This window comes from Trichogramma pretiosum, unplaced genomic scaffold (assembly GCF_000599845.2).
Source record: "Trichogramma pretiosum strain Unisexual culture from Peru unplaced genomic scaffold, Tpre_2.0 scaffold62, whole genome shotgun sequence".
In the NCBI taxonomy this organism is placed as follows: domain Eukaryota; kingdom Metazoa; phylum Arthropoda; class Insecta; order Hymenoptera; family Trichogrammatidae; genus Trichogramma; species Trichogramma pretiosum.
Genome location: NW_019641674.1, coordinates 708,527 through 848,329, shown reverse-complemented (window position 1 = coordinate 848,329; position 139,803 = coordinate 708,527). Strand labels below are relative to the sequence as shown.

General features: G+C 34.1%; 16 protein-coding genes across 39 annotated transcripts; 10 read left to right on the top strand and 6 right to left on the bottom strand.

Annotated features, from left to right (window-relative positions):
- Window positions 1-42,612: 42,612 nt before the first annotated feature.
- LOC106660599 (radial spoke head protein 9 homolog) lies at window positions 42,613-43,719 on the bottom strand. Its single transcript, XM_014383663.1, has 4 exons — window positions 43,493-43,719; window positions 43,256-43,421; window positions 42,897-43,185; window positions 42,613-42,773 (listed from the first exon to the last, which is right to left on the bottom strand). Exons 1-4 carry the CDS (start codon window positions 43,717-43,719, stop codon window positions 42,613-42,615), a joined length of 843 nt encoding a protein of 280 aa, XP_014239149.1.
- A 209-nt stretch (window positions 43,720-43,928) lies between these two features.
- LOC106650917 (E3 ubiquitin-protein ligase listerin) lies at window positions 43,929-51,159 on the bottom strand. 2 transcript variants are annotated; one of them, XM_014369192.2, is made up of 24 exons: window positions 51,000-51,159; window positions 50,790-50,905; window positions 50,498-50,695; window positions 50,172-50,438; window positions 49,969-50,084; window positions 49,546-49,900; window positions 49,277-49,464; window positions 49,070-49,205; window positions 48,303-48,998; window positions 48,027-48,234; window positions 47,589-47,958; window positions 47,072-47,492; window positions 46,879-46,994; window positions 46,674-46,812; window positions 46,420-46,601; window positions 46,176-46,359; window positions 45,924-46,095; window positions 45,442-45,793; window positions 45,228-45,374; window positions 44,924-45,051; window positions 44,650-44,861; window positions 44,371-44,562; window positions 44,131-44,298; window positions 43,929-44,069 (listed from the first exon to the last, which is right to left on the bottom strand). In XM_014369192.2, the coding sequence occupies exons 2-24, from the start codon at window positions 50,829-50,831 to the stop codon at window positions 44,010-44,012; spliced, it is 5,049 nt and encodes a 1,682-aa protein (XP_014224678.1). In that variant the 5' UTR covers window positions 50,832-50,905; window positions 51,000-51,159; the 3' UTR covers window positions 43,929-44,009. The 2 variants fall into 2 exon arrangements, with proteins under 2 accessions (XP_014224678.1, XP_023316339.1); XM_023460571.1 differs by having other exon boundaries at window positions 50,790-51,159.
- A 102-nt stretch (window positions 51,160-51,261) lies between these two features.
- On the top strand, window positions 51,262-53,551 carry LOC106655967 (28S ribosomal protein S31, mitochondrial). The gene is made up of 7 exons (XM_023460572.1): window positions 51,262-51,468; window positions 51,587-51,818; window positions 51,909-52,029; window positions 52,113-52,269; window positions 52,339-52,491; window positions 52,569-52,795; window positions 53,181-53,551. The coding sequence occupies exons 1-7, from the start codon at window positions 51,443-51,445 to the stop codon at window positions 53,462-53,464; spliced, it is 1,200 nt and encodes a 399-aa protein (XP_023316340.1). The 5' UTR covers window positions 51,262-51,442; the 3' UTR covers window positions 53,465-53,551.
- Window positions 53,552-53,766: 215 nt separating this feature from the next.
- On the top strand, window positions 53,767-56,589 carry LOC106659954 (mitochondrial import inner membrane translocase subunit Tim23). Of its 2 annotated transcripts, XM_014382757.2 has the most exons (5): window positions 53,767-53,939; window positions 54,407-54,653; window positions 54,971-55,140; window positions 55,213-55,284; window positions 56,180-56,589. In XM_014382757.2, exons 1-5 carry the CDS (start codon window positions 53,861-53,863, stop codon window positions 56,221-56,223), a joined length of 612 nt encoding a protein of 203 aa, XP_014238243.1. In that variant the 5' UTR covers window positions 53,767-53,860; the 3' UTR covers window positions 56,224-56,589. The 2 variants fall into 2 exon arrangements, with proteins under 2 accessions (XP_014238243.1, XP_014238235.1); XM_014382749.2 differs by lacking the exon at window positions 56,180-56,589 and having other exon boundaries at window positions 55,213-55,554.
- A 2,676-nt stretch (window positions 56,590-59,265) lies between these two features.
- Window positions 59,266-66,073, top strand: LOC106659882. 4 transcript variants are annotated; one of them, XM_014382651.2, is made up of 5 exons: window positions 59,266-59,500; window positions 61,707-61,921; window positions 62,394-62,857; window positions 64,407-64,617; window positions 64,698-66,073. In XM_014382651.2, exons 3-5 carry the CDS (start codon window positions 62,463-62,465, stop codon window positions 64,896-64,898), a joined length of 807 nt encoding a protein of 268 aa, XP_014238137.1. In that variant the 5' UTR covers window positions 59,266-59,500; window positions 61,707-61,921; window positions 62,394-62,462; the 3' UTR covers window positions 64,899-66,073. The 4 variants fall into 4 exon arrangements, with proteins under 4 accessions (XP_014238137.1, XP_014238111.1, XP_014238127.1 ...); XM_014382625.2 differs by having other exon boundaries at window positions 61,627-61,921; XM_014382641.2 differs by lacking the exon at window positions 61,707-61,921.
- Window positions 66,074-68,964: 2,891 nt separating this feature from the next.
- On the bottom strand, window positions 68,965-85,893 carry LOC106650195 (BMP-2-inducible protein kinase). 4 transcript variants are annotated; one of them, XM_023460556.1, is made up of 13 exons: window positions 84,324-85,893; window positions 83,065-83,180; window positions 82,864-82,997; window positions 82,685-82,796; window positions 82,387-82,590; window positions 82,211-82,314; window positions 82,009-82,141; window positions 80,989-81,577; window positions 80,604-80,883; window positions 80,150-80,306; window positions 79,309-79,558; window positions 79,184-79,231; window positions 68,965-71,776 (listed from the first exon to the last, which is right to left on the bottom strand). In XM_023460556.1, the coding sequence occupies exons 1-13, from the start codon at window positions 84,439-84,441 to the stop codon at window positions 69,735-69,737; spliced, it is 4,287 nt and encodes a 1,428-aa protein (XP_023316324.1). In that variant the 5' UTR covers window positions 84,442-85,893; the 3' UTR covers window positions 68,965-69,734. The 4 variants fall into 4 exon arrangements, with proteins under 4 accessions (XP_023316324.1, XP_014223591.1, XP_014223599.1 ...); XM_014368105.2 differs by having other exon boundaries at window positions 79,184-79,228; XM_014368113.2 differs by having other exon boundaries at window positions 80,159-80,306.
- A 2,803-nt stretch (window positions 85,894-88,696) lies between these two features.
- On the top strand, window positions 88,697-91,641 carry LOC106659778 (snRNA-activating protein complex subunit 4). The gene is made up of 4 exons (XM_023460558.1): window positions 88,697-88,867; window positions 88,950-90,040; window positions 90,113-91,144; window positions 91,237-91,641. The coding sequence occupies exons 2-4, from the start codon at window positions 88,967-88,969 to the stop codon at window positions 91,639-91,641; spliced, it is 2,511 nt and encodes an 836-aa protein (XP_023316326.1). The 5' UTR covers window positions 88,697-88,867; window positions 88,950-88,966.
- Window positions 91,642-92,263: 622 nt separating this feature from the next.
- Window positions 92,264-96,836, bottom strand: LOC106659397 (lipase maturation factor 2-like). The gene is made up of 10 exons (XM_014381954.2): window positions 96,389-96,836; window positions 95,085-95,268; window positions 94,910-95,011; window positions 94,566-94,759; window positions 94,276-94,454; window positions 93,941-94,190; window positions 93,656-93,861; window positions 93,339-93,582; window positions 93,050-93,266; window positions 92,264-92,963 (listed from the first exon to the last, which is right to left on the bottom strand). The coding sequence occupies exons 1-10, from the start codon at window positions 96,480-96,482 to the stop codon at window positions 92,708-92,710; spliced, it is 1,926 nt and encodes a 641-aa protein (XP_014237440.1). The 5' UTR covers window positions 96,483-96,836; the 3' UTR covers window positions 92,264-92,707.
- An 81-nt stretch (window positions 96,837-96,917) lies between these two features.
- LOC106650593 (UDP-N-acetylglucosamine transferase subunit ALG13 homolog) lies at window positions 96,918-98,123 on the top strand. Of its 2 annotated transcripts, none has more exons than XM_014368707.2 (3): window positions 96,918-97,092; window positions 97,510-97,599; window positions 97,677-98,123. In XM_014368707.2, exons 2-3 carry the CDS (start codon window positions 97,513-97,515, stop codon window positions 98,091-98,093), a joined length of 504 nt encoding a protein of 167 aa, XP_014224193.1. In that variant the 5' UTR covers window positions 96,918-97,092; window positions 97,510-97,512; the 3' UTR covers window positions 98,094-98,123. The 2 variants fall into 2 exon arrangements, with proteins under 2 accessions (XP_014224193.1, XP_014224203.1); XM_014368717.1 differs by lacking the exon at window positions 96,918-97,092 and adding an exon at window positions 97,153-97,402.
- Window positions 98,124-98,221: 98 nt separating this feature from the next.
- LOC106650584 (succinate--CoA ligase [ADP/GDP-forming] subunit alpha, mitochondrial) lies at window positions 98,222-101,400 on the bottom strand. The gene is made up of 7 exons (XM_014368695.2): window positions 100,959-101,400; window positions 99,993-100,228; window positions 99,525-99,746; window positions 99,358-99,462; window positions 99,110-99,289; window positions 98,896-99,030; window positions 98,222-98,817 (listed from the first exon to the last, which is right to left on the bottom strand). The coding sequence occupies exons 1-7, from the start codon at window positions 100,996-100,998 to the stop codon at window positions 98,737-98,739; spliced, it is 999 nt and encodes a 332-aa protein (XP_014224181.1). The 5' UTR covers window positions 100,999-101,400; the 3' UTR covers window positions 98,222-98,736.
- Window positions 101,401-105,831: 4,431 nt separating this feature from the next.
- LOC106647987 lies at window positions 105,832-110,986 on the top strand. Its single transcript, XM_014364983.2, has 10 exons — window positions 105,832-106,082; window positions 106,519-106,676; window positions 106,776-106,929; window positions 106,998-107,080; window positions 107,173-107,273; window positions 107,344-107,548; window positions 107,610-107,736; window positions 107,810-108,134; window positions 108,208-108,296; window positions 110,872-110,986. The coding sequence occupies exons 2-10, from the start codon at window positions 106,526-106,528 to the stop codon at window positions 110,984-110,986; spliced, it is 1,350 nt and encodes a 449-aa protein (XP_014220469.1). The 5' UTR covers window positions 105,832-106,082; window positions 106,519-106,525.
- Window positions 110,280-116,513, top strand: LOC106653392 (venom protease-like). 5 transcript variants are annotated; one of them, XM_023460564.1, is made up of 7 exons: window positions 110,280-110,449; window positions 111,504-111,605; window positions 114,775-115,149; window positions 115,241-115,540; window positions 115,625-115,726; window positions 115,805-115,959; window positions 116,095-116,513. In XM_023460564.1, the coding sequence occupies exons 2-7, from the start codon at window positions 111,521-111,523 to the stop codon at window positions 116,248-116,250; spliced, it is 1,173 nt and encodes a 390-aa protein (XP_023316332.1). In that variant the 5' UTR covers window positions 110,280-110,449; window positions 111,504-111,520; the 3' UTR covers window positions 116,251-116,513. The 5 variants fall into 5 exon arrangements, with proteins under 5 accessions (XP_023316332.1, XP_023316334.1, XP_023316333.1 ...); XM_023460566.1 differs by lacking the exon at window positions 110,280-110,449 and adding an exon at window positions 110,639-111,173; XM_023460565.1 differs by lacking the exon at window positions 110,280-110,449 and adding an exon at window positions 110,827-111,159.
- LOC106653471 lies at window positions 112,692-114,672 on the top strand. The gene is made up of 3 exons (XM_014372958.2): window positions 112,692-113,317; window positions 113,430-113,823; window positions 114,517-114,672. Exons 1-3 carry the CDS (start codon window positions 113,272-113,274, stop codon window positions 114,596-114,598), a joined length of 522 nt encoding a protein of 173 aa, XP_014228444.1. The 5' UTR covers window positions 112,692-113,271; the 3' UTR covers window positions 114,599-114,672.
- A 135-nt stretch (window positions 116,514-116,648) lies between the features above and the next one.
- Window positions 116,649-118,873, top strand: LOC106658790 (venom protease). Of its 3 annotated transcripts, XM_014381027.2 has the most exons (7): window positions 116,649-116,783; window positions 116,883-116,956; window positions 117,206-117,487; window positions 117,612-117,935; window positions 117,992-118,093; window positions 118,168-118,316; window positions 118,389-118,873. In XM_014381027.2, exons 1-7 carry the CDS (start codon window positions 116,776-116,778, stop codon window positions 118,542-118,544), a joined length of 1,095 nt encoding a protein of 364 aa, XP_014236513.1. In that variant the 5' UTR covers window positions 116,649-116,775; the 3' UTR covers window positions 118,545-118,873. The 3 variants fall into 3 exon arrangements, with proteins under 3 accessions (XP_014236513.1, XP_014236433.1, XP_014236595.1); XM_014380947.2 differs by having other exon boundaries at window positions 116,649-116,956; XM_014381109.1 differs by lacking the exons at window positions 116,649-116,783; window positions 116,883-116,956 and having other exon boundaries at window positions 117,241-117,480.
- An 849-nt stretch (window positions 118,874-119,722) lies between these two features.
- On the top strand, window positions 119,723-130,498 carry LOC106649790 (broad-complex core protein isoforms 1/2/3/4/5-like). 6 transcript variants are annotated; one of them, XM_014367420.2, is made up of 6 exons: window positions 119,723-120,561; window positions 126,227-126,418; window positions 126,513-126,695; window positions 126,766-127,000; window positions 129,256-129,570; window positions 129,895-130,498. In XM_014367420.2, the coding sequence occupies exons 2-6, from the start codon at window positions 126,227-126,229 to the stop codon at window positions 130,233-130,235; spliced, it is 1,266 nt and encodes a 421-aa protein (XP_014222906.1). In that variant the 5' UTR covers window positions 119,723-120,561; the 3' UTR covers window positions 130,236-130,498. The 6 variants fall into 6 exon arrangements, with proteins under 6 accessions (XP_014222906.1, XP_014222898.1, XP_014222940.1 ...); XM_014367412.2 differs by lacking the exon at window positions 119,723-120,561 and adding an exon at window positions 121,714-122,383; XM_014367454.2 differs by lacking the exons at window positions 119,723-120,561; window positions 129,256-129,570; window positions 129,895-130,498 and adding exons at window positions 121,714-122,383; window positions 127,313-127,770; window positions 127,853-128,334.
- Window positions 130,499-130,592: 94 nt separating this feature from the next.
- LOC106649773 lies at window positions 130,593-138,804 on the bottom strand. 4 transcript variants are annotated; one of them, XM_014367381.2, is made up of 7 exons: window positions 137,758-138,804; window positions 137,529-137,636; window positions 133,462-133,571; window positions 132,851-133,382; window positions 132,250-132,467; window positions 131,476-131,859; window positions 130,593-130,969 (listed from the first exon to the last, which is right to left on the bottom strand). In XM_014367381.2, the coding sequence occupies exons 3-7, from the start codon at window positions 133,531-133,533 to the stop codon at window positions 130,778-130,780; spliced, it is 1,398 nt and encodes a 465-aa protein (XP_014222867.1). In that variant the 5' UTR covers window positions 133,534-133,571; window positions 137,529-137,636; window positions 137,758-138,804; the 3' UTR covers window positions 130,593-130,777. The 4 variants fall into 4 exon arrangements, with proteins under 4 accessions (XP_014222867.1, XP_014222885.1, XP_023316323.1 ...); XM_014367399.2 differs by lacking the exons at window positions 137,529-137,636; window positions 137,758-138,804 and adding exons at window positions 135,212-135,364; window positions 135,434-135,558; XM_023460555.1 differs by lacking the exons at window positions 137,529-137,636; window positions 137,758-138,804 and adding an exon at window positions 137,438-137,456.
- Window positions 138,805-139,803: the final 999 nt, after the last annotated feature.

Here is a 139,803-nt window from a genome sequence, read left to right as displayed (position 1 = left end):
AATAATTGTAGCTAGGCGACACAGTATCGTTATGCGAAGATGTAAAATTCGAACAGCGAAGACTGCTGCAGTTGCAATACGAACCCTCGCTGAGACCAATGAGTCGCGCGATGAATGCGCGTATCGAATTGCAGTTACTCGTGAAATGAGATGAGCAATCGATAATTATTACGAATTACATCCGTTAAGGCTGATATCGTAGAACGCTGCGTATTTTGTGTGGTCGAATGAAGCTGTGTGGGTTTACGTGCACGCCTGCAGCCATCAGTGACGAATCTTCATCTTCGTAGCGTTTTATTCGCACACACATACAACGGCATGACACTGCATCGAGGTATGCTATTACATGGACGCATCGCTTGGATTCTGCGATGCATTGTCCTGTTGCATATTTTCTTGGACGATGCGATAGCGCTTGGTAAACGATCGGCACCACGAAGCCCGGATACGTTTACGCCAAACAAAATAATCAGTGCCAGTCGTAGGAATCACTCGAGTTGCGAGCAATTTTGGAAAGCGACCTTATCATTATAACAACTGCCTTCGCGGGGGCTCGGAAAAACTTGTACAGAAAGTTTGAAAAGAAGCTGTAGACAAAAGGAACGACGCCAAGCGCTCACGGGACAAGACATTTAATGAATACAGTCAGCTCGCATCGAGTTTAGCCTCTCGATATGATGCTCGAACTTCATTTTTGCTGAAATTCGCATGGCCAACTCATCGCTTCATTGAAATTGTTGTATTGCATCAGCGCACGAGTAAATCTTATTCGCCGAGCCGATGTAATCTCTCTCGTTCTCATTTGATAAGTGAACTCGTCGATGGATTGTAAAGCGATTAATAAGTTATTGATCGAACGTAAACTATATAGGAACGCGAGTGAAAGTTGACGCGTGGCTATAAGAAGCACGAGTCGCGCTCGTTCATCGCCCTGAGTCACTCGATGTTAGCGGCGGAATGAGCCAGCTCCCTGACTCAGACGCGCAATTAGCCACGCGCTCGGTACGAGTCGCCTGCGCGCAATGCACGATATATTCATACCGTGGCAATAAAATCGATCCAACGATCGAGCCACCTCCAGCCCTTGCCCTTGTGGCTCTTCTAAAAGGGGCTTGAACAAAGTAAGCCTAGAGTTTGAACTTGAGATACTACTGCCGGACAAACAATTTAACGATGAAAAGGCAAATGAGACTCGGTCGTTGAGTCACGCAAAGCTAGAATATCCGTCTGACTCGACACCGACGACGGCGGCGACGTCTTTAGTTATTATGGATTGGCGTGCCAAGCTAATGCAACATCGTGTGCATTGTAATCTAACGTGGCTAGATAAACCCACGAGCTTCTGCCAAGACAAGCATAATTGCGTTTCACGCTTGGTATACGCGTGCTCTCTTGCTAAAGCTGCCTTTATCATATGCTCATGTGCACATCGGAGAGCTTGGAACCTTTGGCTGGGCTGTTTACGCGTAGCTACCAACGCGAGTGCTTTCACTAGTTTAACAAGACTGCATAGGACTCGATCCTTTTCGTCCGGCTGGTATTGCCGTGCGCGTCCGGAGCGGGTTGCTAGCTTTCGTTCCTTGTACTCCCTTGCCATATTTAATACGCTGCATTACTATCGAAATTTGCTGTAGATATTGCATGAAAACGTCGCTCATAATTGATTTATGCATATACAGCGTGGCCACAAGAACAACCAAATTTGCTCCTCAAGATGCGCTGCGCAGCTAAAAATACGGAAATACAAAAGTCGCTTTTCTATGCTTTTGTTCGCTGAAATCATTAATGTGATTTGATCAAGTTGTCTTGTATAATTATCTATGAAAAGCTATAATTATCCTATAAATGTTTGTGAGCCACTCGACAATTCTTTCAAGTGGAAATCGTATGGTATACAGCAGGCCAACAATGCTGCTTCTATCGCTTTTCAGTTTTACTACGTATTCATGTATTATCGACTTTTTGTTTTTATTCTACAAAAAGCGATAAACTATCTCGCTTAACGTCGCACATTGTGGCCTTTTATAACATCCATTAGGCTGGCAATATTTTAATGTTTAGTCATTTACCATCGGTAAGTTGGACAAGGGCAAACGATATTCCCATCGTTAAATGATTCTGTTGATTAAACTGTAATTCCAATGATTGAAAATTGATTTTTACTGAATATAAAGAAATTCTGGCTTGCACGCTGTATTTTTTCAATGAAGAAATAATTATTTTAGGTAAGCGGGGCCAAATTTGACGTCCCACCTCGAGGTGAGGGGGGTTAAAGCTTTGCTCCACGAATCGTCTACTGTTTTTTTTCGTACTCGGTCGAAAGCTTTGTACATCTATTGGTTGATCAGAGCTTTTCTCATTGCCTATTCCGACATTTTTGAAAGTAGACCCGAATGTAGTGGATGGAATTTTCCATACGTAATAAAAACAATGACCAGGATCAACGAACGGAAATTGGCCAGAGTGCTAGGGATTGTCATAGAAGGCACGAAATCGCTTACCGCACTACCTTATATTACTTCTAGCCAAATACATTTGAAATAACAAGCAGTATCAAGGTCATTTACAGCCAGCATAAGAGCTGAGACAGATTAACTCACGCATAATTTATTAGCTCGCCGTTCTTTCTCGCATAAGGTTTTCATTCATATCGTGAATTTTAAAGAAAAGAAATTGAAGCTAGCAAATTTTTTAGGCATTACGTTGAGTAAGTTCGTCAAACGAACATATGAATGGTCAGACGAATCAGTTGATAATATTGCTCACGTGAATGTTATTCATCATTCAGTTTCAATCGTTTTATAGACGTACGTCGAGTTTTTTTTGGTATAATATGCGCGCGATAGTAATTGAGCTGCCTTACAGAGGTTAAATTGTCGACTTTTTGACCAAGAGTTGACTAATCGATTTGTTGCGTAATCCAGTAAAGTCGAATTTCTGCTAAATTCAGCGATAGCACTCTTTATATATGTCAGGCACTCGTTCGTTTCAGCTACAATATTTATTGCGTTGATTTTGAAGCATGGCCAAAGGTCGTAGCCGTCATCTTCATCATTCAAGAGACACGATAAGGTTCGTCGCTCGTCGCTGTTTTATGTGTAGCTGCAAGGGCTGCTTCAACGTGAAAGCAGCAAAAACAAGTATAATACGAGGATACTCGCGTTATAAGCGCTTAATGACGCCTCGACCAAAACCACACAAATACTAACCCGGAGACGACGCTACGCACGAGTTGGCTTTGCATTCGCCGTGTATCATTGATTTTCATGTGTCAGCTTTACACTCGAGCCATTTTTTGTTGAATCTATTATTTTGGACTTTTCAATTGGGCAAAATTAAACGAGTGGCACTCTGAATTTTTTGAAGCGTATTCGTTGTGTTAATGGAAAAGCTTTCATTTCGTAAGAAGAGGATTAGCGATCCTATTTTACCTTCATCATTTAGCGATTTGTAAGCTTTAGTACCAACGGTCATTTTTATGCCGCAGTTAGCTGGCGTATAAAAGTATCCGAGCGCTACTGAGCGTGTTTCTCGCGAGCCAACGGTTTGCAGCGCGCACGCACTACACAGCACTGTTGCTTTTTGCCTTGCCTCAACTTTTTTCCTCTGATTAGTGGCAGTAAATCAACGCGTCCGTACAACTGAGAACTGCTACTCCAGCAACTATACTTTTTCTGCGTCATAATGCACCATCCTGGCTACGACGAGCTTAGAATGCATTATCTTACGCTACAACAGGCATGCCACATGATTTCTAGCATATTCATTGCATGAGAATATTAATTGTCATTTACCGGGCGACTTGAAATTTTTGTCAAATTATGATACGAACGGTAAGTAAGCTTTGTCTTTATAAATACATGAAATTAAAATTTTGAGAATTAAAGTGAAACAGTATACGGGCTGTGTTTTTATAGCTATAGTCAAAAATAATCATTGAAATTCCTGGAACGAGTCTCGAGTCATATGGGGAATAATCGAGCGATCGAACGTAAAACAGCCAGATTTCTTAGACATGCAGCAACGCTTTGGAACGCGGACATTTATGTATACAAAGTTGAACTTTGGAATCGGAGGATTTGGAATTGCGCTCGTGCACGACGATATAAATATCAACATGTGCAGAGCTCAGGCGCTCTAGTGCACTATCGCGACTCACCACTATTCCGATGGTTAATTATAATTTCTCCGATTTCTCTTGTTGGACGAATAATAGCCTTGTTTATTTGACGCAAACAAACAGTTTATTATAACACTTACGAGTCGTGTTGAACGAGCATTGAATTTTAAACATATAATGTACGAATAAGACTCGAGGCAGTAAATTCTCGTCGAGTGTACGTTATTTGCGAGTACGAATAAATGTTTTTGCATTTCAGCGATGTTGGAGAACACAATGAACTCGTGTGGTTTGTGCGACGTTGGTAGAAACATCGGGTCGGATTCATTAAAGTGCAGATATCTATACTTGCTATATATATAGGTATGCGAGCACATGCGATAGACGTAAGTAAACAAGGCACACGAGAGACTACACTTCCGACGAAGCTTGATAATCAAACACTTGCGTATAATAGTAGGGGGCTTATAATAATGTAACGGCCGAAGCGAGATGCTATCCAAGTGAATCATTCGCGACGTCTCAACTCGGGCGATATCTGCATCTGTACACATTAACGCACATGCAGAGATATGCGCTCGATGTAAAAGTCTCGCGCGCGACAAATTCAAGGTGCAACTCGACGCACGTACGCTTAGTTAAACAGTATTGTGAATCGTTTGAATAGCCTTAGCATAGTCATCGAAATAAGTACACACATTCTCGGCGTGTTTCAAAAATAGCCTGATAGCGTCGATCCAATTAATTACTCCGTACAATGATAAAAATCATCCAATTGCAAATGGCAGTGAATACCCATTTATATAAATAGAAGTTTTAATGAAAATGAAAAGAGTAGAACCGCGGATGACTTGACAAAAATTGAGCTCAGTAAAAAAGACACTACTGCCCTATACTTGGTCGGCAGCAAGTGTATCGCAAAAATGTTGTGTCTGATTCGTGAGTTATATATGGCCGATTCTCTGTGAAGTCGAATGGCAAAAAAAAATTTTTTTCTGCAAATATGGAAAACTTGTTGTATTTGATGTCAGATTTGTCCAAAAAAATTTTTAGAAAAATTGGGGCTTCCTATGACACTTTTTCGGAGGCCCAAAGTTGGTCATTTTAGCGTTTTTTCGAAATTTATAAAAAACCACAAATATTCAAATAATTCCTGGATCAGTGTAGAATGAATCAAAAGTAAAAGTACCCATGAGCTGTTTTGTTGAAAATTGTCCAAATTTTCAGAAAAAAGTATGCCAAAGTGATTGGAGCCACATAAAGACGTATGTATGGGAAAACATAAAAAAAACGTAAAACAAGAAATCTACTCGAGTTCGAGCCGGACTTTCATTTCCTAAACTATGTAAAAAGCTCCCCAAAGATGTCAACTAGCTTACTGCCTGATAAAGTTTTGTAATGGGTCTTACAGTGTAACGCAATATAGACGACAATGTGTAGCGAAAAACGTGCAAAAAAGTTCTGAAAATGCCTAAAATAACCAAAAACAGCCATTTTCAGACCTTCTTTGTACGTTTTTCGACACACATTGTGGTCTACATTGCGTTACACTGTAAGACCCATTACAAAACTTTATCAGGCAGGAATCCAGGAATTATTTGAATATTTGTGGTTTTTCATAAATGGGCCTCTGAAAAAGTGTCATAGAAGGGATCAATTTTTCTAAAATTTGTTTGGGACAAATCTAACATCAAAAACAACTAGTTTTTCATATTTGCAGAAAAAAAATTTTTTTGGCCATTCGACTTCACAAAGAATCGGCCATTTATATATAAAATGTACGATTTGCCGGTGAACCGAGCTGACGATCGTCCGAACGTAACTAGAGTTGGTATTGGCGCGCGCTGACATCGTTGTCATCGACACTGTAGTACGTTCGTTAAGCATACAAACCTCTCTCTGTCTTCCTCTCTATAGCAAAGAATCAATCTCGAAAAGCGATGATTGCATGACATAAGAAGCCCGACTGGAATTGCGCCGACTGCTCAGTACGGTGATGACGGATCTTTTGAACTGCGACTCGCGAAAGAACGAGGGAGATAGAAAACGAAAGTTTCCAAAAGAGACTCATAAAGTGTTTCATCGGCTTCCATTAGCACTATTTCAAGTCGTTTAATGTTTATCATTTTTATTAAAGTACTTGACGATCGTCCATACGTTTACCCAAGTCCGAAGTCATATTGAAATTCTTCTCTGACATTTCGCAGATTCTATACAAGTCGTCGATATCTTAGCTAGACTGCGTTACAGGCGTCAGACGAGCTAGTCTATTTATCGATATGATCGCCATCGTTGATAAGCAATTGTTTACCGATAAATGTTTGATTATGTCCGTTACCTGCTTTTCCGATATTCACGCAAGAAAGTAATTTTACAACAGGGCTGGATGAGAATTCTGCTTCTGGATGAATTTTTAAAACATAGAAATATTCAATTTATTTTGTTCTATTTTACAGATTCGATAGAATATAAAAATAAAAAACGCTCGATCAGACAGGATAATATGGCTTTAAAATAAATACGGGGAGTAGAGAGCAGCCCTAGCAAGCAATTAAAAAGAGCCACTCACATTCAACCATTGGAATCGACGCATCAGAGTCGTTGGACGCGCGTAGCAGCCAGTCCAAAAGTCAACTGGCAAACTGGTATGCCTACATATATTCAAGGCTGGTAAATCTTCTGAAATAATATGCAGCGCACGTGGTTGGGTCTGCGTTGTTTCTCTGGCGTGCCTCGCAAAGAGGGTCTCGATGCAAAAGCGATGTTTGTACGGCGCACACACGAGTGCTGTACATTTACTGTAAACATGAGCGGTGGCGGAGGCATCTAGATAAAATAACAGTTATTTTATTTTCCTCGCCAATACCGTTCGTTCGTTCGCTTCCTAATTACAAATACGAGTAAGACACACAACACTTTCTAGCTCATAGACGTTCAGAAGACGCATAGTATAGGTTGCGAGCTTGTGAAGAAAAGGCTGCGCTGCGCATCTGTCCGGGGTAATCGGGCATCGCGTAAGCTCTCGGTGCTAGGCAACGAAAGAATATTGCCCTGGAAAAACATTCGAACCAGTCCCCGGCTCGGTTTGTGGCGCCAAAAAGACGGAACGATTTCTGCTTCGCAAATGTGCAGTGCTTTGTAGAATCGTGATCGGCAAGCAGGAGCACGTCGACGACGCTGCACTCGAGCTAAAAGTACCAAAGCATCCGCAAATTTCCCGATTGAATGGAAATGGCCTCGGAGCAGGAGCAGCCACGGCAGCGTGACGAAACAAAGAGGCTGCTACAGAGAAGCTGCAACGGTACCTCGAGCTACCGATTTATCTGCGCGGCGCAGCAGGCTCGCGCACTTGCGTCCCTTCATCTCCTGTGTATCCATGCACCTATCTGCATTACGGTCTCGGCCAAGAGATACCTACTGCAGATTCTATTTATAGACCTGTATACTCTATAAATAGCTAGCCGAACGATCGAGCCGAAGATAGGCTTCGCTCCTTGCCTCCTTTTCCTGCAGCTATAAATTCTGCATCTCGCGCAATGTCTCCAGCGCCATTTCGACCGGATGAATTCTTCGCACGGCTGATCTTACCGAGTTCCGGCTAGACCTGCAACGTTCTGTAGCTGCTATTAACTCGACGAACTTTCGCGCACTTTTGACGTTCGAGACAAAATCGACGAATATGCCACCGGGCCGATTTTCACGGGTCTAGCTTTGGTTTGCCATACTTTCGATGTTGATCAAACAATGAATGGATTTTTTGTAGCTCGGGCGAATAACGGCCGCTAATCGAGCTCTCGAAAAGGCCCATGTGCCCATGGAAATGGTTGTAAATCCTACGGTATATGTATATAAATATATGTCACATGGCTGGCGCGCTGCTCGAGCTCGAAAATAATGACTCGGCTCGCTCGGAGCCAAAATATCATCGTACCGAAAGAATGAACAGTAAAAAAGTGCTCGAGGCGATCGTCGCATAAATTCTTCAATACTTCATAGCCGCGCACGTGCGTGAGGTATATGTATAATAATACAGTATCTTGTCTTGCAGAGGCTTATATACTTATACTCTATGGCATTGATTAACAAAATACTCGCGCGTACATTTGCTAATTTACCGGATAAATTGACTCGCTTATTACTTTTTCTGCTTATAGTAAAAACCCGAAAAGAGAAAGAAATTAGCTTGACTTATTCGATCTGTATTTATAGACTGTGCCACAACAGCATGTCTCTAAATGTAACTTGAGGTCATTCATTGGACGTGAAAGAAAAATTAAATTATCTCAGTCATTTGAGTCGGCAGCGATCGTCAACATTTTTTCCCCCCGCTTGTTAAAAAACGCAATATACGTTACGGTAGAAAAATTTAACGAGTGCCTAAGTGGAACGCGCAAGATAGCAACAGTCAATCATATAAGAAAAGTCGGCAAGGACTCGAGGGAGGCTTTTTTTAACGACAAGATATAAAAGTAAAGGATTATTCGGTTCTTGGCTCCGTTACGCGCCTTATATGCACGAACATATACGCATTATGTGCATCGAACAATGGGCTGGGGCACTTAAAAAATGAGTTCATCCTAAATCGTAAGCGCACACACGCACCCATGCACAGACGATACCCATCTTCGGCGGACGCGCAGTAGTGAGTGAAAAGATGAAATGACGACGACGGAATATGTGTACAGGCCCATGTGCATTTAAAGGCTACAGTTTTAAAGTTCTTTCTCTCTCCCTCTCTCTCTTTACAGTTGTTAGACGGCTGCGTGGCTCATATGAGAGTACGACTCTTGCAAAGAGGCTTGGGCCATTATACCTCCTAAATTAATAAAGTGGTTAACGACTTACGAGCGCCGACTAATAAAAGTACCGTTTCGTTCACGCGCATAAGAACATATACATATGGATGGACAGTCTCACGATAAGAGCGACTTTTTTTAAAAGTCTCTGACAGATACAAATGTGTATTATGAGCTTCGATGTGAACTTTGCCTACTTGGCTTTTGTAAGCGAACCGAGCGATGCAGAAAAATTCGTTCTATTATTGAGAAGAAAATTTTCTGCAGCTTATAATTATTCAGCTCGTGTTTTAAAATGGTTTGTTTTTTCTTGAAATTTTCTTTTATTTTTTCGTGCATAAATGAAGTGATTTTTAGAATTTTTTCGCAGTTATCATGAAAACGGAGCAGACTTTTGCTCTGAAAGCTTAATTCAAGTTACATGTGCTTTTGCTTCCTCATTTAGAAAGCTATGTGATATGTTTGAAAATAATATTTTGAATCAAACGTCGGAGAAAAATTTAATTTACATATTTGGAAACCATTTTGTGACGTGTATGAGTGACGTATGATCTGTGTGTAGTGTAAGCATAGACTCAGAAGGCAATGTGCTCTCAACAAAATGACTTCTTAGTTGATAGCTCAAATTGAAGATTTACAATTAATTTATCAATAATAAAGGTTTGGTTATTTTATATTAGTGGTTATATACATCAAAATGACATATTTTATAAGTAAGTTCTTTGCCAATGAATTGGCAGTGGTTTTTTTTTGGGTAATAAAAGTACAGATTTTTTCATTAGGCCATAAAATATCGCCAAAAGCTATAATTTGAAACTTTATATTCATTCGATTTTTTCAAGTTCTTGTATGCTTTCAAAATAACTTCACAAAAACTAATATCATGACAACTAATAGCTTTTGAATTTGTTTACTGTTAGTCAAGGAAAATGTAATAGAACTTTATAAGACTCACAGATGAGAACTGATTATAAAATGTTTGAATTCGCAATATAATATACATACGTGAATTTCGTAAAATTTTAATATTTTGCTATAATAAATAATTTTTTTTGTAGACCACACTTATGTAACTTTTTTTGGGGGATTTACAGGTGATTTAGAATCCTGAAAAAAATAGTGCCCGCCAAATTCGGACGAGGGCCTTTGAAGATTTAAAAAAATACATGTTAAAGCCGAAGCTAATGAAATATATTTTTATACTCTTAAATTCAGTTTTAATATTAATTTTTCTCTATTTAAAAAAAGGCGCTCAGCCTTATTTTTTCCAAAATGTCAAAAACGAAAATGGGCAATATTAATTATACCATTTAAAGTATACTTATTAATTTGTCGCGCGAAATTTGCTTGAAATTCACTCAAAATCAACAATGGAAGCGGCTGGAGATCATGTTTATGGGTCAAAATAATACTTTTTTACAAAACCACGCTTTTGGCATGTTATAGTATAGGGTAAAAAGGTCCCAAATTCAAAATTTTAGACCCCCTTCTCCGCTATAAAAGTCTATTTTCTATTTATATTTATTCTGAAGCCCTGAAGTAATTAAAAAATCTGAAAAAATTCATAAAAATACATTTTAACAATCCAAACAACCTTGAATTTTTCAGATTTTTTGTGTGCTTCAGGCCTTCAGATAAAATCATTAAAAATTCTGAAAATCGAGATATGGCGATATGAGCCGATAAAGAACTTGAAAATTTTTAAAATTTTTTTTCATACCAGCGGCCCGAAAGTGACTACTTCCCTGCCGCTGCGCAAAGCGGGAAGAGCGATTTTCGGGACACTGTGTATGAAAAATAGTATACAGGACTATGCCGCGAAAAAATAAAGCCCCAGATCACGTGTTTATCGGCCTCGGCTTCGCCTCGGCCACTAATTACACGTACTCTGGGACTTTTCTGTTTTTCGCGGCCTAGGGCAGTAATATACTATATCGCATTGAAAAACATGACCTCAATTTTTTCAGATTTTTTCAGATTATCTAACACACCTTTTGAAACCAAAAACCGCTTTTTTCAACGAAAATCATTTTTTTAGGATGATACGGAGCCTCGAAAAATCTGGAAAAATTCTTTTCTGGTTTTTTTTATCAAAATGCATAATCTCAAATTTTTTCAGATTTTTTAATTGAAGATTACCTAGTGACGTTTTGGATTTAAAAGCTTAATGGTCCTTACGATAATCAGAATTTAAAAATTAAAAATAGAATGAGTTGAATTTCAAAACTCGAAGAAAAATATCATAAATGGCATATTTTTGTAGGAACTCGTGTTTGTGTTCAATTAGAAATTATTTTCAAGACAAGAAAAAGTTGAAAATTTAACATAAAGATTATCAGGGATTTCAATGTTTGAGTTTTTACACGAATATTGTAGAGTTGATACACATTAAAATTTCACGAGATTCATTTATAAAGCATTGCAAAATTTATCGATAAAAAAGGTTGGAGCAAATATTTAGTCGAGAGTCAAAGCTCTTTTTTTGTTGGTCAAGAGCGACAGCGAGTACATACAATAGATCCAGGGACCCGGCGAAAGTCGATTCTGCCAGTTGAAAGAGCTGCTGCTAGCTGCGTAGAGTGCGAAACTCGAGCGAGTAAAAACTCGTCACGTCTATTGCCGGAAACGGAAGCTCTCGGCATCAGCAGCGTCAGCAACGCATAGGCTAGAGGCATTAACGTGTCAACGATTCGTGACATCATATCGTCCGACTCTATGTGTTTCCTCGCGTCGACGACCACGCTTGTACGATTCATAAAGTTTAGTCTATTATTCGCACCTGATGGCGCTGTGCAGCGAGCTGACAGTCGATTCGCGTTAGAGGGAAGCTCACATATGCGTGCTATCCACGGTGGAAAGCGAGCTGTGTCGTTTCAGAGTCAGCGACATCGGCGAGTAGTCGCTCAATTCCATACAAATGCGCTTAATTCGATCTGTAAGTAAATCAGAGGGAGCGTAACCGAGAGCAAGAATATCAAGAGTAATACGCACGTTGAAAAAACATCAATCATTCCAAAGCGCGCATCGTTCCATGGACACACGTTGTGCTAGAAATTGATGTTAACGAGCTTTTTTCGACATATACTTTCAAACAACAGAAAGCTCCGTTTATCGAGAACAACAACAACAGCAGTCTGCGCATTCTTTTCATTAAATAAATGTCAACTAACAACTTCATTTGTCCTTGCGCGGGTGCGTGACTGATTCGATCGTCCTTGTTTTTAAATGCTACAGATCTTGCGCATATTATTTTCAATTGCTTGCTAGAAATACAGCTTAATAATCGATGTGATACAGTTAAAACTTGTGCATAGTTTTGGTAACGACTTTGTTGCTCGCATCTAATTACGTGCTCATAGAAAATCGCACTAATCATTTAACCTGTTAACGCCGAGACGGACAGATTTTTTTTTCTATTGTAGTCTGCAATTAAATCATCTTATCGGAGCGAGAAAAATTTTTGAGTACTCATTTTCTAGGTAAAATTTAATGTACTTTTTGACGACGACTTTCGAATATGTCGATTTTTAGATCAACTCTTATGAACACGTTAGATGCTGACGTCCTTTTTGGTAACAAAATTCAAAAAAGTAATTTTTTTCGAAATTGAAATCTTTTGTTTTGTTAATATGACTAATCATTGCGCACGGACAGACAAATTATTACAACTATTGTGTAATACACAAGTTTAAACAATTCATCAGATCTCGCGGGAATGTAACAATGTGCATCAAGTGTCGGTAATTTTTGTTTCGCTGAGCAAAGTCGAAAGTTTATAAGTGACGAAGATTTCGTTGAAATGTCCCACACGTTACATTCGTCATAATTTAACGTTTGATCGTCGACGAGAGATACAAGACGCTTGATTAATTCCGAGAGAATTCATGTAACAGTTCTCGAGAGAGCAGTTTATCTCTCTATATAGTATCAGTGCACTACGCCAAGCGGTTTCAAAAGTGGCAGGCAGCACAATTTTTACTTCCTTGAGCCTATGAGTGCGCACTCCAGCCCGCGTGCAACGTAGAAACACTTGCTCGGCACGCATGTTTATTTTGAGAAAAAAACCACGGCGAATTCTGTGGCAAAGAGCTTCTTCCTACTTTTATGTATTTTTGACAATAAAAAAGCACGAGCCTCTGAATTGAAATTAGTATATTTCTCGATATGATTTTTTAGCAAAACGAGAGATTGTAGCACGAGTCGAAGGTGAGTGCTGTAATGAGTAAGCTGTAAGCAAATTAAGTTACAAATGTAGCTGTGTCTTCAGACGAGAAACCCAAATTTCAAAAAACTCTACAAACTTATATAAAAATATATTTAACGAAAAATAAACCACATCTAGTAAACTATAGACATTAACGAGTGTCGAAAAACGTGCAAAAAACGTCGAAAAAGGGCCACAACTGTGTATAATCGCTAAAAACAGACATTTGTTGGCTTTTTTTGCACGTTTTTCGACACTCACAGGCCCATCACATTATTTTATCAGGTAGAAGCTGACATATTCACGAAGCTTTTTAAATAGTTTTGGAAGTGAAATTCCGGATTGAACACGATTGGATATCCAAAAAATTTTTTCTCAATTTATTTCTATTGCACAAGCTTCCAGAGAGTTCGGATCACGTTGGAATACATTTTTTCTAAAAATTTGGACAATTTCCAACAAAAAAGCTCCTTAGCAGATGTTTTTCATACTTGCAAAAAAAAAATTTTTTTTGGACACTTGACTCCACTGAGAATCAACCATATACTATGATTTAATAATATTACGTAGTAATCAATATTTTTCACTAGACGTTTTTTATTTTTTCTATACTACGAGAATCGATTATCATTAAAATAAGTAATAAATTTTTAGAGTCAGCAATTTATATAATACCTATTCGTAGTGATACGATCAATTTAGATAATCGGATTTTGGTGCAACAAATGCAAACAAATTAACTGAGATTTGGGATTATTCATGGACTTTCAGACGGGAATATGATTTCAAGAACATCAGCTTCTACTATTGGTTTTCGAGTAAATTTATATACTTTGTACTAAATCTGAATATTTAATGATCGTTGCGAATAATAATTTAGAGTATTTCAAAGAAACAATCCAATGTCAGAGATCGAGCAGCCGCAACAGATTAATGAAAATGCACAATATTTTGATGTTTATTCTGAGAATGATGCGTCTCTATGGCACAGCAGTTCAGCTCTTTCGGATTTCGATATGTGCGCAACAATAATTCAGGCTAAATCTCCCCAGGGGCTGATAGGATGTCACAAGGAAGAGCGGAAAAAACAAATCATATCTCTAGCCAGTCGAACTTGGAGCGCGAACAAGTCAACGCAGGGAGTTCGATTGGACTATTTCGAGTCGTTGTCACCGTAGAGTCAAGCACGTATTTTAGTCCGCATATATCCGAGAGAACCGAGCTTTGATGCCAAAAGCAGTAAGGAGTGAAGAAAACGTATTCACGCGTCATAAAGTGGTCTATATGTGTGCGAGGGCGATTATACAGGTACACCAAGTGCACGGACACTTCTCGCGTGAGAAAGCATGTCCGAGTCTGTTCGCCATTCTGCAGCTCAAAACAGGTTTGCTTGCCGAGCTTCGTTCTGTGTTGCCTACGATCATATATATATGTAGAGTCCACGATAAGCGCGTGCCATTTCCTATCCAAAATCGACAGTTTGCTTCCAGTTGCTCGAAGCTCGTGACTTTCAAGTNAATAATATTACGTAGTAATCAATATTTTTCACTAGACGTTTTTTATTTTTTCTATACTACGAGAATCGATTATCATTAAAATAAGTAATAAATTTTTAGAGTCAGCAATTTATATAATACCTATTCGTAGTGATACGATCAATTTAGATAATCGGATTTTGGTGCAACAAATGCAAACAAATTAACTGAGATTTGGGATTATTCATGGACTTTCAGACGGGAATATGATTTCAAGAACATCAGCTTCTACTATTGGTTTTCGAGTAAATTTATATACTTTGTACTAAATCTGAATATTTAATGATCGTTGCGAATAATAATTTAGAGTATTTCAAAGAAACAATCCAATGTCAGAGATCGAGCAGCCGCAACAGATTAATGAAAATGCACAATATTTTGATGTTTATTCTGAGAATGATGCGTCTCTATGGCACAGCAGTTCAGCTCTTTCGGATTTCGATATGTGCGCAACAATAATTCAGGCTAAATCTCCCCAGGGGCTGATAGGATGTCACAAGGAAGAGCGGAAAAAACAAATCATATCTCTAGCCAGTCGAACTTGGAGCGCGAACAAGTCAACGCAGGGAGTTCGATTGGACTATTTCGAGTCGTTGTCACCGTAGAGTCAAGCACGTATTTTAGTCCGCATATATCCGAGAGAACCGAGCTTTGATGCCAAAAGCAGTAAGGAGTGAAGAAAACGTATTCACGCGTCATAAAGTGGTCTATATGTGTGCGAGGGCGATTATACAGGTACACCAAGTGCACGGACACTTCTCGCGTGAGAAAGCATGTCCGAGTCTGTTCGCCATTCTGCAGCTCAAAACAGGTTTGCTTGCCGAGCTTCGTTCTGTGTTGCCTACGATCATATATATATGTAGAGTCCACGATAAGCGCGTGCCATTTCCTATCCAAAATCGACAGTTTGCTTCCAGTTGCTCGAAGCTCGTGACTTTCAAGTCCAGATAATTTTCACAGGCCATTGGGTCATAATGCACATTTGCCATTGCTATGGATAATTGAATTTCAGATTATTTTATGTTTCATTGTATGCCAAATCGACAGTCAATCTTTGAGTGATTGCCTTGCACGCGTGAGATTTTAGTATATACACAAATCCAATAAACAGTATAAATTTTGGTTTATAGACATTTTGCCAAAATTCCTTCACGCAGAAAAATAAAAAATCTTGATAATATCGCTTTTTCCTATTTATGATTTACGATATAATAGATTCGGTGACTGACTGAATCTGCCAAGGAGTACAAAGTTTCCCATCGTATCAGTTTTATTAATCGTGGTTCAAAACAGATATTTATCAAGTGATCGAGCACCCCTCGTTTCATCTTTTTTGCACTTGTTTCCATGTTATATTCAAAAGCAATATTACTGCGACTGTAGGAGACTCGGTGTTCAGACATACAATAATAAATTGAGCGAGACCACAGTCGGCTAATAAAATTTTAAAGAGAAGTAACAACATTTATATAAAATCTCTTGGGCCTTCCCCTTCGCGTACATTAAACTTTAAAAATTCAAAAACACAATAATAAGACTCGCTTTAAATTAAAAAAAAAACGTTGTTTTATTAGAAAATGAAGTTTCGCTACCAACAAGTAATTGACTCTATTCTCTTTATTGTAAAATTTAATCAATATAATACAGTTGGTTGAGTCATTTATTTGCAAAATAAATAGAACGCTTTACCTTATTTCGAGGGCTTATAGATTAAAAAATAAATAGCAACAGCTTCAATGTTACGATCACGTTCGCTGACTCTAGTTCGCGATAGCGTAGAAAAATGCAACGAATCAAACGGATTCCAAAGCTGCGCTACGACGACAAGAATGTTTACATACTTTTACGAGTGCGCAGAGGCTGAAAAACAATAACAATAAAAGCGTTGTCGCTCAGCGAGACAATGACAAAGCCAGTAAGTTTACGTAAAAAATGTAAGAGAGCTGCGCACTCGCAGAAAGATCATTACTACACACGCGACATTCCACGACGCTGCAGCGGCTGTCTGAATAACGCTGAAAAGCGACACCATCGGCCGAACTCACATCGTTGTGAAAAAGTCACCAAGAATAAGAAGAAGAAGAAGAAGAAGAAGAATATCGATAAAAAAAGGAGAGAAGGAACGCAAAGAGGTAGGAGCAGCAGCAGATAAAGAGAAAGAAAAGTTGCAGCGGTGAACAAACTCGCCTTGCCACGTGTACGCATTATTCCCCACTCGCGATTCGTCCTTGAAACGTCTATATACTGTCCGCACACATGACGGAATCCTATATCCTCGTTGCCCTAAACTAAAATATATATACTTATACACGTACCCACGCGCACATGCGCACATGTACATGAATGTAGAGACGATCACAGTCCTCGTCAATTGGAATTTCCCTTTTATTCATCCCTCGCATTATTGTGTAGCATTCCCCAAAGACGCGATGAGATAAAAGGACAAGCTGTCTGACTGGCTGGCTAAGGCTGATACAGCTGCAACCCCGCTGCTCCCCTCTTTGCGGCGACCACGATAGCTCTCTCTCTCTCTCTCTCTCTCTCTCTCTCTCTCGGCCTTACATTTCATTCGTCTCTTTCAAATAATATCAAGATTTTGATATGCCTCCGCCAGGCCGATACAATTTTCAGATTTTCTCTGCGCAGCCCCATTGGTTGTTTCGGTCACACAAGAACTAGTTAATCCTCGCGTACCCAATTTCGTCTTATTCATTTACGTTGAAAACGTGACGTACCAACTCGACTAATCGAAACAATAAAAAAAGAAACCAAACTGCGTGAAGAATCCTCGTGTAATATAGTCGCAATCTTAGAGATATTCATATTTATTGCTGTGTTTTTAAAGTCAGTCTTGTGTCGAAGTTTATGCGCATCAAGCTCCCTCTGACACTGCGCACGAACTTCATACGTATACGCGTAACACTTGGCGTCGGCGAGGCAACATCAAATAATCTTGCAGAATTTATTGCGACAACAGTCATTTTTATTGCTATTATTCTGACTGAATTATGTCGCTCAGATTTGGCAAAGCTTTCGCGTTTGTGTATACGTGCGATCGGTCAAAAAATAGAATGCAAATTTTTATGGTTGTTCAAATTTGATGGATATCCGATTTCTTCCTGGAATGGTACGTCCAGATTTGTGCAGTCAGCTTAGAGATAAAGGATCTTCTTACAATGAACTTCCAATAAATAAATACTCGATTTATCAATATGTCGCTAAATTTGTGACCTTGAAGTCGCTTTAAGAGGACTACATCAGAAACCTGCGTAGCGTTTGGCATTAGCGAGCATCGGGCTGGTTTAAGGTACTTCCCCGAGAGTCGCAGCCGCACGGAAGTCGAGTACGAGAAACTCTTGGTACGGCTTGCAGAGGTGCAACGTTAAGCTATAGCGAGTGTAACGCTGCAAGGGCCATTGAAAAAAGCTCGTACAGTACCTACCTACCGATGCTACTGCGTGTAACGCGCGATTCAAGTTTTTCTCAACTTAGCTCGTGCAGCATCTTATATGAAAAAAAGCTTTCACTCTAACAGCTCCCAGCGCTTGATATAAAAGCAGAGTATAAAAGTGAATGAACCTAAATTATGAATTCTCAAAAACTTTTAAATTTAAGCTAATTATATCTATAACGAAATTGAGTTATTGTAGAATTTTTGCAGCGACTAACATGGTATCCTCAATATCATCATATATTTATTTTAAACTTTCAACGCTAGTATTAGTATGAAAAATCTATTTTTACGCTATAAAAGATTTCTAAAAAAATTCTGAAAAAAATTTGTTCAGCTAGTTTTTGGATTATATGTATCAAAAAAATGGTTTCGATGCACGCGTCTGTATTTCCGGATCGCTTATCTTCATTGTGTAATCGAGGGCTCATTTTTTTTCTTTTGAAATGAATTTTTTAATAGAACTGAAGGAAAGAAAAGTTAAATTTTTTTTTTTTTTTTTTAATCTCGAAATTAGTTTTTCAGATAAGGTTGTATCAATGAAAAAGCAATTTTTCATTGATACAATCTAATTTCATGTAAAATCTTATTCTAACCAAAAAAAATGAAATAACTCATACATGTTTAACATACAAAAATGTGTAACATTTAAAAATAATATTTAAATAATTGGAATTTCAAGTGAAAATAAAAATAATTAAAAAAAATTCTAAAATAAATAGCCTTGTTTTCATAAATCTTATATCTTAATTTTGAAGAAAATATTTATTATATATGGATGTGCTCGAATAAAAGAATGAAAAAACTTATCGCGTACTCGAGTAATACGTCTTAGTTATAGTTAATAAAGTTATAATGAAAACACAAGATTTATTGCATTTTAGTTCAGCAATATTCGATTCTTCGAATGTTTTTGCTGTACCTTTTTTGAGAAGTAAAGGAGAACTGTTAGAAAATAAATGGAATATTAAAAATTAGGACAAGAACAGCAGAAGCACTCGACCCAAACCAGATTGTGAATAGAGAAAAAATTGATTACTTTTTACAGAAGTGCAGCAAAAATGAAAGCAAAGCCTAGACGATAAAAGAGTACGATGTGATCAGTGGGGAGACGAGGCATCGAGCCTTTGCGATTACATCCGCATCAAAACTTTGTACGGCTATTGGCACGTATTTAGCCCGGGGCGCGTATTTCGTATCCCCGATTTTTCGTACGATCGTAATATATGCGCAAGCTGCCTGAATGGCAAGCAAACGCTGCAGAACGAACGAGACCAAGAAGAAGAAGAAGAAAAATAGTTGGCCAAGAAAACGACAGGATAATATAATCGTACAGTAGTCAAGCGTGTACGTCTTCTCCAGTCCAAATTGGTGCAGGGGAAAGTGTGGAGAGTGTATATAAGCCGATAGAAAGAGAGGAAATCAAAAGAAAAAGAAAGAAGAGAGAGAGAGAGAGAAAAACGAACAAAGTGTGCCTCCTAGAAATCAAGGGGAGTTGGCTGTATTTACACGCAAAAACTCAGCGAAAAAGGCGATGGTGTTGTGCTGCTGACTGAAGTGATGGTGTACCGCTAGCGCCACTACTGTAACTTTCTCTTCATATGTATGAGGGTCGTGCAGGTTTCGTATTGATTCCGTGTTTCGGATGATTCATGGGTTCTATATTCACCACCCCCGCATCCCCACCTATCCTCCTCTTCTCCTACAACTCCAGTAGTACTGCTCATTCCCTTCAGCCCTACTCATTATATATTTTAGCTCTCTCGTAATGACTCACACAATTTTATTAAAATATAAATAGAAATCTCTGTGTAGTTTTTTCATCGTACGAACAATTTGAATATTTTCATGAATAAATTGCAGGTAATTTGTTTAATGCTGAAATGTATACTCAAGTTCAATTTAAATTTAAACAATAGTTAAAAATGAATATTTTCCTACCCTTGACTTTCTGCATTTAATGATGAGCTACTTAGCAGATTCTTGAAATTTAAAAAGTGGCCTATAAAATAGTTAATCATAAATTTTCTCTTAGTATTTTTTTTCGTTTCGTCAACGTAGAATGTTACACAAATAATAATGGATATGGGGTATATTAAAGTGAGGCATGAGTCAGCTGGGGAGGGTGACTCATGCACAGTTTTTACAATTTCCAGGAATACCGTCGCAGCTTCATGTTTCCCAAATATCATTACCACAAGCACTTTCATTTTAATATTCAACTTAATGTTGGTTTAGCTTGTATAAACATTGTTTGATATTATAATTTTTAACGTAAATGAATAAATGTAAATGCTTAATTTGTGACTATCGTGAGCCGGGAATATTCATATTTTTAAATAACAACTTTGCTATCGTGATTTTTGCTTTTCAACTATCATATTTTGACCGAGCATAAATAAAGCCGAGTGTCTTCGCTATTGAGCTTTATTTAGTCTATTTGGTGTATTATTTAAGAAGAAGATCTGCATGTAAAAAAGAAGTATAACAGTTGGTAAAATGCAGTATATAAATAAGAAGTAATATCTTATTTCATTAAAAAAGTTAAGCTGGTCGTTATACTCGGTTTACATTTCGAAATGTGAGGGAGAAAGTAAAATTAGAGAGCGAAAGTGTGTGTGTATCAAGGGTAAGACATACGAGGGAGGCTCAGCCAATATTATGGGGAATTCCACGTGAAAGGGTGTATAGGAAAGAGTTGGTTCGATACCACTCGACGTCATTTTGCATTTTCTACCTCCGAGAAGTTTTCGTCCATTTAGTGGAGTTCTAATTCTTAAGTGAAGCCAAAGCATTGCAGCATCTACGTCAGGAGCTTGTGACTGCAGCTATACTTCAAAATATTCGAGTTCATGAGTACATTTGCGGAAAGCTCAATATTTTTTCTTCCCCTTTCCACTAAATTTAGGCAGCGAAAAACTGGAAAGCCTCTGAGCACGTAATTATCGGCTGAGACTGATAAACATGTGCTCTGAGGCTTTTTTTCATAAGTGCGTACACTATTTTTCATGAATCCCCCAGCAAAAATTAACTTTTTCGTTTTGTCCGTCGGGGATAAAAAAGGTTAGTTTAGGCTGGAATAGCATGAAAAGTTTATTTTCTTCTGAGATACAGCTGTTTCCGTCAATCTTTTTCGTATACTTTACGCTTTAAATTTCTTTTATTTTGCGTTTTCTGGCGAGTAGTGTTTTGGGTCACTTGTCGTAATATTCCAAGGGTACCGATTGAGCTTTCTGCACCAGGGTCGCGTACGCTTCTTCAGAACATTGATGACTACGGTCACTACCACGGGTGAGATGATCGAACACGCAGATCGCTCTGCATGAACAGTTAAGCACACATTTTTTTCATTTTTTGTTTTTGCCAAAATTTAAGTCATAAAAGTACCGTTTGAGAGTGACCTTTTGGTTCGATCGTCTCAAATTGACGTTCTGAAGAAGTGTACGCGATCCTGGTGCTAAAACTCAATCGGTACCCTCTGAAAGTTACGTGAGGTGACCAAAAATACTACTCACCAGAAAAAGTTTAACATGTAAATTATACGAAAGAGGCTCACGGAAACAGCTATGTCGCGATGAAAAATCAGAATTATGGAGTTTCGAAAGATGCAATTAAAAGGGGAGGAAAAATCCTATGTGGCCAAGGACTAACAATCCTACGTGTTACAAGTCCTTAATTGTGTTGGAATATGCTATAAGTTACATACAACGTATATACATGGCAGATCTATATTGATTACAAGCCTCATTTTTTATTAGATATAGATAAGTTATTAGATAGAGTTGAGAATTCATGCGATACCGTCATTGCTTTAGTCCTATACAGCGAGATGATTCAAATTGAAACGTGCATTTGTTCAAAGAACAGAGTTTCCCGATATTCTCGTTTGAGAACAATAGCAACATTGCAGCATTATATTCGTCGTTAATAGGAACATTTGTGTATTCGCACTAGCGATTGTTATGTTTCTTGCACTCGCATCCACTAACGTTAAATGTGTCACCGCAAATATGCTGTTATGCAGCCATTTTTACATATATATACTTCCTGAGCTTCCGATGAATGTCTGCACATTGTTGAAGAAATGATAAAGTTAAAAAAATGTCTAAATTTTTCTTTTTGACATTTTCTACGAAATTACTCAAGAACGTTTTTAAATTCATCTTTAATTTACGTAATCTTTTTAAATTGACTCAAAAGATCATTAAAATATGAGGATCTTTTGTAATAGTTTAAAAGGTATGAAAATATTAGCCTAGGCACTAAGGTCGAGTTTCGTGTACTTTTTCAGCAAATGGTATAATTCGATCTATTTTGACCCACTAAATTTAAATTTTCAACTTTCTAATCGCACAAGTTGGTAATCAATTTTTCATACATATATTGTTTATACGGTCATAGCTTGTAAATTATTAAAAATACATGAAAACAATTTCGTATCATTTTATTCTTCATGAAAAATCGAAGTGATTGAATTTTTTTGAAAATGGGATCTGAAAAAGTTAGATTATAGAAAATGTTAAAAGAATAAGTAAAAAATATGTATTATCGATGAAAAAGGGAGTTATTTGTCCAAACAGGCGATGGCGTAGTCCGCGGTAAGCTCATCGTCACCAGGGTAAAAGATGCATATACAAGGAACTCTCTGAATAAGAGGAATATAACGAATGAATATAAATGTAAGACAGCTCGAGCGATTGCTCGTATAATATGACGCAGAGGAAAACACAATCGAGCAGTGACATATAAGAGCTGACTGTCTGAACGCGAGTCAGTATATGTATAGCATGTATAATACATAAATACGTGTATCGCTTCCGCACACAGAGCAAGAAAGAGAGAGAGAGAGAGAGAGCTGCGCGACAGTAATTGCGTTAGTCAAGTGAGTCACGTGCGCGCGTGTGCAAACCTTCATACCCACTCGTACACGCGCACAGACACATTCGCAATTCGCGTACATTCACGTGCAGACATGTAGACTCGGCATTCGCGAAGGGCAAGAGGGACTTGAGGGGTGTTTAGGAAGAAAAAAAATGAACGCCTCCAAAGGCGAGTAGGAACGGGAGAATGAGAGAGAAAGAGAGGGTAAGTGCGTGGCAAGAAAACGTCGAGAGTGCGAAAAGAGAAAGCTGCCTCGACAATCTGAAAAAATATTCAGTCGTACGCGCACCTACGTAATGAAAACTTGCTTTGGAACCAATGCCTGGTTCACTTAAAAAAATTATTTCAAGTTGTCTCTTGGAAGTTGCTCTAGGGTGAATTTTAAATGAAAACTACACTTAACGCTATAGACAATGTTTCGAGCACTGCAAGTTCAAACTCGAGCTTCACAAAAAATGCCGTAGAGCTCGATGCGTGTATCGAATTATGCACGCGAAGCTCAAAAAAGTCACATTATAGCGTCGCATTATAGATTTTAAAATAGTGAAAACCCTTGGAAAAGCGGTTGAAAAAGAAGCTGGACCGGTCGCACGCCAAGAGAAGGGCGTGGCTCAAAAAAGTTGATAGAGCTACCTCGACGCCAAGCAGCGATCGACATGTATGAGCCTAGCTCAGCTGTCTCGATGTCGCTCGATTTGCGAATTGACGTAAAACAGAGTCGACTCCTTCGTTTAAAAAAATGAACAACGGAGATCAAGCGTGTCTGCCTGAAACAGAGCGAACAGTCCTCGAGCGACCTGCGAATCGCGGCGTGGTAGATGGCGCGCATTAACTGCTGCTGCAGTACTCGATAAAAGCTACGTGGCCCCCGCAGGCTCATATTGCGCAGGCAGTGCAGCAGACTTCTGACCACTCGCGCGACGACTGACAATCATGAGGTGGAATAAACGTTTTTTCCTCGAAAATGCCTGAGCTTAAGTAATACGCTCACGCTTTGTAAATATGCGACTCGTGGGAGCTTGCGCGCTTGCGAGTCTGCAGCTTGGAGTGAAAGGCAGATCGATATATGCCACGCCAGCAACACCGCGTTAATTGTTTATTATTATTAGTATGGGTCAAGACAAATTTACGCTACTTTAGCGCTTTTATTATCTTCTCTCTCCCTCGTTTTATTTTGATCTTGTTTAATTGTTTACTAATAATTATTATTATCCATGTGGTCTATGTAAGTCCTCGCGTACCACTGCAACTTATACATAGCTGCCATAGGAAGTTTATCGCGATTTTTTTATTTTTTTATTATTAAAAAGCTTCGTTTCATTTATTTTCTTATTTTTTTTTAATTTTATCTCTACAGCCAGTGAAATAATTTTGGCTTTCATGAAAGTTTTTTTTCAACGCTCTGTGCGTAAAACGTGGTTTTTCTCACTTTTCAGGGTCATAAAAGCAGAAATTATGAAAAATATCGTGTGCAACTAGTGTTTGGCGAAAATTACTCATTCAGAGGTTGTTTTCGCCCGAGTGCAACGAGTCATCTGCTTGACGCACTTGTTACATAATATACTATTATAGCTCGGTCGATTTTACTAAATTTATCTCAAATTTGTATAAAGCTAGGCCCAAATTTTATCTATGTTTTGTGCAAACTAGATTACAATAAGCCAAACTTCTTGTTCCACTAGAGTTGCAACATAATAAAAATGCAACAAGTTCAGCCAAAGCTAATCTGATTTTGATCGGGTAAGCTTTAATAACAGAGATTCCTGATTATACGCGACTTTCGCGTATTCGCGGCTCTAGATTTGCGACCACCCCTCCATATTTGCGGAGTTCAAACTTACTTATTCGTGGTTTTGACTGGATCTAAAAACAATTTTTTTATATTTTTTGAAATTTTATAATATCGTTGTTGAAGATACAATAGCATATGTATTTTAAATTTTATTCATTGGATAAATAATACATCTTTTTCAAAGGCTATTATGGTTTTTTTATCAAACAGCACGACCAAAAGGTAAGGAAAATCGTAGTTTGGCCCGCAATCATCAAATTTTACTAAATACGTAGAAAAAAACAATTCGTACAGGCAAAGCGATTTAAACCATTTTTTACGCTGGCACCGCATGAATTGAAAAAAATAACGATGTCAAAAAGATAAACGCTGAAATAAATATGCAAATACGAAATATCTGAATTTCTTATTTTTTTTTTATGAATTAATTAAACTTGTTGCCCTAAAAAAGTTGGAAAAAGCATCACGGGCCTTATGCTCTGATTTTTACGTAAAATATGTACAGAACGTGTAAAAGCAAGGAATTTATCTTTCTGAACTAAGCTGGATTACATTGTGATTAAATTTTACTGTTTTGTTAAGGTTAATTGCGAGAAGTAGCTCGGCTGAGGGAAAAATGAGATGTTGCATTATTGACCAAGCTTCGAGTTGTCTTCATTATCTTAAGTAACGAGCTTGATTATTCCGTCAGACTTATTCAAGCGAGCTATATGGGTATTTTTTTCCAATAAAAAAGTTCGCGCACTCTACATGCGATCGTATTATAAAGCGACCGATATGGGCAAACCCGAAACGAATATATAGAATAGCAATTGATAGCAGTGATTAATAAGGCACGAGTGAGCTGCGCGCGTATACAAGTCCAGGCACGCATACAAAGGACACTCGAGCCGGAGCGCCGCGCACTAGCAGCTTCGCTCGTAGTCAGAAGCAAGAGAGGCCCCGAGGCCTGTATTTAATAACACGAGCATGGCGTCGCATGCAGCAAAAAACTGGCTTTGCTTATGGGTTATTTTTATGAGCTACACTCTCATTTTCATCTTTTCTATGCGAGCTCTTTCTCTTGATCGAACGTAAGGAATTATACGGCAGTGGCAGTGTTCTTGCACTACAAAATCCACGCTCAAAAATAGCCTCTCGAATGAGGCGAGAATATGGTGCGCGTCCCGAACAAAGGTACATGCAAGGAAAGCGCTTTTATTTCTGGAACGGTGACCGTGAATCTCAAAATTCTTTCACTTGTGCCACATAAAGTTTCGGAATCTCGCGGTGATTGCGCGCATTTCAGCGATTCTCTCTCTCTTTCTCTCTCTCTCTATATATGTGTGTATTTATTATTATTATCATTAAACATTAAATATTCTTGTACAAACGATGTATGGCATGTTTAGTACTCGCTTCAAATATCTCACATGCGAAAGTGTGACTCGACGTATATATGATATGATCTATTAGGGGGAATTGTTTGCCTTTTTAATCTCGCACCCAAGCACTGTGTAATCGAGAAATAATTTTTTCTGACAGTATCATAGGGGCTTGCGTATTGCACGTCTCAGCAATGCCGATCATACCAGCATATTTACCCACTGTTTTTAAAGGTCACACGAAGAGACGGCTCCAAAGATGGAAGGATGGCTTTTGGCGAGTTTTGAACGGCTTTGCGATGCTATACGCCGCCGACAACGTGTGGCGCAATGAAGCGTTGCCGTGATCTTTGGAGCGCTCATGAATTTGTTCATTGGAAAAAATTTTAATCGTAGCTATTAGGGCTACTTGACGAGCTTCGCTGTTGAGTCTTTTACGCGAGTTATATAGGCGTTTAAGTCTTTTATTGATGAAAAGTATGGTTATATCTCAGCAAAAGAAACTGCTGCAATATATTCTCATTGCGTACGCATATAATATAGCGACGAATGCGAGGCTCTAGATTGAAAAAACGTTTTAATTAAAATACAGCGAGTTTGAACTACGATATTCACCCTCCGTACATTCGCGTTACAGTAGGCAGGCATTTTTTGAGTTCGAAATGCTTCAGTATATGAGACGAGCGAGCTCCGCACATGTATAGATTTTTCACATCTGGCGGAATCCAAGGCCGGCCAATCAACCTCTCACTGGCTCTTTGCTCTCTCTCTCTCTCTCCTCTCTTTTTCTCTCTTGCTGGAGCGCAAGGAAAAGATAAAGAAAGAGAGAAAGAAAGAAAGAGAGAGAGAGTTTAAATATGTAGAGAACAGAGGGGCGCTGCAATAATCATTTTCAAGGCCGAGCACGCTCGACACACACACACGCGCGCGCGCAAGTTAGCGGCCATCAAACACGGGCGTGAATACTCTGGCTCAATATGCAGCATGTACCTATTGAGCATGTAGCTATGGAGTCTCTTCGTGTAGGTATAAAAGCCATTCAATGAGTCGCAATCGCGCCGAGCGGAAGAATGCCGCGCGTGTACAGTACACGAGTAGCTTTGCATGTTAATTAAATAGCTTTTGTATAAGTATATGTCGAGGCACCCGCATACACAGGCATTGCAAATGTGCGGCTGGACAGCTCCTAAATATACTCTTGAATAAAGATTTTTCTGCTAAAAATAATAAGTAAAGAGTACGTTGAATCGGCGATCGTCTCTCGGCTTGTGGTGCGCACACGCACCACAGCTCACAGCTCACAGCTCACAGCTCTTCGAGCGAAATATCGAGCGAAACGTGTAATCTCGTCTCTTAAGTCTCCGACAAAATTTTATTCGCTCTCTCTCCCTCTCATTACTCCGTTGAATACTCGTATTCTGTTTGCCACGATGTTCTTAATGATGAGTGAAAACGTTTATAAAAGCTATTATGCTCACGAATTCAGTCTCGTCGCCTACTTATATATTAAGATTGTGAGTGCCAATGGCGAATTCATATCTTTGGTGATAAGACAACATCCCAAAATCAGCAAAATGTGTATTGGCGCGTTACATAGACAAATTTAATTTACAAAAAGACTTGTAGATGGACATTGTAGATGACATAGAAAGACGAGTCGGTGCAGCAGCTATCGCGCTAATATAATATTTCGAGTGGACGCTCGGTGGCTGCTCGATGCCGACTGCACGCGAATTTGACGTAAATTTATTCGACGGCTCACGGGGGAGCGAGCTGTGCTGCAAATGCCGCGACGAATTTTGCAAACGGCGCTGTGGCTTCGAGTCAGGTGCTTATTAAATGTTTGATAAAATGTTCGATCGCAAATAAAGAGAGGTAGAGAGACTTGATTTTTCGCAAGTTTTACCGGCACTCGAGTAAATCGTCAATGATTTATTCTGCATTATTCATTATCGTTCCCAAAATTTCCATTTTTGCTTTCTTTACATCTCTTTTTTTCTCTTGGGCTTATAAACTTGAAGCAAGCTTTAATTTGACAAATAAATCATTCTGCTTTTAAAACATTTCAACTGCATTTTTAGATATACGATGCAGTCACGTGATTATTATTAATCAACCTTTTTTTTTTATAAATTACATTAATTACTGAGTCGACAGTACAGCTAACTTGATAAAATATACAATATAAAATCTGGAGTTATAATAAAAATTCGTTTTTCAATTTTAGGTTCACTGTGCATATTTGATTGGTTAAAAAATTTCAATTCGAGCTACTCCTCAAATCGCTCAAGACTAATCAATTAAGACACGAGTCACATTGAAAACAATACATTACTTAAAGGTGAAATTCATGAGCGTATCAACATCTCACAGTAGGTATTTTTATTTATAAATGCAATCATTAAATAAATTTAATATAATACATTGAATTTACGTAAGGACTGATTGTATCATGGTTCATAAAATTAAGTTTTGTTTTACGCTTATTATGGGATTATATACACTTTAAACTTAGAATTTTTTTATTGAATTTTTGAGTAAGATTTTTCCTCTTCTTTTCATTGCATTTTTCAAAACTCTAAAATTCTGATTTTTCACTGAGACACAGCTATTTCTGTGAGCCTCTTTCGTATAATTTACATGTTAAACTTTTTCTTCTTATGCATTTTCTGGTAAATAGTTTGGCCACCTCTTGTAATTTTCAGAGGGTACCCATTGAGTTTTAGCACCAGGATCGCCTACACTTCTTCAGAACATCAATGCTTACTATACGGTCACTACCTCGGGTGAGACGATTAAACTCATAGATCACTCTCAAACAGTACTTTTATAACTTAAATTGCGGCTTAAACGAAAAATGAAATAAAAAAGGTTTGCTTGACTGTTCATGCAGAGCAATCTGCGTGTTCGATGAAAAAATTTTAATCGAACATTCTACCAAATAATATGAAATAACAGTGGTGATATTAGTTAGCTTATATGGATTTTATTTTTTTTTTTTTTAAATTTTTTAATACACAATAAAGAGTTTAAATTGAATTCAATGATGATTCAGTTGAATTACTTGATGGAAAAATAAGTATTGACATACTTTAACTTTTAATATTCGTAAATATTCGTAATATTTAAATATGTATATAACCGTGAAATATATTACAGAATCGATTATTATATCTTTAAAATGTGCTTCAAAATATATATAAAATAGCAAAGTTTTATATCCGATGACTAATGCGTAAGTTGAAATTTTCATCACCAGTGACAATTGATAATCTGAAACGAATACGATAAAAAATTCGTGCCACCCGCTTATTAAGTGAGAGACAGAAAGCCAAAGCGAGGGAATAATGGGGCTTCTTCGTCAGAAATCCCCGAGCTAAGAACACGCTTGTTCCGGTAAGCTTATTGGCTTCGCAGCTAATATTACCAAAACAGTGGACAACGGCGTTGCGACGCTGCGGCGACAATGACGTGACGTGTCGAAATCGCGTCCCTATAGCACGAGTGCAATGTGAAACAGCATTTGAACAAAAGCTCACTGAGTCTTTTAACGACTGGATCGACTTTTTCAAGACGATCTTCTTTTTTTTAGACTTTTACTCAAAATCATTGTATGCGCCACTCCGATCTCTGTTGTGCCATACTGCGTGCAAATTTTATGTCGCGTAACAATGAGAGGTCTTATATTGTACTGAATTGTTGCTCGATTCTTGTATGGTCGAGATTCTTCTTACCAAAGTGGTCCCGAGATTATTTATAAAAATTGAAAATAAACAACAACGACAGTTGGTAATAAATTTCAAAATTACTTAAATAGTAGAAAGAACGGCTAGATGGTGTGAAGGAAGCTTGTAGAGTTTTTTCACGACTCACTTGCACTATCAAAATCTCAATTATCAAAGTCGAGGAATAGCAGAAAGCAGTTATGGTAATTCTATAAGAATCTAAGGAAAAAGCACTAATAGTTGCAGTAACAGTAGTAATATTCTACATAGTTGTTGGAAAACAGAACAAAAAAAAAGAAAAAGAAGACGGACGACTACATCCAAGAAGAAGCAACTCGCTTGCCTAATCTTGCTCACCTTCGAACGATTCTTGGAATGAATATCTGGACGAATGAACTGCCTCACGTTCGTCAGCCAATTTTAGCAATGAGTTGCAATCTTTTTTACTCACACTTCAGCAAAGGAGCAAAGATGTATCTTAGGAAATATAAACGGGCATCTCATATCCATTTAAACATATTCCGTATAGGCCTATTGAATGTATGTAATAAATTGTATAATGTGATATAATGTGCTATAAATATATTAAGTATATATATATTTATTGTGTAAGGCTCAGAATTTTTGGAATAATGTATGTCACCGATCTTGAAGCACTTTTGGTATGTTATAGTACAGAGTGAAAATGTCCTAAAGCCAAAATTGTAGACCCCCCCCCTTTCTATAAACGTCCATTTTTTATCTATGTGTATTCTTCTGAAGCCCTGAAGCACTTAGAAAATCTGGAAAATTCATGAAGATACACTTAAATAATGCCAACCCTCTTGAATTTTCTCAGATTTTTTGAATGCTTCAGGTCTTCAGATAAAATCATTGAAAATTTTGAAAATTTCGTGTACGTCTCTACGATGCCAAACAAAGCTTGAAAATTTTTTCACTCATTTTTGAAGACATTAAGATGATAAAACTGGTTTTCGATCTATTTGATGCTCTAGATTAAACTGGGAGGTTTTAATTAAAAAAAATGCAAACAACAAAAAAGTTTTAGAATACAACAAGGAATCAAAGAAATATATTTGTTTATTGGAAGCTCCGATTTCTAGGACCTAAGTTATGATTTTTCCACTCTAGACAATAGCACCTTCTATAAAAAAAATCCGAAAAAATTTGAGATTATGCATTTTGATGAAAAAATGAGAAAAATTTTTTCCCATATTTTTTAAGTCTCTGTATTGTCCTAAAAAGTATTTTAGTTTAAAAAAGGTGTTTTTGGCTCTTTGTGGTAACGCCCTATATCAAAAAATCATTTTTACTATGTACTATAGACATACACGCACGATTATTTCAAAACTTCTGAGCCTTACCAATATGCATTTCTCTGAGTCTGCAATATTAATTACTCAACATAATAAAAAATCTCATGCGCTGCAATATATGTGGCTTGAAAACTTGGCAAGAACTCACTTAAAACATTTATTTTCCCTCCTCTTCTCTACAATATAGTGTAGATATTATGTCAAGGAGGAGTTTGCTTGATTGACGCTTCAGCCTTCGCGCTGGACTTCGACCGGTTATGTTCTTCCATAGGCCGTTCTTGGACCAAATTTTAAATTCTCTCTCTCCATCAGTTCATTCTTTAGGGTTGCTGATATCTTCAAATCGAATGCCTCAATTACGAATACGTTTGTGCCTGTGCTTATTTAAGAATCTTTACAACTCACTTTTAAAATGAATTTCGCTTACCTGTAGTTTGTAGCCACAAACAGCAATCTTCCGTTTGCTTTCGATAAAACGTAATCGATTTTAGAATTCTCGCAAGCCCAAAAATATATGTTATAAAAAATTACAGTTTCAAAAATAATGTAAACCTGTAATATTATAATTCTGTTTAGTACTGCATGGTTTGATGTAGGTGAAAAAAAAATCCTAAGCGATTTAAAGATGAACATAAAAAACATTACTGATCGAGCATCTCAACAGTGAAATAACACTGACAAACTCAGTATCGGTTTCACCATCTACAATTGTAAAATATTAAAGACCATGAGGCTAATTAAGACGAGTGAAACTGTTAGATCAGGAAAATTTTAGAAAAATATTTGTATGGTAACGTAACCTATTTCATTGATTCATCTATAGGTACATGGACAATTCCAGAGCTCAACAACTTCTCTGTAAAATCTCTAACATCTTTTTAAAAATAAGCTATACAATTGAATAGGGCTGTGCAAGTACTCGAAAAAACTCGACTCGTCGAGTTCGAGTTTTTTCCTCGAGTTCGAGTCGAGTACTCGATTTTTTGAGTACTCGAGTTTTTTCGAGTACTCGCGTTTTTGTCGAATACTCGAATTTTCCCGACTCGAGTCGAGTAAAACTCGAAAAATCGGATACTCGCACAGCCCTACAATTGAACTTAGCCTTGAAAATATAATTTGATAAATCTTTATTTATTTTTAAGTTGACAAGTAAATTGGTAACACGTATTACGTAAACAACTTAGAAAATAATAGGGGTGTGCGAGTACTCGATTTTTCGAGTTTGCGTCAATTACTCGATCGAGTTGAGCTCTTTCGAGTACTCGCACACCCCTAGAAAATAAATAAAGAGCTTCCATATATTATGTTAGGCTAAGTTGTTAAATGTGTCTGGTAAAATGAATTTGCTTGTTTGATAAAAAGATAATAATATCCTGGAAAACATTGCATTTAGAAGTTTAAATACATTCATAGTTAAATTTAATTTGTCATAATTTGGAATATAGGGCACAGGTTTTGATGTTCAAAAGTTCTTTATTTTTTCTCAACTTTTCGGTCACTCGTATATAGTTTTGTATTATATTAGTATAAATTTTCACTCGTATAAATTTTGTGTAAGGTATACGCCCCTAATTTCGATCAAATTTAAATCAATTTTTTACACAGGATTGAAACTTGATATCTGATTTTGAATAATGTATTTCTGTTGAAGATGCTCGATTCATTCAGCCAATTATTAAAAAATATTTTCTTACGTACAATTAAGTTGTTAACATTAATTATTGTTCGAATATAGGGACATGATCGAAAATAGGGGTTAATACCTTATAGTTCTCCTGAAGAGGGTCACGAACGAGTGACCGAAATGTTGGGAAAAAATAAAGAAATTTTGAACATCAAAACCTGTGCCCTTTATTCCAAATGATGACAAATTTAATTTAACAACAAATTACACGGGGCAATTGAAGACAATTTTTATTATTATTAAATACTTTAATTTTAGTAGATTAAAAATTTTTCAGGAAAATATAAACGTAGCTCACATTGATTAGGAACACAAAATACATCAATTAAGTTAATTCTTAAACTAGACATTGTAAATTGATAAAAAAAAAGCAAAAGAAGAGAAAATAATATGTGATCGACGTAGGTGAAACTGGTACTTCTACTCATGAAAGCATAAAAAAATTGTTGCCATTAGAATCAATAGAATGAAAAGATCCCATTTAGCGTTCTTTATGCTGCATGAGTTTATTATCTGTGTGTGCGGGGTCCACGAAAGTAATAAGAACTAAAGCTAGTAGAACCAATTTATTTGTCACTTGGTGCGCGAGCATTAAGAGAACGAGAAAGAGAGAGAATAGCAGTTAAAATGAGTGCTAGCATTGGGAATTTTTTTTGTTTTTTTACTTTAATAATACATACAAGAATGGCGCTGTGTGTGGCGAAATGCGTGAAAAAAAAAGTTAGCGTTTGTTTGACCGATCACCCTTCTTTATTATCGATATTTTTTTCGAATGCAGCTATAGCAAACGCTGATTAAAGTTGATTCGCTATCCCGATATGCCCATATCTGTTACCGAGCCGGCGCTATATGAACCGAAATCTATAGACATTGCCGAATGCCGACGTTAATGGTTCACTAGCTCTAGTCTTGTGCGAAAATCTCTTGCGACTTTTGTCGCGGTGATAATGCCCGGTCGATTAGTGTCTTCGTTCCTCAAACGTTTTTCTGCCTTGTAGTTCGAGAGATCAGTGAGCGATCGATAGTAAAGCCTCTCGATGTTTTTTTGCGTTGATCGACTTATCGTACTTACACTCAATAATACCGCATGACACAAATTATTAAATTTTATCGACCAGTCGCATGCTCACTCTTACAATTGTGTACTCGATCATTGTAAGCTATTGTAACTATTTGGTTTCAAAAAAAGTATTTGTGCACGCGAACGATAAAAAGTAGCTTATACTTTTCAACTGAGTACATCACGCTGCGCCCGTGCGGTTTCATCGTTATGTCATTGCAACGGTGATATCGAGCTCTGATTTATATTTCAGGCTCGTCGAGTGATACGGGCTTTTGGGATGGTATTTTCAACGCAATGAGTCATTGTGAACGGCGTCTCATTGATAGCGGACAGCCGATACGCTTATAGCGAACAATTTGAGCTAGTCGCTCGAGGGCCGTTTCACAATTGCTCGAGACACAGAGGCGTGAGGCTAGCATGAAACAATAGTCGCATTCTTCGAGCGCGGTCAAGTAAAAAAAGATATGTCATTCTTTTCGTCAAGTCGAGCTCTCAAGTCGAGCTCTTACCGAGCATAATACTCGGGGGCGCGTACGTGCCTCGAAAAGTCAAATTGCGACCCACAGTATTAACCTTGGCGGCGAGAATTTAAGGACAGATCGAGCAGCGCAAGGACTATTTTCATAGTTTTGAACATACACGCACGTGGGGGGCGATCAACGAGCCGCGACCACCAGAGATCCGCTCGAGTGAGCGGCAAAGCGAGTTGGGGAACAAACGCTCTTGAGTATAGCTTGGAAAGTTGTCGACTCGTCGCAAATGTGTCTCGTGAAGCTGCGACGCAAATCGTCCGAGGCAAGAGGCAATCTTTTGCGGAGCGCTGATTGACACAGAGCCGATATGGTGGCAATGATTTTCGAACGCGTCCGACGATTCCAAGAGACGCAGGCGTTACTCCCTTCGTGCGGACCAACTTCGACTCTATACAAGCGTATGTGCAGTCTGAATGTTTATAAATACATGTTAAGGAGCTGCGGTGTATATAGAGAGTGGCGATGAACGAGTTAAGCCTGATGCGCACTGCCATAACAAAGCTCGTGTGTATGTGAACTGCTATAATATAATCGCCTCATTGTCCGATCGCGCGCTTAAGAGTACTGAATAAATGTCATACGTGCAAGTACGGACAGCCGCTTAGTTTCTCGTCTCGGCTCTTCTCTTTACGTGATGCGATGCTCAGGAAAATCGAATGTCCAACATTTTATGCCTTGGCATAAATTGTGTTGGCGGAGTGTTGCGGTGAAAAACTCAAGATTTAAATATTATCAGAGGTGATCATGACTGTTGAAGTAACTTGGAGAATTTTTACAGTATTTTCGCACCACTTTTTCTTACAAAACGGTATAGATATTAAGTATAAAATGTTTATAAAAAACCAAACTCATTTTTTATTTCGACAACAATTGAGTTTATGAAATTAGTTTATGAAACAAGAAAATTTACACTCGAGGAACATTCTCAAATTTTTTCGATTTTCCAATTTCCCGAAATTATTCCAATAATTCTGAAAAATGTGAGAATGTTCCTCGATTAATTCTAAGACTTTTTTATCCTCTAAACTCAATTGTTTTAGAGTACAAAATTATACATTCTCACCAGTACATGCATTTTCTTATTTGATCATATGCTTAAACATTTTACTTCACGGACACTTTTTTGTTAGAAAGAAAGGTTCGGAAAATCTGCGAAAATTCTCTGAGATACGTCTACACCCACGATAACCCCGGATCATATTTAAATCTTGAGCTTTCAATCGCAACACTTCGAAAAAAATTCTCAAAGTCAATGTTTTGCACAAATTTTTACGTTTTTTTGTTTAAACTACCACAACTTATTAACTAAGAATCAAATTTTGAAACTGAGCCCGGATTCTTAAAGGGTATCACATTTTACGTCAAAATATGTATGTGCAAAGTCTTTTCAAGGTCCATAACATGAAAAAAATTACATACAAGCACCTATGAAGCGAAAAAGAAAGCCTCATTAACAGCCGATAATTACACGTGCTTTGAGGCTTTTACGTTTTTCGCTTTCTAGGCACGTAATATACTATGCAAGATCGCCAGCCGTGCAGGAAAATCTTAAAATCGACTTCCTATACTCGATGATGAAAAATACTATACGCAACTGAGGCGGCTGTCTATCTTACAAGAGTGTCAGTTTGCAGCCCGAGAGTAGCGAATCCTTCGCCTCAGTTATGTAATGTACTATTCACTCGTGTCCTTTGCCGCGCACTCATGCCCAAAAACGCCTTTTGGGCACTTGTTGCATAAATAACTATTCTCAAGCGAATCAAAATTTCTTCATTCTGGGCTTTACGGGGTTACATAGCTCTGTGTGGCGGGATTTTTTTTCTTTTTGAAAAATTATATTTTAAAAACCGTAAGTTCAATCAATTTAAAATTTTCATATAAAAAAGTTTATCCATTAGAGAAACTGTAAAAAAAATTTCAATTTTTGCAAAACAAATTTTGTCAAATTTTCGATTTCCGATGATCCTGTCAGGAAATATCCTGCCGGATAACAGGATGACAGAGGAAAACTGATGGAAAACTTTTTCTCTAAACTGAATAGTTTTCGAGTATAAAATGAGTTGTCTTATATGAATATGAGTTATTTTTTGTTTGAAGGAGGGGTTCGAAAATTCCATAAAAATTTCGAGCACAGTTTCTGAAAGGGCATTAAATTTTACATTGAAATAGGTGCGTGCGAAATGTTTTTGAGGCCTAACACTACGGAACAAATTGCTTCGAAAGTCAAAAAAAAAAATCAAGCATTTTCGTCGTTAATGGGTTAGTGGAATAATTTTTCTGTTTTGATCGTAAGGGTGAAATGTTAGTGTCAGATGCGGTAGCATGAAAAATGAAATTTTTTACTAAAATTCGAGGACATGTATCACATAAAAAACTTGTTTTTCAAGCAGCAAAAGAAAATGATTGTTTGACGATTCGATTCGAAGCGGGGAAGGGGACCAGGGGAATGTCAATTCGAGAAACCTATGTTTAAAGACACACATTTTTCCATTCTCTAAATGACCTCTCAAAATTACATTCTTAAAAAAATTTTGATTTTTTCCAAAAATTTTTTGGTTTATAACAATTTTTCCGAATTAAGATAATTGTAAGATAAATGTAAGGTAATAAAATAATTAAACAATTTTTCATGGAATATGTGCCCAGTTTTGTACACGCCGTGCATAAAAACACTTTTTTGGCCCTTGTTGCATAAATGATTATTCTATTGTATTGTGCTCAAAAGCTACTCCAGGACTCAATGTTTTCTATGTCTTGATTCTTCTTTGCATTGTATATCTTTGTATTATAAGTAACTATACAAAATCATAATACACTCCTCAAAGCTATTATCGAGCACACATTCATTCCCTATTCCGAACTGGCTATGTTTTTCAATTTTTCAGCTTATTTGCGAAGAAAGACTGATTTTTATGACTGTGTTTCGAGTCAGAAATTTATAGAGGCTGAAACGAGACGTTCATCTGTAATGAGGAGCTACAATGGACATTACGCACATGAAAATAGCACGAATCAAGTATATTACGTACCACGACGGAGATGGAGAGACATAATGCGAGCATCGTATTGCAAACGCGACGAACACGATATGGGTCTTATCTTCTCTCTAAATATTTATCATGAGCCACTCGAGCTAAAGGCAAATGTGCGTAGCTGAGCCAGTGTACAGCGATGCAGGCGAGAGAGAAAGAGAGAGAGAGAGAGAGAAGGGTAAACCAGAGCAATGAATCACTCGCTGGCACTGCCACTCGTGCAGCTCGAAGCTTTCTTAGGCAGCACTGCAACGCAAACGAGAAAGGAAAAGAGAATTTATTTATCGTGCGTCCAACCATGTGTGAAAGCTGTGCGATTCTGCAGCATCCAGATTTCTGCTGACTTTTGCACTTGCACTGCACCCTCGTAGACTACCAGCTCATGACTTTTTCATTTATACATCTAAATCGAGCCGTACAAAGAGCTCCAACACTTTTACCATTTTTTTACCTTATTTACCTCATGGCATTTTTTAATCTTATTATTGAATTTTTTTCACCATCGACATGTCTCGAATTTTACTAATGAATGCCGCAATCAGTAGGGACAGATTGCATCGGTATATAGGTATTCTGGCAATGTTTGTTGAACTGTGCCAATATTTCTTCAGAAACGGATACGAGAGTTTGAGTAAATGACTTATTATTTGACTGATGAACTTTTCACTTTTTGGAAATTGAATTTGTTAATGTTGAATTTTTCAAATGTCCCTAATTAATTTTAAAAATCTACAGTAATGAGGGCATATCTCACTCTTGGTGGCTCATTCAACGCGGACACTTCATAAAAGCTGTACATCAATGAAAATTAAAAGCGAAAAGACAGTAAAATAGCGAGCTATTCAAGCTGTACCTTAAATGATTGACTAGTCATGTTTTGCATTAAGCCATTAATGTCCAGAAAGAGGAAATTTTTTATTCACAATATATAAATTTAAGATTTGAGAATTTGTTAAAAAGTTATGATTGTTTAAACGCAAAAAAACATGAAAATTTGTGTGAAACATCAATTTTGAGAATTTTTCGAAGTGTTGCAGTGAAAAATTCAAGGTATGAATATGATCAAAGGTGATCATGGATATAGAAGTAACTTGGGGAATTTTCACAGATTTTTCCAATCACTACTTCTACCAAAATGGTATCCGCGAAGTAAATTGTTCATAAAAAACCAAATTAATTTTTTATCTCGAAAGTCATTGAGTTTATAATAGTATATTATGATACGGGTGACTTAAGCAGGTCATTATTACACAGCGTATAGCGAGGATGCTAGGGCCGTGTTCAGAATGGGCTTCTTGAATCACAAGTATCATATCCTTTTTTTACAGCACTGCGTGGTATAAGTTCACATTTATAGTACGCTTTTCATACTTGATATGGATAAAGTTGATTACTCATAAACCATACCATATCTTCACCCTTCACACTACCTAGTACCTCACTTTCACTATCGCAATCGCTACCATCCCACTTACTTCACTACGCTATACTTATACTAATAATGTTACTTTTATTATATTGTTGTTAAATTGATATCAACTGTATTGATGACTGTATTGATCGGATGTACTACTAGACCATTCACTGTTCCGCTAATATATCTGTGGTGGAAAGGGAGAACTGACCAACTCTATTTTTCGTGTTTTCGAGAAAAACGTGTTTGGAGTTGCGTGAGTGCGTAGCTGAACGCGGACGATTATAACTCTGTACTCATGATATTTTAACTTACTACGATGTATCTTTTGGCCTATGTAACTATCAAATTGATAACGTAGATGCGAAGTGAAAAAGGTGGACTTGGTCGGTTTGACCGGGAAACTTCTTGCGCCCAAGTTCACATGCTCAATTTCTAAGTCGCTTTATAACCGTCAAAACCCATCTGAAAAAAAAACTAGCTGGTGGATTCGATCGGAAATTTCCTCAGCTTTCTGATGGTAATATCAGATTTTCCAAAATTTTCCATTTTCGCCAAGGAAATCGCCATCAAACATTCAGAGCTAAATATCTCGAACATCGCACATTACTGCTGCGTCAAGTGCCCCAACAGTCACACTGCTCCGGCAGCATCCAATGATGCGAGAGTTGTGTATACAACGTTCCAATATCATATTCCATAACTTTTTAAACAAAGTCGATTCGATATCGCGTTGAGGGTTTCGCTGAGAGGGACTTGGTCGGTTTGGCATTGTGCTGTACCAAACGATAGATGCAATTTCCGGTCATTCGGACACTTGCACATCAAAGTTGACACTAAATGTTGGTGTTTAACGCCATAAACTCGATTTCGAAAAAAACTGAGTTGGTCTGTTCTCCCTTTCCACCACAGATATTTACACGACTTCGAACGCAGGAGGAAAGCAGTGAGTCTCAAATAATATATTTTCCACACAGGGAGTTAAAAATAGGCATAAATTTGTGTTAAATGATCTAGTCGAGTTAATTATTAGTTAATAAGAGTACTTTTTGTACAATGTGTTTTTCTACTAAATCAATCGAAATATCGTACGGTATTTATTATATTAAAAATGGACAGATATTGACGCAAAATGGTTTTTCTCTAGATCACTGACCAGCTACTTTTTGATTTAAAATTACGAAATTCAAATTATTATTTCAAAATCTCTCTCTAATTATTGTTAAAATAAAAAATGTGGATATTAGTCATGATTTTACAAAAAAATACCGGACCATAGAGCATAACTTTTCAACTGGCTGGGTAACAATCAGTTTATGAATTAATTTTCCATATATTGAGGAAATTACCCGGTGGATTATTCATGCTAAAAAATAGGATAAAAACGTAAAATGAAAAAAAAAGTGCTTAAGTGTTTGTGCAGAGTAAACTACGAGGCCAATCACCTCATACAAGGTCCTGGACATAACGAATCATGTTCTGAAGAAGTGAACGCAACTCTCGTGCTGATGGCTTCAACGGTTTGCTCTAAAAGTTACGGAGGTGCCTTTTTGAAAAAACGTTAGAAAACACCTAAGAAGATAAAATTTAACACCCAAAGTATTCGAAAACGACTAATGGAAATGGCTGAATCTCAGGGGAAAATTAACTTTTCGGAGTTTTAAAAAATTTAATAAAAAGAAAAGAAAAAAAAATCTTTTTCAAAAATTAAGTGAAGATGTTTTCGATTTTAAGCTACTTTCGTAACTGTGATTAATCGTCAACTTTTTATGAAATTAAAAGCCACGACATTCAATTGGCGATCGAGCTTCAATTTATGCGTTTTGTGCTAAAAGACACACACAATTGTCGACCGACCAGACGATTATTTTCATCTAAATAGCGTAACTATTAAGCGGGCAGAAGACAGATGCATATCGAGGCGCACCTTGTACAATTTTACATATGGGCACGGCCTTTTATTATGAGTGCACGCGCATACACTTAAGACCTTATGAGAGCTTGTCCACGTCTCAAAACTTAAATACATTTTGCTCCTTGAAAACAAAGATGCTTCATGATTTTAACTTATCTGCTTTTTTTTATGTGCCTATGTCAATTTTTTACTAAAAAATCCAATGATTTTACCGATAGAAAACAAAAAGGGTCGATTAAACCAGTCCTTAAAATTTATAAAGTGCAGTAAGAATGGAATCAAAGGTGAAAGAAATATATTCCCGATTTTAGTCAATTTGCTCACGCACACACTCTCGTAAGATGCTATAAATGCACATGCTAACTAGAAAATCTGCTCGTAACGAGTTGGAAGGACGTAACGCTTGACTAAATCTGCAGCACTTTGATTTGTATTCTGACATTGGTTCATTAATTTTTGTATTCTATCCGTTTTTTGTCAATAAAAATGTTACCATCATCAAGTGAAGTGGTGACAAAAGCGATGTATATCTTATGTACTGAATGAATGAAATACGAAAAATATTCAAACATTCGTCAGAATTTAATCTTTGCAGAGACATTGATAGTTTAATTGAAAATTGTCGAAAGCCTGTATGCATAGTGAAAATAAAACTTGTTTAATACTTTAGCAGCTATTACATTTATCTCGTACAACGCCTTTACTTTAAAGTCTTGTAAAAATAACGAAAAAAAATGAATTAATTAAAAAGATAAGGTAAGCAGCATTTGTAAAGGTGTAAATAAAGAATGAGAGAAGGGCAGGGCAGATCAGCAAAAACAGAGACTTCAAGAATGAGGAGCTCAACGGCAGAGGAACCGGAACCCACTCACGTTCGTGTATGGAATATAAAAGTTGGGCGGTATAGACGAATGCGCCAAGCATACTTAAAAATACGACAGTCGTAAAGCTCTGCTTTACAGATGTATATAAATATATCCCAAGTATATATCCACGAACGATCATGAGCTTTGTGAATACATTCGTGCGATAATGTAATGATAAATATTTGGCGTGAAATGCCTAACGCGCGATTAGTCTCGCTCTACTCCACCGACAATATGAAATAAATTTTTATAATTGGTATTTTTCACATGAGACGTCTAGAGAATTTTTTCGTAAGTTCAAGTATAAAAGTGCATCAGCACATGCTCAAAATAACGTTTACGAATCTGACATCATTTGTATGAAATCCTTGTAAATACGACTTTGGCCGTGCTCATGTCTCATGGCGATTCACAATCATGTGTATTCGTTACTTGGATCTTCGCCGTTACTTGAAATCTTTAATCTATCATCAGAAAGAGTATTTTGCGAAAGAAAGATATAAATTACTCATTCATACCAGAACTTTCGTTTTCTTCTCCCTGTTTTTTCTATTATCAATAATATTTCAAGGGCTGATAAAAAATTCAATAAATTTATAAGATTTTCTAAAATTACCGATGCCAATCAAGTCAAGAAAATTGACAATCTTACAATTTGCAAACCTTACATAAGAATTAGGCATTCAAACCAATATATTTGTATGCAATGCATTTTATTAGCTCAATGTCATTATTTTTAAACTGAGATGCTTAGTTTCGATTGGTATGAGTAATCAAATGGTATCAGTAGATTTTAGAAATTAGAAATTTTTATTTACTCATAGTATCCGAAAAATGCTAGATTAGTGATTCCCTCCTTTTACTGAAGCATAGTGAAAAATCAAATCAATTATTTTCTTAAAACATAATTCACTACTTTCATTATAACATAAAAGGAACATCTAAATTTCTTTTTCCATTTCCAACATATAAATAACCATGGTGCGGGGTGTTGATTTTATGGAAAAATGTCATTCCAGGCCAACACAAGTTGTGAAGCAACGCCAAACGTCCAGCTTGAACAATTTGCAAGTTCCAACACTCTAGAAAAATTGAATATTTATGTAAAAGTAGTTTTAATAATCAGCTAGCACTGGCAATGATCAAAAACTATTGATCCGATATTGAACTACTATAATTTTATCGGACTTGAAAGAACCAGATACCTGGCGGAACACATTCATCAATGGTATCAAGAAAGTCGTAGGTACAATTAAAATTTGTTCTAGTGAGAAGATTAGCATTCCATTTGCTCTGCGGTGGTCTTGCTAGTGAGTAAGATTTAACTTTTTGCGCATCTTTCAAGTCCAAACCCTCAAAATTCATATTTTCGATTATTCTACCATCATCTAATTTAATCCAAGCTCCTCTGGGAATAATAGCAGCGTTTGTAGCAATTGAATAAATCGTTGCTGCAAGTCTGTCTTCTTCCTTGAGATACGTTTTGGTTGAATCCTTGGGACGCAAGAATTTTATTTTAATTGAACATTTACATTTTTTTTGAAATTCAAAATGTTTAAATTACTTTATTGAGGGGTTCCATCTCTTTATCCATAAAATAGGGTGGATTCGTATCGTAGACGTTTGTTACGACTGAAGGGTCTCCTTGAAAGTCGAAAATTGCCAAAGGTGCAAGTAAAATATGACTTCTAGTTATCATTGGCATTAGTAACCAATTTAAGCAATCGAAACTAAAAAAAACTCAAGTTTTTTCATGCTAGCGATAATTAACTAAATTTTTTAATTCATATATCGATTTTACCTGTAAAAATACTTTCTACTTTCAAGACATTCTTTTTTATACCCATAAGCGATGTGATAATCCTGTTGAATACCATAAATTTTCCCCCAGTAGAAACATTTTTGAAAATGATTTTCTTTTTGTAAAACTATTAAAGAATTTTGGAGTAACTTAGATTGCTCTATGCTAATGCAAAAACCTGCGTGACCAAATATATCTTGAGTTTCTGATAATTTCATGCAATCCATTGATTAGTAGTTTTTTTTGAAAAACGTCGGTAAATCGATTATTAAAATAGGTTAGTGACGCTTCAACTCTTTTAAACTTGACTGTGAAGTTCATAGCATTTAATTACAATAACAAATGACAATTTAGCGAATTGTGAAGAATTGATGAAAAATTTGAAAAGAATTGTACTTATTGATCATAAATAATATAATAAACTGTGGAGTAAGTTTAAAAATAACTTTAATTTATACAATAATATAATACAATAGTTGAATGAATTTAAAATTAATCAACAAGACTTTTCACAAGTTTAAAAAGTGTTTCTGCAGATAGGGCAAGTCGATTTCTGACTAGTACTAAACCACTTGTACTGAAAAAGAATAATTTTTTTGATGTACTCAATTTTTAAAATTGACTATTTGATTACTTACAAGGCATTGTTTATGGAACTTCTTTCGGCAAGTTGAACACGTAAGATGAGGAAGTTGATAAGTGTTAATTTGAAAAACACTGAAACATATACAACATTCCTCAACTCCTGAATATCTTTTATCAATGTTGGCTTTCCAAATCTTCAATCCCTCAAAGATCGAACCATTCTGCGTTATAAAAAAGCATTTGAATAAGTTGTAATTTTTTCATGTTAAGTTTCACTAGCTTTGATACGTCACCTGATGAGTTAAAAATATAGAAAGTTGCAAGTGACAATTTCTCCATTTTGTAGGTCCACTATATTGTCCAGGTTCAACATCAACTGTACCTAAAGGATAATTTGACGGTAGTTTGATTATGAGTTCCAATTTTGACTCATCGTCTATATTATATAAAGCCACAACCTCGCGAACTGATGGATGAACTTTTATCTGATAGAAGAAAAAATTTGATAGTTAAGTTTCTTGAAAAATCGACTAAAATGAATCATTAATAATAATAATTAAATAAAAGCTTACCTGCATATTGCTTAAATCAGAAAATCTCTCATCTCGAAATTCTTCATTGCACAAAATTGGCGAAACATAAGAAGTTGTTACTTTATCTACGACAGAACTGGTACGGCTGTCTACTGTGCTCCACCATTGCCTAACAATTACAGGTAAATATCGAAGACAATTTGTATAAAGCCAACAAACCCAGTGATCGAGCCTCCTTTCACTCCAATTTTCTATAAAATATAATTATTATATCTTGCTTAATTTCTACCTCTGTATTTTATAAAAATCATACCTTCAAAATCTAGAGATGGCATTTTAGTGAAAAGTTCTGTTATTCTGGCGCTTTTATTTTTATCATGCAGAATTTCTGATGGCATCAGACGAAATAAATTGCTCAATAAACTCGAGAAAAACCCGTCCCTGTAATAATTTGAAAACATTTTTAAATTGGTCTACAGTGGTGAGCATGAATACATATCAGCTTTGTAAAAAATTCAATTTAAATATCGATTTTAATCGATCAAATTAGTTTAAATCTTTACAACCCTGATACATATACAAAATTATAAATGCTTATGTAAAGATATACGGCATACCTCAACACGTCAGCATAATGATAACGTAAATCTGCATTTGCTTCAGCACACATGGTCAAAATGATACCCCAAGTAAACAAATAACCAACAGTATAAGTGTATGAGTCAGTGTGCGGTTGAATAACAAAACTCTGAGAATCACCAAGTCTGAAAATATTTTCTAAGTAAATAATTCTAATCCACATTCAAATCAAAATTATCGAAAAAAATTTACTTGAATTCCATAAGCATAGTATCAACAACAGCCTGTAATGAATTTAGAACATTTTTTAACTTGCATATGTTCAATGATGAGGTGTTAAAATCTTCTTCTTCGATCAGTTTTTTATCACATGCAACAAATGTTTTTGCAATGTTACTTAATGTTATGAAGGTACCCAATTGCAAGTTCATGATTGGCGACGAAATTAATTTTGTAGATAAATTCAAAATTTCATCTTGTGAGAAACGTTTTATTCTGGATGTCTTAAGTTCAAAAATATTCTCTCTCAAATTTTGCAATGTCTTTCCTAAATACTTCAATGGTAAAATGTTATCCATAACCGAGTCTTCCAAATTGTAAAGTTCTGAAAAATGTAATTTTCCACAAAATTTAATACTAAAATTTTTACTCAAAAAGATACAAAAGCCAATGTAAAATAGAAAATGTTCACATAGTTTAAGGATCCTTCAAATAAAAACTTGAGAATAATTTACCAGCAAATTCGATCCAATATTCAAAGAAAGATTCTTGTAATTCAGATGCAAATACGTTTTTCCATTCATCTAGAAGCTTTGGAGGTAAATTTACAGGATGCTTTTCTTGTTTATTCATTAATGCTTGAATAGCTGTATACAGTTTACTCACAGCAATGACAAAAGCTTTTACCTAATATTATGCAGTGATAATAACAAATTAATTCAGTTCAACAAATGTAATAAATAATTGTAAAAACTTGAACTTCTTACTTCGAAATTGTGCAAATTTTTTATAGTACTTCCCAAAGAATCACTCCATGTACTAAGGCATAATAGAATTTTATCCCACTGAATAGTATTGAGTTGTGTGGGTATTATAGTAACACAGTTAGTTAGAAAATTAATACATTCTAATGGAAGAATATACTTTTCCCATGCGTTTACAGTTATACTTCTGAAATATTTTCGAATTTGACTCATTTGTTTAGACATAAAAAAATAATTAAAAACATACCTATTTAACAGTAAAACGGACGGTTTATTCTGTAGCTTTGATAATGTATCAAAAGATTTATTCAATGAATCACAAACTTGCTTTGTTTCCATTTGATGATTCGCAATAAAAAATGTTTGAAAATCACTTTCATCGTAGCAAGACAATAAGTATTCATATAAAATTTCACAATCTTTTAGAACCTAAAAAATGATCAATAAAATTTTTAGTATTTTGTTTTGCTGTTTGGTTCAATTGAAATGTATATCAATTACCTGAGTACTTTGCAATAGTGTATTGACATCATTGAATTTTTCATTTTCAAATAACATTGAAAGATCATTTTTAGAATATAAATATTCATGATAGAACTTTAAAATATTTGGATAAAAACCTCCATACTTAATAATCAACCTGTAAAATCGATAAAAATATTGAGTAATTTGAATCTGTAAATATTTTTGGTAATGAGCCACTTACTGTTTAACAGCTACAAAAAATTCAATGTGAACATCTTCTGGAAGAGTATTTTTCAATTCTTCCAGTTCTTGGTAAAGTTTATTGAGCAATTGGTGAACAATATTTGCATTCATTGTCTAAAAATAAAATGTGTAACAATATTATGTATCATTTTTTATATGCTTTCTAAATGACAATAATTAGAAAGACTTACACAACTATAATGTTTGTTATGATTTTCTCCTAATGCAGCTATATAAGATAAATTAATTAACAAATCTGAAAGTTCTGGAATGTCTAAATTTTTAGCCAGTAAATTATTTAAAATTTTTATAATTATCACAGCCCACTTCAAACATTTATGAGTAGTATCTTCAAGCTGATTTTCATGTAGATCAATAATATACGAATTTTCCCATATTAGCCCTTTAATGAGCAAATTTGAAGAATGTAGGTTGCCTGATAATACTTCTCCATAGCATATTAGCTTAATGGCACACTGAATCCACATTTTTATTTCTAATTCTGTTAGAAAGGTCGTAATGAAATTTGTTGAATATTTTTCACCACATTTAATGATGATCTCAACAAAAATAGAGGATAATTCAACAATTGAATCTTTCAAAACTTCATCTCTAAAATAATATTAGTTGCATGAAAATTAGCTTTTTCAATGAAATAAATTTGACAATATAAATTCAATGCTAATAAGAGCATGCTAAAAAACTTACGAAAAGTCAATTATTTTCCAAATTGTACTGGATAAGTATTTAACATGTTCAATGAACTCATCTTGTGGTATTTTATTGCTTAATTCCAATAATCCTTCAGTCCAAGTTTTTTGTGCTATTTCCAAAACAGAAGACATTTCTTCTTCATCTGTTTTTTCTATTACTTCACGTATGTTTAAATGAAACAAAGTTTTTAACAGTTGAATCGAATATGGATTAATATCTCTGTGAGTCCATGATAAATATAATAAATCTGATAATAATTTTGTGGTTCTTGCAACTTCTTTTTCATGGTTTCTTGATACTTGTGTTAGAGTCAAGCATAATTTTGATACTATTTCCGAAATGACTTTACCACTGACTATCAAATCTAATAAAAAGTTAATTGAGAATTATAGTAATAAATAAATTTGCAATAGAATGATTTTTTTTAATTACCTCCATTAATTAATGGTTTGAATGCACACTTCAACAATTTTTCATCAGCCTCTGAGAATGACATTGAAGATGATATTGATGTAGATGCAGAAACTAAAGCACTTGCAATTCGGTCTTGTCTAAGCCAATTTTGGATATTGATATCTTCTCTATACTGTTCAGATATTGCACATTTTAAAATAGATTTCAACACTTTTTGATTATTTACCTGTGAGAAAAAATTAAATTATTTTCATTCAAAAAGAAAAAAATAAATTTTTTAATTGAAACACTTACTTCTGTGAATGATTTCAAGGTTTGTATTTTTTCTATATTATCCATGTAAGATATAATAATAAATATAAAATCAATTGTGGCATCAGTTTCATCATTTTCTAAGCTCATTAATGGTTTTAAATATTGATTGTAAAATTGCAACAAATTTTCATTTGTGTCATAAGATTTAGATAATGCAACAAATAATTTCTCATTTTCATGACCATGAATTATTTTAATAAGGTTTATAATTTTATGCTTTGAAGGATTTTCATTAATTCGCTTAAAATAATCCACACAAAGCTTCGTAACAAGCTGTTGTAAATCATTTGAAAATTCGACATCCTGATTGTGGCAAGTAATAGCTGGTGATTGTTGTATCTTTTCTGAAGTAGGTGCATTCATTGTATCAGAAAATTTAACCTTCATATTACGCCTGTTATGGCTGGGGGCAATTTTAAGATAATTCAATAGATCAGCTATGGATTCAATAATATCAGATACAGTTGTATTGTAATCAGTATCTGCGCTATCTACCAATTGATCAAAAATGTTCATCAACTCAGACCAAAATGTGTTCAATAGTTCATTATAAGCAGGATAATCAGAATTATGCCTATTCTTACTCCAATAACGTACCAAATGACTTAGTTCACAAAAAAAAGGTGAACGAAAAGGTGTACATTCATAAATACAATTTCTTATAACAGGTGTTAACTATAAAAAAAAATGTTAAAAAGTAAATTAAGGGTTATCTCAATAACAATAGTAACTATAATTTAAATCACCTGTTGTATCAAAAGGTTTTTGCAGGTCTTTGTGTCCATGCAGTTAACTAAAATTGCATATTTAAAACATTCTACAAATGATGTTACAACTGCAAAGGTTTCAGAACGGCTAAACTTAACACTTTTAACTGAAAATCTAAAATGAAAATAAAATTGTATCAATATCAATACACTTTTTAATTAAATGGGGTAAAAATAATTGCTTACCCAAGACGCATATTTTCAAAAAAATTTGTATACATATTTTCTTTATCAATTTCACATTTTGTAAAATGACTTAGGAATGGTAATAAACTTGGGTAAACAACACTTGCACATGTTGACCCTCCATTTTTTAAAACAGACCATAATTTTGGTAATACTAATTTTTCTATACTTATCACTTTATGCCAGTCCTAAATATTTATTAAAGAACATTCATATTAGTTTTAATATAAATTAATAAATATAATTCAAATGTGGGATTATTTACAGACCTCTATATTATTTATTGCTACTAAAAGAGTTTCCCAAACTGCAATTAATAAATTTGGATCTGACTCATCTAAGCTATTGATCACTGAAGTCAAAATTTTTTTTCTTTCTTCAATGACAATATGATTAGCGTGACAAATGAGAGAATTTAGTACATTAAAGAAGCCAGTTTTTATTGGAAGAGCATCATGTTTGGCTAATTTCCAAAATTTGTTATTAGAAATTAAATTTTTATGAAAATCTATGGTTTTTTCGACATTATCGTTTCCAACAGTTTTTAAATAAAAACTGTAAGCTTGTAAGCTAGAACATAATAATCGTTCGTACTTTGCCTCTTTTTCTTCGGGTGGTACAGATCTAATCAAATAATTTAAAAGTCATCAAATAAAATTAAATAAAAATATATTTTCAAAATCAATACTTACTTATTCGTGGAAAGTGATTCGGGACTTAAAATAATTAAATTGTCACTAATATAAGTGAGTATTTCGACTTGACAGTGAACTATAGCACTAACAAACTTTGGAGGTGGAAAAGTATTCTGTGAATGAAAAGTTTATAAGATAAATAGAAGATAAAAAAAATTAATAATAATAATAATAATAATAATAATTAAAATCTTGTTTACATTGAAACCATTAGTTGCAGCGGATGCAGCTGGTGGATAAGTATCATATTGTGCTACAAACCAAGGACCAGCTAACTGTTTCAGATATGTAGCTATGGTTCTACCAACTCGTTGCACTAGAGTGGTATGAGCCACTTGCACTGCTTCTCGTACTCTGTGGTCAATGTCAAGTGAGAGTTGAGAGTATATTCGGGGCCAAAAAGGTAACACATTCTCTACATCTGATAATTCTAAATCTTTGCATAATATTGCAAACTCTTGAATTGCCTACACATATTTTATAATTAGAATAATGATGATATTTAAATGAATATCTATTTTTTTACCTTATACTTAGTGGTAGAATCTTTTTTATTCATTTTCTTAAACACCACTTGAAAATTTGGTTCAATATTGCTCAAGTCAGGCTGATCGAGCGATAGACCTGGCATTAGAGGAACATATCCTCCATCTTTAGCAGCTGTGAAACCAATAAAACCTGGAGTAACACCCAAAAATTCTGCACTGCGACTACTACTCGATGGCTAAAAAAAACAATGCAAGAATGTAATAATAGAAAGAGTTAAATGAATATAAAATAAAAATATAACAAAGAAAATACAGCAATTAAGAACCTACTTGAGCATTATTTTTTGTGCGCTGACCTTTGTTTTTGCCCATTGTAAATTCAGATCAGTAAAAAACTTGCAATGAATTAATGTTAAACAATAAAAAAACTTTTGATTGACAAACCCCTGCAATAAAAACTGATAACTCAAAATGCTGTGTTCTTATGAACGTTCAGAACGTTTTCAAGAAATAAATAAAAATTACGAAAAAACAGTTAACCTCGATGTTAAGATGAATGTCAAATGGCAAAAAATAGTTTATTTCATATAATTTTGGTCAAATAGCAAACCCTCAACTACGCACGCTTTGCATGTAAACCTATAATATGAAAATATTACTGAAAGTTTACTATTGAGTCAGATACGCAATCGCCACATAATATCGAGGTATCGCTGTGTCTAAACATGCAGAGGATTTCATCGTGGCGTGTTAATGTGAGCCACGCACTGTAGCAGCGTAGCAGTGAACACTTTTGTAGAGAGAAGCTTTATTCCGGCACTCATTTATATTGTCTGCTGCAAAGTTTTAGACTTTGTGGCCCTGTCAATAACAAACTTTATCTTGTACATTTTAGAGATACAGGTTATATAAAATCTGATAATTTACTATTTCGATCTTATATTATACATCATCACATATTAATTCAAAATCATTTAAAAGAAATGCAAATGTTACGTTTAATCACGAGGTAAGTTAAAATTATAAATACATATATAATCATCATTTAAATTTATTTAACGTCTTATCCATTATTAATGATATTACTTATTTATTTATTCCGATCATAAATATTTTAAATCTTTCAGAAATGTTAATTGTTGTTTAAAACAATCAACTAAACAATTGCATAATTCATGCAAGGTATTGTCAAAGGATTCGGCGTCGTCATCTTCTGATTCTTCTGACTCTGATTCAGATAATGAAAAGAAAACAATTAGAAGACAATTTGAAAAAATAACAAAAGACAATGTTCAAAACAAAACTGACTCTTCAGATACTAGTAACCGATTGAATTCATTGCTTGAAAGTTTAGTTGATGTAAGTGTAAAGTTGATTTTCTAAAAAATAACTCGTTAATCTCTGAAAGAGCATCATTTACTAATTACTTAAAATTCCTTCAATTTTCAGATAGCTAAAAATAAAGATACTCCTATAAAAAAAATTGATGTTGCAATTCAACCAAAAGCTAATCGAATGAAAAAATTGAAAACTATTCATAAAAAAAATTCTGATTTTGAAAAACCATTGGGTAAATTATTATAAAATTTTGTATCATAAAAATATTTTTAACATTATTACTGGTATCTAATAATTTTTCAATGTATATTGCAGAAGAACAATTGAAAGGAGCTGCCAAAGAAGTAGCAAAAACTTTTAAAGGTGATTTCAGAAAAACAGAGCTAGAATTGCTCAGTAAGGTTTTGAATGTTAACGTTAAACCTGAAAATAATGATAACGAAGCTACTGAAAAAGAAAGTCCAAGCTTGAAGTGTGTGAATATAAATATATATATTATAAATTTATTCATTTCTTAAAAAATTAAAATATATATTTTCAGATCACTCTTACATACAATGAAAGTTGACCGTTACACTCCTGAGCAATCAAGATCAAATGTGCAAGCTAGTAAAAAAATTTTGTCGTACATGAAAGAACCCTCTGTAGCAGAATCCATACTATACGCAAAATCTCAAAGAAAACACAAAAACCAGTATGTGAAATAGTTTATGAAAAAAAAATTAGTCAAGTATTATAAAATACAATAACCAAATTATAAAAATGTTACAGTAAAAAAGAAAAAATGGTACCTGAACTCAAAGGTCATCATAATCCCTTAAACATTTTGATAAATATTCCTCAAAAAGAATGTAGTGTAAATCTATCTACGTGGGATAAAATGGAGAAAAGAGAAAATGAATTGGCAACAATGACATATCCACAAAATGTTTTTCAAGAACTTATACAATGGACTAATCAAGGAAAAATTTGGAATTTTCCAATTAATAATGAACAAGGTAAAATAATATATATAATGTATCACATAAATAATTTTATGCAATAGTATGACGAAAAATGTCTTTTTTCGCACATTTTTTAGTGCGCAAAAAGCGTTTTTGGACACTTGTGTGCGATAAAATGCCTCATTTTGGACACGGGTGTGCGGTAAAACGCCTCATTTAAATGAAAGTATTTTTCATCTCCTATCGCATAAAATTTTGTATGCAACACGTGCCCAGCTTTTTGCGCACAGTGTGCGGAAAAAACACCCACTCGTGCCGGCATAGCCAGCACTCGTGTCTTTTTCCGCACACTCGTGCCCAAAAACGCCTTTTGGGCACTTGTTACATAAATAACTATTAATAAATAATTGCATCATAAATTTATTAAAATTTTTTTCAGGCATGGAAGAAGAGGAAAAAGTACATTTTTCTGAGCATATTTTCTTAGAGCACCATTTGAAAGGTTGGTGTCCTAAAAGAGGGCCAATTAAACATTTCATGGAATTGGTATGTGTAGGACTTTCTAAAAATCATTATATGACTATTGAAGAAAAAAAAGGGCATATAAATTGGTACAAAGAATACTTTGAAGATAAAAGAGGTTTACTACAAGAACTTGGAGCTCTAGATGATAAATCTAGTGAAAATGTCACTTCTGATAAAAAGAAACAAATTGAGGCATAAATTAGTGTAAATATCAATGTTTTTACTGTTAAACTATGTAAAAAAGTTTTGTTAATGAATAAATAATAAACAAGTATTAATTTGTTATCATGAAGGTTTTTTTCTTGATAATTTATATTTATTTAATGTATTTTAAAAATGTCAGTTTGTTAAGATATAAAAATTAAAAATTAGCTTTGCTGAAGAATTTAATTATTTTCGACGTTAATGCGCTGTTTTCATTCATCATATTCAATTTTGCATGGTAGCGTTATTTTGGTGACTGTCGTCTTACTATACTACTGAGTAGTGAAGATTACTCAGGCACGTTGCAGACTACATTGCACGCATATATCGTTTCACAGAGTTGGTGTTTAAGATAAGCTATTGCACATTGCTCCAATTAATATTTTTAAAATGATAGATTTACGTGGTGACAGTGCAGACAGTGCACCAATACCAAATAGTCGTAAAAAAGAAAGTACACACAGTTTGGGTAAGGGTGATTTTTAACAATTAAAATCCGGGAAATTCAAAAGCAATTCTCTCTAAATACGATTAATATAACCTCGAAACCCCTAATGATCACGTTAATTTGCATGATTTTACTTTAACATGATTATTACTAGTTATGTAATTGTATTTTATGAACAATTTATTTTCAAAATTTATTTATTTTTTACATCAATTCGTTAAAAATAGTGTTACATTATGTAATTCTGTAACCATTAATATGCAACATTTTCGACATTCAATTCTAATACAAGAATCCTGATCTTTTGCTTTAGTTTTGTAATGTTTTCTATATCAATTCTAAATTTTTTTAATTCGCTTCCAACCTTAAATATTTTAAAATTGTTTTGCTCTGAAGACTTTATTATTATGCTAAAAATTTTTTAAGACTTTTATGCAAAATTTGTTTATCTATAAATGGTTCATTTAAATTTGTTGATATCATTCCAGCTACAAGCCCTGGCTTATCACAGCTCAATCCTTACTTCAATTATGACCCAGTATATTTTCCTCCAAGCCAACCAGAGTTTATATTCCCGGAAGGAGCTGTAAAACAACGTGGTCGATTTGAGTTAGCCTTCAGTCAGATTGGTGCAGCATGTATCATAGGTGCAGGTTTAGGTGGTGCTAATGGCTTTTACAAGGGATTAAAAGCAACTACACTTGCTGGTGAAGTAGGAAAATTGAGAAGAACTCAGTAAGAATCAATTTTTACCTATTATAAGAATGTTGAAGTTAGTCCAAAAATCATCATTTTAATCTTATTCTTATTGCTTTTAAAAACATTTTAAATAAAAAAATCATTATCGAGTTTTTAAAAAAATATTAAATTAAAAATTTGAAAAACGTAATTAAAAATTTGATTTTTGTGTTGTCAATATAATCTTCTAGAAAAAAAGTACTATAATTGTAACAATTTAAACATTTTTTTGTATATTTTTGTGAAATAATTATTTTATTAAAGGAATACTACAGAACATTTTTACAATCAATTCATATAAACTTAATTTTCAGAATGATCAATCATGTGATGAAAAATGGTTCGTCTTTAGCAAATACATTTGGCGTTGTAACCCTAATGTATAGTGGATTTGGTGTTATACTTTCTTGGGCAAGAGGAACAGACGACTCTATAAATACAGTGGCAGCTGCCACTGCCACAGGAATGCTTTTCAAATCGACAGGTATATTTAATGACTGAGATCATAATCTACATTTTATGTACAGATTATATTAACAATGTATTTTATCTTCAGCTGGTCTCAAAAGATGTGCAGTAGGGGGTGGAATAGGACTTGGCATTGCAGCTGCATATTGTTTATGGAATAGTAGGGATGCATTTTCTGAAATCACTCATCATCGCATGAATCCAGCGTAAAACTAGAAGTTTACCCGTCTTTTTTTTAGTTAAATTATCCTGTTACGATTGTTCTTACTCTATGTTGTTCCATATTCAAATACTGATTAACAACCTTTTGACTTTTTTTAAGAAAAATATCAAAATAAGAGTAGCCGTGTATATTGTGTTATCTTGATATCTTTTGATATTTGTAGTTTTGTTATTCTTTTTATACTTAATAAACTCATTTTAAAACCTATGGACTTTTTTCAATATGATGATTCAACTTGAATGAATACTCTGGAATATACTAACGAGTAGGAGCATCCGTAAACAATATTTTTAGGAATCAATTTGAATGAAACTGAATAAACACTTAATTATAAGCATGTGTTTATTGTGAAGTTTCGATGAAATTTTATGTTTATAATTATAACATATATTTAATGAGCTTAATTAAATATAATGACTACAAAAGACAAATATTAGTGGCATTAAACCAATTTCTCCATGATTCAATTGGTAGTTGTCTGTTTTTGGTAGAAAAATTAACTGACATCAATTAAATTAATAGATAATACTTCGAGTTTTATCTTAAATTTCAACACATTTTGTACACAAAAATTTTTTCCATATTGAAGAATTCCATAATGAAGAATACTTCATTTAAATACTTCTAACGTATGATTACAGTACTGCAAAGAATTTATTAAAAATAGTAACAAAGCTAATTTTGAACTTTTATTGTTAAAGTTTCATAATGTTCCTGAACCTCAATTCATAAATTAACATCACATTGAATGATTGAATAATTGAATTATTTGTGATAATACATTTGAATTTGCAATTTCCAATCTTAAGCGTTTTTAATCTTTAAATTGCAGATTTAACTGATAACTCGGCAACCTTCTCATCTCATAATTACTAGCGGCAATGAAACTTCCTTTTTTGTACATATATAACGAAAAAAGCCTATTTCGAGTCGAACGAGCAGTTCATCAAGCAAAGAAATACGACGTTGAGTATCCAGAATAGCTTATTGTTGAATGCATAGCGAATGACAAAAATGAATATAGTTTTAAAGTAATTCATATATAATTATAATTTCCAAAGAACTGTAACCAATGATGTCCAATGATTTTTGTGCTCTTGAACATTTGGTTTATCTATTTAATAAATAAATTTCTTAGTGCAAATGAAAATAACGTTATTAGACTCAGTGAAAAAGTTAAAAATCAAATGTATTGTATATTAATGAAGTCTAATGTGCAAAATAAATTTAAAATTGATTCAACAAACTTAATTTTATTTAAAAAAAATTTCTATCGAATTAATATGAATTTTTATGAACATGAAAATAAAAATGGTTTACAAATTTATTTAAAATTATATAAATATAGTTTGTGAAAATTATGATGTAAATATTTTTTAAAGAGATGCCGAAGTCGGTCCGAAAATCCAATTTTTAATTTTGTTTTTGTGTACTTTTATCTTAAAATTTTACAAAATGGCACGCAATATACAATTTGTACAAAAAAAATGTTTAATTATTGCAATTTAAGTAAATTAAAATCGAAAGAAACATAAATATTAAAGAGGATGCCGAAGCCGGGATGATAATATAAATTCATGCGCACTTATTTTTTAAGATTTAATAAGAAGTAAGACTTGTAAGAACTTAATATTGTCTATATATGGCTTGACAGTATTAAATAATAAAGTCATTATAGATCTTAATAATTCGCGGGAAACGAATTATCAAATATTCGAATTACTGAAAGTGATGAAAAAAAATACAAATTGTCGAAAGAAAACTTTTTATATTGATAAATTTTAAAATAATCTGTCACTTTGGACTGCTTGAAATAAGTGTTGGCTTAGTTTGAAGCGTTATCAACAGTAACCAAGATTATAAATACATGATCTTTAATTCCAGAGTCATTAAAAAATAACGCAATTCTTCGATATGTTTTGTAAGTACATTCAACACTAAAAATTATTCAAACATAATTCATTTGGGTTTTTTTTTCAACCTCTTCATTCTCGTTATTTTGTGCTGTAGTTACAATTTCCTCATCTTTGAACAGGTCCATAAAAATGACATTGTCTTAATCATGAACACAATCATTAAAAGTAAAAGCTGACAGCTTAAGCAATTGAGTAACAATTGAACAAAATATTGAAATTCTCGTATTTTTAAAAAGCAGAAAATTTTAATAAATTTTAAATTTGATATGTAAACAAATACAAGTATTCACTAATAAATTCCATTACTATTATTTAAATCTTGAGCCTAAAGTGTATATGAAGTGATTTATGCTGGATCCAATGTATTGATGATCTTAAAAAAAGTTCGAATTGTTAAGGAGACCGAAATCCATACAAAAAATTCGAATTATCGCCATTTTCTTAAGAGACCGAAAGTTTTTACGAATTGCCGTGAGAAACGAATTATCGAACTTCGACTATTTTCACAAAAAACTCTTGAGAAACAAGTTGAAAACCTAAAAGAAGTGGTTTTTTTTATATCTTCAGAGAATAGTTGCTCGAACATCGTCATCCTTTTTTTATTTTGTAATACGTTTACGACTGATTTTTAACAATTAAAATACCAAAAAGGGGCTCAATCGAAATACAAACTTCACAAGCAAGATAACTTTTCCTGAAATGTTAATGATATATTCTTTAAAGGGGGCATATGTCTCATAGGTGTAAGGACAAGGAGACCACATAAGATTCGGGTCACCAAATATCCTAAAAAATTTTTTCTGGTCTCCTGGTACCCAATAATGAAGCCCCCTATGCTTAGTTTGGTCCAATGGGCCTTAGGGCCCATTTTAAAAATAATTTTCTAATTCATTAAAAAGTCTTTGTGATTTTCGAACTCGTAACAGGTCGTCATAAACGAAAAATGGCAAAATGCACAAGTCTTATTATCAGTCAAAGAATACGTCTGAATTTTATCAGAATTTTTAAGACCTGCTACCACCCATTTTCAAAAATCTCTGAAATTCTTAAGAAAAACGTAACAAAGCGTAAAATTTGGGCATTTGAAAATAGGTGATAGCAGGTCTCAAAAATTCTGAAAAAATTCAAATGTATTCTTTGACTAATTCTAAGACTTGTGCATTGTGCAATTTTTCGTTTAAGATGTCCAATTACGAATTAGAAAATCACAAAGATTTTTTAGTAAATTAGAAAATGATTTTTAAAATGGGCCCTTAGGCCCATTGGATCAAACTAAGCATAGGGGTCTTCATTATTAGGTACCAGGAGACCAGAAAAAATTTTTCAGGACATTTGGTGACCGGCATCTCATGTGGTCTCCTTGTGAGTCCCCAACAAAATTTTGGAAAGATCCACGACCCGAAGGTGAGAAGGTCTCCTTGTTAGTAATTTGAGCGATAATATGTTAGGTATTTTTCATTTATTTATCTGGACCATCATCGAATCAGAGATAAGACCTAATTCTACATGCCTTTGTAAAAATACATATATACTATTTAAGATGAAGTTTATTTTGAAAGACACGATTTGTAAAACAATAAAAGACTAAAAATGGTCCAAAATCAAAAAAAGAGAAATTAATATGTAATGCTGATACGCCAATTTAGGTATTATACTCCTTGTACTCTTTTCTTGAAGTATTTTTTTCATTTTGGCTAGCTTTAATTGTGCTAAATTGTTTATCATTAAGTGTTTATCATTAAAAATAGATGAGGACATGGGATTCTATTTTGTTTTTTAATGTGTGAGATTCATGAAACAATTCTTCAAAATAGAAACAATTGAATAAAAATCAGGCTACTTTTGCTAAAGATGTCTGGGTAATACACAGACCTGTTTTACTGACTAGAGGAGGAGGGGAAGGGTTGGCATGAAGAGATAGTACAAATGTAGAGATAATCCAAAGAGTTTATCGTTCAACGTTATCGATATTCAGCAAGTCGGAAGTGTTCGCGCGACTTGACGCACAAATGTTTTATTCTCAGTCTTAGGCAGCAGGCTCGACTCTGATCGTTTCGTCTCTCGAATATAGTATTATTACCAGTGTACGATGTCTTCACGTTGACTTTAGATTGAATCAAGTTCGTTAAAAATTAATTTCAACGATCGCCCATATAGTGTAATACAGTAATGTGGTGATTTGCAAGTCGAGTTGCAGTGAAAATTTTCCCGTAAGCAAAGTTTTTTCGATGATACAGGTGAGCATTAATGTTATCACGTTTATCTGAAATTTCAGTGCTTTATGCATGAATATTATAGATAAAAAACCGTTATTTTCGTTTCTAATGAAATTAAAAATGAACGATTTAAAATTGAATATTCATTAAAAATATATTTTCATGTAAACGTGGCATGAAATTATCACTTGACGCTATAGACGAATTTAGTTGACAGGTTGTCTTAGCTTTGACGCGCATAAGTAGTTTTGCCATTTTTTAGTGTATTTATTTATATTCATACAAAGAAAATGAGTGCATCAAAGCAGAGTAAGATTTACACATAAAATAAACTCTCTTACGTTGAGACTATTTTTAAAATTATCGTACTTTAAGCTCGCTTACATTTGCATTAGAATAATTTGTCTTAATATTTGCAAATAACCTCAAGTATTTTTATTCTATAGCGGCTTTTTTAAATTAAAAAAAATTCAAAGTGTCAGAGTACATTAACTAAATTAAAAAAGGAATCAAAGAAAACATTAGCGCTTTAGAGGCTTGGCACGATTCATAACTCACACCAAGTCAATGACACGATAACACTCCCTATTGGTATCATATTCATCATTTTTTACGAAAGTTTATTTAAAATTGTTTTCTAGCCCTTATCCACAGAAGCGAATACATTTTTAATTTTTAAAAATATTATCACGAAATTTAAAAAAATCATAATTATGAAATCGATTAACTCTACGTAAAGTTTGTAAGATGTACGCGCATTTTTAAACTAGAATGTTATAACCACAGATGTTTATTGTTGCGTAAAGTTCTCTTACGATAATGATGATTAATGCGCGATAAAGAGTTGTTCTGTGTATACATTAAATAAGATAGCATCAGGCTTTCAAGTTTTACTAAGGTAAAGATAATGCCAACATTTTTATACAGTAAAACAAAATAAAATGATGGTTGCGACATTGACTAAGAAAAATTTCGTTTTTCTCGTACTCTAGAAATATTTATCTACTGAGAATATAGAAGAAAATTCTCAATCTACTGCTTTCTACTAATGTTGACTTTTCGCAAGTAAATGCAAACATTTGAACCTCATAGCGTAAACTGTGCCAACTCTATCTGTCTACCGAGAAATTTTGAGCCTAACGGCAAAAGATTTCGAACATAATTTATGTATAAATATTTCTTGAATTTAAATTTTAAACAAGAATTTGATAGTTAGTGTACTTGAAAAAAATATCGCGTAGCTCAAGCTTATCAATAATTTTGTCATTCGCTTTTATTTTTATTCATTAAATGGATTATTTTATATAGACATCTCATCAATGCAGCTCGGTTACTCATGATGGCTACATGCCAGTACATTTTTTAAATGCTCAAAAGGAGCTAAAAATTAAAAAAAAAATTGTATTGAATTTTTAGAAAGGATTTTTCTTTTTCTTTCCATTGTATATTTTATAACTCTGAATTTTTATACTTTGCATGTTAATTGCTTCCTCATAGAGGACGTTCTGTGATGGGTCTACAATAGACTTATTGTGAATTTTTCCTGAAAAGTTAGGGTTTGCACCGTAAAATCCAATGATATTTTACTATATTTACCGTGCCTGCATGATAAGAAAAGTTATACTTATAGAGTACATGATTTATTTTTTGTAAAAATGTTGACGTGTTGACGAAATTACAATTGGGGCATTCTCCTATTTTTTTAAAAAAGCGCGCTCGGCGATTTTTCAGAAAAAATATGGAAAAAATGTATGTAATGGAATAAAATATAATAAAGCTAAAACATGCCGTACATTTCGAGTGGAATATCGCACTTTAACCCCAAATAGTGTCATTTGAAATATTCAATTTTTTCGTATTATCTTTGTTTTTATCCGTCTAATGCTCACACGCTTATTATAAGTATTTTATTATGAGGACATTAAAAAAATACTGAAACATTTTCCAAATAGTACTGATAATTAAGAGCATTTCGGGGTTAGCTGTACTAGAGTATATTTCATTCCCATTAATACCCAAACGAATTGAAAAACATCACATTCAACGTATTTTTGGACGAAAAAACCATTGGTGATCCGAAACATAATCTTAAAGCTATAGCGAATCAAATTTGATTCTTCACCCGGTAACTCCCATTTTTATTGCAGATTTGAAAAGAGAGGAACATTTTACGTTTGAATGTACCTTTCACTATTTTTTCAAGATAATTTTGTGCTATTATCCCTAGTGCTGTACCTTCAAAGGATTGCTCTGAAAATGACAAGAAGTGAGGCGCATTTTTGAAAAACGTAAAACGCCAGAAAACGCAAAAGAAGAAAAATTTTAACACGCAAAGTATACGGAAAAAGCTTATAAAAAAGGCTGTATCTCTGTAAAAATAGTATATTTCTTAACGGGTGCAGCTATGGATGTTTAAAAAAAGAAGGATTATGGCACGAGAAGGTGAATGCTGTAACGAATTTTCCAATTCCAATTACATTACTTTATGATGAAATTCACTAATAAATACTCTGATAACGTATTGATTCGTCCCTAGAACAGAGGGAAAAATTTACGTAAGTTGAGATATCTAAATATCAATCTCAAAATTTACATTGAGGGTGGGAAATTAAGTGGGAAGTAAAACCAATTCATATTCGTACCTTTATAAAAATATATAAATATAAAATACTATCAAGTAATACATGTATTATCAAATAATGATAAAATAGTTTTCACGAATAATTGAAGTGTAAAAAAATGTTTTTCAATGTTTGCGACTTTTAGTTTTTAAAATAAACGTCTTTTGAGAAAAATGAATTTTCGATAATTCCAAATTATACAGTTAGCTTTTTCAACCACCATGCCTCTTGGAAAATAAAAAATACCCTACTACTTTTATAGTGAATAAAGACTCATATTTCTACAATTTTAGGTTTACTGATCATCGAACGAGATTTTCAAATGAGCTGGATAATTACGCAATCATAAAAAAGTATAAACCATGCAGTCGTTCGAGGCGAACGAGTTCATGCAAGAGTGTGACATGAAATCAACAAGTAAACAGGCAGAGAAGATACTGTACATACTCTACTCTTTCTGTGCTATAGCTTCGATTATTTCGATGGTATCGCTTATAGTGCCTTGGCAGCATTGGGCATTTACTCTCGCAGTTTCTAGTCCCAGTGTCGAGAACTGTGAGTGCATTCTGAATGGGGTGGCTACTTTTAACACATTCATGGGCGGAAACGTGCGCGCCTGCCATTTTGGGGCGTATGGGCTTTTACCTTGCATCGTCTTTAGCACAATCATGGCCAGCTATCATGGTTATCGTAGTTGTATATCCCGCACGCTGAGTCCTCCAAGAACAGTTACTCTTCAGAGAATTTACCGAGGCAGGTGAGTCAAAAAAATACTTTGCAATTGTTTTCATGAGAATGCAGGAAAAATCATAATCACATGTGATCGTGTTTAGATATTTATAGAAGTCGAGACATCGAACTTACTCTTTTTTTTTTATAATTACCCATGTGTTATAATAGGATAGACAAAAACTTATGATACTATACTTGGGAGACAGCCTTTGTTTATTTTGCATCTTGCGAAAGCATTTATACGTATCAAGGTGACTAGCAGTAGCGCTTTGAAATATTCATTATTAATCAATATTAATAAATCACGCCAAAATGTCACGTGATATTTTCGCTTCGGGAACTTTTTAAAAATGATTTATGAACCCATATTGACGTCAAATGCATAAAAATCTGATATTATACACGAACGAAGCTCATAGATTTTCAAGATCATTGATGCTCAAGAAACACGACTGGACTCGAATAAAAAATCTTATTGATGATCTTACGTCATATTTTATATCCTTTCTGTATTTAGAAAAGAGTCAAGTTTTATGGGTGAGCGCAAGATTAAGATCAAGAATCTTGATAAGGGCACAGGAATAATAATTAAGCGATAATAAGTATACCATGACCATTTATCTTATTATATAAGAGATCATAGAAATTATGCACTCAAAGAAGTAGAAATTTATTATACCTAAAAAAAATAAAATTTCTGAGAAATGTTCAAAAAATCTACATCTTCTATGATAACAAAAAATTTTTTTAATTTTTATTAGTAAAAATCAAGGAATGCCCCCTTTTCTGCTCCCCAATGAAAATATTAAGTAAGTTCTGATGCTAGTTTTTAACGTAAAAATTGAACGTAAGATTTCATGGAAGTTTTAGTCAAGAGCTAGCAAAAGAACTTATTTTCATATTTTCATTTGGAAAAATCTCTCCTTTTTATTGTTTATTCATTATTATTGTCTATTTTATAATTAATGAGTGTCAAATGGTCATGATATACTTATTATCGCTTAATTATTATTCCTGTGCCATTATCAAGATTCTTGATCTTAATCTTGCACTCACCCATAAAACTTGACTTTTTTCTAAATACAGAAAGGATATAAAATATGACGTAAAATCATCAATAGGATTTTTTATTCGAGTCAAATCATGTTTCTTGAGCCTCTATGATCTTGAAAATCTATGAGCATTGTACGTGTATAATATCAGATTTTTATGCATTTGACGTCAGTATTGGTTCATAAATCATTTTTAAAAAGTCCCGAAGCGAAAATATCACGTGACATAAAAAATTTTCAAAAGATATCTATTGACATTCTTAATTTTTTGTATTGAATTTGAATAAATTTCTAGTTTTATGTTTCTCCCTAGACCTAGAGTAGCAAGTTCATAATGTACTCATATCAGGTCCTCTTCTGTATACATCCAGAGAGTTCGTATATGCTTATATTTTCTATCTTTTTTCATTTTTCATAAAATAAATTTTCTGCGATGAATGATTTTATAGTAAAAAAATATTATTTTTTTAGTATTTAAATATTCAAATTACATAACATATAAACTTTACTTGATAATTCTAGCAAAACAAATCTAGATGATCAAATATTCAACGTTGCTCCAAAGCAACGATACCTTTTTGGTCATTGGATGTCAATGTCAATAGCCACATTATTTTTGTGTGTCTTGGCTTTTTGTCATACTGTAGTTATCACAGACGGTTATTTTAAAACTTGTAGTCAGTATAGAAACAACTTAGGTAAATTACTCCATTCAACAGGAGAAGAAATGAAGGTAGTGTATCGGTTTGTAACTAAATATTTATTGGATAATTTAATTACGCTAATTATCACTAATAAATTTTTACTTCTCAGGTTATTCGTAATAGACTATCATGCGGTGCTATATTCGATTATATGGATTACATTCAACCTGACGCAAACAATTGGCGAAGAGCCGAATCAATCAATACAGGATTGGCTTTGCAATTAAGCATTACAACATCTAGCATCAATTTTATTTTATTAATAATAATTTGTTCGATAAATTTTTACATGAAATGGAAAAAATTTTAACAAGAAAACAGTTTTTAACTGAGAAAAGTAGTTATTGTTATACGTTGGGAAAACTTTTATGAATTGCTGTCAAATTATATTCTAATTTTTTTAAAAACAAGAAATAAGTTGTTAAGATTGAAAATTAGAAATAATCTGTACAAAATTGTAAACATTTTTTAACTCTAGGAAATATACGCAAATTATAGATTTTATACAAGGGTAATAATTTTGATGTTAACGTATTGTGATTTACACTCGTGTAAACGTTACGTATGTATATGGGTTGAAATAATACTTTTTTAAATTTTCATTCGCATGTATGTCCCCGATCTGGACGCGCTTTTGGTATGCTATATTACATGATAAAATAATCCCAAAACCAAAATTTTAGACGCTCCTCTCTCTACAAACGCCATTTTTCTATCTATATCGATTATGAAGCTGCTTTTGACTCAAAAAATTTTAAAAAATTCATGAAGGTACATTGAAAAAAAAAATTTTTTTTGATTTTTTCATAGAGCCCTAGCCGAAAAACGCTATTTTTAACAAAATTAGGTCGTAGAAGCTGGAGATTCAAATAAAGGAAATTGAAAATTATTTGTGGAATTCCTTGTCAAATTTTAAAATTCTTTTATTCTTTGCATTTTTTCAATGAAGGCCTCCTATTTCAATCGTCTTAGAGCATCTCAAAGATTAGTAAGAAATTCTAAAGACATTTAAAAAATAATGTAAGTATGATGAAAAAATTTCTTGAGTTTGACCACAATTTCATGAAAATTGTGAAACATTGCATAAATGGTGCATGAAAATGCTTAAAATTGCATTCCGATTACTACCAAAAAATACACAGCACATCTGCGATCCTTAAAATTGTCATGTAAAGTAAAAAAATGGCCATTAAATTACAGTGGTAACAACATAGTTATTTGTGCAACAAGTGCCCAAACGAGGGCCAGCTATGGCATTCATGTCTTTTTTGTTTGCTCTTGTGTCTGGCATAACCAGCAGTTGTGCGCACTCTGCACGAAAAAACGATTTCATCCAATTAAGCGGGTAAAAATAAATTAAACTACTTGTTTTTGAAAAAATGTCCTAAAGGAACATTTTACTCACGCTGAGGGAAATGAAAATGTTGCTTTAGGCCGGGGGATTCACAAAAAATTGTATTTGCACTTATGTAGCGAAAAAAGAAAGTCTCAGAGCACGTAATTATCGGCCTCGGCTTCGCCTCGGATGATAAATTACAAGTGCTATCAGACTTTCCAGTTTTTTACTCCCGAGGTGCGAAATATACTATTTTCTGATTTCGACGTTTAAATTACAATTAAAAATTGTAATTTGGACTCTACTGTATATAAAGTTTGGCAAAAAAGTGAGTTTGATTTGTAGGTTTAGGTTCAAATAATTTCATAAAAAAATATTATTATTTCAGCATTTTAATTTTCTACGTTTTCGCACTTTGTAAATACAAAAGAAGAATACATATTAAAATACTATCGTCTTAACACCACGCAGAAAAGATTGTTCTGGCATTCCTTGTTTGTGTCAGTTCAAACTAGTCAATCTGAAAATACATTTTTCTTCCAACGTATGATATTGTTTAATGAAAAAGTATTTATGATTATATTCTTATAGAAAAGTATTGAAATTTTGAGGATTTAACTCGGAAATAGTGATATTTTATGAAATGAAATAATTTATGAATGCTTTAAATTTTAATATAAATGAAACAAATTTTTACAATTAGACATTTAACAAAATTCCTTATAAGGTGTGTTGCATATTAATACGAGCAAAACCATTGTATACAGCCTATACTACAAAATTGATTATTCTTCTTTCATACAATAGCTAGTTATAAAAATTAAAAGTAAAATATTTTTAAATCATTGTGAATAAAGATTTTTATTAATTTAATAATTATTCAACTTAATTATAAAAATTATAATTTTAATTATAAAGATCTAAAAAGGAGTTAAAATTTGGCTTTTTATTACAAGAATAATTTGATATTGAATGCTTCGTAGTTGCAATGTCCAAAACATAACAATAATTTCACACAGTTTTGAAACAAACTCAAATTTATATCTACCTAGTTATAAATTCTGATGTATAGAGTTATATTTACGAGAGACTGAAATTAACTTTGGTAACTTTTTTTAAATGAAGATTGATTAATAACTCATTTAGCATTATTAACAAATGATTTTGATATAAATTTGAAAATTCAGAAATAATTTTCATTAAAAATTAAAAAAAACATGTTTGTCGAAACTGAAAATATATGTACACTGTTTCCATGAAATTTTGGGGACTTGATTTATACTGCATATGAAGTGTGCTTAAAAACTAATGCAGCCTCAAATCGCCAAAGCCAACGAAAAAAATCTTCCGACTCAAAAAAAGATGAGATTGTGTTGATAAGAAACGACGGAATACAAAAATAAAATTGACATACATATAGTTATAAGATATGATTTACAAATGAATTTGACCATCCGTGTATAAAGAATAATAACTTATATCTTCAAAATTTTCTTCAGTTGTTCATGAAAATATTTTATACAAGGTACTTTAAAGTATATTATTATTTTGAATAATTTATGTAGATTAAAACTTCTGATGAACTACAAAAATAATTCATGAATACAATTTAAAATTTCTGTTTCGATCTTCTCTTTGTGACTACACTACTATATTTTAAAATAATATTTTATATTCAACCAAAAATATATATTTTCTTATAAAAGAACTGAATTGTTGTAAATATCTCAATAAAATAAGTTCAATTGACCACCTAAATAAACAATTATTTATAGGAATACATTGTTTTTCTGAATAATTATTTACATAAATACTTGAAGTATATGTACTTGCTTCGGCAGTACATATATAAAGGATTACGGCATGCTGTGCTCCACATGCACTAAATCTCAGATTTAAAATAGTTTGAAATAATATTTCCTAGGGCATAAATAAGTTTCTAATTATTTATAAAAACATTCAAAAAGTTTTGTAAATCTTTCAAACTTTTTGGCTGTCATTGCAAATTCGAAAATTCAACATTAAACTGCAAATAAGTAAATACATTCACATAATTATTAGATATTAGATTTTCTAAAGAATTCGTAAAAATAAATTAAAAGTAGTGAAAGTTATTTTGTATCAGTAAGGAAGGCACCTATTTCGTATACCACTAAATTCATATAACTATTTATAATAATTATACAGAATATATATTTTTTTCAAGATTAATAATATTGCCTCATAATTTAAGCATCGATTTTAATCCACGAAAATTGATTTAAGATATTAGAAAATTAGAATTAATCATTATTAATTCCAATAAAAGTTTCCCTGGTAGAAATCGAATATTTTTTTTACATTAATGAAACTTTTTTTCGACCATTTATTGTCCAACTCACTGTATTGGTCATTGAATGGCCAATAAATGGTCGAAAAAACGTTTCATTGATGCTCTAAAAGGTCAAATGGCTACTAGGGTTTTTTATACTAAGAGTTTATTTTTTAAATTGAATATCTTTTTACCACAGTTACGTAAAAAAAGTAAATATGAACGTTATTTAAAGGATATTGAACTAATACAAGAACCGGATTTAATATGTCTACAATATTCAACCGGAATTGAAAATATTTTATAGTTCCACTTTTGTTATTTACAACAACAAGATAGAAGATATTTTACTTCGACATAAAGTTTTTTATAACCTTAAATTATCAAAGTAAAATTAATTGATAGTCTTTTTCAAGTGAAAAATCAGCACCTTGTTTTAATGATTATAAATGGAATTGTGACCGACTATAAATGTAAGAAAATTATGAATTCTACCGCAAACTTGATTAAATATAAAAATGAATTATGTACAGTTTTTATAGTTTATTTCTTATTTTTTGAGTCTAAACTGAAAAATAATGTTACTGCACATCAGTCTTTTTAATAAGGCAATCACTGAAAAAATAACAACGAATTCACTTCTTTATACAGAAATAATATTATTGTCACCAAACCTCCCATTTTTAATATTGTTTATGATAAAATCATTTAAAAAAAAATCCATATAAATTTGTAGGTATTAGAAAATTTATTTGCAACAAATTGAAATAAAGTTTATACTTGTCGTAAGTACCTCAAAAAGTTGTAGCTTAAAATCACATATAATTATATATTAAGGTATTTAAATGTATTTTTCTTGCGATTTTGGCGTTGCAAAAATAGAAGTAAAGTTTAGGATTTTTAATTAATATTTTCCTAAATTTTTTGGTATAAAGCTACACAAGTTATACAACAATCCTGTTGTTGGTATAACTGAAATAACATTTAGTGACTAAATGCTATGTAAGGTCAGTTAGTATAATAGTTTAGGTATGTTTTATTACATCGTAAAGGTGAATGTAGAACATGATTATTCTTTAAATAAATAAGATTTAAAACCCTTAAAATCAAATACTATAATAGTAGTTTAATAATACTAGTTAAACAGTTAAAAAATGGTCGTAAATCACTTGAATAAACTAAGAAAGTCGTTAAACGTTTACAACGCAAATTAAAAAATTTACTTTGGACTTGAAAAATTAAACTAAAAAATCAATTTTTTATTAAAGATTTAGATATATTTTTTTCTTAGTATTAAGAATAGCACTTCGATTAGCAGTTTTCACAATAGCCTACTTAAATTGATTAATTAAAAATTCAATAACAATCATTATATCTAATACACTTACTCCTAAAAATGCCAGCATCACAATCGATTAGTATCACTTTTAACAAAACAACACTGCTGACTGGTTGGTTGTAATGTAAAAAAATCCGTAATCCTTGAAACAAAGATTTCATCATGTAAACGGATTACTGCGTCTTTTAAGTGAAGCAAAGCGCTTCTCTGAATCTCTAATTACTTCATACGCAGCTCGAGTAGGTTGCTTTTGCTCCTGAGGTTCGACATTTTCATCGCTTGGAAAATCTTCGAAACTAAGATTACTGAACCCAGCAGTGATGGTAGCAGTGTTTTGCTTTTTACTGTGCTTTTTAGTTATCTTTTTAGATGTTGGCGATACATGTTCAGCTTTATTATCCATGATAAGATGGTGATATTTCGATTTATCATAAAATTTGGATGTTTTTTCATGATGATGCTTTTTCTGATACTTGGGCGAATCGGTTGAAACAAGTGGCTCAGGAGACATTGGAGAGCTGGGTAGGACATCTATACGATCGGGCGACAAAGCCTCCAAGCGATTCTGAATATTAATATCCAATTCAGGTAAACCGTAATTGGGATTACAAATAGGTGGAAGCTGAGCCGAGTGAGCACTGTTCAAGAGAATAGTATCAAAGGCTTTTTCCACACTAGACGGCGATTGCGACAAAGGTAGCGAAGTAGGGCGCACTTGTTGCTGTTCAATACCACTTATTGGAGTCAAAACGGTGACTTCGTCAAACGGCACAGAGCCAAAAAGATCTTTTGATTCTGGAATTGTTACTGTAGGTGCCGTAGCATTAACAGTAACAAGGCCATATTTTGAGGTTGACGACAGACTTGTAACGCCGTCAAAGTAGGTAGGCCGACTATCGAACGGCGAAGAGCCGAATAAATCTTTGGACTCCGTAGTCGCGGATTCAGCAGGTACGACGAATCGGTAAATTGAGGACGCTGTTGACGCAGTTTGTTGCGGCCCGGCATCATCTCTCAAGTCCACTAGCGAACTAGAAATTACGGGCGATGAACTAGGCACAGCCTCAAGTGGTTTTAAAATATTATTGTTATCGTTATATTGGGCTGACTCGTGATGCTGTTGTCGTTCCACTGAGCTAGGAGAACTATTGGATTGGGATTGAGAGGTTTTACGCGATGTCGGTGGTGGCCGATGAAACGGAGCTAGAGCAAAAACATCCTCGTCTTGACGCCGTCTAGCCAGAGACAGTTCCCGGGCCCGAATCTGACCGACTTCTGCTTCGTCAGATGAACTATCGCGGCCTAATACCTTGAGTTTGTACTGGCGCTTGACAAAAGGATCGGCGTGTGCTTGCCCGGGATTGGATTCCGGGTCGAGCTCGTCGTCGAGCAACAGTGGCCGTTCTCCGTATTGGTGGCCTACTACTCGATCGGCCTGAGCCGCTGCTGCCAATTGCTGTTGTTGCTGCTGGATTTGGTGTTGCTGGCGACGTAGTCGACGCGTGCGTTGCTGCTCGGGCTCCTCGCGCGTAGCTACCGACTCGCACTCGGCGTGGTAAGCCGAGCTGCCGCAAGTGCGCACGCTTTCGCTGATGGTTTCGTCGATCTTTTTTCGCTCGCCTCCCTCGTCGTCGCAGTCGGCCTCGTCTTCGTCTGCCTCGCCGCTCTGCCGACCGTCCTCGTCGTTCATGGCTTTGAGATCGCTAGCCGAGCCGATCGAATCGTCCGATTCGTATGGCTGCTGCTGCTGCTTCTGTTGCTGCTGTTGTTCCACTTCTCGCTTGCTGGAGTTGCAGCTGCTCTCGTTTTTGTGCTCGATGACGCGTTTGCGAGCACGATCCAGTACGGCCTTGACGCGACGACGCTTCTTTTTCTGTCCATGCAACGACTGATGCTGCTGCTGTTTATCTTGGTCGCTGTCACTGCTTACTTCGTCAGCGTTGAAAGCTAACTTTTCGTACTTGGAGCGATCTTCCAAAGGTATTCTGACGAAAGGCGAAACTCCGACACCGGCTACAGTCGAGGCTGCGCTTGCAGGGATATCGTTGATCAGAGACGCCTCTTCATCTACGACGCTTGCGATCTCGCCAACCACGTTACTTATGCCTTCTGGACTCCAAGGCAAAGCTGCTTGGTATACAATTTTCGGCCGTGCATTTGAGAGCTTGTCCAAAATCCCATGACTCGATGACAATGAATCGTCTGGACAAACAAAATTTTCACATTTTTCTTTATAAAGGATCATTTTTATGTTGATAATAATTATTTTTATAGCTCTGTTTACGGCTTCAATTTACACATACGTGTACATGTTTTTTAGGATAAGTATGAGCCGTCAATCATAATGCAACGAGTAGTATACATGACGTGGTATGACAATCATTGCTTATATCAGAACAAAACGTACCATTAATGAATATATTTGAGCCATGCACTACTATATAGAACTATTACGATATTTGTGATACAAATAAAATTAAAATACGCTGAATATAGACGATTATTTATGACACAAGAATCGTAAAGTACAATCATGAAATTATAAATTATCCTGTACCTCTCTAGGATTTTCAATGTTATGTTAATATATATGGGTCAAAATAATACTTTTTTACAAAACCGTGCGCACGTATGTCACCGATCTTGACGCGCTTTTGGTATGTTATAGTACATGGTAAAAAGGTCCCAAAAAAAAATTTTTAGACCCCCTCCCCCCTCCTACCCCCCACTTCCGGTATGAACGTCCATTTTCGATCTATATTTTTTCTGAGGACATGAAGCAATTAAAAAATCTGAAAAAATTCACAAAAATACTTTTCAATAATCCAAACCACCTTGAATTTTTTCAGAATTTTTAAGTGCTTCAGGCCTTCAGAAAAAATCATTGAAAATTTTAAAAATCGAGATACGGCGATATGAGCCGATATAGTAAACGGAAATTTTTTCAGTTTTTTATTGCATTGAAAAACATAACCTCAATTTTTTTCAGATTTTTTCAGATGACCTAACGCACCTTTTGAAGCAAAAAACCGCTTTTTTTGACGAAAATAATTTTTTTAGGACGATACGGAGCCTCGAAAAATCTGGAAAAAATTTTTTATTGTTTTTTTCATCAAAATACATAACCTCAAATTTTTTCAGATTTTTTAATTGAAGGCGATAGTTTCTAGGGCCGAATAATGCTATTTTTAACAAAAAAAGGTTCCTGGAACCCGATGGTTCCGGTAAAAAAATTTGAAAAAAATTTTTTTGAATTCCTTGTCAAATTTTAATAAATTTTGACCGTTTCAAAAGTTCGATTGAAGCCTCCTAGCTCAATCTAGAGCATCAAAATAGTTTCATCATTTCTTAATGTGTCTTCAGAAACGTCTTCAGAATTTTGCATTAATCTTTGTCCTGCTCTAGATTGAGCTAGGAGCGTACAAAATGGCGTTTCGAGCTGATATTTGAAAATTTCAATATAAATCGAAACAGTTGAATTTTTTTCTTGATTGTAAAATATGTTCATACTACACCTGATAGACCTAAAAAATTCTTAGCCAAACTCTGAAATCGAGGAGAGCGCTCGCGCTCGCCCTGGCAAGTATGGCAGAGAGAGCTGCGGCGCACACGCTCCTTATATACAGCGCACTGGCGTTTTTCGCTACCCGCGAAAACTTTTTTTACTCTCATTTAAATTTGATAACAGATATCTTAATTTCCTTACTACATTACTTTTTTTCATACTACTCAACCAGCTCTTTATTCTCACTCACTTTCGCTCGTTTGGCATTCTAGATTTTATTAAGAAATTTCTTATTTAGATTTTAAAAAAAAATTTTGAGGATCCAAGCACTTTTTTCGGCTTGATCGCGTAATATATACACTCAATCCAAAAGAGTAATTTTTAAAGAGTCTCTTTTTAAAAGAGTAAATGACGTAGTTTACTCTTTTAAAAATATTAAATAGCGCAGATTACTCTTTTAAGTTCTAGCGTTAAAGTGAAAGGAGTAAACTGCGTCATTTAATCTTTTTACAAGAGTAAATAACGCAGTTTACTTTTTTGAGGTTCGAAAATTACTCTTTTGGGTTTAATAAGATAATATATGAGAAGATATTGTGATTGTATTCACTGGATACGCGATTCTGATGTGAGTTCCTCATCAATATTGATAATTTGTCGCATTTTAAGTTGTACATTAACTTGTTCATAATATTTCCCATATTTTGCTCCAGTGGAAGAGAGTAATTTTCTGAAGATTTTGAGACTCCATAGAACAAAATTGATAAAGAGCTTGATTCAAGATGATGCGATAAGTGGTTTTTTTCCTCTATTACTCTTTTTTCAAAACAAAATATTTAAAATATTGAAACAAGGAATGTAATAAAGATTTCAGAGCTTGAAAAAAACATATTTTACTATCAAGAAATAATTTCAACTATTTTGATTTTTATGGCCATTCAATTGGGCGCTCAAATATCAGCTCGAAACATCATCTTGTCCCTTTCAATCGATTCCGATCGGCTTACTCCGAACTGCACGAGAAAAAATTCGTGCTACATACTATGAAATTCGCAGTTGGGGCTACAAAAAGCCATTTTTTACGCCAACTAAGAATGATGTTCGTGCAACAAAAATTTTCGGTCACAGCAACAAAGAGCTAATTTTTTACAGAAAGTAACGATATCGTAAGATAAAAAAATCGCTGCCAATGTATTAGCAAAGAGCTTCCTCATAAAATAATTATCGATAAAACATAAGTCATTTTTCACTCGAAACTATTGAGTTTTTAAAGTATCAAAACAATTGAATGCATGAAAATTTTACTTCATGGCCGCCAGTTTGTTGAAAAAATTGGTTGGAAAAATCTGTAAAAATCCCCTAAGGTACTTCTACACCCATGATCACCTTTGATTATATTTAAATATATTGGGTTTTTTACCGCGACAGTTCGAAAAAAATTTTCAAAATTGATTTTTCGCACAAATTTTTACGTTTTTTTCCTTAAACAACCATAACTTTTTAACGAATCATTAAATCTAAAATTTGAGCCCGGTTTCTGAAAGGGAATTAAATTGCACATAAATCTTTGTTAGAGCAAAATCTTTTCAAGTCCCAAAACATGGAAAAAAATCGCGTCGATTGCGAACGGAACATTTCGTCACTTTGGGCGTTAATGGGTTAATGTATGATTGAATAAGTTAACAGAGTTATGAATTAATTATTACTTAAGGGGGGGTATGGTGATCGATTTTTTCCATTTTTTGAAGTATTTTTCGACTAGTAAAAAAAAAAATTATTTCTAAAATATAGATGTGAAAGTACATGACTTCGAGAATATTTTGTGAAAATGTTATCAAAAAATTTTCATTTTTGGGCCTTTGAAAGCAAGTCTACGGAAAAATCGTGAAAATTCTGGTAAGACTAACTTTTCACAGAATCATCTGAATCGAAAAATGCAAAATTACCTCATTAGTTTATGAGTTTTATCAGGTACTAACGTAGAGATTTTTTATTTATAGTGATTTTTCGAATTTCGACGTAATTTTGAAGTTGAAAAAAACGTTAAAATTGCGTCCAGACATGAAAAATCGACCTTTTTTATTCGGAAAATTTGTTATAAACATAAAAATTTTCGGAACAATCGAAATATCTCGATGTCAGTACCTACTCAAAGGATTAATAAAGAACTGTGCAAAATTCCAAAAGGATCGGTTGAATACTTTTTGAGTGACGTTTCTCACTGATTTGAAAAATGTCATTTTGAGAAATCGTAGCTCAAAGATACAACATTATATATTAGATACATCTTAGTTATCGAACTATAAGTTCAATATTTTCGTCAATTTTGCTCCAATTGGGCTGAAATTTTAACAAAATACTCTTGAAAGTATAAACAAAATTTTGTATAAACAAAATTTTTCAAGTCCAGGACCATACCCTCCCCTCTTAAAGAACAAAGAAAAAGCATGTGCTATGTTAATGTAAACGCTCCGGATCTTTAATTTAACATTAAGCGAAAAACTCCATCATATGTTAACAAAATATTCGAATTGAAAGAAAAAATATGATTTCCATTGAAATGGCGAGGCTATTCAAAAAATAAATTTTTCAATCAAGTTTTCTCAATAGAGCTTTTTGGGAAAATATTCAGTAGATGTTTCAGAAAACATGATTGAAAGTTACATTTTTTTGTGCTGGCCACGCTATCACCTTAAAATTATAAAAATCATTAAAAAGATGTATCAAAATAATAACAGCTTACAATGACGATATTTGGTTAACGTTCGCAGCGTTAAATGATCGGTATCTGTTAGATATAAATAATTCTATGGCAGACTCATGCACAACATTTTTTGTAATATTTTTTTTGAATAAACTTTAAAACTATTAATTCAAGCAGAACAACTTAGCCATAAGCATTTAACAAAAAATTGTTGATAATATTTTTATATTGGCTGTTAAAATGGCCAAAACAAGTACTTACCGACTATACAAGTGCTTTGAAAAAAAAATAAAATTGTTTTTAATAAAAATGCATTTTTGATAAAAACTTGATATTCTAGAGCATACACGTATCTTATATACATATTTATATATAATTTATACGTAAAGGAAATAGTTCAGGAGGTGTCTGATTAGGTCTGCAGGTGACAGTGCATATCAAGTAATTTTTAGTATTCAAATTTAAAGTAAACATAATACTATACATCTATTATTAACTATAATTCTACCCTACATCGATGTTTCAATATAATTTAACGACAAAAATATGAATAAAACTGAACGTATCATTTAGCAAAATAAGCTATATGTAATGTTAGTAGTGTCACAATGTCGTCTGGAACAGTCCTAATCAGATTCTAAAGGGTCAGGTTAAAATTGGAAAATCGCAGAAATATTTATAAAATAAATCATTTACTTAATTTCATTTTTGCTAATTCTAACATCATATTAATTCAATTGAAAATAATTATTAATGAACGAATAATTTTAATGATTCAATCAAATTATAACCAAAGCAGATCATGTAAGAAAATTAATATTTTTTAAATAATGTTTTGTAACCAAAAATAAACAAATTTAGAATCTAAATTATAAAAACAAAACTGCACTTTTCAGAAACTACAATTAATTAAATATCAGAGAATAAATAACGTCAAGTGCTAATATACATATTATTTATTGCTGTTAACATCAGTGTCGTCGTACACAGCAATGCCTCAAATAATCAGGCTGTTTCGATGTTTTTTGATCTCGCTCTTGAATAGATGATTTTTATTACTCTAACATAGTTCTTCACACTCAGAAAACTTATTCAAATAAATATCATTCTTCTCATACCCATTTTTATTTAAATGGGGTCAATCAATATTTTTTAGCTACATAATTGAGAATACAAATCATCTGATACAATCATTTTTTCATAAATACGAAGATAAGAGTAAACCCTAAATTTCAAGTATTTAAAAAAAATTATCAAGTTTTTACCTTTATGGGCACCCGAAATTCAAATAAAAGTCTAATATGACTTGAAATTACGTGAGATAATTAAAAATTACTTCTTAAATAAGTATTATCAAGTATACAAACAACTTTAAAGCCAAAATAAAATAAAATATTTTGTTTATTAATGATTAAGACCATATATAATTTTTACAATAAGTTCAAAAACTCAGGTGAGATAATCGTTCTAATTGATAAATGTAAGAATAAATTCGCCTCCTGAACTCATTAGGGCGTTCCAGACAATGGGGACACTATCAGAAGCATCTGGTTCCGAAATATTAACAATTAACAATTCCAGTAAACCGATTTCCAATATATGTTAATTCTTTATGTGTTTTAGTAGTAATAGCTATGAAAAAATGTAATCCAGTTACCAATGAATATCAGAATCGTCTTTATATACAATATTTTTCATTGTAAGAAAACGCACTTAAGCAAGCTTAGCCAATAGTCCCACATTTTTTAAACTTTTACTGGAAGTGAAACATGCTGCATCATCTATTAAAGATGCACAAAATAATTGTCTACATTGAAAGGTTTGATTTTTCTTAATCCATCACCTAAATTTTTATTAAAGTCAGCTATTTTTCAACTTCAAGTTATCTTATTCACTATGTAAAAAAATTGAATCCGATCATGTTGTATTCATATCGTGCCAGCACGTAACACGTAAATACATAAAGAAAAAATGTTAACCATCAAAAAGTATAATCATGGACCCACAAGTCCAATTATTAATTCATAAAAAGGTGAAGTTTTTAACGTTATTTTTTCGAGCATAAAATTGATATTCATTTTATTTACTCTCATTTAAGTAAAATGTAGGTAAATTCATAGTGCACCTGTTTAGCACACTTAATCTTTAAATTCGGTCTATCTGTTCAAAAAATACATTATCCATTACTCCACATGATTGCTAGCTCTATTACATTTACTATATAGTTAAATCTATATTAAAATAATAAACCGTGTAAGGGTAAAATGCGCAATGAAATATCATTTCCACACTTTTGCAAATTACATTTGATGGAGTATCTTCGCTTTAAATCTCAGCTCATTTATATTTTTATATATACAAGAACTAATTTCTGTTTTTCCTCATCTCATATAACATTTACAAACTGTATGCAACAAAATTATTTACAATACATCCAACTCAAGCATAAACTCTACTACTTCATTGGATATTTTCAATTTTGTTCTTAAATTTCTCATAAATTGATATAATATTACTAATGGGTGGTACGAAAATCATCTTTCAAAAGATGTCACATTTGAATATACAATCGCAATATCATAAAATTATTCATTTTTTTAGCACTTTTAGTTGAGTACTAGCATATACGATCAATCCAAATTTCACGTAAATTTATAATACTTTATTAAAAAATATTTAATAAATAGAATTTTCCTCCGTGCTTTGATGCAAAGTCTTTGAAGTATATCATAATTGACCAAATAAAAATCGGAAATTGACAAAAAATTGTATAATTTATCGTCCCAATTGAAAAATATTAATGACAGATTTGATAATCAAATCTACATATTATACATATATTTGGTTGATTATTAGTGTTATTGGTTTTTTAACAAGCACGGTGAAGCAACTGGATGTTAGCAAAAGTTCCCAAAACCAATAATATTTTAAAAATTCGGACCAAAAATAGTTGGTTTCCATTAAGGAGGTGCCGAAGACATTCAAGATAAATTAGTTGTACCTTCCAATTGATTGTAGTATTATACAAGCAAAATGTATTTTACATTTTAATCTACAGACTAGAAAAACTATTTTTAAATTGAATGTAGTGTTAATTTTGTTTACTTTGCCCAATTTTTTTTGTTGAAACTGAATTAATTTATTATCAAACTCATGAATTGATATGATACGTTGCAGCAATAGAAATTTTACCAAACTTCATCCATGGTAAAATGTATCTTTGTGCTGCTTGACTAAAATAGTTTATTTTTTTTCAAAAACAATATCACATTTTACTCACAGTACCCGAGTTTTATATTTATATGAGCTTAAGAATTTCTATAAAGGACAGAAATTTTGTTTTTCTAGACGCTTAAGAAAAAAATACTTAAAATTAAGGTACATAAAAATTTTCATGCATTACCTGCAGCAGTTGCAGTAGCTTTTGCTCCCACTTTACTTTTTTTACCTGCTAAAATCAAAAAATTTTTATATTTTTTCTTTCAATTTAAGAATTTTCAGTAATGAATAAGTTGCAAATAAACTCACTTGGCATACTGAAAGGTGCTGATTCAAATGGATCTTTCGGTGCTTCTGAGTAAGACATAACAAGACTTTCACGACTTTTTACACCTCCTATGCTGCTATCACTTCCTTTTCTTATTTTATCAAACTCTGCACCAAATATATGATCTTCAGTAAGTTGACTAAATGGTTGAACATCTTCAAAAGGGTTCCAAATTGCTACATCCGCACTTAGTGATCTACTTTCCGTTTTCGGTATGTTTGATAGCTCTCCCTAAATATTCAACATTTATAAATCAACTAATGATCTTTTTACAAACATTCAATATTAACACATTATTTTTCATTAGATTATTAATACAAAAATATCTAATATTTATGAAAAATTTAAATGTTGCAATAAATAATTCAAAAATGTAATGAGCAGTGAAAATATTAATATACACTCAGCAAAAAAATTATCGCAACAAAAAATTTCATCGAAATTTTGTCGATGTTCAAATGCTTCTATCTTGGGCTATATTTATCGTATCGACACGAATTTTTTTTGATTTCTTGCTTATTTTGTCCTCTTTAAATCCATATAATATATATAATATATGTATTAAATCCATATGTATAATATATATTATATGGATTTAAAGAGGACAAAATTAGCAAGAAATCAAAAAAAAATCGTGTCGATACGATAAATATAGCCCAAGATAGAAGCATTTGAAAATCGACAAAATTTCGATGTAATTTTTTGTGGCGATAATTTTGTTGCCGAGGGTAATATCAATAACTTGACTAAGACATAAAACTTCCAAATCAATTTAAACACATTTTGAAAGGCACTTCTTAACAAAACTATTTGTCTACTTACAATACATACATGAGAAGTACTTGAACCAATTTCAGTTTTGATATTTGCAGTCACATCTGTAGGTGAATTGTTTTCAGCGCGTTGTTTTACGGAAGCTTCGTAGGGAGCCAAAAACTGCGACGTTTCATCAGCAAATACTCTGAAAGAATTGACGGTTCTAACGTCAACCAAATACGTTTATCATGAGTAAAGTAAAAAAATTAAAAAAATTATTCAACTTCTTATTCTGCAAGCAAGATATAATCAATATCAACGATTAAAATTAACAAAATCAAAATGAAATGTTTTTTCCTTTTTTAATGTTCATCTTTAATGAAAAAAAAAAATGACGCGTTCAACACCTTTTGTTTAATGATTGTAATAGTAAGTCGAGATATAGATGAAGAAATACTAAAATTTTGAAACATAAAAGAAAAATATTAAATAATATTTTTTATTAAATATAACAACTTACTTATTAAATGCACTGGTATCGCTGACATTCCGTCTATGTCGCGAGGAATTTGAAGTAGGACTATCTGGAGGTGAAGAACTTGAATTCAAATTTTGACTGTGATGTTCTGTTTTATTTACTGGTTTTGATTGTGATGAAGGTGGTACATTTTTATTGACAGCTAGTGATGTTATTAATTTTTGCGGTTTTGGAGCGACCGGTGGTGGAATTTTAGAGGACGTTGTTCCTGTTACTGTTCCCGCAATTGATCGACCGTCATCTTTGAAAGGATCTGGATAATCTGCGAGTTGGAGAAAATTTACAACAATTTCATAAGTATTGAGATAATTAAGTACACAACCTAAAAATGTGTAAAAACTTAAAGCTAGTAGCTGAACCAACTTACTAGATGATGGAAATAATGACTCCAAGTTTTTTTCAGTTTCCGGAATCCCTGCAGTTCTAAGATCTTGTCGATTTTCAAAAAAAAAACGATTTTTATCTGGCACTGTAACAGGTGATTGTTGAGCTAAAGGGGAATGACTGGACATTGGACTTTGGGATTGATTGAATAACTGCGGTGGTACTTGTGACTGGACAAAAGTTACAGAGTTTCCTGGTGAAGGAATGTGTGGTGGCCCTTGAGCAAAAGTAGATTGATTGCTAGCTGGAATTGGCTGCAAAAATGCTTGAGGAGCATTAATCGGAGTTATTTGTTGATTGACTTGCACATATGAAACTGAGCTGCCTGCAGGACTCTGAGGAGGGTGCATTTGATTGCCTTGACCGGATAACTGGCTTACTATTTGACCACTAAGATTTATGGGACCTGTAGTGAGGTTTTGTCCTTTGGGCCTTTGCCTAGGTGTTACAGAAGTACCTTCTACTGGTGTTACTGCTGCATTTTTAGGGATTTTAACAGATGAGGATCGTTTAATGAACTCTGATTCCATGAGCGGGCATGACAAATTTTCTATAGAAGGGGTTGGAACTTTCTGTAAAATCATACAATAACATTGAATTTAAAAAAATGCAATATTTCATTTGTCTAACATGTACAGGAAACCCTCATTATACGTGGTAGATTTGTGCAATAAAAGTACCACGTAAAAACATACATTATCCTTATGGAGATCACGGGGATGCATAAAAGAAAAATTATGAGAATGATGTAAAACTGTTAATGTGACATTATTTATTGTTTTTTAATGAAAGTATCAGTGACTCGCGAGTTTTAAGCATTTCGAATTGAATCTTTGAGCAACTGTTCATATTATTCCATAAAAATTAAGAAAACTATAGGATTATAGAGACCGAGTATAATCGTGGGAAAAGCCGCGTAAATTGGAGAGTAGTGTCATTCGTCAAACCGCGTATAATTGTAACCCCGTAAAACGAGGGTTTCCTGTAGTTTATCGAAACTTACATGTAAATTTTGAACAGGATTTTCTTTTCCTGCAATTTGGAATGCGATTGCAGACACTTGATAAATATCGGGACGAGCATCTGAGTCAGGTTCTAACATATACCTTATCAAACAGTGTAAAGCTTTACTGTACCTGAAAATAATTTGAATAATTAATATTTTAAAAATAAAATATTAAAACTTGAACAAAACAAATACCAACTTTGAATTATCAGGTATAGTAAAGTTTCCGGATTGTATAGCTAATGTGCTTTCTCCAAAAGGAAGAGTAAAAAAACACAATTTGTAGAGTAAACATCCCAAAGCCTTTTTATAAAAATATATACTATTATTTTAAGTTAATTACTTTAGTTTTTATAAAAATCTGAATAACAATACCCAAATATCTGCTTTTGTAGTAATAGGTTTTCCATAATACATATCTACCATTTCTGGTGCTCTATAACTCAAAGTTGTATACTTTTTTATTTCTTCTTCTACTACAGATGCTCCATGCACAGCAGGATTAAGAACTTTACCAGTAGCTGAACCAAAATCACATAATACATAGTTTCCTGAATCTGTTTGTAAAATGTTTTCAACCTGACGATAATTTTTGATGTAATATTTAATTTTACTCATGAGTTGTGAATATAAATAAAGACATTATTTGTTTATTATTGAAGACTATATTCACCTTTAGATCTCTATGAATAATAGGAGTCTGACAATGATGTAGACGAGATACTGCTTCACAAGTATCACAAAAAATTTGCATGATTTCTTGTTCAGTAAAACCAGTTTGCAATCTAAAATAAATAAATAAATTTTTAATATTTAAATAATTAGTATAATTTACAAATTTTATATTTATACCGATTATTCATCATTTGAAGAACCTGAGATTTACAATAAGGCATAAGAAGGAGAAGTTCGTGAACTCCTCCTCCTGTGTGGGTGATACTACTATCAACATATCCTATAATATTTTTATGTCCACTTAAATTACTCTGAAAAAATTCATCATTTTAAAAATTTTAACCTTGAAATTAAATTATTTTTTAAATAAATGCTTACCGCAATTTGTATCTCTCTTTTACAAACGTTAAGATCATGGTCGTTGTTAACGTACATGCGCTTGAGAGCATATCGACTACCTCCAGATTTGACTAAGAAAACAATAGCAAATCCTCCTAGAGTAAAGAATCAAATTATCTTTAATTACACTTAGAATGATGAAAGTTTTGAATGTATAAAAAAAAAATTGTTATGCCTAAAAGTAGAAAGAATCTTCGATAAAATTCAGCATGCATATAGTTTGGTACATTTAAAATGTAATGTTTCAGGAAAACTGAAAATGATTTGATTAAAATTTTTAAATTTTATCAGCAGTAAAAGTAGTTATAAATATTATCCATACTATAATTTTTTTTAAGAAATGTAGGTTTAGAAATTGTTTTTTTAAATTATAAAAGTATTCATAACAAGTTTTTTTCGCGGCTTAGTTTGGTGTACAATTTTCCATTTCCAATTCCATTCCCAATGGGTAAAAAATCATGCTCAAGCATCGAAAATGAGATTAGAAAGGAAGCTTAACAGCAAAAACACAAACAAGGTTTTTAATGAAGTTTATAATAAACACGCAAAGTGAGCAAGCGTCTTTATTTACAAAAGCCGTCTTGCAACATTACAACGCATAATAAGAGCCATGTACGCCTATAACAAACGCGATAAGTGTCCTCGAATACCGAGACTGCTCTTGTATTGTGTTTATCAGTCTGGCGGACTATATAACAAGACATGGACGGTGTGCGAGATTCGAGGATCGAGAAAGAGACAGGCGAGAGCCGAGAACTCGAACGGCCTGCTGCGCCAAGAACTGAGCAGCAGACGACCGAACACGCGTACTAAATGCACTACATGTGTTTGTGCACTCGAAATATATATCGCTATGTCATAGTAATTACGATCAGCAGTGTATAAGTGTAAAATGTATGCATATATATCAATAGGTGCTTGCTGAGCCGATACGCACTGCATGTTGGTGCAAATATGTAACCGTGCGATGTACTGATATGGATTGTGCTCTGAGCGAATGTGGGCAATGCATGGGCATAAATTACAGAGGACATTCATAACGGCGCGCGCTGTTGTATCTAATAATAATAATCATCCATTCGGGATGTTGGGACAACGTAAGAGACGATGTCATTTTAGCTGATAAATTCAAGAAATCTATAGGGTGCGAACGTATATTAAGTAGGTGTATGACTTATGAAAATAAGTAAGGATATATAGCGAGTGGCACAAGCACCCAATAGAGAGATAAGCAGTACCTTCGGCCAAAACGTCCTCGACCGTGACATTGTGCCGGCCAACGACGAAGGGCTTTCCGATGTAGTTGTTGGTCTCCTTGCTGCTGGCATTGTCTATTTTGGAGAATAGTTTCTTCATGTTGCACGACGACAGCGATGTTGCTGGTGCAGCGAAGCCACTGAGACAGCTTGCAGCTCTCCTCCTGTGCTGCTAGTGCCGCCGCCGCTACTGCAGCTGCTGCTGCTGTTGTCGCTGCCACGCTGATCAAGATGACGCGCGAGGATAATGCAGCTTGACATGAAGCCGTGCACAACAAGGAACGATTTCACTGGCGATAATTGCGATAACTTTTCGAGCTTCGTTTATTACGGCGGCTGCAGCGATTGCAGTGTCGTGTGACGACTGGCGACGACGTATATAATGAGCTACTGCTGCCACTGCCACTGCCACTGCCACTGCTGCTGCTGCTGCTGCTGCTGCTGAATGTTGTTGAAGTGCTGATCGATTGGCGCTTATCGCGGCTGCCCCGCCAGCAGCCGCAGCTAGCATCCGTTAACCTTCCTATACGTATGGATCTATAGACGCTAAATAAAACTCACGAAACAGATACACAATAACGCACTGTTTGGAAGTTGAGGCTCAATGCTCACTGCTCGCGCACCGCGCACTGCTCCTTTTTTATATTCTGGCTATAACATAATATATATCATAATAAATATATATATATATTGAATGCGGCTGCAAAGTATTCCTTGTAAGCCAGCCTGCGTTGTTGCAGTTTCTACTGCTACTGACTGTGTAAACGCGCAGTGTACGTGTATTGCACTGATCACTGGCGACTTGCGAGCACTCGCAGGCCGCAGCGCTCAGCAGGCGCACACTTCTGCCACTACTCTGCCTGCACACATTTAGCACGTCAATGTCTCAAAACTGCGAATTTACGCGCACGCACGCGTCGTTGTATCTCAATGCTTATATCCATTTGATTATACTTGCGCACATACATAGCTGTTGCCTTCGATTACACTGTACACGTTTTTATCTTACTAATAATTTCTGAGTAAAAAACTACCTATGCGTATTTGAAGATGCGTAAAGAAGCCTCTCGTGTACTTGGACAAGTGTCAAGCCACTGGCTCTATTACTTATGCGTCCATCTTCTAGTCTTAGATAAAGACAATCAGTTGATGGTACCTCATCTGCAAATAGGATAGAAAACGAAATTCAGTCGTATGATAGCCTTGTAGAAGGGCACTTAGCAGCAATAAACCAATATGTGTATGCGAATCGACAACAAGTAGTTCAACGTCCGAACTTCGAACTTCGAGTGTCGAGTCTCAACTGTTTTACTCTTGGTTAGCCAATCCCGAGCGACTGGAGCAGTAATTGCGAACCTCGAATATTTTAACGGCGGGCGCAATGAACAATTGACCTCGAAGTCACTGCAGCTAGCCAGACCACTCCGTTGCATGACACGAGTTGATTCGGTGATAAGAAAAAATGTAAATACAGCGAAATAGGTACGGACAATGCCTATATCTCTACCCATGATGCTATTTTTATTAATATCGTATATTTTGGAGTCACTTCACCAGTTATTGAAAACATGTAAATTAAGCATACTGATAAATGAAAATTTATGTTTAACTTAAAATTAAATAAGCATATTGAAAGCATCGATGGGAATTAAAGCAACATAATATTTTTTATAGTATTATATAATTTTATGAGATTTGAATTATTGTTGTACTATTATTTAATTTTATTTAACTGTGACTCTATAAACAAAGACGTTTCAGTTTATTACACTATTCGGTTTAATTTTTTTTTTTTTTTTTCAGTTTCAAATAACTGCAATTTAATTTGATTTTTCTTCTAAATGCCTATGGTGTCTGACAACTATTGTTATTTTTGTATAATTGTCACATAATATAAACCTGCCCGTACTCAATCATTTGAGAAAAATCATCCATTTATTAACTTATAAAAAGTATGCATAATGTTAAAAAAATTGTTCTATATCTTATATACCTGTAATTGTCATTGTAATACCTTCTGATAGCAAAAAAGGTTAGCTTATGAATGAGTAATTAAATTTGATTAAAAAAGCTGATAATATTTCTAAAAAAGGTTTTGAAGCTGAAAAATGCGGATCAACTATTTGACGACCACCCTATTAAACTATCGCAGTGATACGAACTTAGAACTTGTTCATAATTTTATTTCCGGAAACTGAAAGGATTATTGATCAACATACGTGTCTTGACATGTTTAAGGGCTCATAGGCACCTTTCAATGGAATAGTTATTTATGTAACAAGTGCCCAAAAGGCGTTTTTGGGCACGAGTGTGCGGAAAAAGACACGAGTGCCGGCCATGCCGGCACGAGTGGGTGTTTTTTCCGCACACTGTGCGCAAAAAGCTGGGCACGTGTTGCATACAAAATTTTATGCAATAGTAGACGAAAAGTACTTTCATTTAAATGAGACGTTTTACCGCACACCCGTGTCCAAAATGAGACATTTTACCGCACACGAGTGTCCAAAAACGCTTTTTGCGCACTAAAAAATGTGCGAAAAAAGACGTTTTTCGTCATACTATTGCATAAAATTATTTTATTCCATTTTCGTTACTCGATAGTTTTATGGTGAAAATAACGAAAAATAACTTAAAATGAAAAATAAATGGTGCCCAAGTGTCTGATCAGGGTAACTGATGTGACGCATCGTCTCGCCTGAGACGACCGTCTCACGCGACCCTGGTGTTGAAGCTCAATCGGTGCCCTCTGAAAATTACAAGTAATCAAAAACATGACTCGGCAGAAAACGCAAAAGAAGAAAAAATTTAACACCTTGAGCGTTAATTTTTAAGAGTTTTAAAAAATGTAATCAAAAGAAAAGAAAAAAAAATCCTTTACAAAAATTGAATAAACTAAATTTTCCTTATTTAAAGTTAAACGCGTTTTCCTTGACTTAATATTTTTGTAATTGGCGGACAATATTTAGAAAATAATAATGGACCGATCTTTCTGAAATGTTTACAGCTTTATGTTAACATGTGTGACCATCATTGGAGCCGATCTAATATTAAAAAAACTCCGCAACTAACAATTTTTTCAACGCGAAAAATTTCAAAAAAATTTTTCTTTTTTTTCTAATGGACGCCATTCTGTTATTTTAAAATGGAAAATTTGTTTAAGAGACTGCAACGATAGACGGCGCCTTCACGAACAAAATGGTTGTTGTTTTTCTTTTTCAGTTAAATATTTTAATCAGAATTGTGCTAACCAGCGGGGGCACTTTTTTATCCCGCTTACGGAGATTCGGATATGCACTATAAGTCGTAAAAAATTTTTTTTTTATACACTTCAAGAGTTACTTTATTCAATACAAAGCGATTTACAGTCCTAAACATCATTTATCCTTCACAATAAATTCCCAAAAATCATATATTTTTGAGCAGTGAAATCAGAATGATCCCTTAATCTAAAAATTTGAATTAAAACATTTATCTGGAAATTGTTAAAGTTTATTGCAGGTTGTCGAGTACTATATGGCCTATTTTACCGAATAGCCCAGTATTCAACCAGGATAGAGTTTTAGATCGTAATAAGGAAGCGTTTGATCATTTATATGTGCAGACATAAATTTTCTCTAAAAAAAATGGTGTTTATAAAAGTTAAAAAAAAATGTTTATTGTACCATAATTTTATTTTAATCACGATTTATTCAAATAATAGCTCACGGTGGTCGGGCATTAATAAGTTTACCCTATAGGAAACATCGACTAGGTGTTTTCAATGTTTACCCGATTGAACAATCAAAAAATGTTACCATTTTTTAAAATATTCATTGTGCGGTTCTTGAAAGTATTTAATCATTTTTTCATAATAGATTCATTTATTAATAACTCATTTCGCTTTATAAGTACTACCACTGTCACAATATGTATAAAATTGTAGTACTTTTAATTATGTAACGTAACTTACAACTTGCAACTTTGCAAGCCGTACGAAATTCATATAGGGCGGGTGCATGAAAATTGGCGCTGAGATCGTTTTTATCATATTTTATTATTGGGCGTTGAACTTTATATGTATAGATATAGTAATAGTATAACGCAAATGGCGGCGTACCCTTGAGGATCAACATTACGGATCTATATAATGCTAATCCCCGAGAGTATCCCGCCATGACTTCGACACCCAATGTAGGAACGTGAGTTAAAACTGCTAGTGGCGACCACCGAAAATAAACTGACTTTCTTATAATTAAATACTACAAAAGAGAATGTATAAAATGAGGTCGCCACAATCACGCACCCCAGCCCATCACCTACGGGCTTGGGCTATGGTGTACGAATGACCAATTTTCTTCAGTAGTTATCTTGCGTATAGCCGGTTAACAGGTCTTGATGTTCATTGTTGCTACAATCTATATGCAATGAAATGTCAACTGCTGCACAACATTTGATAAATTAATACTTCATTTTAAAAAATATAGATAAGTTTGAATTCTCATGTGATATTTGAACGGCTTTGGAAAATTCTTTGAGTAATCCTTATGGTATGGATTTTGAAACAGGAATTAAAATTTTGCTATTTTAATCAAATTTTAATCATTTTGATAATTTGTTTGTATTTTTAAGTTTGTTGTGTTACAAATATGATCAAACCTGAAGATAGTCAAAGTTTATTAGATGAAATTCAAGCATTGGAAGATGCCTTGGTTGCTCAAGGAGGTTCCAGTCCTGAATGCAATCAAAAAACTTTTCATCAGTTTCATAAAAATGAAAATGAAAATATGATGGATATTGATTCATATGAAAATGAAAGTGATTACATGGATGTCGATTCAGTTGAAAAAGACAATGATGAATACCAGTTTGATCGTAACTGTAATAATTTACAAGACTTATTAGAAATGAATAAGGTTTTATTCGAATCAATATCTACTGCCCGTCAAAAGATGACTAAAATGCTTGTTGATTGTCAGAATAAATTACATGCAATTGAAGGGCAAATAGCAAACCAACAAACTAATGTTTATCACAATAAAATTATATGTTTTAATGCTGGTATGCCATATTTTAAGGATCGAAATTATTTTCATCCTCAAAGAAATGAAGATACCGAAAGAAAAATAAAAAATGGTGAATTAAGACTCGGTAAACTTCAAAGAATACACAAATGGAATCCTGCTGATAAAAGTATTTTGTTGCAATCAATAAAACATGAAGTGAATCTTAAAATATCTAAAAAGCAAGAAATGGAAAATATGAATGGTGCAATTACTAAAACTAGTCAATTACCAAAAGATGTTAAACAAGCTATTGGATCTTTGGGAAATATGAAATTTGATTGGTTGAAAATATGTAATATGATGCCAGAAAGTAAGCATAATGCTGAAGAATGTGAAGTTATGTGGAATGTGTTTTTACATCCAGATATTAATAAACAAAGATGGACAGCACAAGAAGATAAAAATCTTAACAGAATAGTTGATGAACATGAAAATGAAGACTGGGATGGAATTGCAAGAAATTTAAATACTGGTAGAAGTGGTTATCAATGTTTTGTTCGTTACAATACAAATAATTGGAAAAATTTGATGAAAGGTGTGCTATGGTCAGCCAGAGATGATACTATATTACTAAAATTAGTTGAGAAACTGAAAATGGGAGATTACATTCCTTGGGGGTACATTGCAAGCTGTATGAACAATTGGACTAAACAGCAGGTAATTCAAATCTTTTCATCCCAAATTATTATTTTGATGATTTAAAATTAATAGTTTAAAATAATTTTTCAGGTATATTTTAGATGGAATTATAGTTTGGCACCTTACCTTAAAAAGGGGAGGTACACTGCAGAAGAAGACAAATTACTTTTAAGTGCAGTGAACAAATATGGAAAAAATTTTACACAAATATCTGCTTTGGTAATGCCTCATAGAACTAATATTCAATTGAAAGAACATTATTTGACATTGATTCAGAAAGGTCAAAAAAAAATTTGGACAAAACAAGAAGATCAGCAATTAATAGAATTATACAATAAATATGGAACAAATTGGGCAAAAATCAAACAAGAATTTCCAACAGCCAGCAGAGCTCAATTAAGGTTACATCATTTGAGCCTTCAACGTGTTAAAGGAAATTTGAATCCTAAAACTGTAGAAAAGGATACTCCTATGCCAACATATATAATTTACAATTCCAAAACACCATGGTTGCGTGAAAATACTGATATTTGTATGAATCATATGAAAATTGATGATCAGCTAGTAAACTACTTCCGGAAAGAGACTAATTCCAGAATAAATGAAAAATCGAATAAATCTGAAAAACTGAATATGAACGTTCGTAAGTTTCATGATGTTTTGACAAAGTTGAATGTACACATGCAAATACCTGAATATATTAACGAGGGAATAGAATTGGATAAAGAACATAGATCATTATTTTTATCTTTGCAAGAATATTTAGAAATTAAAAAGATAAGCATTTCTGAAGAAGTAGAGAAATTAAGACTAAAAATGTTTGGTCCAAGAAAATTATTACTTGATCACGAGCGTTTTATACCACCTTTACCATTTGGACATTGTGTTTCTAAAGTTAAAAAAGCTAAGAAATCAAATTCTTTGGATTATTTAAATGATTCAAACAAATATCAGGTAGAATTACCAATGGAAATAGAAGATGATAAAAATATATCTGAATTCCTTGCAGAAGATATTATTCAGTTTGAAAAATTCAAAAATATGGTTACCACTAAAACAGGTGGATTTGAAGAATTGAAGAGCTGGTCTCCTGAACAATCTTTGCCAAAATTAGCGCAATTTGTAAGTTTTACTCTTTTATCAACCTACTTATACATTATAATTTAGAAAATTTTCATTGTAATTTACTGATAAAAAATGATATTAATTTTTAGAAAAATTTTGAAACCAATTCAGAAACTGTAATGAAATACAGTTGGAAACAACACAAAATGGTACCTATCACAGAATGTGAAGATCCTCATGAAGTGTTTGTGACTGAGAAAGAACCTCTTAAACTCATAAGGCCCAATAGAACTGCACTTCAAGCGTATCAAGAACTATTAGTGTCTTCGGAAAATTTTCCAACTGAAATGAGTTTGAATCATCCAAACCATAAATTGACATCTAATGGTCGTAATGCTTTGATACTGTTAAAAAAACGTTATCAACAATTATTTGGTATCCCTATTGGTTTATCAAGAATTTTACCCCCAGATATCATAGATGAAAGTGCATTTTTACCAATTATTGAGAAATTTAAGAAAAAAAATGTGAAAAAAAAGTGTTCTAAGTTGTAAATTCAAAATCAATTTCAATTTAAGACTGATAATGATTTTAAAAATCTTATCAAGATTTAAATTAAATTTACATCAAATTAGGATTCAATTGAGATTAAATATTTAAATTAAATATCGTTTATTTTTGTTATTAGCATAAAAAATGAACTTCAGCTGTATTCATCATAGTCAAATAGTTCATGATTTTTAATTTTTTAGAATAAAAAAGTTTTTTTAACTGAAGGTTGCTACTTTAAATTGCATGCATTTGAAAAATAAAATGATCAAATCAAAAATGAATTTTATTTTTTTTTTTAGTTGTTTGATTATAATTAATTTATTTCAAAGATACCAATACTATCAATACAATTTGAAAGAATTATTTTTTAAGAGGTTCATTAAATATTAAGTACAAAATAAAATTTAGCTGAAATCCAATGAATGAGAATGCAAGATAATAATCCTTTGTGAATCAGAAGATACATAAAAATACTTTGGCGGGTTTTTATTAGCTTTTCCATGATCATAGTATCTCAAATTCTTGGACAAATACTAAAAAATAAAATTTATGAACTTGTGGGAATACTGAAGCCGGGAAAAAAATGAAAAATTTTATAATAAATTATTTGATATCATAGAAACATTTTAGTGAACGTATTTAAAAATTTAATTCTCACCTAAACTCATTCATTGTAAAGAATTTGTTGTGTATAAACTTTACAGTTCACAAATTTTCTATTTTATTATGTTCTACAAACTTTGATCACATTTTATAAGTTTAGGTGAATTCATAAAAATCTTGAGGACAAAATGATAATGTAAAAATTAGTATCTAACTTGAAAAAGAACCACACCATCACACAATTAAAACTATTCTTTACATTTTAGAAATTAAAAGTAATATAATTTATTTTCAAGCTTAGAACACAAAACACAATTATTTGTTTAGTTTCAAATTAGACAGTTGAGCTTATAACAGTTGACATACACATACAGAGAGTTATGTCAATTCATCAAAAAGTTTTTTGCACTTTTGATGACAGATCAGTTTTTACCCACGATTTGGTAAAATTTTAGAAGATGATGATTAACCAGTCATTACTATTGCACATCCTGCAGTGAAAAAGCCCCACAATAGGAGGGGTGGTTCAACTTTATTCACAAGAGATCTTATTAGATCCAAAGCTATCTTGAGAGTTTTATTTGTTACTTTAGGATGATTATTACTTGATATTATTACTTTCATGTTCGTTAAATATTCAATCAAAGGTGGATGATCTCGACTGAAAATCGGCAAGTACTCATTTTTTCTTTCTCTCACCCACCAGGAATTCAATTTTTTTCTGTAATAAAATTTTATAATATACAAATTAAAATAAAAACTATTAGAAATTCATTTAAGCTACAATAAATTTAACTAAAAAATTACCCTTTTAATGGTACAGTGTATGTATAGTTATAAAGGTAAGCTCTAAGGTACTTTGGTGGATGCTGACGAAAAGGATTTTGATTCTCATTCATCAGAGCTAAAACTTCAGGTTGTCCATTCAAGATACGATAGGCCAAAGACATTAACCAAGGATTTTGATGATATGATCCCATTGTTGCAAACCACATTTGCCAATCAAGACGAGGTTGATGCGGCGCTAAGAGTATTGATTTAATTATAATGCAAATAAAAATTATTAAAAAATGCTTGATTGATTTTGCAAACTTACCTACAAACGGAAGAGAATTATTAACATTTCCTGGTTTGTATAAGAAATGATACTCTTTCCATGGTCCACTTATATCATTGCTGCCTTCAATAATAAGTTCAGGTCTACCTGTAGCTCCAGTCATTTTTTTGAATAAGCCATAACTATTTACTAAATGAAAACTGTCAAGTTTAGCATGAATTTTTTTTAGTTCTGTAGGAAGATTAGAACTTAATTTTGGATTTACTGATTGTATATAAGGAACCTAGAAGAAGCAATTCATTGTATACTAAGATTGTATCATGAAGTCATTTACAAAATACACTGATAAAACCCACAATGCTAAGAGTAAACCAAAATGTAACAATTATTGCATAAATTAGTGTTGTCAATGTTGATGTAAATTTTTTCTTTAATCCTTTGGATTCAACAATTGATTGAGTAATTGACTTAGCTACTGTGAAACCTAGAGATACCACAGCTATGTAAACAGAAATTGGAATAGCTCGCGCAAGAACATGATCAAATTGATCTCTTGTGAAACCTGTGAAACAGTAAAAGTTTGTAATATTTGATAACAAATTTATAATTTGATGATAATGCTTAAACTCAAATTATTTTACCAATTTTAGAAGAAATTGTCATTTCATTAGTGAACTTGAGATTATAGAAGACAACAGTACCATATATAATTGCTGCGCAAATGGCTATACAAGTAAATATGGAGAAATATCTAGACATTTCAGAATTTTCATTTTTGAATTTTTTTCGATAAAAAAACTGGTCATTTAATAATGATAAACATAAGATTATTGTCAATAAATTATAGAAATTATAATTCCCAGTGCAAAGTATATGGATTTGTAGATGAACCTGTAAATTTGAAACAAAAACTAAGTCATTAAATTTTACACCATAAGTTTTATATTTAAACAAAACATTTACCAATAGTACTAACCAATAGAATACATGCAATTGTTCGAATCATTCTTATAGGGATAAAGAAAAGAAAAGGTATCACTATTTCATGAATATTTGTAAATACATTGATGAATCGTAAGTACCAAGTTGGTAAATGATAAGCATTCCATGCTAATGGTGTAGGAAGGACTTGTGACTGAAAATATACTTTTAGAGCTGAAAAATAAGTTTTTAACAAAAGTGAAAAACTATGCTATTGCTTTATTACTTAATAACCATTAATGTTGATTATAATATAATTTATATTTTCAAAATCTAGATACATACCATCTAAACTCCACCATAGTGGACATCCAGAAATGAGCTTAATGATACCAGTTGTAAATATAAGACGAAATAAGAGCCATCTGATAGTCCAAAATCTTAATGAATCGCTTGCAGCACTTTTCCTTGAACGACTGTTATACCGGATAGGAGCAATTATAATTGATAAAATTCCTGTTTCAAGTAGGAGTAAATCCCTGTATTATGAATAAATAAAAATAATATAATTTAATGAGGCAAATGAAATTAATTGTATAAATTATGCATAAACCTATAAAAATTTTTAAAAATAAATTGTGTTGGGATTAATACCAAGCAAAATCGAAATATCTAATGAAATTACTTACCATTGAAACCACATGAATGTTTTTCCTATTTGGTATATTGAATAATAAAAAGACCACAATAGGAAAAATACAGGTGCAGTACATAATTTTTGAGACACTAGTCTGAAAAAATAAAATTAAAAATGAATTGACACTACTTGAAGTACATTAATTTAAGAAAAAAATTAATTTTTACCCAAGAAATGAAAATGATATCCCAAGTAATGTAACTAAATCTAGCATATATTCCACATTCAAACCTAAATATGAGGCAAACCACAAAATATTTGGTTGCTCTTGAAGTTTCTTTAGTAATGGTGCTTGGTTTGTAAGGTCAAGTTGAATTCTTGCTGGTAATAGCCCATTGTCACCATAAAGTCCTGTAAAGAATATATACTTTACATTGAAAAATTATAGTAGAGAATATATAATATAAATTTTTTTTTCAGACCCAAGGATCTGTGGGGCAAGGGAAACCTGGGGGTATACAAAGTGCATATTATGCACTACACCTTCCTAATTATAAAAAAAATTCAAAATTTGAAGTCAATTATGATGTAATATTATATACATTTTTACTTGGTTTCATATATTTCACTCAATTATGTCTTATCTGTTTATGATTGTCCAAGCGTATTAAACAAGATCTCTTATTACTGCGTCTATTGCGATACAAACAAATTATGTTGCAACAACGATCGAATAATTTAAAAAATATAGTTATTACGAAATAGAAATAAAAAAAAATTATGCATTTCTTTCACGAGCATCGAGAAAAACGCTATTCGGCGTAAATAGCGTATTCTGTGACCAAAAAATTGTATGTGTAATCGCAATAATAATCAATTTATGTAAATTTAATCAATAAGAGTTAGATTATTTACTTGAGACATTAATAGTAATATTATACTTTTTACAATGTCATAATCCCGCGGTGTAAAAATCGAATTGATTGATTTGCTACATACGTATCATGTGTTACTATTTCGAGGTTTGATATTTATAGGTGAGACTGGAATGCATTTTTTTGATCAATGATTACTTTGGTAATTTGATCTCGGCATAAATATAACTTTTTTTTTAAATTGTACTTGAGCAATATAAAACGACGCAGTCATAAAAAGAGGGAACTAAATAAAACGAATAAAACCTTAATAAATTATGTTTAGGGATGCATAGATATAAAATAATTTAGTTGAATGACTATGAGCTCATCACTAAAAATGAGATGATAAGTTTTAATTGCATAAGAGTGTAATTTAAGATATGTATCGATTCGTTATTTAGTAACAAAAAAAAGAAACATGAATCTTAATTAAAACAAATATCGATCCCGAATCAATGAAAAGTTTGCTTCACTTTGGTTTGAATGAATAAGAGCCGTCAACTGCGGCGAAAAATACTAAGGACTGTAAGTCTATCGCAAGTGCAACTGATCGCCCGCCCGATTTATCATTTCTAAGCACAACAATTTGATCTGTCGTATTGTATCTATCTTACCTGGAATCTGAACGTAGAAACTGAGGAAGGCAAACAAGTAAACAACGCTGACTCCCCGAAGGAAGAGATTTCGTGTGTAACGAACAGGAGTCATAGCGCTGTAGGAATTCGATGAATAATTTGCAGCAAAAAGAGATTGCAGCCACTGCAACAAGCTGGACTTGTTTTGACCCGTCTCAATTCTCTCGTGGTGATTTGGCTTTTTTTCGTAAACTTTAAATTTCAATATATACGAATACAAGTCGATGATGGCGTAGACCTTCAATGTAAAATTAAGCTATCAAGTATATCTACTGCAATGCCAATTAGCTCAATCTGTAGACAAATTAAACTATTTATTTAATTCTTCTCGCGGCAAAATTTTATTTAGACCCTTTTTATAATCTTGAAATTTTAACCGACGAGTGGGCTGGCCACTAAAGATTTCGCGAGACGCTACAATCTCGGCTGCTCGAGTGAAGACTCTAATATTGCCGGATACCCATGCCGGACGCCGCGGCGCTGTAGGTAGTGGATATATATCGCACACCCTACTACATATTCATACCAGATATATATTGCTGCTTTACCCATACCCACAGCAGTCCTTCGTTGTCATTCGGCAAAGAAAGTTTGCAAGTGTACTGTAGCTTTTATGACTCATTGAAATAGGATACTCGTTTTGTATGCGGCAATCTGCATTCTGCACGTAAACATATACTCAGGTTGGTACTTGAAACTCGTTTGCCAACTGCAACTAGTCCCCAGCGTGACCTGTGTGACAGCAGTTTTTCGTCTGCTAGTTTATAATTGTTGACTATTCATAATTTGATATACCTATAATTATTAATATCTAACGCTTTATAGTATCGATCTCACTTACTTTCTATGTGATTGTTCATTCGATTTGTTTTATAATTAAAAATCTTGCATACTTATGATAAACAGCTATTATAATCATTTAAAATCGTTTTGCATTTACATGGAGGGAATGAACTATTTCGTGAAAAATAATTCTGCTTCTGAACAAAAATTGTAATAATTGTTCCATTTTGTTTTCGTTCAAAATTCATGAAATTTCATGCATGTGAAAAAACGAATATCTACATCTATAAGGAAGCATTGTGTATATTTTTTTTCAGAAAATGGAAAACAAAATAGTATTCGTAACTGTTGGAACAACAACATTTGATGATCTTATTATTACAGTTACTTCAGATGAAATTTTACACGTCAGTAAATTTTTTATTATCATCATTTACTAATTTGTCTATTGAAATTTACTTTATTTTTTTATTGCTTTTTATAGCAACTGAATGCAAGAGGATATAAAAGTTTAATCATGCAAATTGGAGAAAGTCAGTTTGTTCCTAATTGTTCTCCAAGGTGTGGATTTTCTTACATTGAAGCATTCTCTTTAAAACCTTCTTTATGTGAAACAATGAAATCTGCTGATTTAATTATTAGTCATGCTGGAGCAGGAAGCTGCTTAGAAGCTTTAGACTTGAAAAAACCATTAATTGTTGTCACTAATAACTTGTTAATGAATAATCACCAAGTAGAACTTGCAAAACAGCTTTGTAATGATGGTTATTTGTACTACTCAACTTGCAAAAATTTATTGGAACTAATAATAAAAATGAAATTATCAGAATTGAAAACTTTTCCCGGGGATAAAAGTCATGCCATAGCAAATGTTGTAAATAAATTAATGGGATTTTCTTAGTCTCAAATGAATATATATTGTAATTTTTCATTCTATGCATTGAAAATACTAGATTAAAGCTAAAACTTTTTAATACATTATTTTATCATTCTATAAATTTACGAAAATTAAGTATACACAAATCCATGTTCAGTTCAATAAATATAACTTTTTATTCGCCATAATTTACAGTAAAATCGCATACATTATATGCAGATAGCTTTTCTGACTTATTAGATTCAACATCAAATTATTTTAAACAGACTTTGCAGTCAAGTCTCATAAGAAGCTTTATGTGCAAACGCAGTAAATTATTTCATAATTGAACTATGAATAACATATATTCTTTTAAACAATTTCATTAAATTGAGTACTGTACATTTGTAAAAATGAAATGGAGTGCTTGCTTTCAACTTCAACAGTGGAAGCCAGTTGATTGTATATTTTATAAAGTAACAACCATGACTTCTTACAAGATACAATAATACTTACAATAGTTTCACTTCCCTGCATTATTTAATATTGTTATAATAATAATTAATATTTCAAATGACAATTTCTCAGATAACAATATTTTCTGAATAATTTGATGAGTATACATGGACACTGAGATAAATTACTGTGGCTTTTTGAAAAAAGCAGAGAGTTAACAATAAATCTTTATTCAAACAAGACCACGACGAGTCATCTCTTTCAAAAGTGTATTTCCCATTTGAGCAGGACTTCTTGTAACAATAACACCAGCCTAAGAATTTTACAAACACATTAACATAGAGCTAATTTCACTTGACTAAACATTAAGAGTATGCTATTAATGCCTTACCTTTTCTAGAGCATTAATTTTGTCCTGAGCTCCGCCTTTTCCTCCAGAAATTATAGCTCCAGCATGTCCCATCCGTCTACCTGGAGGAGCTGTGATGCCAGCAATAAATGATACTACTGGTTTTGCATTAGATCCCTAACATTTCAAATTGAATAATTGATTTAAAACAATTTTATAGATTTCACATTAAAAAAACTGTATTAAAGTTACTAACTGTATTATGTTGAGTTAGATATTCAGCTGCACTTTCTTCTGCACTTCCTCCAATCTCACCAATCATGATTATACCCTCACAGCAAGGATCTTGCAAAAATATTTCTAGGCAGTCAATAAAATCAGTACCATTGAATGGATCACCTCCAATACCAACACATAGTGTTTGTCCCAAGCCAGTCTAAAAATTATGTAATTATCAAAATTATATAAGTATAAAGAAAAGAAGTATTTTTCATGATATATTACCAATGTTGTTTGATTCACAGCTTCATAAGTTAAAGTTCCAGATCTGGAAACAATGCCAATTTTGCCTTTTTGATGAATATGTCCTGGCATAATACCAATTTTACACTGAAATAAATAATCATTTTATAAAGTTTTTTCAGCTATTTTATAACTTTATTATAACTTACTTGTTCTGGAGCAATAATTCCTGGACAATTAGGTCCAATAAGTCGAGATTTGTTTTGTTCTAATAAACGTCGCTTAACTTTTACCATGTCATGTTGAGGTACACCTTCTGTGATACAAACAATCAATGGCATTTCAGCATCCATAGCCTCCATAATTGCTGCAGCCGCAGCGGGTGGTGGTACATAAATAACCGAGGCAGTAGCTCCAGTTGCTGCTTTTGCCTAACAAAAATAATGAAGTATATAATAGTAAGTTTTCTACTGAATCTTGGTTTTTAATAATGGATCATACTTTTTTTATGCGTATATAATGCGTACTTCAAAAATCAAAGATTATATGAATTATTCTTTAATATTTTTTTAAATTACATCAACTTACTAAATAAATTTTATTATTGGTGTAAGAAAATAAGCTTAAGATTAGATAAATAATTTTGTATAATTATTGGTATTATTTATTATACTCACTTCTTGAACATTTTTAAAAACAGGTTTGCCTAGATGCTCTGTTCCAGGTTTTTTTGGATTGACACCACCCACTATTTTAGTGCCATAATCTAAAGCTTGCTGACAATGAAAAGTTCCTTGTTTACCAGTAAATCCTTGGCAAATAACTTTAGTTTCAGAATTGATTTTCAGATTTTTTCTGGTTTCTGTATAATTGAATCTTATCTGCGAACGCAGCAAACTGCCACGACTCCCAACTAAAACAAAAAAGTGGTGACCTTCATTAGCACACTTAGCATTTTTAATATCTCCCCTACCAATATTAGTAATGTTCAATGCTGAAAATAGCTGAAGGTTAAGCCATGAAGTTTTATAGATAAAATTGTAGACATAACAACTACAAAAAAAAAGACAAAAAACTACTTGCAGGCTACTTCTACAGACAATCTGAAAGAATGAAGTAGTTTACTTGGCTAAAATTTGAGATCAAGGTTCTCAAGTTGAGTTGAATCCAAGGGGGCTAGGGACAAAATACTAATAACTTTGATGTACAAGGGTAAGACGTCAAATAATAAATAGTTTGAATGATGATCAAATATCAAAGGATTATTTATTATCATTAATCAAGTTATCATAATGACTCTTATAACAAGTTTAGAAAAAGTTTTGCAATGCAACATTAGAAATACTAATAAGTGATAGTACAAAAATGATGCTAACAAAAAGCTTTGATATACTGGACCATTCACAAAATACTTGTGATAACAATTCATTATCTTACATAATAATTGATAAAAAAAAATTAGTTCAAATGACCTAGTTGAAGGTGAAACGTCGGAGTACAAGGTTATGCAAAGAAATGGCTACAGAGTATGGGAAAAGATGTGATTTTTGCATATGGCCTGTTACATATATTACAATAAGATATAGATTGAAGTACAAATAAGGAAAGACATGTATGCAAACGAATTTATAAGATTGACAGACCTGAAGTGAGTTTGGACAGAGCCCTAGTAGCTACAGCCATCGTTTTCAAGTGCTAGCCGGCTAGCAACACAAATGACTATATATAGTAAAAGAAGATGCAAGTTTTTGTATCGATGGAAAGTCGTCGTCGTTGTCGTCGTCGTCGTTGTCAATTGAAGATTCCTCGTATAACTCGTGCACTAAACTATATACTACTGTTGCTCTGAAATTGCAGTTCACGGCACAACACTGCAGCCACCATTGGGCGACGAGTCGAAATAATATATAATACTAATCGAAGAGCAGTGAGCAGTCAGCACTGGTGTTTTTGTTCACGCCCGCTGGCGCTGAAGCTGCTGAACGCTGAAACTGCCCGCAGCCTGATACGATTAAATTTCGAGTGCTGTAAGACTGCAGACACGTCGAGACTCGTTGACTCGTGACGAACGCTGATATGATAGAGGCGATGAAGAAGTCGCTCCCGCGCGGCTTAACAATTTACTCATAACGCTATTTGTACGTCTGTATGTTTTTACAACAATACTGGTTGAGGTTTGCACGCGGGTGCAAAAAGCTACCGTCTTTTAGGGAGCAGCGATCGCTAATCCCAGTTGACTTGTATACAACTATTTTGAAATTGCTATTAGTAGAACAACTATATGGACCTGCAAATGTATCTATATTTATGAATATATTTATCTTTTATTTTTTCTCGTGGCCGCTCTTGGTCTTTTTAACAAGTTCCGTTCCAATAAGTTTCAAATACATGTTTCTATCGACATTATTTCTATAGTTAAAACGCGATAAGTTTACTCGTGATCATATGAAGCGTGTTGATCTATCGATCGGCTTTGATTTATGCATGCCACACGGAGTCAGAGCCCATCGTGAAAACGATCATTTGCATGTCGATAATGAATCTTATCTGAAAACAAATAGCTTCCATTGCTTATCGCGAACGCGTGATTGACATTAAAAACCAATCATTGAATGAACATGCAATGGAGAAGGCAGCAAAGAATTTTTTTCGGATTTATTAGATTGATAAATAATATTATAGGGTAAGCTAGTTTTCGGAAAACTTTTACCTATTATGCATTTATACAGCTTGATTATTTACTTTAGCCACGTTAAAAATACACAATTCGATAAGAAAAATTGTAAAGTTTGACTGATTCTTTTGAAAAGTTTAAATATTCTTAAAATTGTGATTTGGGAAAAGTCGAAAATCAAACACACAAAAATGTATTTTATAGCTTCGCTTGGGCCCTAAACTATGCCGTGCCAAAAAGTGTTACTTATGGCACTTGTATCGTAAAAAAACATAATTTAGTATATGTATTGTTTGTTATCATAAAAATTTATTTTCCAACTTTGTTATTTTGAAAACGTTGAAAGTAAAGTTTTTCAGACTACCTAGTGTCAAAAAACTAGACATAAGTTGAAATGTTCACTTCTGTAGTTAAAGAGATGTGTACCCCACAGAGTCGAAAAATTTGTTTAATTTATATCTTTTTTTCTAAATCGAATATTGAAAAACGGCTCTGTGAGATCATTCATTTTGTTGCTCTGAATAGCTGGTAAAAATTTTAGCTAATTCCACCGACCAAATTTTTCGGAAAACGTGTTTGAAAATTTCAAGCCGGGGAAACGTGTGAAAATTTCAAGCACGTTTTCCGAAAAATCTGGTCGGTGGAATTAGCTAAAATTTTTACCAGCTATTCAGAGCAACAAAATGAATGATCTCACAGAGCCGTTTTTCGATATTCGATTTAGAAAAAAAGATATAAATTAAACAAATTTTTCAATTCTATGGGGTACAGATCTCCTTAACGGACACTTCCATAATTCGTTTTTTTTTCATATTTGTGCACTGAAAGTTAATAAATTTTATAAATTATAATTGAGGATTAATATGTCTAACACCTAACGCAAATTTCAAGACCTATAAATCAAAATTACGGTACGAAGCATTAACTGGTAGGTTAATGTTCGAAAAGTGCCCGAAAATAAGCTATTTTGCCCCAATAGTTAAGCAAAAAGTCGATTTTAATCGGGGTAGTATGTGTATGTACTGGACAATCTTACAATCTATCGACGTCATTTTAAAATTTATTTTCTATAACTATATATTTCTGATTTTTTTTGTAAAATCAAGAGTCCAAATATGTTTGCATACCAGCGGCCCGAAAGTAGCATTTTCCTGCCGCTGCGCTAAACGGAATACTACTATTTTCGGGCCTCGGAGTATGTAATAGGCCGATTCTCTGTCAACTCAACCGGTCAAAATTTTTTTTCTATATCTAATAATTATTTTTTCGGCTTAACTTTGTCTTAGAGAACAAAATTACCTTTAATTTGGTATATGTAAAAACTCTCTAAGTCCTTCAGAACCGAAGATACAGCTATTTGAAGTTTTACTGAACATTCAAGTATCATGTCAACTGGTCTATGAAAATGACAGATTTAATGCTTTAATTCTCAGTGAAACTTCAAACAGCTTTATCATCGGTTCTGAAGGACTTGAAGAGTTTTTACATATACCAAATAAAAGGTAATTTTGTGCTCTTTAAGTTTATGTACTTATGTTTGAGTTTGCCTAGCATGTGTAACATGTAAAGATCTAAGGTTATGCTCTGCTTTAGGGGCCTTTTTTGCACGTTTTTCGACCCATAATAGTGTCTCCAAGGCAAACCAAGGCTCAAACCATTATAAAAACTTACAAGGGAGCAGTTGACACGCTGAGGAAGCTTCTTATACAGTTTTGGAAAGGAAAGTCCGGATCATACTTGATTAGATTTTGTGTTTTTTGCTTTTTCTTGATTATTCCTATTGTAAAAGCCTCCAGAGTGCTCAGATCGCTTCAGGACCCATTTTTTCTGAAAATTCGGACGATTTCCAACAAAAAAGCTTTTGTGCACTTTTACTTTTGAGTCATTCTACACTGAGCTAAATCTTAATGAAATATTTGCGATCTTTGATAAATTATAGAAAAAAGCGAAAAAAGCCAACTTTGGAATTCTGAAAAAGGGTGATAAAAGGTCCCAATCGCTCTATAAATTTTTTTGTACATTCCTGATATCCCAAACAATGTGTTATCATTAGGGTGTCCGTTATTTCCCGATTATTATATATTGTATCTCCCCCCACCTAGATGTCTTCTGTTTGATGAGACAATGAGAAAACCGGTTTAAAGAGTTCGAAAAAATGATTTTAAGGTGGCCCCCAAGCGGCTTAAAGTTTACGTGTATTTTAAATGGGAAAAACTTGAAAATTTGATTCTTAGCGATAAAAATGATGAAAAAATTTGAAAAAATTCACAGACCCATGTATTTTATGTATTTTTGAAGGGAAATCGATCGGTGACCTTGAATGTGACCTTGAACATAACCTCAAAGCTACCACGAACAAAATATTGAGAAAAATCGTTTTTTTTCACGGCGACCCCCAATTTTTATTGCAGATTCTAAAAGAGGGAAAAATTTCATGTCTGATAATGTCTTTCGATTTTTTTTCAAGGGTATTTTAAAGGCGCTGCAGATATAGATGAAGCCCTAACTAGGAAAAATCGGAAAAGTGCACGCTAAAATTAGGGTTTTATTTGTATCTGTAGTGCCTTTATAATGCTCTTGAAAAAAAATCAAAAGACATAATCTGACTTGAAATTTTTTGCTCTTTTCGAATCTGCAATAAAAATTGGGGGTCGCCGTGAAAAAAAACGATTTTTCTCAATATTTTGTTCGCGGTAGCTTTGAGGTTATGTTCAAGGTCACATTCAAGGTCACCAATCGATTCCCCTTCAAAAATACATAAAATACATGGGTTTGTGAATTTTTTCAAATTTTTTCATCATTTTTATCGCTAAGAATCAAATTTTTAAGTTTTTCCCATTTAAAATACATGTAAACTTGAAGCCGCTTGGGGGCCACCTTAAAATCATTTTTTCGAACTCTTTATACCGGTTTTCTCATTGTCTCATCAAACAGAAGACATCTAGGTGGGGGGAGAAGCAATACAAAAAAGTCGGGAAATAACGGACACCCTAGTGTTCATCATATTCCATATAGAAAAAAAATTTTGACCGGTTGAGTTGACAGAGAATCGGCCAAAATAGCATACCTGCCCTATACCGGGAAAAAAGAAAGCCCCAGAGCACACGTTTATCGGCCTCGGCTTCGCCTCGGTCGCTTATTTCACGTGTCCTAGAACTTTTTTGTTTTTCCCGGCCTAGGGCTGTAATATACTATTTCATCACTGCGCGTGGAAAATTCTTAATATCGACTCCCTGCGCTAGATGCTGAAACGCACTAACACGTAACAGATAGGCACTCATGCAAGATAGACTACCACCCGAATCGGTTAAGAAATGTATTACTTTATCGAAGCATGCGGGAAGTCGATTTTAAGATTTTCCCGCACGTATTTTGATAAAAAATAGTATACTTGATGTGACAAATACAAAGTAGAGTTTAAAGTGCTTGTATAATCCTTGCTAGGATAGTGAACCGACCTTCTAGCCTCCGTCAGAGACTGAATTAATTTTTAAACTATTGATTAAGTACAAGATAATTTTAAAAAATGTTGCTCAATAAAAGAGCTGTTGATTTAGTCCAGTTTCAATATGAGCCGTACAGTTCAAGCATCGCGGTTCGATCCCAGCAGCGCGCGCATCTGTGAATGAAATATTACAAATAAAGCTAGGTTTTCCCGCATTAGTAATCAAAATAATGAGCCCGTTTAAACAATTCAAAGTCAAAATAATTGACTAATGATAAAATGGAAATAATTCATGTGGGTTATGCAAAAGACATTGATTAAACAATATTCAATAATCCAATAAATAAATTAAGTATTATAAGGTATGCAGAAAAACTATTGAAATCAGCGAACTCGGTCGCTCAAAGCGCCATCTTTCACCATAATGTTTTCACCAATGACCAACCCTATCCGTAAATAAGTGTATTAATCTATAATAAAATATTGCACTTAATGCAAAAGTTACAGCTGATGCCTAGCCTAAAAGCCACGTACGCTGTACTCTGCAAAAATGAGACAGCATCCAGAGTAGCAGAAGCACGAGAGGGATGTACAACCCCACGCGTCACTGCCTTCTAATTAAAACTTCTACTTATTCTTGTTTAAATTGTACGTGAGTTTTCGTAACAAATTTATTTACATCTACAGAATCTTTTCATTTATTCTTTAAATTTAGTGGCCTTGACTTTTTTGACTTCCCCCTCTCGATCGCTTACGTATTATATATAATTAGTTCATTTTCTTTGACATTTAACTTTTAATGCTTGTAAATCATATTTTTTCTTTTAAACTCCAATTGAAGTATTTTTTATTCATTTAGTTCTAATTTTTTTTTTTTTTTAATATTAATTAAACAGACTTTCTGAAATATTTACATGTTCTTGTTTGCTTTCTTGCTTATTTGACTATACTCAAGTGGAATATGCTTGGTCACATCATGCCAAGTCCCTGACATCTCTACTTATCATTTTAAACAACTAGAAAAAAAAGGTTCATTAGTGATTTTTACTTAACTGTATATTCTACATTTTTTTTATTGTTATAGATTCATTATGGATGATCAGAACAGCTCAAAATCTTTTTTAAAGAAAACAAGTGATTCTCTGGTTCACGAGACATCAGAAGAAAACTTGAATCTAATGGATTCACCAAATACAATAGTAGAGGTGCAACCTACCTATTTGTTTACAAACCTTGATTTAGGTAATTAACAACTATAAATGAAAAATGAAGTTACTTTATTGTAAAGTGAGGTGATTAAGAAAATTTTTTATTTGACTAATACAATGAATCATTTAAAAGTTGGGAGCACTGTACCAGAAAGTACCAGTGATTCTGAAACAATTGGAATCGCACATCATACCACTACAAATCCTGTCATGGATAGGGGCAGTTTCCCAGAAAATGCTTGTGCAGCGGGGCCGTCAAGACTTGCAGAAGAGATCACTGATTATTTGTAAATTATACTTTTGTTTATTTTTTAACTTTTATTATTTTATACAAAAAAATTTTATTTATTTTCAGATGTAATAAAGGAAATGTTATAGATTTATCAACTATTACTAGTGCGAGATCTGGAAGACAAAATTCTTCTACTCAAACATCTGGTATGATTGATAAAATCTTATTTAAAATTATAGGCTAACACTATGTATACATGTTCAGAAAAATAGTTTAGATACTAAATATTTTGATTTAGTTGACCTACCATTGGAATGGTCCTTGAGTGATAGTAGTTCAGATGAAGAAAATAATATAAATAGCTCAGAAGTCAAGATTGAAACAAGTCCTGAGGCACAGGTAGTCTTACTGTTATAATGTAGGATATATTTATAAAGATTCAAAAAGATAATTTGTAAAAAAAATTTAGACTACCCAAAACGCAGAAGTACAAAATGTGTCTTCTATGAACCTGCTGAGTTTCATTGATGATCCAAATGCTTCTAATTACTCTCACTTAAATGAATCTGCTCTTGGTCTCACAGTCAATAGACAAGGACATACTGATAGAAGTAGTAATCGGTCCAATGCACAGCAATCAACAAGACCAAGACATTCAGCAAATTTTTTAGAAGGTAAAGTCTATACATTTAGTCATAAATTTTACTTGACTACAAATATTAATTTTTTCAATAGGTCCACGATTCTATCGTATGAATCCTGTTATGGAAAGATTATGGTTAAATCAACAACGTACACAAGAAACAAATAGGTCACATATGAGAAGAAATCTTATAGCCTTACATAGAAGACAGCGCAGGAAGTAAGCGGATAGTTTCTACCTAATGCTTCAAAAATATTAACTATAATTTTCAAAATGATGCTTATTAATTTAGCGCTGAACAAACACATTTGCCAATATCAAATAATTCATCACAAGAGCGTCGTCGAATATTATCTTCATTTGAGATACCTGCAAACCGAGAAGAATTGCTTCATTCAAGTTCTAGTAGACATGGAGAGCAAACACAGCAGCAAAGTGAATCATCAGGACTATTACTTTCTGATTATACCGAGCTCCCAATTTCCCGATTTCTTTCCGATTATCATTCAAGATTTCAAAATTTTTCACAAATTACTGATATCATGTGTTCCATGTTTTATAAAGGAGCAACAAAAGAAAGTATTGAAAAAAATACATTCCCATATGAATATAAAAGGGTACATAATACAAATTAATAGTTTAAAAGAAATTCATTTTGAATTTTTATCTAAAATAAATTTTTATTTTTAGTTGACGCCACACAAAAACGAAAAAGAAAAAAATGAAATAGAAAAATGTACAATCTGCCTGAGTGAATATGAAGAAAATGAAAATGTCCGGTAAGATCATTAATACACTTATAAACATTACAAGTTTCTAGATCTACTTTATTTAATGAACTTATTATTGATTTTAGGAGGCTACCATGTATGCATTTGTTTCATGTACAGTGTGTTGATCAATGGCTTGTTACTAACTCTTGCTGCCCTATATGCAGAGTTAGTATAGAGTCACCAATTTATAATATAACTTGAATTCAAGCGGTTAGATGGTTGAACTATCAGCTTATATAATACTTCACCAAAATAATAAGATAATTTTTGTTGATGAAAACAGTTGATTTTTTAAATAAAATGACTAATTTTCATATTTTAGATCGGATAAAATTGAAAAAAAATTGCACGTTCTGCAAATATTTAAAAATTCCTCATGATGAAAAACGAAGGTGCTACAAAAAATATCTTATGGTAATGATTTATTACCTTGATTTTGAATAAAGTAATAATTTTTTTATGAACCATAATAATATTTACTAAAAAGTATTTAAAAAATTTTTTAATAATTCTAAAAGAACTGTTTAGCGCTGTTCATTGATGTTGAATTACGACGATTTTTTAATTCATATATTGTTTGTTTTAAGCGTTATTTTACAATGGTAATGTTGGTTGAGATTTGTAAAAGGTATGATTGATACAAAACATAGATGTTTATCACGAGTTTACTATTGTGCCAAACTTAAAAATGTATAATTAAATATGTACAAATCGTTTGTAAGTAGTTGATTAGTCTATGAATCAAAAAAAGGCTTAGTAGCAAAATGTGCTACCAGTAGAATTTGAAGGTTTAAAAACTAATCAGATCACAAAAATAAGAATACTTTAATTTTTATATTGATAATAAATGTAAAATAGTTTTAATCTCTGATTTTACTAGTATGACTGATAACCTTAGGCTTTCAAAAAGATGAACTGTATAGTAAGTTTTTTTTGGTAATCTTGAAAAAATATTAGATTTGTTACTAGTTGAGAATCACATGTGATTTATTGACTCAAATGTAAATAATAATTCATTCATATTTGTAAGGAACCGTTCAAACTTTAATTGTCAAAAATGAACAAGTTATTGGGAGCAAAAGCATTTGAGTATCTCTTCATTATAAAACTTTTTTGGAGAATATACGACATGTGATGGACTTGAATTCATTTAATTATAAAAATGAAACGATTTCATATATACCATGTAAATAAATAAATAAATAAATATGATATTTTGCAGCATGCTTCATGAGCAATAAAGCAAGCAAAAGATTTTAGCCGTTGATTTTTATTCAATAATTAGGCATCGTAATCTATTAGAATACATTTTTCAGGCAAAATACTATTAGGGGTTATTCATTTTCATTTTACAAAAAAGTTTCAAGGATCTTGAAAATACCAACTTGATTAGTTTTACGATTTTTACAACGATGGTTATGAACATTGTTATAACCGGTCATATATACATACATAACTAAAGTTCTGAAATTATTGAGTCCAAGCACCAGCAGTAAAATCGTCAACAATTAAAACCGCATTGGAGGGCGAGTAAATAAAAGTGATAATTCTATCTTTTTTTTTTATAAAAATAAAAACTTCGGGTATTGATTTAGTTGGGTAGGTACAACTTTTATCGAACTTTTTACATTTTATGTAGATCAAAAGCTTAAACAATGACTGCAATAACTAAACATTTATTAAAGATTTGGTAATTGATTCATGCCATTATCGTGGAAAAACTTTTGGTATTTCATAAACATTACCTAATATGATCCAAGTTGTGACATAAAATTAGCAAAAAGTATAAATATTATTTTTTTGAAATTATAATCATTGAAAATAAAATATAAAACTGATCAGATATCTATGTTGACCATAAGCGAAATTGAAAATACCACGCTATCGTTGACGCTTATGATAAACATTTGCAGCGCATAAAGTTCGCATGATCTTTTCAGAGTATAAAAAGAATGACCGGTATAAGATCGTCCACCAGTCTTGAATCACTGCTCCGAACGTCAAGATTTTTAGCATTCATCAGTAAAATAGTTTACGCGTATGAATCGAAAGCATTTATTTTCATGCCAGTCAAAGTTTTGTAACCGTGTTAGTTAATGCATCTAAATTTGGATAATTTTATAAAAATTTGAAATCGAACATCTCTAAATTCAAAGAAGGTAAATATACTTTGTGCTTCACTGTTCAACTCTATAATTACAATTGAACCTTCAAAATTTCATCTCAGTAGAACTTTTGTTTTTTCTTTTTTTTTTTTTACTAATAACTATAATTTAATTATTTACAAAAGTAAAATTTAATACATTTTTGGAATTTTCGAAGCCAACAATTACCTGACATCAATCACGTTTGCTACAGGTGTTTAAATTATTACCGTTAATACAATGGATAATAACTTCCGCAATTCTCACGTGAGCACTATTTGAGCATAATTCATGATGGCATTTGATGTTAAGTTAAAAAAATAAAAGCACCAACTGCGATCGCGAGATGAACTTATTTTTTTTTTAATTTTAATAAGTTAGCACTGTACCTGCACGTGTTTCATATTTTCATTGAATGAGTGTCTTGAATTTTCAAGCGTCATCGGAAACTTCGACGCTCATTGCATGAACACTACAATTATCCTCGACAACTTGTATATAATGCCCGGCAATGATACAAAAGTTGTTATTGATACAGCTAACACGGTGTGAAGATAAATTTACTTCGAACGAGGAAAAAAACTAATTTTTCTAAATAATATACGAGAAAACGAGATTCTATATTCAACTATTCCAATTGGCCCAATGTTACACAGTCAATCATTTGACCATGATAATTATAACTACTAACCCATTAAGCAGTGCCTTGTAACAGGGGAATCCCAGTGAGTATTGAAACGTAAGCTATATTAATACTGTGACGTAACTAAATGGGTTTTAATAGTCGATTCCAACATTTTTCAAGACTTGCTGTATAAATATACAGTATACGTGGGTTTTTGCTAATTTCCAGTAATAAGTATAAATTCAATAGTCGAAACACTATTGCTTTGTAATATAATAACCAGACAAACAGGTTCGGAGTTTTTTCGAATCGAACTCGTATAGGAGATAATCTTGTCTAAAATGATAATTGGCCAATCGTGCTCATTTTGTCGTGATGTTTGAGTAGCATTTTGTTGTAAGTAAAATATCTATAAAGTTTTAAACTTGTTTCTTTTTGTTTTAGGAAAAATAGAGAAAAAGATGTCACTCGGTTGCAAACTAACTTTAGCAGGTTTTTTACTGATAACTTTGCACGCTGTTTGTCAACAGAATGTTTCCGCCGAAGGTTCGTATAAATGTTTGGTATTTATTAAATTACACCTCAAATTTTATCTCGCAATGTATTGGGCTTACTGTTTTTATCGGTAGAAATCATAAAACTAAACGATCATTTAGCTATTATGTTAAAAGAATACAATGGTATCAATTTTTATTAGCATTAATTTTTGTTATTAACGATACTTAAGTATAGGAACGCAATATTATGGCGTGGTTGGCAAAAATCGGTCAAGGCCCGCGGAGACCGAAACAAGAGAGAAATTGAATGAAGGACAAATTTTTTAAGTCTGATCATCTCAACTGATTTAAATAATATAAGTATTGGCAATCAACGCAATAAATCGTAAATTCTTCAATTTACTACGCATGTGAATTTTTAGTTATTCTATAGCATAAACATAATTGTATGACAATGTTTAACGTAAACTTTTGAATGGATTTATGATCAACAATAATTTAATTTTTAAGATTATCGTCCAATTAGCCTTTATTCAATAGTTTAAGTCTTCAATCCAAATTTTTTTACATGAGTAGCTGATTTTATACTTTGTGAACTTGAATTTATTGATGTTGTTTTAATGCGCCTGTAAAAAAACTTGGAAATATTCAAGCGAATTTTACGATTTATATTGAATATTTACTAAAAATCGTAGTAGATATTCGAAAAAACAAAAGCATCGTGTAAACATTTGGAATTTTACTTTTAATACTGCATGATACAAGTTTAATGATGTAAGTATGTAGCAAATCTGATTTCTGAAGTATTTTGGAAAGTTCAGAAACGAGCAACGCAAAAAATGTTACGTCATTTAATCCATTCAAGTTTCTTCGGCTAGTTTTTAAAGTCAAACAGTTTTTCATAACCACAATGCATCAAATTAGCCGCAATTTTATATGAGCTTTATCATTAATAAAAAAAAGGAAGAAATTTCTTGATAAAATCGTTTATAATTAGATATATATGAAACGATATTCGATTATCTAAGCTTTTGACCTAACAAATCCCTTTTTATTTCGTGTGACATCTCTGGCCCCATCGAATGTATATTGACAAATTATAATTATACACAAGCAATTAAAAGTTGTAAAAAGTATTTCCTTTTGATCCAATGAAGGAAATGATTACTGAATAATAATATTTGTCAAAAAAATGAGTGAGAGATCAGTAAAATGTCATAACTCGTTCATACATGGAGATGATTTTTCGTTTGGTCGGTGCAATCCTTAAACCTGAAATGTTCAACTTGTCTATTCAAACTCGTCTGCAAGTTATGTGTGCAGTGATCGATTATCGCAACGTTCGCGTTATACCCGCATAGAAAACTTACGCATCGATTGTAGTACATACTGTAATAGTCGACCTTGCCGCGTGCGAGATGTTGTGATTTGTTTGCGTGAAAGACGTTTGTTTCAGCTCTCGAGTCTCGATCAGTTTTTCATGTAAAAATGCACGGCAAAAGTGCTCGATTCGTAACGTACTAACGTGTAACGCGCGTGCGAAACAAACGACGTCCTGCCGTATAGGTAATAGTGTTTACGTTCTGTTAGTCGCTTGTTTTCTCAGCTCGCGCTGTACTGCTCGCATTGCCCGTGCAATCAAGTTTGCTGGCTTTCATACTCGAGTCGAGTCGAAATCGTAACCATTGTAGTGTTGGTTTTCGTCTGTGTGTAATATGAATATCGACGATTTTGTAAAAAGTCACCCACATTTTTTCAATGGTAAGTCATGATTCTTTTATAACTTTTATCACCTTAGACATGGTTATAGCTTGAACGAATGAGTTATATATTTAAAACATCTTATTTACTTGAGAAAATGTTTGCGTTTCAGAAAAAGATTCCAAAAATACAAAGCGACTAATACAACTGGTACGACAATGTCCTTACCAATTTAAAGGCTCGGAGAAGGAACAGAAAAGAATCATAGATTTGCGCAATAATATGGAAAATTGGCAAAGCCTCTTGTTAGATTACCACAATAATAAGAACTGGGAATTCCCAATGGTATTAAGAAGGCTTCTTATTTCCAAAAACGTACTAAGAAAGTGGGACCTCATGGCCGTTAACAAAAATCTAACTGAGGAAGAAATGAGAATCGCACTCGAAGAAGATGAGAGGCTACGTCAACTACCAACTGATTATCGCAAGCCTAGTGTGAAAATGCTCGAAGAAATTGTCGATGTTTTCATACGATTACAAGATCTTTGGGTCGGAGTTAGCATAAAGTAAGTAATGATAATAATTATTCACATAGTCTTAGAATATGCATTATTCGTTCGGTATCAAAGTTTAAACTTACAAAAAACTTTCAGAGAAAAATTTATTGTTGAATGCTAGTAATGAATTATTAATTAACCGAAAACAATAAGTAAATTCAAAATTTCTTTCGATTTAAGGGTAAAAATAATGAATAGTTTTAGTTCGCGTAAGATAAGTTGTCTTCAAACATGAAATACTTATTAATATAAAGCGTTGTAGGTTTGTAAAATGAGTTTCGAAGTATTTTTTTATTGCTTTACACTATTCACCGAATAATAAATGAGAATGCATCGTAATCAAAATTTTTATATGATACTTTTAAGCACTTACTTTGCCTGTTTTACGCGATCTATTTCTGCGACTTTTATTAATGCCTTTTGAAGTTATTCCACAAATAATCAAGAGAGCACAAATGTTTAGATATGAATGAAAATTTTCCAACATGTTTTCTGTAAATTTAACCCCATTTTTTAAATTACTTGTATTGTGCCGTTTTATAGTTTTTCTCTTGACATCCTTTTAACTTTTGATACAAATAAAGAGTTAACACTGAAAAATTCCATTTGTAAATTAAATTTTTTATTGCTAATAAAACTGATATTTATAAATTATTATTGAAAATCATTGATACTAATTTGCTTATATACTTTGTTTTACAGATTTACTTTAGCAGTTGCAAATCGATACATCAGCATTGTAGCAAGACGATCAAGATGTCAAGGAGTTGTCGACATAAATTAAATGAAATGTCTTAATGACTCGCGATAATTATGAGACGATGATTATAAAATAAATAAAGTGATTCCTATAGTAAATATGGTCTATTTTTTGTCATACCTTGAAAAGTTCTGACTGAAAAAATACTTGACTTTGTATGTAAATAAGATATGGTTTTGCTACTCTGGCAATTGTCACAGGTGAAAGTTGCAAGAACCAACTGTTGGCCCTGTCTCGCTCGGATCACGGTGTCTGCATGAAGGTGCGAAACTGTCAGCCTTACGTGACTCTGCTGCAGCAGTACGGCACTGCAGCGGGTGCTCAGCTACGAAACACATTGTGCTACTACTCGGGTAACGACCCGGTCGTCTGCTGCCCCGACTACAACGGCAATCCCTACTTCGGGGCTGGCAAGAGCAACGCCGTGAACGAGCCCGATCCGGCTACGCTCGAGCCAAGCAATACCAATCGAAACAGCGAGTCCAGTACGAATTATGGGCCGTTACGCGCCCCGCAGTGTGGCTACAGCGACGTGCAGCACAACCGGGTCGTCGGCGGCGTACCTTCCGAGCTCGGTAAGGGATCTTGCTTCGCGCCTAATTTCGTAATTTGTCCTTGCCGCAGATATACTTATCTCTGTAATACGCTTTGTTGTTGTACGAGTAGGAGCTTGGCCGTGGCTAGCAGCTTTGGGTTATCGGGACGGTAGCACGGGGGGTGCCAACTGGCGCTGCGGAGGCAGCCTCATCTCGGCTCGTCACGTGCTCACGGCGGCCCACTGCGTGTACCGGCGCAACGACGTCTTCCTCGTGCGTCTGGGTGAACACGAGCTCGGGCGCGACGACGACGGCGCCAATCCGATCGACGTGCCGGTCGAGCTCATCACGCCGCATCCGGACTACAGCAGCTCGAGCCACGAGAACGACATAGCCGTCATTCGGCTCGCCTACGACGTTCCGTTTACTGGTACGAGCCAAACTCCCCCAACCTTGCGCAACTATAACGAATTTCGATATCACCTTGTTTTATTTTTGTTTCTTTTTATTGTAGATGCCATTCATCCGATCTGTTTGCCGCTACTGCCTGAGATCAGGAACAAAGATTTTGTGAGGCACTATCCTTTCGTGGCTGGCTGGGGAAAATTGCACTTTGGTGAGTTTTTTCCTTGCTTATGTCTAAGAATTGCTTATCTCTTCTTTTGACAAATGACTAACGATTTTACTGTTTCAGACGATACGACGGGCTCCAACGTTTTGCAACAAGTTCAATTGCCGGTTGTATCGCAAGAAACTTGTCAAAACGCCTATGCTCGCTTCAAGGCTCAAATGATAGATAATCGAGTTTTGTGCGCGGGCTTTACCGCAGGAGGAAAAGACGCTTGTCAGGTAATTCTTATTTATATTCCCAAATTAAAAAAAATATTTCCTATAATATTACCTCAACAGTAATTCATTAATTCCTAACACCACTCTCTGCTTTTGAAGCATTTTTATTAAAACCAATAAATTGTTTTCTCTTAGGGAGACAGCGGTGGACCACTCATGTATCCTTATCGAAGCGCTTATTACGCTATCGGTGTTGTATCCTTTGGCAAAGGCTGCGCTGAAGCCGGATACCCTGGTGTCTATACTAAAGTATCAGAGTTCCTAGATTTCATTATGACAAATTTAAATTAAATTCAAGACAATTGTTTACCCATTTACATATGTGAATATATTTGTCTTGCACATTTAGACTACACACTAATTTGAAAATTTACTCGAACCAAGTCTTGATTATCAACCATAATTTGAACAATGCATTATTTTACATTATTGAAATAGATTGCGCGAATATAAATAATTTATAATTATTTTTAATCATTAGTTTTAAATATGTAAATAGATGTAATTTTTTTTTAAATTGTACGAATAAATTGTATTATGTAAAGCTATGTGAATTATTCATCTCTTGTTTCAAATTATTCTATACCGTATTTAATAACGTCAATAACTTTTATTGACATGTAGTTCGACTTTACGGTAATTAAATGAAAAAAAATTAATTTTGCTCAATTATGCGATATGCGGTATTCCGAAAAGAAAATACAAATAATAAGTATATTACCAGGTGTTAACGAGGAATATCAATAACACATTCGTTTTATCAAAAGAACGACAGGAAGCCGGTAACTTTTTTTGCAGTCTCTATAAAAAGTTTCGATGAAAAGGTCTCGTGAAAGTTGCTTATAAGCGGTTCATTTTCTATGAAATAGTTTTTTTTAGCATTTTTGTTCAAATTGATTAAATACAAATGCAATGAATTTCAGTGCAGTGAATCTTATAGTTATTTTATCGTTGATTATTACTTTATCAGTTGATTGTTTTAAATTTCACAAAAAAGGTACAAATATTTTAAATTTTTCGGTAAAGTTTAAATGTGTTGAATTGTTCCGTTACACAAATTTTTGGTAAAATCGCGAATGAATAATTCGCAAGAAGCCTGCAAAAACAGTAAGATAAAAAACTTTAGACAATAAATGTTTCAAATAAAACTGAATTTTGCCAAAAAATTGTATTGTAACTCTTCGATCTTATACGACGAAAAAGTTTGATTGAAAGAAGCGAGTATAACCGATGATTGTCTTTGAAGTTAATACTGCCTGCAAAAACTCCGAGGGTAAACGAGGCGTATGCATTCCGTTAAAGAATTGCAAAAGAAGTTTAGCTAAAGACGCCGAGCTAAAAAAGCAGTCGAGCCAGGAATGCCCGAGCAGTCATACAAGACCAGAAGTATGTTGCACCGACGGCAAGAAGAAAGCTGCAAGGCCTGGGACGTACAGTTCAGCGAGTTATTTTCCAATAGCTCCACCGAATTGCGGATTCAGCGACGTTCCCCACAATCGCGTAGTCGGCGGCGAGCCCTCGGTAATCGGTATGAATTTCTTAAAGATCATCACGATCGCGACGGTATAAGAGAGAGAGAGAGAGAGAGAGAGAGAGAGAGGTGAAAAAATTTGACGAGAAAGGTGCAAGATTGATGGTTCGGCTGCATGCAGGTGCTTGGCCGTGGTTGGCCGCTGTCGGCGTCCGAGTCCCAGCAACAGAGCACTCGAACGAGTCCTTCATCAACACTTGTGGCGGCGCCCTGGTTTCGAGGCGTCACGTTCTCACGGCGGCTCACTGTCTCGCGGCCTTCGACGAGACCGAGACATTCGTCGTAAGGCTGGGCGCCTTCGACCTGGACAACGAGCATCCGCTAGACACGCCACCGCCGGTCGACGTGAGCGTTGAAAAGACCATTCCCCACCCGGGCTACAATCGGACCTCCAAGGAAAACGACATAGCCGTGCTCAGACTCAGTAGAGACGTCGAGTTTACACGTAAGTCCCATTCAGCAACTAATCGAGCGGCTGCACAATTGCTTGGCTAATTTCAGTGGAAATCCGACCGATATGCCTGCCACTCAAGAGCAGAATAAGAAATCGCAATCTAGTCGGCAGCTTCCCTTACGTCGCTGGTTGGGGAGCAACGTCTTACGGTACTTGCTTCTGACTAATCATTATTGTCGATCAGCTCATCTCTGAGCAAAGCCAATTTATTGTCGCGTTGCAGGAGGCCCAACGAGCAGCATCGTCCAGGAAGCTCAGGTGCCGGTAATCAGCGTCGACAAGTGTAAAAAGCTCTACGCCAAAAAGAGGATACTGGTCGACAAGAGGATTTTGTGCGCCGGCTACGACGCCGGCGGAATCGACGCTTGTCAGGTAATATGATGTAAATATGCTCGCGCCGCAAATAGAAATGTATCTATATACGATTGCAATGGCTTGTTGCAGGGCGACAGCGGAGGGCCGCTCATGTTCCCGCTGCGCAACACTTGGTATTTGGTCGGCGTAGTGTCAACGGGCTTCCAATGCGCCTCAGCTGGCTTCCCAGGAGTTTATTCGCGGGTCAGCGAATTCTTGGGCTTCCTCATCGACAACTTGGTTTGAGAGCTTCTTTTCGCATCGACGACGATTCTCACTTATCTCGCAGCTCGCGCACACACGCCAGGGGCACAAATCTGACGTTTTACAAAAATACAAACGAGTATATAATTATCAAGCTTGCCATGACGTGTGTCGCTTTTTGCGCATCGCAGTAAATTGCTCGAATCTAATCGTTTCAATAATATTTGTGATTTCCTCCATTTTTTCCTCCATGTTCCGGGCCACAATTACGTAAACAGTGCGGATGCAAACACCTCTGATGGCTCTGACTCGTGCAGTTCATTGCTTTACTAGCTATTTCTAATAAAACCAAATTCTTTTTTAAACTTTAATCGATGCAGCGCTCAATATCTTATTCATTAAAAAACCTAAAAAATATTTTTCGAAAAAAATTGAGAATACATTGTCTCAAATTTATTAAATTAAATAATTGAAAAATGATTACTCAAAGACTAGGGTTGAACGATTTTAATTTCAGATATCAATCTTGATGATGGCAGAATTTTGGTATCGTAAAAGTAATTTTTCAATTGCTATTTACTGATTATATTACTGCAAGGACACAATTTAACTATTGCTATAATATACAAATAATTAAATAAATTACTCGAAATGGTTCGTAATTATACTTTTTACTTGACGATATTTAGTATGCTTTAAGAACTAATAGTTAATATCTTACGCATGTATGGACTTGAAAATGTAAATACTTTTAATTGATTAAAAACGACCAGAGCGCGCGAGTCGCAAAAAAGCTCTTGGACTAGACGAGACGTAGGACAGTGGAATTTTGACAAAGGAGCAAGGAGACAAGTTATGCTTTTGCACTGTGAGCTGTTCAATGTACTAACTCAACGGGCAATCGCTATTGTAGAGCCGTGCAGAAGTATCGGTGCAAACTACCGAGCCAACTGCCGAACGCTGCGACTGCAATCGACTGCCGAGTGCCGACTCGAGTGTCGATCGTGACTCCGATTCAAGGCGTTGCTCGTGGCAGCACCATCTCGCCCAAGACTCCAACGCACGTCCAAGTTCGAACTCGGAATGCCAAGACGCGATGCGACTTGCGAGTGCGAAAATTCGCTGCCTACGGCGCAACGGTGTGCAGCCAAGCCGCACCGAGTACTCCGCGGCTAGCCCATTGCAGAACAGAACGTCGTCGTCGTCGTCGTCGTTGCGCTTGCTCGAGTGTACGAAAGATATAGCTTCGTACAACAACATATACATGAGAAGCAAGAGAAGCTGTGGTGGGGTGAAGGGTCGTCGTGTTCGTTCTCGTCTCTCTCTCTCTCTCTCTCTCTCACGCGCGCGCTTTTGGCATGCGAATACTGTAACGAAAAGCAAGCAACTTTCGAGTATATTATATAGGCAGCGACGAGCGAGAATTGCGAGCTGCGCTGCGCGCAAGAAGACGGCGAAACAGGACTCAACGACTACTCGACGACTGTCGCCGCGCCGCCACCGCTATACAACACGTATCGTATACGCTACTGCTCTGGCTCTTGGCTCGCTCGGTTCTCTTCGCTGCAGCTGCAATATTATACACACACACTATCGCGCGCCTGCACCTACATACCTACATCGTCTCAAAAGTATTAAGCTGTGTACTCGTAATTCGCCACTGCGTCTACGATATAACACGCGTTTCCTATCGAGCTGCAGAATAGATAGCTCGTCTCGACTCGATTCTTTGACACAAGTGCAAACTGCATACGTACGCCACTCGAATACACTGTGCATTTAAGCCTATCTATTGCTCGGACCTATTGTTGCAACTGCTACTACCTATACATAGTGCGCTGCTACTGTTGCTGATGCTGCTGGCGTTCCAAGCCCTGATACCACGCACACACTGCTGAGTATACGGACGGCCGATTGCAGTGCTCTATCCAACGACTAGCTACCTGCAGACAGCAGCTTCTTGGACAAACAGTGAACGCCCTGTCTCTGCCGAGCTGGCTTATGTTTTTCTCCACGTTACGCGCATCAAGCCGTTGCAACGAATTTGCCGTAATCATGGGTAAGTACAAAATTTACTTTCTACTAAGATATAATCTACACACTTGGTTGCGTGTATGCATAGCACGAAATCAAACGTACGCGATGTAAATCCACGAGATTCAGTCCGCCGTTATCAAATGAGGTCTATTGCTTCTTTCCTTCTCTTTATCTCTTTCATTATAAAGCTCTGATATTTCAAAATTAGCAACGATGGCCGGCATATCGACCTGCTAATCATAAAAAGAAAACAGACCAAAATGCACAAATTCATCCTAACTATCTCCGTCTGTTTCGCTATTTTGTGCATATATATATCTAAATATTATATTACATATATATATGATGAGTATGCACAGTTATATACATACTGCATGCATATTTATATACATACACACATATATTAAATGTATATACCTATATAAAACTGCATGTATATATGTATAAAGTCCCATTGCGCGCGCGTCATTCCTTTCTCTCTGTCTCTGTCTGTCTGTCTCTGTCTCTCTCTCTCTCTCTCTCTTCGTGTTAAAAAACTCTCTCGCTCTCTCGTTGGTTGTTCGCTCCCCTTTTGCTGTATGTGCTGAACGCGTTTCTCTCGTCTGCTCTCTTCTCTCCTCTCCTCTCTCGCTTAATAGGCTCTCTCTCGCTCTTGCTCGACTCCCCGTTCTATGTTGGTAGTATATCTATATATATTATACGCGCATCTATATAACATGTATACTCGCTCTGGTATACAGACTCACACACACTCAATTCCTGTCATTCTCTCTCTCTCTCTCTCGCTCTAGCTTTTAGTGCAGTTCATTTTCTCTCACTCGTGTTGCCGTTTGCAAGTATAGAATATATATAAGTATATATGTATATATATGTACAGATAGATATAGCGAGAGGAGAGAAAGGAAAGAGAGAGAGAGAGAGAGAGAGAAAGAGAGAGAGAGAGAGGGCGAACAAGTCAGCAAGCAAGAGAGCGAGAGAGAAAGAGAAAGAGAGAGAATGAGAGAGAGAGAGAAAGAGAGAGAGAGAGAGAGAGAGAGAGAGCGAGAGAGAGAGAGAGAGAGAGAGAGAAAGAGAGAGAGAGAAACTAAGAGAGAATGAGAGAGTTGCGAGAGAGAGAGAGAGAGAGAGAGAACGGCTCACTCAGAGAGAACCGTATAGTATAGTATAACGAGTCTCTCCGAGAGAGTCGGCAGTGTTTTCTGTCTCTCTTGTGACTTGTTGGTTGTAAGTTTTGTAGTTAAAAACGTTATTGTTCGTCGTTGTTTTTTGTTTATGAACATTCCGTGTATTGCGCGTTGAACGTCAATAATCGGCACGTGTGATTGGAGGTGGCAAAAAATAGCGAGCAATCGGTTAAAGGCCAGTACTTTGATCGTGGCCTCGATCGAGAACAGCGAGTAACCCAAGTACCCAACGACGCGTTGTTTAGCCTACTTATCATCGGCTTGTTCCTCGAGAGGAGCGAGTGTTGTGCAACTTTCACCTCGAGCGCGGCTCGATCGGAACTGCTGCAGTGTCAGGAGCGCTTTTCGCGAAAAGGCCCAACCTTGTAGATAGTGCAGTGGCTGTACTGCGTTTGGCATACGAGTCGGCGTTACAATATTACGGACGTTCGTGCCAACTGACACGACACTGCGCGTCTCTATAGCCAAGTGCAGAGCATCGTCGTCCTTGCGACCTTTGCACGCGTGCAGCACGCTTTTCCGTATTATTACGATTGTTGTCATAACGCTTTCGAGCTGGCTGCGGAACGATTGCACCTCAGCAGCGGCGGGTTCGCACAAGCCGCCGCCAAGCCGTACCCCGAGCGCAATCACACTATGCTCGCGCACTCCCAACCCGAGGTGAGTACACACTGTATACAGACGCGCGCACACAACCATACATTTTCTCTACACAAACGCGTATCTTACAAAACGTATACTCGCTTTTGTACACTACACACTCGTCAAGTTACACGAGATACGCATACATACATATATACATACACACATGTATGTATCTGTATTCACGCACGCGCGCTTGCTCCTATATGCGAATACACACACCTACATCGCTACATGGCTTCGGCTCATAATAAACACAAGCTATATAATACGTGAGTCGTACTTGGCATCTAGGCCGCACGTGAAGTTAGTATACGTTCTTAATCTTTTCATGCTTAATTGCAATGAAGCTCCTATTATAATGCTCGAGACCCGAATTTATTTAAATGTCTCGTAAATATGACGAGCGAATGCTTTTAGATCTCGAGGCAGATGATGAATACATGCACGCAAGATCCTATGTAGTGAACCGTGTACTCGTCACGGCCTCTGTTTCTGTGCCATATGTATGTATATATACTCTTGGAAAACAATGATCAACATTCGTCACAGCTTTTGACCGACGCTCTTCATTCGCGGTCTATTAGCACTCGCAGATTTACCTCGTGCTTCAACGTAATATCTCGCGCCTGCATATACTCAACATCCGCGTACATATTAGATTGGTATTTTCATGTAAGAATAGCTTGTTCGAGCTGTAGTACAGCTATATTCCGAAAAAGATTTCTCGCGTCTGCGTAGACGTCGATGCGCCGGTATGTTGCTGCTGCGCCGACGGTGGCTGCTCCCCAGACTTTCCAGTATTCCAACTTGTGTTGCGCGGCCCCTGCACGCTCTGTGTGCGTGCCGTACTCCGCTCGAAACGATTTTCAAGGCGCGCAGAGCCAGGGGCGTCTCTAGAATTTGCGCCTCCGAGCCCGATGCGCTGCCACCATATACACATGTATACTCTCGTCTCTCAGAGCGACCAATCGGAGCGCGCAGCAAACCCGACATTCGTATTTCGCAGTCTGTGAGTCTGTACCGCACTATAAAGGCTGGCAATGCTGGCACGAGTCGATTGCCTGTGCTTTGCGTACTCGAGTGTGTAAGTGTGTGCGTGCGCTTGTGAAGTCAGTGGCCGATGTCGGTGTATGCGTGTGTATGTACATTGTGCACATCACACACACACTCCGGCTCAGCTCACACACAATACACATGAGTACACACTCAGACACAGACTGCAGCGCGCGCATGCGCACAGCTATGTATAGCATACAAACTCGCTGAACAAGAGCTGAGAAAATTGCGGGTTGCGAGGGCGTCGAGGGGATTCGACTGTTCACATCTGTCTCTTTCTCGCTTGCTCGTTCTCGCTGCACGTATATGAGGCACGCGAGGCACACGCCAAATGGAGCAGCTTCGTTTCGATGTATGAGTAAAGAAAGCAGTCCTACACGTATACAACGTGTATAACGCGTATGCGTATCTTACTGCAACTATAACAACGCAACGCGACCAGGCGCCTTTGCGAGTGCGAACTGCCAGCGACAACGACTGAACGAGTAAAAGAAATATATATCATGTATATATTTATATATATAACGGGAACTTCTCCGCTTTCGAGGCAACCTCAATCGAGCAAATTTAGTCCGGTACGAAACTGACATTGCATCACGCATCTGCACGAAAATTGCGGGCACAAGCCCAACCCAGCTCCTGTGCAAAAAAACATCCGAGAAACATGTATAAGGACCCCGTGAAACTGCTGCTACCTGCCATCGGGTATGTCCGTAGTCTTTTTGTATATAATGTTATCCCCGTTTAAAGTACCCAGGGCCGAGACTACCTTCATTTGCACTTTTCGCACTGTCCCGTGCAACGCCTGCCTATATGGATCGCAGTTCTCCTCTTTTCTCGACGTACTTTCTGCCCTCCCCTTTCCTCCTTTCTCCGCACCTGTGACTCGTATGTATGTATATGGGTCAAAATAATACTTTTTTACAAAACCGTGCGCACGTATGTCACCGATCTTGACGCGCTTTTGGTATGTTATAGTACATGGTAAAAAGGTCCCAAAAAAAAATTTTTAGACCCCCTCCCCCCTCCTACCCCCCACTTCCGGTATAAACGTCCATTTTCGATCTATATTTTTTCTGAGGACATGAAGCAAGTAAAAAATCTGAAAAAATTCATAAAAATACTTTTCCACAATCCAAACAACCTTGAATTTTTTCAGATTTTTTGAGTGCTTCAGGCCTTCAGATAAAATCATTGAAAATTTCAAAAATCGAGATACGGCGGTATGAGCCGATGTAGTACTCGGAAATTTTTTCAGTTATTTTTCGCATTAAAAAACATAACCTCAATTTTTTTCAGATTTTTTCAGATTACCTAACGCACCTTTTGAAGCCAAAAACCGATTTTTTTGACGAAAATAATTTTTTTAGGACAGTACGGAGCCTCGAAAAATCTGAAAAAAATTTTTTCTTGTTTTTTTCATCAAAATACGTAATCTCAAATTTTTTCAGATTTTTTAATTGAAGGCGATAGCTTCTAGGGCCGAAAAATGCTATTTTTAACAAAAAATGGTTCCTAGAACCCGATGGTTCCGGTGAAAAAATTTGAAAATATTTTTTTTGAATTCCTTGTCAAATTTTAATAAATTTTGACCGTTTCAAAAGTTCGATTGAAGCTTCCTAGCTCATTTTAGAGCAGGACAAAGATTAGTGCAAAATATCTGAAGACGTTTCTGAAGACATTAAGGAATGATAAAACTCGTTTGATGCTCTAAAATGAGCTAGGAAGCTTCAATCGAACTTTTGAAACGGTCAAAATTTATTAAAATTTGACAAGGAATTCAAAAAAAATATTTTCAAATTTTTTCACCGGAACCATCGGGTTCTAGGAACCATTTTTTGTTAAAAATAGCATTTTTCGGCCCTAGAAGCTATCGCCTTCAATTAAAAAATCTGAAAAAATTTGAGATTACGTATTTTGATGAAAAAAACAAGAAAAAATTTTTTTCAGATTTTTCGAGGCTCCGTACTGTCCTAAAAAAATTATTTTCGTCAAAAAAATCGGTTTTTGGCTTCAAAAGGTGCGTTAGGTAATCTGAAAAAATCTGAAAAAAATTGAGGTTATGTTTTTTAATGCGAAAAATAACTGAAAAAATTTCCGAGTACTACATCGGCTCATACCGCCGTATCTCGATTTTTGAAATTTTCAATAATTTTTTCTGAAGGCCTGAAGCACTCAAAAAATCTGAAAAAATTCAAGGTTGTTTGGATTGTGGAAAAGTATTTTTATGAATTTTTTCAGATTTTTTACTTGCTTCATGTCCTCAGAAAAAATATAGATCGAAAATGGACGTTTATACCGGAAGTGGGGGGTAGGAGGGGGGAGGGGGTCTAAAAATTTTTTTTTGGGACCTTTTTACCATGTACTATAACATACCAAAAGCGCGTCAAGATCGGTGACATACGTGCGCACGGTTTTGTAAAAAAGTATTATTTTGACCCATATATGTAAGTATGTATGTACACTATACTGTTCTATACGCTGAACCTCTACTTTGCGGGACGCCGGGTGTTTTATTTGTGCGCCACGGAGAGATGGCATAGTGAGAGAGGAGAGAGAGAAAGAGAGGAGGGTCCAGGTTAATGCCCTTTGAGCGTCGCGATATAATATGTACGCACTCCGGATCTCTCGCCCGGAGCCAATGTTGTACTTTAACAATTTCTTTCAACTTCGTGTTGAATTATTGTTTAAATTATAATCTAAACTTATATACCAATGTGTAATTATTTGTATTCGTATTATTTGCCAACACGCAACTTTTATTTTGCCACAATTAAATATGCTATTTGTGTTTTTATCCAGATGGGTAGCACCAATCAACAACTGTACAGCTTGCACTGGAATGATTATGGCTCATCTCTAACTTCTGCTGTGCAACATCTTCGCGGACACGGAGATTTAGTAGACGTGACACTAACAGCTGGTGGACAACATTTTCCTGCGCATAAAATAGTACTATCTGCGGCGAGTCCTTTCCTCCTTGAAATTCTGAAGGTACAATAATGCAATCTGCTCTCGAATACTTCTATACTTATAGCCATGTAAAAAATTTTATGTTCTAACCACATTATCGTTCTAAATTTTATAGACGACACCATGCCAGCATCCAGTGGTTATGCTTGCTGGTATTAGTGCAGATGATCTAGAGGCTATTTTAGAATTTGTGTACAGAGGACAAATAAGCGTGGAGCCCTCACAGTTGCCTTCGCTGTTGCAGGCAGCGCATTGCCTCAGCATTCACGGTCTTGCACCACCAACCATCATGACAGAGGTTTAGATACAATTAAAAATTTTAAAAAACAAAATTGATATAATACCTAAAACTACTTTTTCAATTTCAGAAAGGAGAAGAAATTCCTCTCTCTTCTATACCTGGCTGTAATGACATTGCTACAGCCAGGGAAACACTTGATGCCTATCGAGCTCAGCATCGAAGAAAGAAAAAGAGGAAACAAGAAGGTGGTGGTGGAAAGTGGCCCAGAGCTGGATATCATTCAAGCCTTGATTCTAGATCCTTAGATTCAGAAGATAATAGGTCATTAGATTACGGACACAAAGATGGAACTGACGATGAAGGTATGTTTAATGATTCATTCTGTTAATGATTCAAATTATCCATTGAAACTTGTGTTTTGTGTCCGCTATCGATTCAAGATTGGTACAACATTTTGAAAAATGTATCATACCCTTAAGTAGGAATTCGTTTCGATCTATGTATTTTTAATGTCTTTAAGAAGTAAGCACGGACACAAACACAACCATCGGATGGGTTGAACTGCCTAACAATTGGGTTGACTGTACATTAACTAAATTGGCGTGGTCTAAACTTTGATCAGAAGATCAGTTCAGCCCTCAGTATGGTAATATTGTGTTTGTGTCTGTTAACAGTGAAACACCGATCTGAACATGCAAACCACCACATGCCAACGCCATTGCCACATCAACTGGTGCACCCTGTGATTGAACACAACCCATCAGCCTTGATAGGAGATGCTGAAGTGGAACCACATTTGCATAACCTTATGCCTATGCAGCCGTACTCTCCACTACATATTCCACAATTTACTGGAGGCATTCAGAATGTTCCATACTCTCCAGCTCCAAGTAGTAGTTCATCCGTACAGCCAACTGCAGCTCCAAGTAACTCGACGTCTTCATCTACAACTCAATCAACACCTAAAATTCGTGGAGCATCAGATTGTCCAGGAGTTTGCCCCTTGTGTGGATCAACTTTGCGCCAAGCCAGAAATTTGCGTCGACATCTGTTATCTTCATGCAAGTATCGGTTTTCTGCAAACTCCGGTCAAATGATGCCAAACAATATGTCTATGGAAGTTAAGTCCGAGGTGAGCATTTTTGATTCAAAATAAAACTTGTAATAAGAAACAATTCAGACAGTTTCCTTTCATGATTTTTCCTTCTTTGCAGGGTTCTAATGTTGTCTCACCACATAGCAGTATATCTTCACCAACAGTAGCTAGATGAAAAAAGGAGAAAACCAGGCTCAAAATTAAGTCGAAGATCATTCAGTAATAAGTATGAATGAATCACGACTATTGAACTGGGATAAAAAATACATTTTTAAATGATGGTTTAAAATAGACTGATGAAATGTTTTCTATAGTAGTTAAGTACTTACGTCACACGGTACACACATTTATATTTGATACTATAATTTTCATACCTTAAATGATGTGGCAGTGACAATTATTAAGACTGTTTAGCTACGTCCTGCAAACATTTTTAAGTGAATTCGAAATGAATTAAAAGTTTAATAAGTACCTACAACAACCGATTATAAATACTCACACTTTAGAATTAGAAAACTGGTGAAAACAGTTATGTAGAAAATGAAGCAAATGTGATGAGGCATTTTGTTTCATCTATCAATCTTCCAATAAATTAATTTAGAAATTATAAAATATGTGATTAGATTTTACTAAAACAAATTGTAAGTGATACAGCCCGATGGAATTTGAAGAAAACTATTGTTAATCAGTCAAAGTTTTGTTTATTTATCGTGGACAAATGATGTTAATAACGATTAAAATCCCTTGGTTATGTTGAATTCCTTGTAACTTGAAATAAATAAATTTGTCTGACTTCTAAAATTTTTTCAAAATGATGAGAAAAAATAGACAAATAATGAATGCATGTTTTATTTCAAGCTGAGTAAAACATATTGAGTCTCTAGCAAATGGAAAAACTAGTTTTTTGAGTTCGAAATTCTATGTAAGGAGTATGTTTGTATATGTTTGTAAACTTAATTTATTAGAATTTTTTGGTCTTAATTGTGGGGCTGATGTGTAATAAAATGTACTATAATACGTAAAGTTATATCACATAATGATATTCATTTAATTATTTGTATTACTTAAAAGTTTAAATGCAGATTTAAGTTTAATCACCTATGAATTAACATAAATTTTGTATAATTGAAAGTTTATGTCAGAGTTGATGTAATCATTAAAATTTCAATGAGCTTGTAGAAAAAAATGAATGTAAATGAACACACCATATTACTTTGTTGAGCGAGGCCGCTTAAATCTTAATAAGTCATGAATTATGATTACATTATTCATAAAAAATTATCACTAAATCTAGATATTTGACGGCTTCTTTAATTTAAGTGCTAAAAAAATTTTCTATTATAAAATTTATTATAAGCTGTAAATAAAACTATCAGCGTACAATATAATTTTGAAATCTTAAAATAAATTCAGTGTTCTATTCATTAAATACGAATTGCAAGTTTCCCGGTTATTTTGAATCATTAACGCGTCTTACGCGATTCTCAGGATTTTTTGTTATTATTTAAACTTTGATTTTAGGAGACTGGAACTCGAAATCAAGAACTTTGTCTGATCAACCAGCTACTTGTCCGTTGTGTGGAGCTGTCATACGACAGTCAAGAAATTTGCGAAGACATTTGGAACTGTTGCATTTTGGCGTTGGTTCTGGAAAATCGCGTAGTAAAAAGGACAAAAATAAGGATAAAGATAAGGACTATATTCCCAAATCATCATCATATTCTAGAGCAACTTTAACTCTGAGAGATAACCCAAAGTCTGATTATGCAGACTATCCCGGTGTATCTTCTTTAAGTTTAAGTTCAAGCATCCACCCCAATCCATCTAATGTTCCAGGTAAATTATAACAATTTTGATTTTGACATTAAGAAGACCGCTATTTGGTGAATTTAATAAAACACATTTTTTAAAGAATAAAGGTATCAAAGGCCCATAACATTAGACTAAATTTATATCAAATATTTGGATGCTAAGAATCATACGCCTTATAGCGTATCTCGGTCCTCTAAAAGTTAATCAGCTGTTAAAGCCTCCTATCTTATTTGAAAATATTTTGATATTTGGAAATTTTATTGACTGCTTGGCTGCTCGAAGTGCACCGCTCATTTAAATAAACATATATGTACTAGAAATTCGAAAACCGCAAATTTATTGTTGCAGGTACGTCTTTCATGCTATCTGGTACAGGAGGGCTTGCTCCACCACCGCCAGCTCCTGATCACTCACACCATCACTCCCATCATAATCCGAATTCTTTAACAGCTACAAACTGTCCACCCGTATCCTCGATTCCACCAACGATGCCAAATAATAGCATATACTCCGCCTCTGATTCTGCGACCATGCTCAGCTCTCTCTTTCCTACATTGCCCTCGTTACCGACTCTGTCGAATCCTCACGATGTCTTTCGCCATTCAGAGTTCCTGAGGGCCAACATGGGCTATCCTCAGCAACAGCAACCTCCTCCAGGACGACATTTGCAGCGCACTGATGTTACGTGAGCCTACAGGTATTGCTGATAGCACGCCCGCAAAAGAAGCTGTTAACCCACGTCTCGTGCTAACGAAAGCTTCATCTTACTTTGTTGAAGATAAAAAACTCTTTCTTAAACTTTGACATATATCTTTAATAATAAGAGTTATAGAATTATTCTTATGATTTGTATATACAATAAGTATGTTTTTCTATAGGTACTAAACATAGAAACGATGTGAATGTTGCAACGCTAAGAAAGAATTAAGAGGTACACGCGTATTTATTGTATCATAGAGTGTTAGCTTAAATTAAAAAGTAATCATGAAATTTGAATATTCATTGACTTGTTATAATAAATAGATATATATTCAGACGTAAAACACTTTTTCTAAAAACGGTTACTTTTATTTGATATAAGTAAATCATGTTTGTTACGTTAACAATAAAAACAATTGCGCTGCCTCGATTGTTACAGATACAGCAGAAAAAAACAAATAATCTTGTACATATAAATCATTTATTGATGATCAATAGTTGATGAAAATGTACACGTGCTGACTTTGATGAACTATATTATAAAATTTAACTCTTTGGTTCCGTAACTGGTGTGGCCTGTTTTAAAAGGCCAATTTCTGTTTGATACTTTTTCAAGATCACCTTTTAAAAGTTTCACGAGATCGTTTGTGAACTTAAATTCGTACATCTCATTTCGAAATTTGATAACTCCACCTAAAAGAGTGTCGAGGATCTCTTCGTCGTTCTGTAGCAAAAATTCATCTAATGTTAATTATACTGAATTAGTATGTCCAGTGACTAACTTTAATTTTAATTTCCATTAAAAATGGTAACAGAAAATTTTTCATTTTTGAGTCAAGTGTGATTCAAGTAAATGTATGGTGAATGAGAACTTAATTGCTTTAACTAAATGTGCAACAATTGCATCAAGTTATTTATATATTTATAATTAAAAATTATAAAAAAAGTATGTAATTATTGAATAAATAATTCTTGTACAAATATCTTTTTTATTTTGTGAAATAGTATAAAACTATATTGCTTCGGACGCTAATTACACGTGCTCTGAGATTTTCTTTATTCTAGTTTAAGTAGTATACGACTTTTCATACTCAGTGGTTCGAAAATCGCTTTTTTGACTCTGCATAGTAGTAGAGTAGTCACTTTCGGGCCACTGGTATGAAAATTAAACTTATTATTCAGCGAGATAAATAATGAGATGAAGAAATAGATAAAAAAATGTATTCTCACCGAAAAATCTGCCTTAAGTTTATCTATCTCCTTCTTTAGTTGACATCCAGAACTCTTCAATCGCTCTATTTTTTCGTATAATTTTTTTAATCCAAGGACACAAGGATTCGGTCGCTCAACAGTCAGCGTTTCAGCTGACCCAGGTTGAGGAAATACCTTGATTTTTTCAATTAAGCGAGGTGTCAAAGTTTGAATAATTCCCGTTTGCTGCTGTTGTTGGTCAGGCTCAATGGTTAGAAGCAATCTAGTTAAACAATCGTGTCGAGAACCTGAACAAGTAAGGAACCGATCTTCATCCTCCAGTAACAGCTGTTTCGCAAGATTCGGATTCGTTTCCAATTCAGACAGAATTGACGTTACTTCGTTGATCTTTAAATTACTGAACTGTAAGTAATATTGTACTCGAGTAATATTTATAAAAAAAAATATCATCTTCGTTATAAATTATAAAATTTTACTAATTTTAATATTAAAAAATTAGCATATTTTCTTCGAAAGTGGTGAAAAGCAGACTTTGGAAAAACTCTAATGAATGGTTACTGATAATGCGCATATAGTGATAAATTAATATTTCATTGGATTCTGTAATTAGTAATTTAGGATGTTTTGATTAGAAAATTGAATACTGTATTACCTAAAGTTTTTTCTAAGACAGGGTACAATTCAACACATAAATCGTAATGAGTTATTTACTTATGGAATTGATGACGTTAAGTTAATTTAAGGAGTTATAGTCGAGTTGATAAGTTAATGTAGAGGGATTGAGTAATGTACCTGGTTATTAGGCGTGAAATCGTACTCGAACGATACGTAAGCGAGATCTTCACGATCGTGCTCGGCTCTGAAAGTAGCAAACGGTATACCGGTAACTTGATTTTTTTCTGTCGTGCTACTTTTATCTCTCTGGAAAAAATCATTGTTCTGCTCTCTCGGATTCTGGTGATGTTGGTAGTTTTTACGACCTTCAATTTTAAAGCTGGACCTTCCACATCCTGTTCAAATGGTAGACAGATATTCAGTAGAAATCAAAAAATAACAAAAAAGATCATATTGTGATTTGCTTTCTTTTTTATAAAATATAGTTTTGTAGCTAACGTATCATAAGACGAACAACCCAGATAAGACTGCTTTGCTAATTCCCTCTGTATTAAGTGGTTGCGTTCAGCATGATTTTTGATCGGGTAGACCTGAGGTAATCGAAGTTCACTTCGACCATTGCATTGCTTAGTAAGAACGCTTGTGTGACACAAGTTTCTAGTGTCGGGTTCATCAGAGCACGTCGTTTATTAGGCTGTATTTATACGTGTACAGCACCAAAATATCTTAGCATTCGCTGCAAAAACGATCAAAGTTGAATTGTAAAGATGAGTTTTACCTGTGTAATTAGTCGGTGATTCGTGTGCAGATAAGTCGGCAGCTTTGACAAGTCCATAATCCCGCTGGACAGCGTCGATAATGCAGTTTTGGTAATTGCGATCGAATTCTCGGCGAGCCTGCGGCCAGAGACTGTCAAAGCTCGGCTGACAGGGTGGCGTGCTGGACACGATTCTGTACTGTTGCGAGCGCACCAGGCGTTCGGGTGTGTAACAAAAAGCTCGCCTTGTTTCGAATACGTCGTCATTGTTATCGATGTTTTCATCGTCTTCCGGCGATTCGTGATGATGCAAAACCGTCTCATTGAGCGATCTCAGCTCGATTATTTCGTCAGTCGAGCTCGAACAAAAACTCTCGCCATCAACGGCTTGACTATTCTGTACGAAAGCACATAATGTCTCGTTTTGGCAGCTGCTAATTCCACTGCTGCTGCCGCTATTGGTACTGCAACTCCTGGCCAGTGCATAGTTATTCGTCTTTAACGAATCATCCTCCTCCGTAGAAAGTCGATTAATGCGCGTGGTTGAGTCTTCCTGAAATGAAGTTAATGATATATAAAATCTTGGCTAATTCTCGCGATCTTGAATGGCTTTTTGTGACCTTGTGACTTACTTGTGCGTTTTGCTTATCGTTAATTTTTGATGCTACATTGACGTTTGACGTAGTATTTCCAAAAAGAAACATTTTGTACTTTCATGAGATTTGAAGATTTTTTCGGTTCCCTGAAAAAAATTAATGAAACGTTATCAGCTAGCTCACGAGAATCAAAATACCAATTGAGGTAAAAAAGTTAATAAATCGATTTGAAATCGAGAAAATATCAAGTGTCCACATCTCACTTTATTTTAAGTCAATATTGCCTTACAGCGTGCCTACACCGCTTACACACATGCATTCGGTGTAAATGACACGATCTACCGGACTTGTTCTTCTCCGTCTACATTTTTACGATAATCAAATGCATGCTACTATTCATACACATTTTTCTGATTTTTTTCTTGTAACAATTAATGAATTTGTCCAATCAAGCTATTCTTTCAGTCGTTGATCTTGATAATTTTTAAGAAAGTTCCCGTTTATTTGCTCGAGTATTATGTCCTTCTTTTGTTACCACTTAATTTATAGATCTGTTAAAAATAGACCATACTTAGTCACTCACAAGTTCATGATTTTTCATTGGAACTTTCAGTTATGTGAGTATTTAATTAATACATATTTAAGTAAACTACTACATCGTACGAGATTCTTATGAATTATTTATTAAATATATTGAGTTCAATCATTTAATACTTATTTCGCGTACATTGAAAACATATAAACTTTTAATTACATTCATAATTTCATTTTTTACTCAAGGAAACCCAAATCTGTTTCATTGTATTCGCACAACATCTAAGTACGAACATTTTATAACTTTGATTATTGTTACAACAAAATAATTAGCTTCAAAAATTTAGCATTCTTTCTTTTCAAGAGAAAGATATAATTTTATTCTATTTTTTGCATATTAATCAATCGATTCTGGATTCGAGAAAAATCTGATGCGTTTTTCATCGCAATGCAAGAAAGGTATCTCCTGCACGCCTTATGCTTAATTAGTTTCGAAGATGAAAAATCACACTAGCTTTTGTCTCTTTAGGTGGCTGCAAAAAGAGGAGCCCACCAGCTGTGACTTGCGAGTCTCATTCAAAAAGCTCCAACCGATTGTTCTACTGTGACAAGAGCTGGTGTACGAGAGAGTTAATTAGCGATCGAGTATTTTTCTATGAACTATGTAATAATTACCACTCCACGGTAAAGATTTGAAGAATAGTATAGCTATAGACTAATTCTTTTATTCATATTTGTAGCTGATGTCAGCTAATAATGTCTGTCATTATTTTTTACCTCTCTATATCATATTACGTATTTTGAATAAAAGTTTGGATATGTTGTTTTTTAACCAAAAAATCAGATTCCGGTTTATGATTATTTTTAATCAATCGTGTTCACACGAGGTTTGTGTTTCTACTACAAAAAAGTAATATGAAAGCAATGAAATGGTATTATTGTACAATGAAAATCATGAATAACAGTGTAATAAAAGTTTATATGAAAAATAGGGTCTGGAACTATTATCAAGTTATTACTAATTTATATCGAAAATATGGAAACAATCGAAGCAACGAAACAGTTGATAAGAATGTAAGTTGTGTTGATGCATGAAAAATAGGCGTCAGAATTAATCAAGTTGCAGTCATACCGATATTAAAAAACACAATATTCTCAATATTTTGAATTCGTGTCAAACTCAATTGACGGCAAAGCGCATGAAAAATGCATCATGCCACACGTGTTTATGTAAAATGAACTCGATATTTACCATAAGTTACGATGTGCCACGAGATGGAAAAATGTAATAATTCGAGCTGCGAATTCGAAGAAATGTCTCGATGAATCTTTTGACGGTTCAGAACTCGCGTCGATGAGTTGATCGAGCAACATCTTTTTTTATTATTGCTTTTCGTAGATGGAGCTGCAAATTATTTCTTTTAGCCACTATAATAAAAATGAATAGGGAACAATTGAGTTTTTCATGTTCTACCGGCGACAATAAGGCTCTCGACGTCGCTTATTTTAAAGAACGATATATTGAGTAGGCGTTCAACGCATTCGATAAATGTCTCATAACGATGTTTGCTCGTTGGGAGTTCAGTATACTGTTGAACGTCGTTACTATATACCAACTGACACAGTCGCTTCTCGCGCTCGAGTCGCCAAAGACTTCTTCGTGCATTCTCTCTCTCTCTCTCTCCCTCTTTTAGCTTGCATGAATAATATATCACTTTTCAACACGGCCCCACGGCACATGCTCTAATCCAATAATTGTTCGCGTCTCTCTCTCGCGCGTGCTCAGACATGCAACGATCTCTCTGCGGTTGTTGTCGCTTCTAGATCGTTCAGTCGAGAAAAAAGTCAAGTTCGCGAGTCAGTTGACGGGTTGCTGTCTCGTGCTACATCTTTATGGTCAATTCTGAAAATAAATACGGTCGCTACATACTAGTATGTGTCCCGTAACCGCTTCGTTACCGCTTACCTTGATTCCAATTGCTGCAATGACTATTTCAAGCTGTACAATTTTTATCTCACTGGTGATCGTATAAGAGTCTATCAAAATCTATCGTACTTTTTTTGCGGCACTAGTGTACGGAGCGTTGTAATAATGATTTTATTAATCTCCGAATTGCGCGATCTATAACATTAATTTATTTTTTAATGGGGCTTATTATTTGAGCCATGAATCAAAAAAATTTCGCACATGGCTACGATGATTGTTATCACGTGTGTTAGCGTATAGCGTGCAAATGATTGCGCAACAAAAATCTATTCACATGTTCTGCATTAATTGCGTTAATAACGTTGCTCGGCTTGTCCCCTAGCAACGTTTCTGCGTAATAAAGTTTTAGCTCGCTTTTCTTCTCTCAATTCATCGCTGTTGTGTATTACTTGTTACACGATTCAAGATAGATGTAAGTTACAATTTTAGTTCCCATTATGATAGATACGATCAAACAATTTTCACTCAATTTTGTTTCACAAGTGAATTATAAGGTAAAATTGATATTAATAGTTATTTATGCAAAAAGTGCCCAAAATGCGTTTTTGCGCACAGTGTATGCTGGCGTCAGTCAATACGAGTGCAAACAAACAAGATATGAGTGCCGGCTACGCTGGCATGAATGGGTTGTTTTGTGAGCACGAGAATTTGCCAAGCCGGCACGAGAAGAGACACGAGCAACGGCTATGCCGGCACGAGTGCCCAAAAATACCATTGTAGCCGATGTCATCGATGTACATAACATACATCATGCGAGGTAAAAGATAATGCCTCATATCATATGTTTATCAATATCGGCTTAGCTTCGGTTGATTATTTGCAGGTGATGTGAGACATTTTTTTTACCTACTTTGTCCCTTTAAATAGACTATTTTTCAATTTTCTTGTAACTAACGATACGATGATGTGCGTTTTGCTGTAAGTATAATAGTAAAGAATACAAGAAAAATGAAACTTTTTTTACTGGCTGCTAACCCAAAGTATCCAAACGCGTTTTAACATGTTTCATTCAAAAAATGAAGTAAAATAAAATTGTGATTATAGTGATTGACTAAAGGCAAAACCACTTCAAAACGACAGGTTAAGGAGCGCAAAACTTAAATCAATTAATTGAAGAAGAAAAAATGGTATGAAATAGTAGATCATGCAACGGGGGCGGGAAGTTGTCTATTTTGCACGAGTGTAGAGTTTGCAACCTGAGCGTAGTGATCTTAGTGAGATCGGGTTGCAAACACGACACTCGTGCAACATAGGCAACTGCCCTAGTTGCGTACATTATTTTTCATTATAACGTGCGAAAATTTTAAGATCGCCAGTCGTGCGAGAAAGTAACACTTTCTACACGTGCTGATGGAAATTAAATTTTCATGTCTTCCGAAGTTAATCTTGCATGCTCTCCCGCCAAAACGAAAAAGTAAAGTTCTGCTGGAGAACTCATGAAAAATAGCATACTCCCCAATGTGACGAAAAAAAGCTTCAATGTGTACTTACTTTACTTATTATGCTTGATTTTATCACATTCTAATAATACATTTAAGCGTCAAGTGACAATGTTATAATACATAATACATATCATCGTTACCTTCGAACAAATCCAATAGTCAACATTAGCATTAGAAGGGCTTATTATAATACTTCGTCAGTAGCAATAACTGGCACTGTTCTCTCACTTTAGAAGTTTCGTAATTACCTTATAAAATTATAATTTAATAATTAGTATATACAAAAAATTATCGATGCACGAAGTAAAAATTATTTAAGTTTGTGTTATTTTGATATAGTAGTAAGATAATTTGATAATTTGTACTAACTTGATAATAACTAATTAATATTTTTTTACAGTTAAGTTGATTTCAAGGATTCGTGTATATCAATTAGAAAGAATGAACAACATTACTCTTCTTCTTTTTATTGAAAATTTATGATGTATTAGAATTTTTCAAGCGAAAATTTGCAGCAATTATTGAATTTGTCGTTTGCTAGTATAAACTGAGATACGTCAGTTATCTTCAAGCCAAAACATCAATTTTGTTGTAGTTTCTATTAAGAAGTTAAGTATAATCTCTGTAGATGGCATCTATCAGGCTCTTCTGACCGGGACTTAGAACCCAAAGCTGAAAACTTTTTACATTGATTCCTGACTTTTTTATTTTAAAACCAATATTTGTTTCTATTAATATTAATTGTAATGTTTATTTTTGTTTTTTTTACGCTCGTGTACACATGCAAATTAATTCTTTCGATACGTAAAATAGGCAAAATATTTCCTCTTCTCAAGGATAATAATTATCTTGATTTAACCCAATTCTTTTCTATGAATTCAATTTTCATGCCTTTCTTGTCCATACTGATTTTCAGTTACGAAGAAGTTAACTTCAGCTCACAATTGTCTGGAAGCAAAATGAAATTACGCTAAGATAAAAAAAAGATTATACCAACGCAGAAAAGAACTACTTATGTTAAAAGAGGAGAAAAACTTAGATTTTAAATTAGAACAGTTCATGCCTGTAATTTCCAATGAACTTAATTTTTTAATTTTTCTAAGTCTAATTTTATTTGATATTTTCATAGGTCTAATTAATGCCTAAACCTCATAGTATTGTAAAACCTATATTAAGGTAGTTGGGCGATGAATCGAAAATTAATAGATCGTTTTGAATATTTAAGGAATTGTTTTTTGTGACTTCCTTGATATTTCCCCAAAATTTCAGCCTCGGTCGTCGAACTAACTTTCGAGAACGATTAATGTAAAAGTTGCGTTTTTAACATGGGATCTTATGGGCGTGCGTCCAGAAATCGTACTTGATCAACTGTACCTTGGTTATCTACGTACAGATATGAATAATAAACATATTAGCGGATAGCTTGAATCCTTACGTTTCTATTGATACAATTTAATATGCCCCTCAACGAACTAATTAAAGAGATATTTAATGATGAGATGAATTTTGTTGTGATTTCGCCACGTAGCGCTTCCTCGTACCCTAAATACCAAACTTAATGCGTTAGATCTATATTATTCTATCTATCTATCTATGCTATTATTATTATCACACTCGACCACCTTAAGCAATAACGTTAAACAATTCGCGTAATTTTTTAATACTATTTTGAAATCAAAAAAGTTGTATTTAAATTATCAGGTTTGCTAATTCCATAATTATTAAGGTAAAATAAAAATATTGTTGGATTGTCATCAATTGTTCTAATAAAAAAGAGTAGACATTAGAGTTAAAACTATTATATTGAACTATAAACTGTAATATAATGTGTAATAATATGTAAATCAAATAACGATTTCGGACAGCTAAACTTTTGTAATTTTTTATTACAATATCGTATGTGTTATGACAATTTTCATAGAGTGCATGAAGATTATCTATTAGGTGTGCAACACAACTCATGTATGTATCATTAGTTACGTGAAAACAATAATATAATATAATTATTTTATAGCACTGCGTGTCTTAAGTTCACATTTAAGGCACGCTTTTCGGTGGTATAAGTCGCACATTCTGGCACCGCGTCGCGCCTATCGCACTCGCTGCGCTCGTGCGCTAACCTCACTCCGCGGTACCAGAATGTGCGACTTATAACTCGGAAAAGGGGGCATAAATGTGAACTTAGCACAGTGCTATAAAAAAGTATATTGTACACGTGTCATAAGTAGCACATTATGAGCACGGCAGAAGCACCCTCGCTGCGCTCGGGCGCTTTACTCTGCCGTGCCATAATCTGCTGCTTATGCCACTGTTTCATAATGTACTATTATCGGTTCAATAGACATTCTGTGTATAAAATTTTATAAAATTCATTAAAAAAAATTTAATTTCATAAAAACAGTCATCTGTGACGAC

Coding starts and splice junctions, on each gene's coding strand:
- LOC106660599 (XM_014383663.1), bottom strand. CDS start 43,719: ATGGATTGCATGAAATTATCAGAAACTCAAGATATATTTGGTCACGCA. Junction 43,422..43,492: donor AGTAGAAAGTATTTTTACAG/GTAAAATCGATA, acceptor AGTTTTTTTTAG/TTTCGATTGCTTAAATTGGT. Junction 43,186..43,255: donor AGATGGAACCCCTCAATAAA/GTAATTTAAACA, acceptor TTGCGTCCCAAG/GATTCAACCAAAACGTATCT.
- LOC106650917 (XM_023460571.1), bottom strand. CDS start 50,831: ATGGGCAAAAACAAAGGTCAGCGCACAAAAAATAATGCTCAA. Junction 50,439..50,497: donor ATTCTACCACTAAGTATAAG/GTAAAAAAATAG, acceptor AAATATGTGTAG/GCAATTCAAGAGTTTGCAAT. Junction 49,901..49,968: donor GAATCACTTTCCACGAATAA/GTAAGTATTGAT, acceptor TTATTTGATTAG/ATCTGTACCACCCGAAGAAA.
- LOC106655967 (XM_023460572.1), top strand. CDS start 51,443: ATGCAAATGTTACGTTTAATCACGAG. Junction 52,270..52,338: donor AAAGAAAGTCCAAGCTTGAA/GTGTGTGAATAT, acceptor ATATATTTTCAG/ATCACTCTTACATACAATGA. Junction 52,492..52,568: donor CAAAGAAAACACAAAAACCA/GTATGTGAAATA, acceptor AAAATGTTACAG/TAAAAAAGAAAAAATGGTAC.
- LOC106659954 (XM_014382749.2), top strand. CDS start 53,861: ATGATAGATTTACGTGGTGACAGTGCAGACAGTGCACCAATACCAAAT. Junction 53,940..54,406: donor AGAAAGTACACACAGTTTGG/GTAAGGGTGATT, acceptor ATATCATTCCAG/CTACAAGCCCTGGCTTATCA. Junction 55,141..55,212: donor AATGCTTTTCAAATCGACAG/GTATATTTAATG, acceptor TTTTATCTTCAG/CTGGTCTCAAAAGATGTGCA.
- LOC106659882 (XM_014382641.2), top strand. CDS start 62,463: ATGCAGTCGTTCGAGGCGAACGAGTTCATGCAAGAGTGTGACATGAAA. Junction 62,858..64,406: donor CAGAGAATTTACCGAGGCAG/GTGAGTCAAAAA, acceptor TGATAATTCTAG/CAAAACAAATCTAGATGATC. Junction 64,618..64,697: donor CAACAGGAGAAGAAATGAAG/GTAGTGTATCGG, acceptor TTTACTTCTCAG/GTTATTCGTAATAGACTATC.
- LOC106650195 (XM_023460556.1), bottom strand. CDS start 84,441: ATGAAGAAACTATTCTCCAAAATAGACAATGCCAGCAGCAAGGAGACC. Junction 82,797..82,863: donor CTTCAAATGATGAATAATCG/GTATAAATATAA, acceptor TATTTATTTTAG/ATTGCAAACTGGTTTTACTG. Junction 79,232..79,308: donor AGCACCTTTCAGTATGCCAA/GTGAGTTTATTT, acceptor TTTTGATTTTAG/CAGGTAAAAAAAGTAAAGTG.
- LOC106659778 (XM_023460558.1), top strand. CDS start 88,967: ATGATCAAACCTGAAGATAGTCAAAGTTTATTAGATGAAATTCAAGCA. Junction 90,041..90,112: donor ACAATTGGACTAAACAGCAG/GTAATTCAAATC, acceptor ATAATTTTTCAG/GTATATTTTAGATGGAATTA. Junction 91,145..91,236: donor TGCCAAAATTAGCGCAATTT/GTAAGTTTTACT, acceptor ATTAATTTTTAG/AAAAATTTTGAAACCAATTC.
- LOC106659397 (XM_014381954.2), bottom strand. CDS start 96,482: ATGACTCCTGTTCGTTACACACGAAATCTCTTCCTTCGGGGAGTCAGC. Junction 95,012..95,084: donor ATATCATTTTCATTTCTTGG/GTAAAAATTAAT, acceptor TTATTTTTTCAG/ACTAGTGTCTCAAAAATTAT. Junction 93,267..93,338: donor TAATTCTCTTCCGTTTGTAG/GTAAGTTTGCAA, acceptor CAATACTCTTAG/CGCCGCATCAACCTCGTCTT.
- LOC106650593 (XM_014368707.2), top strand. CDS start 97,513: ATGGAAAACAAAATAGTATTCGTAACTGTTGGAACAACAACATTTGAT. Junction 97,600..97,676: donor CTTCAGATGAAATTTTACAC/GTCAGTAAATTT, acceptor TGCTTTTTATAG/CAACTGAATGCAAGAGGATA.
- LOC106650584 (XM_014368695.2), bottom strand. CDS start 100,998: ATGGCTGTAGCTACTAGGGCTCTGTCCAAACTCACTTCAG. Junction 100,229..100,958: donor TCTGTCCAAACTCACTTCAG/GTCTGTCAATCT, acceptor TTTTTGTTTTAG/TTGGGAGTCGTGGCAGTTTG. Junction 99,031..99,109: donor ATCTAACTCAACATAATACA/GTTAGTAACTTT, acceptor TTGAAATGTTAG/GGATCTAATGCAAAACCAGT.
- LOC106647987 (XM_014364983.2), top strand. CDS start 106,526: ATGGATGATCAGAACAGCTCAAAATCTTTTTTAAAGAAAACAAGTGAT. Junction 106,677..106,775: donor GTTTACAAACCTTGATTTAG/GTAATTAACAAC, acceptor ATCATTTAAAAG/TTGGGAGCACTGTACCAGAA. Junction 106,930..106,997: donor GAAGAGATCACTGATTATTT/GTAAATTATACT, acceptor ATTTATTTTCAG/ATGTAATAAAGGAAATGTTA.
- LOC106653392 (XM_023460564.1), top strand. CDS start 111,521: ATGTCACTCGGTTGCAAACTAACTTTAGCAGGTTTTTTACTGATAACT. Junction 111,606..114,774: donor ACAGAATGTTTCCGCCGAAG/GTTCGTATAAAT, acceptor CAATTGTCACAG/GTGAAAGTTGCAAGAACCAA. Junction 115,727..115,804: donor CTGGGGAAAATTGCACTTTG/GTGAGTTTTTTC, acceptor TTACTGTTTCAG/ACGATACGACGGGCTCCAAC.
- LOC106653471 (XM_014372958.2), top strand. CDS start 113,272: ATGAATATCGACGATTTTGTAAAAAGTCACCCACATTTTTTCAATG. Junction 113,318..113,429: donor TCACCCACATTTTTTCAATG/GTAAGTCATGAT, acceptor TTTGCGTTTCAG/AAAAAGATTCCAAAAATACA. Junction 113,824..114,516: donor TGGGTCGGAGTTAGCATAAA/GTAAGTAATGAT, acceptor TTTGTTTTACAG/ATTTACTTTAGCAGTTGCAA.
- LOC106658790 (XM_014380947.2), top strand. CDS start 116,872: ATGAATTTCAGTGCAGTGAATCTTATAGTTATTTTATCGTTGATTATT. Junction 117,936..117,991: donor TAGAGACGTCGAGTTTACAC/GTAAGTCCCATT, acceptor GGCTAATTTCAG/TGGAAATCCGACCGATATGC. Junction 118,094..118,167: donor TTGGGGAGCAACGTCTTACG/GTACTTGCTTCT, acceptor GTCGCGTTGCAG/GAGGCCCAACGAGCAGCATC.
- LOC106649790 (XM_014367412.2), top strand. CDS start 122,360: ATGCTCGCGCACTCCCAACCCGAG. Junction 122,384..126,226: donor TCGCGCACTCCCAACCCGAG/GTGAGTACACAC, acceptor GTTTTTATCCAG/ATGGGTAGCACCAATCAACA. Junction 127,001..129,255: donor AGATGGAACTGACGATGAAG/GTATGTTTAATG, acceptor CTTTGATTTTAG/GAGACTGGAACTCGAAATCA.
- LOC106649773 (XM_014367381.2), bottom strand. CDS start 133,533: ATGTTTCTTTTTGGAAATACTACGTCAAACGTCAATGTAGCATCAAAA. Junction 133,383..133,461: donor ACGATAAGCAAAACGCACAA/GTAAGTCACAAG, acceptor ACTTCATTTCAG/GAAGACTCAACCACGCGCAT. Junction 130,970..131,475: donor AACTTAAGGCAGATTTTTCG/GTGAGAATACAT, acceptor TTTTTGCTACAG/AACGACGAAGAGATCCTCGA.